This window comes from Hippopotamus amphibius, chromosome 2 (genome assembly GCF_030028045.1).
Source record: "Hippopotamus amphibius kiboko isolate mHipAmp2 chromosome 2, mHipAmp2.hap2, whole genome shotgun sequence".
In the NCBI taxonomy this organism is placed as follows: domain Eukaryota; kingdom Metazoa; phylum Chordata; class Mammalia; order Artiodactyla; family Hippopotamidae; genus Hippopotamus; species Hippopotamus amphibius.
Window position 1 is genome coordinate 37,682,578 of NC_080187.1, and position 144,179 is coordinate 37,826,756.

At 41.3% G+C, this 144,179-nt stretch overlaps 6 protein-coding genes, 2 non-coding genes and 1 pseudogene across 11 annotated transcripts; 3 read left to right on the forward strand and 6 right to left on the reverse strand.

Annotated features, from left to right (window-relative positions):
- Positions 1-4,883: 4,883 nt before the first annotated feature.
- Positions 4,884-77,186, reverse strand: RECK (reversion inducing cysteine rich protein with kazal motifs). Of its 4 annotated transcripts, XM_057724894.1 has the most exons (21): positions 77,039-77,186; positions 66,757-66,815; positions 62,732-62,806; positions 61,774-61,810; positions 57,907-57,992; positions 56,173-56,220; positions 41,872-41,905; positions 39,436-39,633; positions 35,537-35,804; positions 33,850-34,029; positions 27,785-27,997; positions 26,031-26,167; positions 22,123-22,263; positions 20,003-20,191; positions 18,327-18,449; positions 15,950-16,121; positions 10,965-11,157; positions 9,523-9,733; positions 8,319-8,392; positions 7,313-7,468; positions 4,884-6,493 (listed from the first exon to the last, which is right to left on the reverse strand). In XM_057724894.1, the coding sequence occupies exons 1-21, from the start codon at positions 77,136-77,138 to the stop codon at positions 6,272-6,274; spliced, it is 2,916 nt and encodes a 971-aa protein (XP_057580877.1). In that variant the 5' UTR covers positions 77,139-77,186; the 3' UTR covers positions 4,884-6,271. The 4 variants fall into 4 exon arrangements, with proteins under 4 accessions (XP_057580877.1, XP_057580878.1, XP_057580880.1 ...); XM_057724895.1 differs by lacking the exon at positions 22,123-22,263; XM_057724897.1 differs by lacking the exons at positions 57,907-57,992; positions 66,757-66,815; positions 77,039-77,186 and having other exon boundaries at positions 62,732-62,762.
- Positions 77,187-86,833: 9,647 nt separating this feature from the next.
- Positions 86,834-87,789, reverse strand: LOC130845708 (olfactory receptor 13C7-like; annotated as a pseudogene).
- A 4,735-nt stretch (positions 87,790-92,524) lies between these two features.
- Positions 92,525-92,628, reverse strand: LOC130847224 (small nucleolar RNA SNORA69). Its single transcript, XR_009052009.1, has one exon. It is a non-coding gene; the product is annotated as a small nucleolar RNA SNORA69 (small nucleolar RNA).
- A 12,819-nt stretch (positions 92,629-105,447) lies between these two features.
- Positions 105,448-106,407, reverse strand: LOC130845469 (olfactory receptor 13C7-like). The gene has a single exon (XM_057722716.1). The coding sequence runs from the start codon at positions 106,405-106,407 to the stop codon at positions 105,448-105,450; it is 960 nt and encodes a 319-aa protein (XP_057578699.1).
- Positions 106,408-118,296: 11,889 nt separating this feature from the next.
- LOC130845463 (olfactory receptor 13C7-like) lies at positions 118,297-119,256 on the forward strand. The gene has a single exon (XM_057722683.1). The coding sequence runs from the start codon at positions 118,300-118,302 to the stop codon at positions 119,254-119,256; it is 957 nt and encodes a 318-aa protein (XP_057578666.1). The 5' UTR covers positions 118,297-118,299.
- Positions 119,257-125,304: 6,048 nt separating this feature from the next.
- LOC130845448 (olfactory receptor 13C7-like) lies at positions 125,305-126,261 on the forward strand. The gene has a single exon (XM_057722655.1). The coding sequence runs from the start codon at positions 125,305-125,307 to the stop codon at positions 126,259-126,261; it is 957 nt and encodes a 318-aa protein (XP_057578638.1).
- Positions 126,262-126,871: 610 nt separating this feature from the next.
- Positions 126,872-127,276, reverse strand: LOC130846773 (retinoid-binding protein 7-like). The gene has a single exon (XM_057725214.1). It carries the CDS (start codon positions 127,274-127,276, stop codon positions 126,872-126,874), a length of 405 nt encoding a protein of 134 aa, XP_057581197.1.
- Positions 127,277-132,425: 5,149 nt separating this feature from the next.
- Positions 132,426-132,529, reverse strand: LOC130847298 (U6 spliceosomal RNA). Its single transcript, XR_009052072.1, has one exon. It is a non-coding gene; the product is annotated as a U6 spliceosomal RNA (small nuclear RNA).
- Positions 132,530-140,675: 8,146 nt separating this feature from the next.
- LOC130845447 (olfactory receptor 13C7) lies at positions 140,676-141,635 on the forward strand. Its single transcript, XM_057722654.1, has one exon. It carries the CDS (start codon positions 140,676-140,678, stop codon positions 141,633-141,635), a length of 960 nt encoding a protein of 319 aa, XP_057578637.1.
- The last annotated feature ends 2,544 nt before the right edge of the window (positions 141,636-144,179 follow it).

Consider the following 144,179-nt stretch of genomic DNA (forward strand, 5'->3'; position numbering starts at 1 on the left):
AGGCACCTTTACAGAAAAGAATTCAGAATAATGATGGTGAAGATGATCCAGGACTTCAAAAAAAGATTGGATGCAAAGATCGAAAAGTTTACCAAAGACCTAGAAGAATTAAAGAGCAAACAAACAGAGATATGCAACACAATAACTGAAATGAAAAATACACTAGAAAGAACCAATAGCAGATTAACCGAGGCAGAAGGGCAAATAAGTGACCTGGAAGACAGAATGGTGATAATCACTGATGCAGAAAAGAATAAAGAAAAAAGAATGAAAAGAACTGAAGACAGCTTAAGAGACCTCTGGGACCATGTTAAACACACCAACATTTGCATTATAGGGGTCCCAGAAGGAGAAGAGAGAGAGAAAGGACCAGAGAAAATATTGGAAGAGATTCTAGTTGAAAACGTCCCTAACATGGGAAAGGAAATAGCTACCCAAGTCCAGGAAGGGCAGAGAGTCCCAGGCAGAATAAACCCAAGGAGAAACATGCCAAGACATATAGTAGCCACAATGACAAAAATTAAAGACAGAGAAAAGTTATTAAAAGCAACAAGGGAAAAACGACAAAGAACATACAAGGGAACTCCCATAAGGTTAACAGCTGATTTCTCAGCAGAAACTCTGCAAGCCAGAAGGGAGTGGCATGATATATTTCAAGTGATGAAAGGGAAGAACCTATAACCAAGAATACTCTACCCAGCAAGGATCTCATTCAGATTCGAGGGAGAAATCAAAAGCTTTACAGACAAGCAACAGCTAAGAGAATTCAGCACCACCAAACCAGCCTTACAACAAATGCTAAAGGAACTGCTCTAAGCAGGAAACATAAGAGAAGAAAAGGACCTACAAAAACATAAACAAAACAATTAAGAAAATGGTAATAGGAACATACATGTTGATAATTACCTTGAAGGTAAATGGACTAAATGCACCAACCAAACGACACAGACTGGTTGAATGGATACAAAAACAAGACCCATATATAAGCTGTCTACAAGAGACCCACTTCAGACCTAGGGACACATACAGACTGAAAGTGAGGAGATGGAAAAAGATATTCCATGCAAATGAAAATCAAAAGAAAGCTGGAGTAGCAATACTCAGATAAAATAGACTTTAAAATAAAAAATGTTACAAGAGACAAGAAAGGACATTACATAAAGATCAAGGGATCCATCCAAGAAGAGGAGATAACAATTATAAACATATATGCACCCAGTATAGGAGCACCTCAATACATAAGGCAAATGCTAACAACTATGAAAGAGGAAATTGACAGTAACACAATCATAGTGGGGGACTTTAACACCCCATTTACAGCAATGGACAGATCATCCACACAGAAAATTAATAAGGAAACACAAGCTTTAAATGACACAATAAATCAGCCTGATTTAATAGATGTCTATAGGACATTACATCCAAAAACAGCGGATTACACGTTCTTCTCAAGTGCACATGGAACATTCTCCTGGATAGATCACATTTTGGGTCATAAATCAAGCGTTGGTAAATTCAAGAAAATTGAAATCATATCAAGCATCTTTTCTGACCACAACGCTATGAGATTAGAAATCAATTACTGGAAAAAAACTGTAAAAAACACAAACACATAAAGGCTAAACAATACACTACTAAATAACCCAGAGATCACTGAAGAAATCAAAGAGGAAATCAAAAAATACCTGGAGACAAATGACAATGAAAACACAACGATCCAAAACCTATGGGATGCAGCAAAGGCAGTTCTAAGAGGGAAGTTTATAGCAATACAATCTTACCTCAAGAAACAAGAAACATCCCAAATAAACAATCTAACCTTACACCTAAAGAAACTAGAGAAAGAAGAGCAAACAAAACCCAAAGTTAGTAGACAAATTGGGACATTTGTAGAGACATGGATGGACCAGAGACTGTCATACAGAGTGAAATGAGTCAGAGAAAAGCAAATATCGTATATTAACACATATATGTGGACTATAGAAAAATAGTACAAATCAACCGGTTTGCAAGGCAGAAATAGACACACAGATGTAGAGAACAAACATATGGACACCAAGTGGGGAAAGTGGGGAGGGTTGGGGGGGAATGAATTGGGAGATTGGGATACCAAATTGTACACTCTAAATATATGCTGTTTATTGTCTGTTAACTGTAGCTCAATAAAAGTTCTTTAAAAAAAATAAATAAAAAATAAAAAAGTAAAATAACCAGGACAGAGGCCTGAGAAATGAAGTGAGGCTGTTTAAGTAACTGGAAGAAAGCACTGAAGTTATGAAATCAGACAGCTGTTCTTGTGGGGTTCTGCTACCTAGTTTCGAAAACTAGTTTATAGGTTCCGTTACCTAGTTAATAGGGGTCCACCTAGAACAGCCATGGGCAGTTACTAGAAAAACAAAACTTTTCATATTTGTACGCCTAACAAGTTGAGACTGCAAAAAACTGGCTTTACCTTAAGGTGAATGCTGTTGGCGGCCTTTGCCATCTTACTCTTGCTCTCCGGCACCTTGACTTGGTTGGGGCAGGAGTGTGTGCAGCCCCTAGCCTGCCAGCTACGGCCATCCTGCTCCCCTTGGCCAACTGTCTAGGGGTGGGAATACGACCCGATCCTGGCCAAGGAGATACAGGGACAACTGTGGAGGGATTTCTGAGAAATGTTTTCCTTACTGATAAGAGGCATTGACAGCAAAAGAAGGCACCACGACTTTTGCTTCCTTTCTTCTCGTTCAGAACGCTGTGCTTGAAGCTCGGCTTGGAGCTGAGACAACTGCCAGGAGACCATGACGGAGCCATGGACATCAAATGAGGGTTTGGTGGCATGAATGACATGCATTTGCTGTCCCTGGTTTACAGGAAAATGATGACTTAGGAGAGACCAACAATTTAGAGTCATCCAGTGACAATCAAGCCGTAAGCCTGGGTCCTCCGTCCTGGAGCCCTTGGGAAGTCCCCTGACAGAGCTGGTTCTGGAGCGAGGCATCCAGGAGGCAGGCAGGATCTTCCCCAAGTTGGCCTGCTTCTTTTTGCACTGATTGAAAATTTCTGCACCCATCACAGATTCTCCTTTTTGTTGCCATTTTTGCTCTGGGGATAACAATTACTTTATTATCAGTCACTTAGGATAATTCCCTTTTTCAGTAGGTCAGTCTAACAAAGCACCCTGCTGGTTGTTCCTGGGCCCTGGTGGCTGATGACTTGACAGCTCCAGGCGTGCGCCCCGCCTGAGGGCGAGGCACTGCCGTGTGTTCCCAGGCTGAATTGGTTTGGGCGCTAACAGCCTGTTAGAGATGCACAGCCCCTAGAGGACATATCTAGCAGAAGGCTTCTTCCAGGAACGGAGTCATTTCCTGTGAGAAATCCATTCCACCTGGTTTAGGTAGGTCTGAAGCTCCCCTGACTTTCCTTCTCTGCCACGGAGGTGGGCATGTGACCCAGGCCAGGCCTATGACCCTCTTAGGGTCACTTCCTGCCCAATTACTTCCTATAGGCTGGATAGGGGACTATTTCATCTGTTTTCCTAGTGTCTTGGCTTCATTACCCCTGGCTATAGGAGCCTCTCAATCTTTCTGTGGAGTCCACTTTTCATGCAGTTACCTCTCCTGCTAAATTGTCCCCCTCCTGCAGAACCGCTTTCTCCTGGACTTCCAGGCACTCCCTGCTGGAAGCCCCTGGCAGAATTGCAGGGGCACAGGGGCCTCATTTCTCTCTCTCCCCCAGAGCCCCCCTGTCTCCCACAGGGTCTCTGCTAGCCTGACATACTTGGGCAGAGCCAGCCAGCAGGGGCTCTGTCCTGCTCTGAGGCCGGACAGCCACTGACACCCTGTCCAGGAGGCAGCCTGGCTGTGCTCACCACAGCCACTGGCCCGCGAGGAGCACCGTCTCCGGAACTGATCGGACCTGGGCTTATTTCGCCTGTGATTATCTGTCCGGTTAGAGTTATCATGATTGTGTGTGTGTGTCCTCAGGGCACAATCTAGATCTTTTCCTACCTTGATATTCCCCCTCCCCCAAACCCAAGCATTTCTCTTATTTCCTTCCCAGACCATAAAACTTCCACTGCTTTTTTAAATAAGAAATATAGTCCATCCTGGCTCTCGTCCCATCCTGATGAGAAAGGACCTCTGCTGTAAACTGTATAATTGTTCAAAATATACTCACGGTCCCACCCCATCTCCTTCCCTACTGCCTCCCCACAACACCGCCCCCCCCACCCCCGCTCCAGCCCCAGAAGACAATACATCCCTCCCTTTGAACTCAGGCCTGGCCATGTGACTTGCTTGGGCTAGCAAGACATAGGCAGAAACGACAGTGTCACTTCTGAGCAGAGACTTAGGGGCCAATTGTGGTTTTCTTGATCTCCTTCTTCTCTCTGTGAGGGCACTGGGTGGGTCCCGGAGTGAAGACAGTATAGACAAGAAGCGCAGCTGACCCCCAGCAGACACGTGACAGGAGCAAGATGGAGGTTTGGGGCGTTAGCCTCAGCTGCTTGGTAGAGCCTCTCGGGCCCTCATCAGCAGGCCCTCTGCCTCCACAGCGCAAAGTTCTCTCTGCCCCAGGACATACCCTGGGGCTGGAATATCAGCCCAGGCGCTGGGGAGTAGAACCCCCCGGTCTGTTCCTGGTCTTGGAGGGCCTGAGGCTCTCTTGGTCCTGAAGGCCTAAAGCTGGGGTCTCTGTAGTTGACTTTTTGCCGCAGCCTGGCCTCTGGTCATGGCTGGGTCTGCCCTGACCAGCTGTTTCAGCTGCTCTGCTTTCCCAGGTTTGGAGTGATTACACTCCAATAACACTCCCATAGCTTCTTATTCCAGAGCAGAGGACATAGCTCGCCCAAGAGTGATCAGTGGTTTCATTTTAAATGTGCACATTGCTTGGTAATACACATAATCATATAAAATTATTTTATTAAAATAGAAAAGCTTTCCAGTATATTGCATTGAAGATATTTATATAGAAAAAGCAATTGCAACAAACATGCTACATCAGCACTGAGAAATTCTGAAAGCTTTAAGTGCCCACTTTTAAACAACATTTTGGTATAACAGGCATATCCCTATATATTTCAGAGGGTACATGTAACACTGAAAAAAAACACTTCATGTAAAATCTAAGTTTAGGTGCATATAAACAAGAAGTATTACACTGAATAGCTTATTTCAAACTGTGAAACACATTCAAATTATTTCTTAGACAACATGCAAATATTTTAATACTTAGATTGACACTTTTAAATATTTAAACCACAATTCTTTATAATTCTATATTAAAAAAAAAGTCAAACAGAACACTTATTTACACTGTGCATATCACAAAAAACAAATGTGTCTTCATGAATGGAAAGTACTGGGTTAACACACATGATTGTCATTTTACAAATATGGCTATTCACCTTCTTCATAATAAAATAGAAAAATCATGTATTATTTACATGAAGTACTAATTATTTCACTTTTTGGCAATTACATAAGTAGCAGCAATTGGTTTAAAGGTTGGTGTTTAAAAACTCTAACTTGGATGATACCAAAGAATATACATCTGGTTAATATAAAAATGCATAATATAAGATGCTTTGATGCGATATAACTTCTCCCTTTTACAAAAGCCACAGACACACATTAGGAACCACGAGACTGTCACTTACAACATATTCTGTGAGTGCCATTTACTCAGCTCGCTTTTGCTTAACACATTAAATGGATTCCTGAATTAGATTTCTGTGGATTAAATTTGCCTGATGATGTACATGATAATTCCAAAGACACCTTACCTTTATTTCATACTCTAATAGCAGTGACTCTTCGCTGTGACCCCTCACTTCTAGACAGAGTAGAGAATGATCTGTAAACAAACACACACACGCTAGGGGCACCTTAATACTGAAAAGAACTCTGAAATGAAGTTTCTGTGATACGAAGCCCATAGTAAAGTGAGTTATCTTTCTAAAAAGCGATCATCTCATTTATCAATGATATGGAATTTGTTTTAGAGTGGGGGACTCATCTAATGATCAGGATGTAAATTGTAAGGCAGTAATCCACCAGAAAGAGACAGCCTCTTTTCCTCTGTATTTGGAAGAATGTATTGTAACATCTGTAGAGACAAAACAAAACCCTTACTACTATTGGTAATTAAGAATAACACTGTGTGGTGGACAGAGGTTAGAGGTGGCACATGCTTTGCCTCGGCCACTAGTCAACTACAAACCAGCAGTCCTGTACGTCTTGTCCAAAGCAGAAAAATTAGATCGAGGAACATTTGGCACTTTTCATGGCAGTCAGTTGTGTGTCCAGACCCTGTGCAAGGCAAGGCCCAGGCTGAGGAGGAAGAGGTGGGAGTGGCAGGGAGGCTGGGCTCTGGTGGCGGCGGAGGGCACGCGGCTGGAGACCTGCACCTGAGAAATGATGAGGGCAGAGAGAGGGACGTGGGCCGCCAGAGTAGGGCTGTCAGAGTTGATAAGGGATTCGATCTTCTCTGCTTCCTTATTGCAGGCCTCAATCTGGGAGAGGATAATCAGATTCTTTTAATATAAAATCAAAGAACATATGAAAAGGTCAAGTCAGACAAATTCCACATATATCCCAACACCGGGAATACACTTTCTCTTTGTCCCTCTTTTCTTAGCCAGAGTAACATTTTATTACACAAATAATAGCATCAATGGAAATCAAATTAAAAAAGCTATGTCTCACACTGCCACTGCCCTTTCTTTTCCCACAATCCTGTTGACCCTTTATCCATGTTTAGACATTTTTTCATGCTGAAACATAGTCACAGGGCGTGACCTTTCAATGCCCACCTACACATCAGGAGGAAAGCAATTAGAGTTAATGAGCTTCCTAATTATGGCAGTTTATAAACTGCTGTATTCACTCCCTTCACTGAAGCCTTCACTATGTTGATGCTGAAACTTGGGCCTCCTGAGTGAGGTTCACCTCTAGATTGTGAGGAAGAAAAATCAAGGCCCATAAGATCAGCTCTGGTGGGCTCCTCCTCCCCAGTGGAAGCACAGCCCTTGGGAGATAGGAGTCAGTTTTGGCCTTGTCACGGCGTGACCTGCGTCAGTCTCTGCCCTCCCTGGACCTCAGCTACCTTGTCTGGATGATGAGCAGATGCCTTCCTTCTCTGTACCCTCTGAGTCACAGCATCTCAACCTCTCCCCTCTCCTGCTCCTTTGCGTTTTATTGGCCGCCGCTCACCTGGGGCAGCTCCATCCCTTAGAGACTGCCATGCTTTCCTCCCTCCCGCCTTCACCCCCTCCCAAGTCCTCCAAACTTGGAAGCGACAGGATGGCTGCAGGACATGTGCTGAACCCCACCTGCAAAGCTTTTGGATAATGATCCACAGGAATGATTAGAATCACAATTTCCGATTCAATGCTGAAGTATCCAAACACGTCACACTGTGGGACAGACACGTGCGTGCGGATCTTCTGCAGTATTTCCAGAACTGTTATTGGCTTTTTGTTTGTTACCTAGAAAGAGAAAAAATTCTATTACCTGAAAAAAAGAATTCCTTATTACTGCCTAAGCCGCCTTGCTACCTTGCCTAAGCCATGGAGGCTCTTTTAACCAAGGAATCCCTAAGTGCGGGGCCCCAACAGGGCCTTGCTGGTTGAATTCTAAATATCCACAGAGCCCATTACAATGGTTTTTTTTTTTTCTGACTGCTGAGTTTTCTGGCTGAGATAAACACTCTCACCAGGAGCACTTTTTTTAAGGGACAGTTCTGAGTTGGACGCCACAGGGAAATAAAGTCTTCCTATAAAAACAGAGGTGTTTTCATCAAAATGGGCATCATTTTCCAGGTAGTGGCAGGTGTTGGCTGCCACATTTCTAGAGACGCATCTCTATAAGAGGGAGCAGAAAAAGTGATGGTGCAGAAAAGGGAAAGGCGCACAACCAACACGGGAAGGCGGGCAGCTCTGGACGCACCCCCAGAGGAATGGAGACCACGTGAGAGCTGGCAACCTGGAGACCATCTGGCGTCGACCAGTCCCTGGCTGCCCGGTTCTGCCTCCAGCCCTCACTCTGCTCACTATGCCGGCAGGGGACCTTTTCTAAGGAAGGCCCAGGGTGACTGAGTGCAGAGCAAGGTCACCGCACAGCCAGGCTGTAGAGGGAAGGAGCACAGGACCGGGCGCCAGACAGCCTGAGCTCAAACCCCAGTTCTCCTGGTTGTGAGCTATTGTATGGCCTTGGGCGAGTTGCTCCTGTGCAAATTAGTTTCTTCATCTACAAATGGGATGACACATTCTGTCTGTATGATTACTGACGGGTTTATCAATAATCTTTCAACAGTACATGGCACATAAAGCAGCTTACCTTAGCAATAGTATCCAGTTTTTCTTTGTCAAATAAAACTCTTAACATCCCAGCGCATAATGGGCAACAAGCACCTGTACAATAGAAACCATTTTATGTGTGTTCAGAATTAGAAACAAAGAGAATCCAAAATAGTTGGTGAAATTACCAGCCCTTTGTTTTGCGCTAGGAAAGTTATAGAAGTCCTTCCCGATGACAGTGCTGTTACATGTGTCATAATCTATACATTTACCAAAATCCTTCCTCCATCCCTGCTGTCCTCCTGTACTACCTCTCAGATGGTGCAGCTGTGGTTTAATATAGCACAGGGAGAGCTGGCCTGTCAAGAGATGCAGGGCCTAGACCCTGCCCTGCTCAAAACTCACTGTGTGATCCTGGGCAAGTGTTTCCTGCCTGCAAAACACAGGAGCAAGTATTTTGGGATTCCGTGAGTGTTTGATTCAAATTTAATTTTAAAAATTATTTCAAACTGTTAAAAAAAGATAATAAAATGTCAGACTGTGGTCTCCAGGAGGAAAGAGGCTTTGTTCTGCTCACTGCTGTGTCCCCAGTGCCTAGAAGGTGTCTAGAACATAGTGGAAGCTCAGAAAACATCTGCGGAGGAATGAACTTAGACTCCAGATTAACCTGTTCTGTGCAGACTTGGGATAAAGTCTCTTCTGCCACCTCTGTTTAACCAAAGAGTATGAGACTGTAAGGGAAGCTGTTTGAAAACTGTTACCACTTATAACAGCCTGTATGAAACAAGACTTTCATGATTATATGCAACCACTTTAGATGTTAAGGCCAATCTAAGAAAACGACTATCTTCTGTTTTCCCTCAATTTCAAATGTTTGTGCTCATCAAACCCACTTCAATTATTCATTCATTAAGGACCAATTCTTTACCAGTTAACTTTATACTATGCAAACATTATGCATGTGAACGAACAACCATAATTCTAGCAATTAAATATTGCTGTTTATCTGCTGGTGTTTAAGGTAGGACTGAAAAATGTTTTCCCACATGGTTTCAAAATCACCAGACCAGATGAGGTCTCAGGTAGATCCCCAGAGTAACGGATCTAGTCAGCATCAGGGGGGTCGAGACGTTTTGAAAAGTTTAAACACACTAGTCAGCTCTCTTCTCAGTGACTCACTCTGGAGGCAGATAAGCAAATCCTCCCAATCCCACCCCGTCCCACCCCTAACACTGCTGGTTTACCGGGTGGGATGATGGGTTTGCACTCGGCCGCTGAGAGCGAAGGACACTTCACAGCAGCACACTCAGCGACAGAACTGTGCTCGGAGAGGACCCCGACGGCCTGGCAGGGCCCGTAGTAATCGACCGCCACCCGGTTCGAGTAGGCAGCGCACACGCTACTGTAGGTCTCCCCGTTGTGCCCGCAGATGGGCTCTGGAGTTCTGCAGAAGGGCTGAGGGCAAGAAAGCACACTTAGCCTGTAACCCACGATGGTGCACGTTTCCTAACCAAGAGTGCAGAGTAGGTCTCACCATTTTCAGGAAGGGAAAAAGACAGTGTAAATTCTTGGCCCCTCTGAGGCAAGCTCCTGGGGCTGCTAAACATGGGGCGGGGCTGGGGGCAGCCGGGCTGTCCAAAGAGGAGGTAGAGAGGTCACTTTCCTTAGCCTCTGGGGGACTCGGATGCTCATTCTCTGTGAACTGATATGAGATAAAAATCCTCCCTCCCTCCAGGCTTCCATTATTCCAGAAGAGCCTTTTAGAAGAAAACAAGACCGATCTTCATGCAAATTCAGAGGCCTTATCATTTCACGCTGGGTATGGGACAAGGAGAGGGAAGGTAGACAGATCAGGAGAGCAGACAGACTCTGGATCCATGAGGTAGGTTAGGAGCATGTGAGACAAAACTTGAAGCCAGGAGAAGGGAACAACAGGAAGAGAAGACTGGGAATTTAGAGTAAAGGTATCAGTGCACTTGGAACATGATCTCTGAGGGGAAACAAGCCCAGGGAGAGGAGCTGAAGGGATTTTCTGACAATGAAGACCAGGAAGTGAGAAGCCAGCATGTCAGGTGTCAGCCAGCCGTGGGCAGGGGGTGCCGGCCCAAGGCTGCATCAGCGGTACGCGAGGGAGGCCTCCGTGGGCTTGTCCTCGGGGTTATGCTTTTAACATGAATACAGATTTCACAACCCTCAAAGACTGAAAGATAAACTGATATAAGACAACACTACGTTTTAGAGACATTTTTGGTCACTTTTCAGTACCTTGGGTGGCACTTGAGTGGGAAGAGTGGGAAATGAGCTCTTTTCTGCGTTGTTTTGCCTCGCATTCTTCCTGGGCTCTTTTCTAACAAGGGCCCACAGAATCAGGGGAAGTGAAGGTGCTGCTGGCTCACGCCTGCGGGGAAGACTCTACGTTCTTTTCCTAAGGGTTGGCGGCAAGAAGCCTCTCTTCTTGCTCTGTTCACTAGATGTGCAAAGGTTCACACATGAGCGAGGGGGCCCCCCAGCGTTAGGAGGAAAAGCCAGCCGTGGGATGCCTCATTTTTGGTGGAGGACTGAGTGCTCTAGATTTGACAGGATTCACAGAAGACCCTTAAGGTGTCTCACTGCTGATTCATGTGTGAAAGATCATCAGCTGATTTCATGCTCAGTGTACTTGGGTTTGTCAGGCAAATAGCAGTACCTGGCATGGGCCTTTGTATAAGAGGCTTTTCCCTCTCTGGTACAAAGTGCAGAGATTGCTGTGCTCCATGTGGTTTGTATCACAAACAGGATCTCGGACCTGGTCACAGGTGAGCTGTCTTGGCAAACACTCATATTGGCTACATCCAAATTTCTCAAAAGTCGTCAGGCAGACTTGTGGTTTGGGTATGCATCTGAAAAACACAAATGCAGCACCATGAGCCGATGTCGTAAGGGACCATGGTGGGGCCAGCAAAGCACTGACAGGGCACGGGAGGCTGGGGAGAAAGGAAGAGAGCAATCAGAAACACTCCCTGAGCCCAAGAGCTTATGGAAAGCAAGGAGTCAAGCATGCAAGTAGAGCAGGCTATCAGGTAGAAAATCACACAGCAAATGCTTGTGGAAATGAATCATTCTGACTGGGGAGCCGGGAGAAAGCACGGGGAGGAGGTGGGACCAGGAGGATGAAGGCCTGCCAGGCTGAGGGAGCAAGAGAGCAAAGCTGTGATGCCTGAGACCCTGTGGTGGTGGGGGAGACAAGGGGACCCCGAGAACAGGAGCAAAGGAAGCTAGGGGTAGAAGACGCATGATCTGAAGCCATCAGATGGGCTGGGGCCCAATGCTGGAGGCCTTGTAGTCAATAATAAATGATGCATTTTCAAGGGCTTAATTATCAGCTTTGCTAATATGAGTCTATCTTAAGAAAAGGCTTCAGAGTATGTGCTGAAAATTTCAGGCTTCTGTGCTCACAAGGCTGAGGACCTGACGCTGGCTGGTAGTGACTCGCTGAGAGAACGCCACCCCTGAAGCTGAGTTTTCCTAGCAATACCTGAACCTTGCTTCATTCTCAACCCTGAACTTTTTCAGAGGGGTTAGGGAGGATGGTTCTTTTCTTCTTTAGACTGTTTTTGCCTCCCTCATTTCTGTAAAGGGTATTTATAATTTTGTATAAGAAGATAGAAAATGTTCAGCTTTTACTAGGTATTCGAAATAAAAGGATACACAAATATTAGTCTGTAAAGTAAAAGAAGATATATTAGCTAGCATCATACAATTTCAAAGGAAATTACTTCTATTCTTTTTAGAGATAAGCATCCTGCACTGAAATCACCAACATCACCATCACTACTACTAATGTGGTTGCCTTTTCTGATGGAATTTAAAATTAGGATGCATGTAAAGAGAAATTAAGAAAACAATCCCATTTACAATCGCATCAAAAAGAATAAGCTATCTAGGAATAAATTTAACTAAGGAGGTAAAAGACCTGTACTTGACAAACTATAAGTCACTGATGAAATAAACTGAAGATGACACATACAGATAGAAAGATATACTGTGCTCATGGATTGGAAGAACTAATATTGTTAAAATGACCATGTTACCTAAGGCAGTTTACAGAGTCAATGCAATCCCTATCAAAATGCCAATAGTATTTTTCATAGAACTAGAACAAATAATTCTAAAATTTGTATGGAAACACAAAAGATCCTGAATAGCCAAAACAATCTTTAGAAAGAAGAATCTAGCTGGAGGTATCACTCGCCCTGATTTCAAACCACACTACAAAATTATAGTCATCAAAACAGTATGGTACTGGCACAAAAACAGACACATAGATCAATGGAACAGAATAGAGAGTCCAGAAATAAGCCCCTACTTATATGGGCAATTAGTCTATGACAAAGGAGGCAAGGATACACAATGGGGAAAAGACAGCCTCTTCAATAAATGGTGTTGGGAAAACTGGACAACTACATATAAAAGAATCAAACTGGACTACTTTTTCACATCATACACAAAAATAAATTCAAAATGGATTGAAGAGTTCAATGTAAATCCTGAAACCATAAAACTTCTAGAAGAAAACATAGGCAGTATGCTCTTTGACATTAGTCTTAGTGATATTTTTTAGATATGTCTCCTCAGGCAAGGGAAACAAAAGCAAAAAACAAACGTGACTATATGAAACTCAAGGTTTTGCACAGCAGAGAAAACCATCAACAAAATGATTTGTGGTTACCAGAGGGAAAGGATGAGGGGAGGGAGAATTAGATGAAGGTAGTCAAAGGTACAAAATCCTAGTTATAAGATAAATAAGTACGAGAGATGTAATGTACAACTTGATAAATATAATTAACACTGCTGAATGTTACACATGAAACTTAAGAGAATAAATCCTGAGAGTTCTTAGCACAAGAAATACATTTTTCTCTATTTCTTTAATTTTGTATCTATATAAGATGATGGCTGTTCACTAAATTTACTGGAGTAATCATTTCATGATAAATGTAAGACAAATTGTGCTGTACACCTCAAACTTATACAGTGCTATATGTCAAGTCTATCTCAATAAAACTACAAGAAAGAAATCAGAATGCATGTAGTTAGAATTTTATAGAAATTTAAGACAATTGAAGAGAAATAATGAAAAAGAAGGATATTTAGAACTTCACTATCTGTTAACATGGAAGGGATAAGAATGAAGACTATAAGGAGAAATTTGGTAATTTTGGAAGGAAAATCATTACCAATTTGAATATACAGAAATAAGAGGATCAATAGGAAAGGCTGAGAATCTGGGGAATAAAGTAAAATAAACACGATCAGGGTAGGGACTTTGTCATGCTTATTACTGTGTCTTAGTGTTTAGAAAGATGCCTGGTACATCAGTAGATACTCGATGAATGACTACAACTTTATGTATTTATTTATTCTCAACTTTCAATTTTTTAAACAATTACTTTTTGAACAGAAAATACAAGCCCATGGAGAAGGTGAAAAGACACAAAATCGTATATAGTGAAAAGTAAGTCTCCCTCCTGTTCTTTGTGTCCCAGCCACCTAGCTCCCTTCCCCAAAGGCAACCACTATCACCAATTTCTTATTTATTCTTCCAAAGATATTTTATATAAGAATAAGCATTTATATATGCTGACTCAATAGTATGTGCATTTAAAATTTTGGTAGGCTTGGCCAAATTGCCCTCCAAAGAGAATGTACCAATCTTCCTCCCAAACCCCTCTTGTATGGGAGTGCCTATTTCCCTACATTTTGTTATCAAACTTTTTATCTTTACCAATATGGTAGATGGAAAATGGTATATAATTGTAGTTTAACTTTAATTTACATTTCTCTTAATATGAGAAAAGTTGAGCATTGTGGTAGATTGGCTAGATGTTTATTCATCAAATTCATTTAATTTTCTTCCTGGGCATACATCTAGATTATATTCCCCAGCCTCCTTGGCAGTAGTTCTGGCCAAATGACTAAGTTCTAGACAATGGAATGTGGCTGGAAGTAGAAATGAATTTTAACCTGGTCTATAAAAGCTTCTCAAGAGCAACCTCCATCATCTCCCTTCTCTTATCTGCTGGACAGAGGAGGACTAGAGGCTGCAGGGGCTGGCAGAGTCCTTAGATGGAAGGATCTTAAGTCTCTGAATCACATGTAGAAAGCCATCTGCTGAACACCCAAATGGACTGTATTTGAACTCCCACTTTGTTAAAGCACTGATATTTGGGGGTCTGTATACAGTAGCTAGAGTTACTCCCCCCAACTAATAAAAGCAACTTTTCGAGTGTTTAAGGACCATTTGTATTTTTTTCCTATGTTTACATCCTTGGTCCATTTTCTGTTGGTTATTGATCTTTGCCCATTTTTATATTAGGTTGTTCATCTTTTTCATATTGAGTTGTAGGGGTTCTTTATATTGTAAGGATATCAGTCCTTTCTCTGAGATTCTTCTCAGTTTGTCACCATGTAGAAAATTTTCATTTTCATGTAGCTGCATTTTTTCAAAGTTTTCTTTTATATTGATTTCATATTATACCTAGCCAGGCCTTTCCACTTTGAGATTTTATTGTGTTATTATAAAAGTAAGCCAGCCTTATTCAGAAAGGTTACCAAATAGAGGGAAACAAACAAATGAACAAATACCGAAACAACCCTCAATTCTACCTCCCAACACAACTATATTATCCTTTTGACTTATTTCTGTATCATGTTTTCTTATGCATAGCACCCTGTCTTCTTTCCATAGATACTCTTTGAGGTTAGTTTTCATGAGTAAACTTGGCTAGATGGGTGACCAATTCTCTTTGCTAAGAGAGAATTTAAATTTGTTAAAATAAATCTAACGCGAGAAAATCCTTCCCTCCCTTCATACTGCAGCAGTGCTTTTAGGATGAAGAAGCAATTGCTTATTCTCCACAAAACCTTCATAAGGCAAGGGCTGTGGCACTGGGATATGGCCTGTTCAGCTCTCGAGTAGTCAGTGAAAACTCCAGTTCTAGAAGCTTGAAACCTAAGAGAATCAGTAGGACCCTCACCCTGCGGCCACCACAGGCACAAATCCTCACCAAGGTGAGGTCAACTGTACTCTGAGCTCCTGAGGAAACCGCAGAGAAAAAAGCCCCTAAACAAATAACTTCATAAAATACTAAAGCTGCACTTCCAGAGATTTCTCATGTCATCCCTACGATGAAGGTGGGTTTAAAGTAGAATGTTTCCTGTTACTATGAGGCACAAGTAGCTAGTAACAAGAATGTGTCCATTTCTCTTGTCTCAGCTGCTGCCCCTCCGCGCCTCACACTGTGCTCCAGTCTCACAGAAGCACTCCAGCTGCCGGCACACGCGCTCTCTCCTCCTTCCCAGCAGCCAAGATCTTTGCTCTGGTTACTCCCTCTGCCTCCACCAACACCACCCTTCCTCCACCGTAAACTCTGCAGGCACTCTCCTCCTCATTTTCCCAGGAGACTATCACATGCTCTAGAGGCCTTCCCAGGGTCCCCCCGGCTGTGCCAACTGCTTGCCTTTTGGGCTCCCAATCACAGCATGTTACCAAGCAGCTGTACCTGGATCTTTCCCTCTAGACTACAACTTCTCAGGGCAGAGGTCATCTCGACTCATTTCTGTCCTTTCACTGCCTGCCACAGAGCAAGTGGTGACCTTCAGTTGAGAAAGATAAGGAGGCATTTGACTTACCTCTGGTTTTTTGGGCAGGGGTTAGGAGTACACGGGTCCTTTGAGATGCATGATCCAAACTCAAACTGATGGTCTTGGAGGCCCACACAGCGGGCAATGCAGGCGCTGGGGTAAGTGCGTCCATTCTGCCCACACACGGGGACAAACTGATCCGCACAGTTACAGGGCAGCCCTGAAGGGAGGAGAGCGCCTCAGCGACGGGCACGTGTAGGGGCCCTTTCCCCTCATGTCTCCTAATTAAGGCAAACCACTAACAAGCACAGGGAGGTCTCAGGTTAAAATAAAATTTTAAATTAAGTCAAAAAAAAAAACATCCTTCTAATCTCCGATGGTGTTTTTAAAGGTGGCAAGAGTTCTGAAAAACCATGTCTGCATGATTTTCTTTGTTCCATTTATTGCCAGTTAATTGAGGACCTCCAAATCTTGATCCTGGGGTAGAGACCCTTATAAACAAAGCTATGGGTAGGAAAAATAAAGAATGTTTCTCCCAATCTGGTATATAAAATCTGGAGTTCAGATGTTGGATTCTGGCTTAGGGCATTTCTAGAATGTTAAAGGATAATACCAAAAACAAGACAAAGAATGAAGGTTATAAACGCCTCACATAGGTTCCTTCCCCCTCCTTAGGGAGGGGGAAGAACAAGAAGGTAGTAACTTGGAAAATTATTGTAACTTGAAACTTAAGAATTTTTATGAACATCTCCTGAGTCCTGTGCGGACTGGGGCACTATCTGAGTCCCCCCAAATGTGATACGCTTTGTGGCCAGTAAAATCTCTTTAGAGTCTGCTAGCTAAATAGTGGTGGTTTTTTTGTTTGTTTGTTTGTTTTTAAATTTTTTTTTGGTTGTGCGGTGCGGCTTGTGGGACTTTAGTTCCCTGACTAGCGATTGAACCCTGGTGGAGTTCACAGTGAGAGTGTGGAGTCCTAACCACTGGACTGACAGGGAATTCCCATTAAACAGTCATTAATGTAATTTATCCCAGGACACGAGGGGCTATACAGTACAGGGAAAAAGGGTTCTGCTAGTTGTAAACTGTAACTTCTAAAAACACTTAGATGTAAGTAAATAAATAAGTCTTCCATGTAAATCTTTAGTTCATTTCTCATCCCTACATCATTTTACGGTTTCTCTAGGCAGAATGAATTGTCCTCATCAGAGTGGAGCAGACAAAGGATAAAAATAAAGGATGACAACAACAGAACAATAAAGCAGCAAAGGCTGGTACCCATTAGGGTGGAGAGAAGATGGGTGGAGCTAGTCTTGCCTCTACTTCCCCATCAGTCTGCTGTTCACTTCTTATTTCTGGTCTCCTTTTTATTTCCAGTGGGCTGGAGGTACAAGGTTGGTAAAACCCTATTCTGTTCTCCTCCTCCCCCACTCCACGTATAACACCACTGACTCCACGGAAGGAGAATCAAGTTGCTGCAGCAGCAGCAGCAAGAAATGGGGTAAGGGTAGCTCCCTGGCGCCTCTTTGCCCAGAACCAAAGGTATTTCAGATTTGGGAAAAAGCAGATACCAGTAGATACCAGCAACTGTGCTGTTGCTGTGGACAACTGTAGCTTCTTCTCAAGAAAAGAGCGTCCCATCACAGTAGGCTTTTCACTTACTGTAGCTGGTGTGAGCATAACACCGGCAGCGTAAAGCATAGGAAAGTCAAGAAAGTATTATGCTTGGTTGATTGTTCATAAAAATTCTTAAGTTTCAAAATTACAATAATTTCCAAGTTACTTTCCTGTTTTTCCCCTTCCCTAAGGAGATATGAATGGAAGGAAGGTGTTTACAACCTTTATCTTTGTCTTGCTTTTGTTATCACCCTTCAACCTTCCAGCAATCTCCCAAGCCAGACTTGACACATCTAAATTCTAGATTTTATATACTAGGTTGGGAGAAATACTCTACTTTTTCTACCTATAGCTTTGTTTATAGGGGTCCCTACCTATATGAATCCAGTAAGCCAAGGTAGGACAAGGAAGAAGGTTGTAAAAAAAAAAAAAACCATTAAAACAGAAGCAAGTTTAGAAAACACATGGACACTTTAGACCATAATGGTAGGGGTAAATGGTATTTTAGCCCTAATGAGCAGAAAAAGTTAGCCCTAAATGGATAGAAAAATTCCATTTAACTAAAACCATCCCAATCACTGGTCCTGTTCTTTTTGACTCATGGAATTCCAAAAGGATTCTAAGAAACTGCTTAGTTTAACGCCTTCAATTTATAGAGGAGGAGACAGATCTAGAGAGGAGAGTACCTTGCTCTCAGGTTATGTATTTATTTTACTGTGTACATTTGCTGTTAAGGTAAGACCAGAGACTCTGCCATGAAGGGAAAATGGGTACAAAGGGATAAGGACAGCTTCTGGGTGACCAAGGTTACCTGTGAAGGTACGACGGTCATCTTCTGAGCTGTGCTCACTGAGACACAGGCGGGTAGAACACACCAAACTGCCAGCAAAACAAGAACAGATATTGCAGTCGATATTAAAGGAAGTTCCATGACCTGAGAGAAAGAGAAATAAAATGTTGATCTATGTCATGCATTTATAAATAAATCATAAATTAAAAATCTAATAGTTTTAAAATAGAAATTCTTGAAAGATGACTTTGAATATACAAACTAGGGAGTTAAGTTTGTAATACTTATATTTTTGCATTTACCTCCCACTATATCCCTCCAACCCTAATGTGCTTGTCTCACCAGACTGCTCCTTATTCTCTGAGAGTGTTTCTGGCTACCTCTTTTGCCTCAAGTGCTCCTCTCTTTCTTCTGGAACTTTGCTCATCTTTCCAGGACCAGCCCTGATGCCATCTTTGGGTTGAAGACTCTTAGGATGCCCTGGCAGGAATGACTAGCTCCTTGAAGTACATACACTTGGTCTGGTCCTTTTCATGGCTCAAGTTCTCTCCCATCTTGTCATGCAAAGCATGACCTCAATCCCTCATCCCAGTTTCAGCTCCAAAAGGCACTAGTATGTTCTTTTGTGTAGAATAGACATTTAATCAGTGAAAGTTTACAGAAGGAATGAATTTGTTTATCTTCAGATGTTTCTGTGATTCAAGGTAACTACCTTACATTTTAGAATATGGACTAAGCAATGAATACCTGACTTGCTGGTCTAAGCAGAAATTTGCAAGCTCTTTTTAGCCAAGAGTACTCTTCTTAAAATAAGATCTCACACAGAAGAGCAAAACAAGAGGCATATAAAAGCTGAACTACTCTGGTTGATGGGTAGGGAGACAGACATAGACGTAAGGGTAGCAGAATGAGCAGGTGTGTGGGGGGAGCACATTCTCAAAAGTGGTATTTTTTCACAACTTTTGAGGTTATATATTGATATGAACAGTTACTAAGGCTATAAGCAAAAGATGGTTAAGGAAACAGTAAGAAAGCAAAGCCCTCAGACTTTTAGAGAAGGCAATCAGGGAGGGGCACCTTTTAATGTGCTCTCTCCCAACCACTAATCAACAGTGTAGTTCCCATCCCCCAGTTTGCTTTCCACGACATCAAATTCGGAATTTTACTTCTGGGAAAGGGGCAGAGAGGAGAGAGACTGTTGAGGAAGGGGTGGGGAGGAGGAGACCTGTGTCATTGCCTGTGGAGGGCAAGGGCTTTGGAGTCAAATAGGCCTGGGACTGAATTCTGCTTTGGTCACTGACTAGCTGGGTGACCTCTCTGACCATCAGCTTCCATACAATAGTAGCATATCAAAGAGCAACTGGGAGGATTTAATGAGATAACACAGGTCAAGACTTAGCATAGTATTTGGCACACAGTTAAAGAGTTTAATAAGTGTTAGTTATTATTAACTACTACTCCTTTCTTTTTTTTTTATTTTATTTTTTTTTTTATACTACTCCTTTCTTGATGAGGCTTCTAAGAGGGTTCCTTAGAAGCAGTCCTTGTGTTCTGTATTGTGTGAAAAATACTTCCCTGGAATATCTGATTTGTAGATATGATGTAGGGAGAACCCATCCAATATTCTCCCTGCAAAGTTAATATAACTAATCTCATGTTAAAAACAAAAAAACAAATAAAAACAGTTCAAGACTCACTTTTTCTTTTTCCTCCAACAATACAAGACTTCTGAAGGTCTATACAGTGCATCTCTATACAGTTTTCTAAGAGGCCACTTTGCCCACATGAGCAAATTTTATAACAACCAACTTCCCCAGCAGATGATGGCACCTGGATCAGTGTCTCTTGACGGACAATAAAATCAGAGGCTTCTCCCAATTTGCAACCTGCATAGACAAAAATTAGCTGAGAGAGCTGGTACTGTTTTCTGATATTGTTTTATGACATTAGATACACTTCACATAAATCTTACAGGTACCGTGTGGCCACTAAATATTATGTAATAGAACTTTCACTAAACTAACGAATTGCTTTGGTTCACTGGCCAAAAACATATCCAAACAAATATTCCATGTTCTGTGAGATGGTAGTGATTAAAGGACATATACCCCAAAGTAAGCAATAGTTCTCTACAAAAATGCTGTAAGATATATAGTTTTTATTTCTTTAGGCTTATCAAATATATTTTAAAATCACAGCTATTTTTTTTTAAATGTAGTATGGCAACTGACAGTAGTTTTAGAATAATCTTGGTCAGAAAACTTTTCGTGATGGAATACAAGCACATCTTAAATTCAAAGAAAAATTGAATACTTGATTGGACTTAAGGAAAACCCATTTATTTCCAAATTTAACAAGATTTATTATGATGCTATAGTTAATATATTATAGTATTACACAAATATTATAAATGGTCCTTTGAGATATCATGCTTATCTAATTTAATCTTTTGTTTCATTTTACTTCACACGTTTAAAAATGTTGATTCTAACATGATAAAGAAACATTTTCAACTGGGGAATAGATAAAAGAAAGCAATTATATTCTAAAGGGACCCACAGAGAGGTAAAGACCATAAAAATTCTACAGGATAAAAATTTTTCAGTCTTAAAATCACATGCTCCTTAAAAAACTACAAACAGAACTACTATATGATCCAGTAATCCCACTGCTGGGCATATACCCAAAGAAAACCATAATCCCAAAAGAAACATGTACCATAATGTTTATTGCAGTACTATTTACAATAGCCAGGACATGGAAGCAACCTCAATGCCCATCAACAAATGAATGGATAAAGAAGATGTGGCATATACATACAATGGAATATTACTCAGCTATAAAAAGGGATGAGATGGAGCTATATATTATGAGGTAATAGACCTAGAGTCTGTCATACAGAGTGAAGTAAGTCAGAAAGAGAAAGACAAATATTGTATGCTAACTCACATATACGGAATCTAAAATTGGTACTGATGAACTCAGTGACAAGAATAAGGACACAGATGCAGAGAATGGGCTGGAGAACTCGAGGTATGGGAGGGGGCGGGGGGTGAAGGGGAAGCTGAGACGAGGCGAGAGAGTAGCACAGACATATATATACTACCAACTGTAAAATAGATAGCCAGTGGGAAGTTGTTGTATAACAAAGGGTGTTCAACTCGAGGATGGAAGATGCCTTAGAGGACTGAGAGGGGGAGGATGGGGGGGACTCGAGGGATGGTGGGGGGGGAGTCGAGGGAGGGAGGGAATACGGGGATGTGTGTATAAAAACAGATGATTGAACTTGGTGTACACCCCCAAAAAAAGTAATAAATGAAAAAATAAAAAAATAAAAATAAAAAAAATAAATAAAAAAAATAACCCCCCCCCCAAAAATCACATGCATTTCAGCACAACATTAAATTTATAAAGATAATTACACATCTGATTGAGAATGCTATTTTTCCATGTATTAAAGGAAAGAATTAAAAATACAACAACATGCGGCACCTTTTCTCAAACATTACAACACAGAAGACAAAGTATAAAAAGCTGGCCCAAGGTTCTTTTTTCTTTTGCTGTCAAGAACCCTATGGCTCATTATGAGAGTCTGGCTTTGGACTGAAATTAGTTTACCATCAAAATGACTATTAAAAATTACACTTATCTTTGTCTTTTTCTGCTTACATAAATAATACAGGTTTACTGGAAAAACTTCGAACATTACAGAAAAACATAATTTAGAAAATAATCTCATTCCAAAGATAATTCCTATAGAGTAACAGCAGCGGCACATACCCATACCCACCCCACACGCCTCCTATCTACCTCTTACCTTGAACACAAGAGTATGGGAGGCAGGGATCGCCAGACGGACACCCTTTGCGGTTTACCTCACAGAGCTCATTAGTGGGGCAAGGATTTGGGTTACAGGGATGAGTCACCTCTTCTACAATGTTACCTAAAGTACTTGGTCCTGAAAAAACAAAAACAGATCAGTTTAACGAACCCAAAAGAGTAACAGAGGTCTGTAAATTGTCTGAATTGATGACATCTGGAACAAATGGACAGCTCATGAGGTCTAATTTTAGTAAGCTATTAAAATATTCAGATTCCTTGGTCATTTGTGCATTTAGCATAAACATACATTCATTCATTTGTTGGGTACCTACAAAGCCTGGCAAGGTTCTAGGTACTGGAGATAAGCAGTGAACAAAAAAGACAAATCTCTAACACAGAGTTTACATTCTGGTCAGGAAATAGACAATATGTAGACACTGTGTGTGTGTGTGTGTGTGTGTGTGTGTGTGTATGTATATGTTTGTAAATAAAAGTTTGATAACAATAAAAAAATAAGCAGTGTAAGGGGATGGAAAGTAACAGGTATATTTTGAATAAGGTGGTCCAATAGGTGCTTATGTCTAAGAGGGATAATTTAGCACATTTCACCATAAATGATGATAATTTATTATGGTAAGATGGACCCTATACCATGATTATATTTATTAACTTGTTAAATAATGACCAAGGAAGAATCTTATTTAATATACAGTCATCCCTCAGTATCTGCGGGGCATTGGTTCCAGGACTCCCATGGATACCAAAATCTGAGGATGCTCAAGTCCTTTATATAAAATGGCATAGTATCTGCATGTAACCTAAGTACCCTCTCTTGTATACTTTAAATCATCTCTAGATTATTCATAACACCTAATACAATGTAAATACTATGTAAATAGCTGTAAATAAAATGTAAATGCTATGTAAATAGTTGCTAGGTATTCAGCAAATTCAAGTTTTGCTTTTTGGAACTTTCTGGATTTTTTTCCCCCAAATATTTTCAATCTGCAAATACAGAAACTGTCAATATGGAGGGCCAACTATATGTGTGATATTTGAAAAGACTATTGAAATTTAAACAAAAGCATTTCTTTAAGTTTCCTCCCACTGAAATAGTTTCCTTCTACAAAACATTTGACTGCTCTAATAGCATCCAGGATTGTGAATACATTCATTTTGTCTACTTGATATTAGGCCAGATTCACACTCTAAGGCTAATAGAGCTACACGGCTCTTGGAGTTTATCTCATCCAGCCCAATCATTTTATAAATAGGGAAGCTGAGGCTCAAAGAAGTGATCTGCCTATGATTCTAGTCTAATACTCTTTTTTTTTTTCTATACTGGTCACTAAGGCTAAGGGATACAGTTTGTTTGTCTTGAGAAAATACAGCAGCTATTACTAGCTGCAAATCTAGCACCCATTCTTTTCTTCTTGCTTACTACCAGGATGGCAATGGGCTCACAGATAAAAAATCTCTCCCAGTTTCCCTTACAGTTAGGGGTGGTTTTCCCTTACACTAGGATATGGTGGCTAGACTTACAGTAGTCATGTTGTGATGATGAAGTACATGAAATAACCTTGATGATGGAAGCCAAGCACTAAGGATGGTAGATAAAGAAAAAGGAGCCTGGATTCCTGATGATGGAGCCACTTTAACAGCCCTGGACTATTTATTTCTGGGCTTTCTTTCACTTCTATCCACTCTGTTATTTGCAGTTGGACTTAATCCTATCTAACACAGGAAAACAAAGCTAGCAGGAGCTGAATTCACTGCCTTTCCAGCCAGCTCATGGCACTAATTTCCCCTGGTGGCAACCTAAACACTTCCCTTACCCTAAATACAAGGTGTGTACTCCCTGGTTTCCACCACACATAGTCACCTACTGCCAGGAAGCTCAGCTCCAGAATCCCTCAAGGAGATACCAACTTGTTATTCTAGCTCTTGGCAGGAGTATTTGGTACAGAGAAAATTTTCATTTTCATGTACTAACCAAGACCATCATAAGTCCAAGCCACCAGGTCCACTGATATTCTGTGATGACAAAAAGCTGAAGATTCCCTAGGGGAAATTCCCCTTCTTGGTCAAATCATGGCAAGGAGACAGCAATGATAAAGAGCTGGTTATCTGAGTATGCTGGCCCCTGCTTCACCACTTAGAATTCCTGCTTGACAACAGTTCACCTCTTGAGACTGATATAATAATTGCTTCTGTGTACATAGTTTAAGATGGGAGGGGGATTGAGGAATAAATTGGGAGATTGGCATCGACATATACACACTACTATATATAAAATAGGTAACTAATAAGGACCTACTGTATAGCACAGGGAATTCTACTCAATACTCCATAATGGCCTATATGGGAAAAGAATCTAAAAAAGAGTGGATATATGTATATGTATAACTGACTCACTTTGCTGTTTACCTGAAACTAACACAACATTGTAAATCAATTAGACTCCAATAAAAATTAAAAAAAAAAAGAAAAAGAGAAAGATGACAATTCTTTCCTGGGCCAAAAAGGCCAAGCAAATAAGAGTCTGCAGTTGAAATAGTATCATTAAACCACATGTTCTCAACAGAGAGATGCTCATCCAAAGCAAACATCAAAGGCACAAATACAAGGGATATGCTTTTTTTTTTACTGGAATATAATTGCTTTACACTCTTGTACCAGTTTTTGAGGTACACCAAAGTCAGTCAGCTGTATTTATACACATATCCCCTTATTCCCTCCCTCCCGTGACTCCCCCCCACCCTCCCTGTCCTGACCCTCAAAGGCATCATCCATCATCGAGTTGAACTCCCTTTGTAATACAGCAACTTCCCACTGGCTATTTTACAGTTGGTAGTATATATATGTCTGTGCTACTCTCTCACTTCGTCCCAGCTTCCCCTTCACTCCCCACCCCCCCAACCTCGTGTCCTCCAATCCATTCTCTGCATCTGCATCCTTATTCTTGTCTTGTCACTGGGTTCATCAGTACCATTTTTTTTTTTTAGATTCCATATATATGAGTCAGCATACAATATTTGTTTTTCTCTTTCTGGCTTACTTCACTCTGTATGACAGACTCTAGGTCTATCCACCTCATTACATATAGCTCCATCTCATTCCTTTTTATAGCTGAGTAATATTCCATTGTATATATGTGCCACATCTTCTTTATCCATTCATTTGTTGATGGGCACTGAGGTTGCTTCCATGTCCTGGCTATTGTAAATAGTGCTGCAATAAACATTATGGTACATGTTTCTTTTGGGATTATGGTTTTCTCTGGGTATATGCCCAATAGTGGGATTACTGGATCATATGGTAGTTCTATTTGTAGTTTTTTAAGGAACCTCCAAATTGTTTTCCATAGTGGCTGTACCAACTTACATTCCCACCAACAGTGCAGGAGAGTTCCCTTTTCTCCACATCCTCTCCAACATTTGTTGTTTCTAGATTTTTTGATGATGGCCATTCTGAGCGGTGTGAGGTGATACCTCATTGTGGCTTTGACTTGCATTTCTCTGATGATTAGTGATGTTGAGCATCTTTTCATGTGTTTGTTGGCCATCTGTATGTCTTCTTTGGAGAAATGTCTATTTAGGTCTTCTGCCCATTTGTGGATTGGGTTATTTGCTTTTTCGGTATTAAGCTGCATGAGCTGCTTGTATATTTTGGAGATTAATCCTTTGTCCATTGTTTTGTTGGCAACTATTTTTTCCCATTCTGAGGGTTGCCTTCTTGTCTTGTTTATGGTCTCTTTCTCTGTGCAAAAGCTTTTAAGTTTCATGAGGTCCCATTTGTTTATTCTTGATTTTATTTCCATGATTCTAGGAGGTGGGTCAAAAAGGATCTTGTTTTGATGTATGAGAGACGCCTTTGAAATAGAAAAAAAACCAAAGTACTTACTAAGGTATGTATCCAAAGGTATGCAATTCTCCAGGTCATCTGTAGGTGACAGAAGCTCACAAATGCTTTCAGCTGTGTGGTCTTCAGGGAATTTGTTCTGGTCCCCACATTTCTTGAGAATCTCCACACAATCTGATCTTGAAAAGGAAAACACACACAAGTTGAGGGTCTGAGGAACCTCCTCATGTTGTCTAGCCGAGATCAATTCTGTTTCTGAATAGCAGTGAGAGCAGACCTTAGGTTGAAGAGTAAGTAATGTATTACACTATCAAAGCATCCCTGACTTTTTCTGACCTGAGATCAAGGCCTTGCTCAAATTTTACACTTGTATTTACTGTTACTACAATCAATGTGGCTTTTCACTGTCTTTGAAAAGAAATGAACCTAGGCTAATCTGATTTGCTCTTTGCAAAATCATACATCCTTTTTCTCAGGACCTTATGCGTGTTTGCTTCTTCCTTTCTTCTTCCATCACTCCCTTCCTGCCATTCTCTTTTTAAATATCTGTTTAGCTATCAGCATTAAGGTGTTTGGCCTATAACAACTGGAAAATCCACTACTTTAAAAATTTCTGTCTTCAGTAGGGATTTGACATCTATAAAGTTGCTGTGCTAAGAGTCTATAAATTTCCCACTTGTTGTCTCTTGCTTGTCACCCAATAATTGCCTCCTCATCTCTCCCCTACTCAGGCAACCCCCAAGTCACGTCAGAGAATAGATCTGGACCCTATTCAAGGTTGAAATAATCTACAATCAGTCATAAAGTGCCCAGCAACACCAGGCCACATACTAACAGCTTAGGGGCTAGATATTAACTTGGTTTTGGAAAAGCTTTTTGGAAAAAAAGATGCTTGAAGAGCAGCTGACATAGATTACTATGTAGTTAATACTTTTGATTTCACCCACCATAGCAGCTTTCATCTTAACTTTATCCTAGATCCCTTTTGTCTTCCTATTTCCTTTTTTTAAAACTTTATTTTTTATCAGAGTATAGTTTATAATATTGTGTTAGTTTCAGGTGTATAGCAAAGTGATTCAGTGATATATATATACTGTATACACACACACACATATATATACTGTGTGTATATATATAACAAAATATTGAGTATAGTTCCTTGCGCTATACAGTAGGTCCTTGTACTTTATCCTAGATCTTAAGCAAACCATTCACAGAATGTTTTAGAAACAGACCCTAATGTGTATACTTACTAAGTCTTTTACTCATCAAACATTTCTGGAATGCCTATTGCATGTTAAGATTATGCTAGTCCCTGAAGAGGAGAAAAAGAGGAGAGAGGAGATAAGAAAAAAGAGGTACAAAGAAGAATAAACTCCTTAAGGAGAGCAAAGTCTAAGAGAACATAAAACAAGTACACACATTAAAATATACAAATAGAATTGTGCATTGAAGATACTCAATGTTTCTTGAACTAAGTTCTATAAGAGAAGAACAAATAAAGGTCTACAGAAATTTGTAGTAAGGATAAACTACTATCAGCTGGAAAGATCTGGGAAGATTCCATAGGAATGACTGGTATTTGAGAGGGACTAAGAAGGACAGGCAGTGGGTGAGTGGAGATGGGAGGAAGAGTATTTTAAGCAGAGGAGGAAAAGTGGGAAAGCATTTGACAAGTGGGGTAATGGGCAACAGGAAGTGGTGGGGAAGAAAACTAAAGATAGGCTGTGGGTAGAGATCATGCAGGGTCTGAACCAAAACCGGAGAGGAGAGTCATCATGATGAAAGAAACTTACTTGCAAATAATACTTCCCCGGGATTTACTATGACAAGGTTTAATCTGCAGTGAACAAGCTATTGCTTTCCACATTTCTGGCTGGCACTTTTTAATGTCAAGAACAGGTATGTTGATAAATGGCATCTTTATGCTTCCTTTCTCCCACAGCTTCATGTCGTTCATGGCTCCTTGATCTGACTGAGCATTGCAACTCCTGAAAAGTTCTGTTGGCCTGAAGAGAAAAAAGGCCAGAAGGAATCAAGAGGCAATTATTTTCTAGAGAGAAACAATGTGTAAAGTCTTGACATGCTAACGCATCAGGAAAATCTGATTTTTTTTTTAAAGAAAGTATACCCAACCCATCAAAGAATGTCAGCTTTGAAAATATGAAGACTCAATGTGGACATAGACACTAGCATTAAGACTTTGTGAATTTTCTTTATAATATGGATTTTTGTGAGGCACTTAAGAGCTGCAAAACACTATGGACAGGACTATTATCTCCAACCATACCATTTATTTCATTTCACAAAATAAATATTATAAGTCCAGGTTTTAAAAATTGAGGTATAATTTTTGTTTTGTTTTGTTTTTTTTTTTGGCACACGGGCTTAGTTGCTCCGTGGCATGTGGGATCTTCCTGGAGCAGGGATCGAACCCGTGTCCCCTGCATTGGCAGGCGGATTCTCAACCACTGCGCCACCTAGGAAGCCCTGAGGTATAATTTATAAAAATAAAATTTACAGACTTTACGGTTAGTTTGATGTGATTTGACAAACATGAACATTCACACAGGCATGTCCAAATCCGTTAAGGAGGATTTCTGTCACATCAGAAAGTTCCCTTGTGTCCCTGTCCACTCAATGCCCTCCCTGCTGACTGCACCCCAGAGGCCACCACCATTTGTACTTAGATCACCATAGATTAATTCTGCCTGCTCTAGAACTTCATATAAATGGAAACATACTATATATGTACTCTTTTGGGTCTAGTGTCTTTAGCTAAATAAACTTTTTGAGATTTACTCACGTTCTCGTACATATAAATTGTTCTTTTTATTGCTCAGTAGTATTCCATTAATAAATGTACCACAATTTGTTTATCCCAGTGGTTCCCAAACTGTTTGATCTCAGGACTCATTTACATTCTTGAAACTACTGAGTTCGCAAACTGCTTTTGTTTATGTGGGTTATATCCACCAATACCCATCACATTATAAACCAAAACTGAGAGATTTTTAAAGTACTTATTAATTCACTTAAAATGATAATAAACATATTACATGTTAGACAAAGCAAAAATTAGTGAGAAGAGTAGGTCTGTTTTACAGTTTTGAAAATCTGTTTAATGTCTGGCTTTATAGAAGACAGCTGCATTTTCATATCTGCTCCTGCATTCAATCTGTTGCTATATCACGTCTTAAAGCAGCTGGAAAACTTCACTATTCATTCTTGTGAGAACGTGAATGAGAAAGGCAAACATCTTAGTATCATTATAAAAATAGTTTTGATCTCACGGGGTTTTAGAGACCACAGACCACACTTTGAGAAATGCTGGTTTATTTATTCACTGGTTTATAGACATTAAGGTTTGTTTTTAGTTTTCATGTCTCTTTTCCCTGGTTATGAATGGCATTGTTGGGTCATAACTTCTCAAGAAACTGCCGGACTGTTTCCCAAAGTGGTCATACCATTTTACACTCTCGCCAGCAATGTATGAAAGTTACATGCTTGTCAGTCTTTTCAGTTAGTCATTCCATTGTGTGTAGTGGTATCTTATTGGTTTTAATTTGCATTTTGCTGATGACCAATCACACTGAGCACCTTTTCATACATTTATTGACCATTTGGATATCTTCTTTTGTAAAGTATCTTTTCAGCCTTTTGATTTTTCAAAAATTTTATTTATTTATTTTTGGCTACACCGCATGGCATGTGGGATCTTAGTTCCCCGACCAGGGACTGAACCCGCATCCCCTGCATTGGAAGCACAGAGTCTTAACCACTAGACCACTAAGGAAGTCCCCAGCCTTTTGACTTTAAAAAAAAAAATTGTCTTTTTATTAACGGGTTGTAAGAATTCTTTATATATTCTGGGCATAAGTCCTTCACCATATACACATATTACAAATATTTTCTGCCAGTTTGTGGTTTGCCTTTTCATTTTCTTAATGGTATCTTTTCACAAACAAAATTTTTTAACTTTAAAAATTTATTTATTTGACTAATATCTTATGGGGTATAATTTACATACAACTTAATGCGTAGATCTTAAGAGTTCAGTTCAATGAGCATTGAAAACTGTATTCATCTATATAATCAAAACCCCAAACAAAATATAGAACATTTCTATCACTCCACAAAGTTCCCTTATACACCCCTCCAGGCAATTCCCACTTCCACCAGAGGCAATGACTTTCTGATCTTAACCCTCAGTGATTACCTTTGTCTATTTTTGAACCCATACATGTGGAGTTATAAAGAAAGTGTTTTTGTGTTGGGCTTCTTTCACACAACATAAGATTTATCCACGTTTTGGGGTTTACCAATAGTTTGGCTTTTTTCTTTTTCTTGCTAGGTACTATTTCATTGTTTGGATATACCACAATATGTTTTTTCATTCTCTTCTTGATGGATGTTTTATTTATTTCCCCCCCAATTTGGTTTTTTTATGAATAAGGCTGCTATGTAAGTCTTTTGGGGACATATCTCTTCGGTAAATGCCTCAGAATAGAATTGCTGGGTCAGAGATTTAACTTTTTAAGAAGCTGCAAGAAAACTCTCCAAAGTGCTTAAACCATCTTATACTCCCAGAAGCAAAGGATGAGAGTTCCACTAGCTTCACATGCTTGTCAGTCTTCTAATTTTAGCTATTTTGTGTGAGAAGGCATCTCATTGGGGTTTTGTTTTGTTTTTTTAAATAAATAAATAAATTTATTTATTTATTTCATTGGCTGTGTTGGGTCTTTTTTGCTGTGCGTAGGCTTTCTTTTTAGTTGCGGTGAGTGGGGGCTACTCTTCGTTGTGGTGTGCAGGCTCCTCATTGAGGTGGCTTCTCTTGTTGCGGAGCATGGGCTCTAGGCACGTGGGCTTCAGTAGTTGCAGCACATGGGCTCAATAGTTGTGGCTCACGGGCTCTAAAGCACAGGCTCAATAGTTGTGGCACACGGGCTTAGTTGCTCCGCGGCATGTGGGATCTTCCTGGAGTAGGGATCGAACCCGTGTCCCCTGCATTGGCAGGCGGATTCTCAACCACTGCGCCATCTAGGAAGCCCCTCATTGGGGTTTAAATTTTTGCATGACCAATGGTAATGAACTTTTTCATATACTAGGTGGCTCTTTTGATATCTTCTTTGATGACAGGTCCTTGAAAGTTTCTTGCCCATTTTTTAACTGGGTTGTTTGACTTTCCTATGAGGTTGTAGAAGTTATTTATATGTTCTGGTTACAAGACCTTTGTCAAATGCACATGTGTGTGGGCATGTGTGATACACTGAATATTTTTTCTCAGACTGTGGCTTGTTCTTTCAAATTTTAAATGATGTCTTTTGTTGAACAAAAATGTTTACTGCTGAACTCTAGTTCATTAATTTTTTTCTTTTATAATTAGTATATTTTGTGTCCTGCCTACAAAATTTCTGCCTCTATCAAGGCTGTCAAGATAGTCTCCTATTTTTTTTCCCCAGATGCTTTTATTTTTAGCTTTTAATTTTAGTTCTATGACCCATCTTGAATTAATTTTTATGAATGGTGTGAGATGGGGTTAATGTTTCTTTGTTTTTTTCATACAGATATTCAATTGTTCCAGCATCATTTGTTGAAAAAAATGCTTCTTTTTGCCTTGAATTGCCTCGCTGCCTTTGTTGAAAATCAATTTATGTGTGTGGGTCTATTCTTGCTTCTCTATTTTGTCATTGATCTATTTGTCTAAACTTATGCCAATATTACGTTGATTTAATTTCTTTTTAAATTTTTTATTTATTTTTTATTATTATTCTTTTTTGGCTGCGCCACATGGCTTGCAGGATCTTAGTTCCCAACCAGGGATTGAACTCAGGCCCTCCACAGTGAAAGCACAGAGTCCTAACCACTGGACCACCAGGGAATTCCTACACTGATTTAATTTCTATTGCTTTATAATATCAATAAGTCTTGAAATCATGTACTGTAAGTTCTCCAAATTTATTATTTAAAAAAAATTGTTTTAGCTATTCTTGGTTCTTTGTATTTTCATATGAATTTTAGAATTAGCCTGGCACTTTCTATTTAAAAAGTTGGTTGGGATTTTGATTGAGATTGCACTGAATCCAGAGATTGGTTTCAGGGGAATTAACATCTTAACAATATGGAGTCTTCTAATCCATGAACATGGTACTTCTTGCAATTTATTTTCTGTCTTTAATTTTTCTCTGCAGAGTTTTCTGGTTTCTAGTGTAGAGCTCTTGCACATCTTTTGCTAGATTTAACTAAGTATTTCATTTTTTTTGATGCAATCATATAAATTTTTTAAAATAAATTTCATTTTCTAATTGTTGCTAATATACAGAAATACAATTGGCTTTTGTATGTTAAACTTGTACCCTGTGACTCTGTTAATAAATTCAAGGATTTAAGGGGACTTTGTACGCATATTTTGGGGGCATCTCCTTTTGTGGTGCCCTCCTCTCTGGTATTTTCCATTTCCATATCCAGCCACTCCGGCAGCCACAAACTATGACCAAACTCCTTAGCCCAAGACTGCTGCTTTTTGCTTGAATTCATGCCAGGGGACTGAGAGTGCCCATGAAGAAAAAACTGGATAAGTGTGGCCCTCACTCACTGTAGTTTCTATCTTTCATGAGATGCAGCTCCTCCTGCTTTTGGTCACTCTCAAATGCTTTCAAAATAGTTGTGTTTTTAAATTTTGTGCAGAGTTCATATTTGGTATTAACAGGAGTGGTAGTCTGATACAAACTGCTCCACCATTACGAGAAGCTAGAACTATGTGCAAATTTAACTTAAAACATTTCATAGATTTCAAGTTTGCTCAACCTCTAAGCCAGGTCCTTATTGGCTAACACTAGTTGTAAAGATATCTCACTTTTCTTACTCAAAATAATAATCTGAACACTTTTAAGAGGATGGGGTGTGTGTTAGCTTGAGATGAACATCCTCTGAACTTCCTTCTGGCTCAACTGAGTGATTCTCTTCCTTTTTGAGTTCTTGACCTCTGGGCTACAGCTCACAAAACCAGCCAGTCCCCTTTTCTTTAGAAACTCCCCCTCTCTGGCTTCTCTTATATGGCATTCTCTATGTTTCTGGATGCCCTTTTCTTGATTTCTTCAGTTGCTTCTTCAGCTATTAATTCAGTTCTTGGCCCTTATTTTTTGTACCATAATTGACTCTCAGGAAAACACCTATTCAAATTACTTCCTTAAAGGAAGTTTTTGTATGAAATAGGGCAGCAGTCCCCAACCTTTTTGGCACCAGTGACTGGTTTTGTGGAAGACAGTTTTTCCACGGATGTGGGGTGGGGGGAATGGTTCAGGCAGTAAGGTGAGCGATGAGGAGCGGCAGACGAAGCTTTGCTCGCTTGCCTGCGGCTCACCTTCCGCGGTGCAGCCTGGTTCCTAACAGGCTGTGGACCCGTAACAGGTCCACGGTCCCGGGGTTGGGTACCCCTGAAATAGGGGACTCACTGAGTGGGAACTTCAACCAATCTGAAGGTCCTTCAAAGCAAATTGTCCATAAGAGGGCATTTGGATGAGTGAATTGTTCACAGTGCTTTATTTTGCAGTGAATTACTTCCACTTGTGGTGCAGCAGAAGGGAGAAAGAAAGAATGGTAGACTGAAGGCAGAGGAGACTCTTTGAATTCTATAAGTTTGAAGTATCTCTAGATTAGAAGCGACTTTGTTACAGTGCTTCCTTTCCCGGGGTGATTTACCAGATAGAATATAGCATTTAAAGATGAAATGATAAAGGTATACTACTTCCTTTTAACTTAGCAGGAACAAAATCAGAGTAAAATGATCTTTTCACTTATTTAAAAACAAGGCAATTAATGATAAAATACTTCCATTCCATGCATGGTAATTTGCTCCTACCTGTTGTTAAAATTGGTACAGTAAGTAAGGTTTCTACAGCCCAACTGGCAAGGTTCCCGAACATCGGCTAAACAGGTCAACATGGATACTTCCACTGGATTATATTCACAAAAGCGATCAAACTCTTGCCAGCTCTGTGTATTGCCCCAGCTCATGCTATAAAGTTTAGTGCACAGTTCCCTGAAACAAAAGCACAAATGAAGGAACATACAGATAAGCCAAATGAATAAATATTTGATGTGCATAAAACTTGAACTCTATCAACTGTGCTTTAGAACGTAAATGAAAAAAGAAGTACAAAAACCAAAAGACTAAGATCTATCTTCTAGAATTTAGAGCCCAAAAAAGTAATCTTTTATATGAAAAAGTGAGCTTTCTTTTATTATCCACCTCTTTCTTTTTTGCTATGGTTTCTAGAAAGCACAGTGCTAAATTTAATGTTTAATTATAGTATTTGTACAACCTTATTCTTGGCACAATTATTCCCCTCTATATTTCTGATCTCTCTTTTACATTTACTTGAAGCAAGGTAAAGCATATGGTTTTGCCTCCACAAAGATGTAGTCCACTATATTTATCTTCTAGTCACAGGAGGCAAAACTGTGACATGATCCTCAGATTCTTCTTAAGAAGCATTACAGACTTAGGGTTCATCAGTTTCTCCCTGAAAAAGTATCCCCAAGCCAATTACATTTCTTAAGATATACCAAGATACCTACATGTAAAGGCTTTATGAATTTCAAAGCTGCTATAAACTATTGTACATAGCAATATATACAATATACACTATATACATACACTATTTTAGTATGTATGTATTTTTATTTCAGTGCTTGATGATTATAAAGCAACTTCAGTGCATGTATATAGCTAAAATAATATCAGTATCATTTCCAAAGTGCTTTCACACATTATATTCATTAGCTTAATTTTTAACACTTATGAATGTAATGTAAAGTTTGATGTGCCTATTCTAGGCACAATTTTTTGCTAAAGTCCATCCAGCTTAGAAACCACAGGAAAAATGGTTTCACTCCTTATATGTCATATCATTTCAGGATATTCTAGTAATATGTGGTACCTCTTCACCCAAAATATCTCTAAAAAAGCAAACTTCTGTTTCACCTGTGTTCAACCATTACCTTATCTCATTTATTCTTGTCTCTAGATTGTTTTTCCTCCATCCTACACAAACAGTATTGTTAATTTTTCTTCCCTAAGTGTATCACCTAAATGAATGCCAATACACTGCTGTCCAACTTTGGATATAAATGCCAACCCAGGTTAATCACCAATATATACAAAAAGTTGATTAAGTTCAAAGTTTCATAATGTAACAAAAAGAATATCCCTTAGATGTCAGGTCAAAACATCTTCTAAACTGTAAGCTTACTTGATGATAACCTCGAGGGTAGAATCACACTGCATCATCTTTAAATATTTTATCGCCCCGCCAATGCAAATCTTCCACAGCCCAAAACACAGTGCTTTTAGCTCAATGTACAAAAATAATGTTCTCTATATACATGAAGCTCAATAAATATCTGCTGGATGAAAGAAGGAAAGACTTTATATCTTCTAAACTCTTAAGACTACACAATACAAGAATATAACACACATTTGCTAGACAAATTCATTAATTAAAATATCTTCTACTGGTTTTAATAAAGGAAAACGAGGTACTGACCTACATGTTGAAGTGTTTGCTTTAGAACAACAATGCAATTTAGCTCCATCAAGGCCTGTAGAGGGAGGAGGGTGTAGAGTGACTCCAGGGTGAACAGACTGTGAGCTTTCAAGAAAACACTGCCAAAGTGGATCCTGAGGCAAAGGCTGGGTCTTACAGCCCTCGATGAGGCCATCAACAATCTCCATTTCTGTTTTCTTAGACATCAGAATTCTCTTGCAGGCATTTTGGCAAGCATGATCTTCAGCTCTGTCACAGCAATATAAACCTACAATTTCAGAATATAAGTGGCTTAATTAGCTTGTTTTATGTCATGCATTGCTCAGATAGAAGAACCTAGTGGTGTACAGGAACCCACTACCACTCTGAGTCATGTCAATATCTCCAGGATACTGAGCCTACCAAATTCTCTCTCCACTACTTTGTAGTGTAGCAAATAAGTGAAAAGCTAAAGGTGGACGAGGTATCTATTACCAGATTTACCACTGTGCCCAATCATGGGATCTCCAGCACTACTCCTAGAAAAATGAAAGGTCCTCTTGCATCTAAGAGGTTGTTGCATGTAAGGTATTTTATGTTCCTGGAAAAGGTATTGTAGATCAACTGGAATTATTTCATGCCAGAAACAACTACCTAAAAGGGATTATGTTCTTGACATAATGAGAAAGATGACTAATTTTAATAGTGACAAGCACAAATACTGTATTTCAATATCTTCTGGGATATAAAGCTTTTATAAATCTGTACAAATTAATTAATCTAAGTAGTAATTTAACTAATACAATAACAAACTCTGACAAGATATCAGTTTGCTTGTGTTTACTTTTCTATACAAAAATTGGAAAGCAAGAGAACACTTTCAACTAGACTACAGAATTCAGAGTGCTTCTTTGAAGCAGTTTTCTTAAGAGTTTGACTTCTTAAGAAGCCTATTCAGCCATGTCTGTTTGTGGCTTTCTTTCCCAGATTTCTCATGTATTAGCATAGACACTTGAGATGATTGTTCCTCTACCCTTAAAACATTTTTCTGTCTTTTTTTTTTTGACCTGCTATCAACACTGCTTCAGTAGCACCTCTCTATAGCCTAAATGTCAGTGAAGACAGATCTGCCTTTAAAATGAATGAAGGTTATTTGTGGCAAATGCTTCACCCTCTGATTTTCATCACATAACCACAGAATGTCATCAGTCTTAGAGTTCCGCTTTAGATTCTAGCCAAACAAGGCACATAGCACTGCTTTTGAGTTTACAAAAAACAAGTCTTTCAACATCCCAATGTAAATCAAAACATTGGCATCGGGCTTATGAGTCTTATAAGTCTTTTGCCAGTTTTGCTTAATTAGTCTATTTTTTAAAGTCTGATCACCCCCAAATGAAGAAAATGGATTACAGGCTTTACAAAGCTGAGATTTTGAAGACCCCATAAGGTACAAGTTCATTAGTAGGCCCTAATTTTTTTTTAAGTATCAGGATCTCATTTATATTGATGTTTTTATTATAAAAGTAATCAATTTCATTGGTAAAATTCAAACATTACACATCCATATAATGTGGAATAGGTATATAACTAAAAATGTATCATATACATTTAGTTATGCAACTTGTTTTTGCTTATTATATCTTGGACTTCTATAAACATACACCTTTTTTTTTTGGTATTGAAATATAATTGATTTACCATATTGTGTTAATTTCAGGTGTACAGCAAAGTGATTCGGTTATACATACGTATGTTTTTTTTAAAAATTCTTTTCCATAGTATGTTATTAAAAGATAGTCAATATAGTTCCCTGTGCTATGCAGTAAATCCTTGTTGTTTATCTATCCTGTATATGGTAGTGTGTATCTTAATCCCATACTCCTGATTTATCCCTCCCCCCACCCCCTTCCTCTTTGGTAATCATAAGTTTGTTTCCTATGTCTGTGAGTTTGTTTCTGTTTTACAAAAAGTTAATATGTATTTTTTTTAGACTCCACATATAAGTGATACCATATATTTGTCTTTGTCTGACTTACTTCATTTAGTATGATAATCTCTAGCTCCATCCATGTTGCTGCAAATGGCATTATTTCATTCTTTTTTATGGCTGAGTAATATTCCAGAGTGTATGTGTGTGTGTGTGTGTGTGTGTGTGTGTGTGTGTGTCTGTATCATATCTTCGTTTATCCATTCATCTGCTGGTGAACACTTCAGTTGTTTCCATGTCTTGGCTATTATAAATAGTGCTGCTATGAACACTGGGGGGCACGTATCTTTTCAAATTAGTTTTCATCTTTTCTAGAAATATACCCAAGAGTGGGATTGCTGGATCATATGGTAACTTTTAGTTTTTTAAGGAACCTCCATACTGTTCTCCACAGTGGCTGTACCAATTTACATTCCCACCACAGGGTAGGTGAGTTCCCTTTTCTCCACACCCTCTTCAGCATTTATTATTTGTAGACTTTTTGATGACGGCCATTCTGACTGGTGTGAGGTGTAGTTTTTTTTTTTCCTCTCATAGTTTTTTTTTTTAAAATATCTTTACTTCTATTTTTTTATTTTATTTATTTATTTTTAATAAATTTACTCATTTATTTATTGGCTGCATTGGGTCTTCATTGCTGCATACAGGCTTTCTCTAGTTGTGGCGAGCAGGGGCTACTCTTCATTGTGGTGCGCAGGCTCCTCACTGTGGAGGCTTCTCTTGTTGCAGAGCACCGGCTCTAGGTGTGCAGGCTTCAGTAGTTGCGGCACATGGGCTCAATAGTTGTGGTGCACAGGCTTACTTGCACTGTGGCATGTGGGCTCTTCCTGGAGCAGGGATCAAACCTGTGTCCCCTGCATTGGCAGGCAGATTCTTAACCACTGCATCACCAGGGAAGTCCCTCTCATTGTAGTTTTGATTTTCATTTCTCTAATTAGTGATGTTGAGCATCTTTTCATGTGCCTGTTTGCCATCTGTATGTCTTTGGAGAAATGTCTATTTAGGTCTTCTATCCATTCTTTGATTGGGTTGTTTATTTTTTTGATATTGAGTAGGATGAGCTGTTTATATATTTTGGAAATTAAGCCCTTATTGGTCACATTGTTTGCAAGTATTTCTCCCAGTCCATAGGCTGTCTTTTCATTTTGCTTATGGTTTCCTTTGCTGTGCAAAACTCATAGGTTTGATTAGGTCCCATTTGTTTATTTTGCTTTTATTACTTTTGCCTTGGAGGCTGATCTAAGAAAATATTGCTACAATTTATGTGAGAGACTGTTTTTTCCCTATATTCTTTTCTAGGAGTTTTACGGTGTCGTCTTATAATTAAGTCTTTATACAATTTTGAGTTTATTTTTGTATATTGTGTGAGGGAGTATTCTAACTTTGTTGATTTACATAACATACATCTTCTTTTATGTTGGTTGTATAATGTTGTTATTATAGAGATATATAATTTATTTAGTTAACGTCAATCAATACCCTATTGGTAGATGTTTAGGTTATCTCTAATTTTTCTCTATACCAGCAATGTTGTAGCAAACAACCTTTATATGTGTAGATGTATTTTTGCAAATTTGTGAGTTTTCTTGAAGGACAAATTCTGAGAAATGGAATTGCTAGATTAAAAGGTATGATTATTTGAAAATCTCATGATTATAACCCAACTCCCCCCCCCACCCCCCAAATATCCATACCAATGAATTCTCCCACTTCAGATTGAGAGTGCCTGTTTCTTCATACCTTTGACAGCTCTGTCTTTCTCAGCATCTTTTAGCTGTGATAATAATGTCCAATCTGCCAAATCTAAAGGCTAAAGGAAGTCTGGTGTTTCCTAAATGACCCAGACTGTAGATATCTTCAAGAATTTACTTCTTTTTTACAAATTATTTTTTACCAAAGATTGAAATGAGAGGAATATGTGGCTTTTACTTACTATCTGTTGGGTTCCTCATTGGGTAAGATTGGGTATAATTGTTCACACAGTGTATTAATTGTGGACTAATAGAGGCACAGTAGTTTTCCACTGCTTTGATCTGAGAAGGACCAGGAGAAGAGTCTGTTCGAAAAATGGCTTGACAGTATTCTCGGCAGTTTGTGTGATGGCCTGCATAACTGCAACAAACTGAGCCCACTAGGGGAAAAAAGAGGAGATGACGTTGAAATGAAATCAGCTATTAGCTAACATTAAATCATCATTATAATGATGAAACAATATGTGTCTTTTTAAATTTGAGAACTAAAACCATGCCATAGAAGACACGTACTTAAAGTCAGCACTGCTGTAAGCATAGCCATGGGGACGTTCAGGGGCTCCCTGGTCTGAGAAAGTCATCATTTGTCAACTTACAGTCCATAGTGCAGTGGTTCTCAGCAGGAGCAGTACCAGCCCCTGGAAGAATTCAGATGCATGTGGAAGTGTTTCTGGTTTTCGTGATGACTTGAGGATGACTGATGGCATTTAGCACATGGGGGTCAGGGCTGTTAAATGCTCTGCAATGTACAGGACAGCCTCATATAATCAAAACTGTCTCCCAAAATGCTAATAGCACCCATGTTGAGAACCACTGGAACAGCTTCTTTCCACGCTAGATTTGTGGAAATTCATAAACAAAGCAAGGCAAACCCAAACAAATCAAATATATCAAAATAAAACAGAACCCCAAATACCTCACGTTGATAAAATAGGACTAGTAAAAACTAAGAGATATCATTTCATAAATTCGCGAATATATAACTGTCTATCTTGAAACAAAATCCCAAAAGTTCTATACTGTTTGAAAACCTCTAAGACTATGCCTAAACTGAGAGTCCTCACCTCATAACTGATAGGACCTGCTTCAGTACTGAAAAGCACTGAAAAGTAAAACCCACATTTGAAATAAATGATTCGGGACATATTTCTAAAAATCAAGGTGGACTATGTAAGGTGTCTGGGAAGAGCAGGGTGAGTGGCTGGGGGTGCAGATGTGGGATTTATAAAGAAGAGCAAGAGGCCCTCACAGGAGAGGACAAGGGGTCTGTGGGAGGCTGAAGGGAGCCAAAAGCGTAGAGGTATGGCCAGAAAAGCTTAGGAAAAAGGCAGGTAGGAAATCTCTGATAATAATTAGAGATGGTTATAGAGGAACCAGAATCAGGTTTCTGGTGAATTCCACAGACCAGGGAATGAGCAGGCAACTCAGGTGACTTTCAGAAATAATGATAATGATAAAATCATATACAAATGAACTAAAGTAGGACTAAACTGATAGCAAGACAAGCCTATTTCCTGGACAAGAAAACTGTTTCATACCTATTGTGCCACCTAAGTTTTTGATTTGAAATTACTACCAAACTTCCTGTGTCCGCTGCTGAACTGTTCATTTTCACCACAAAGAACAACCATTAATGGCTACACTTATCACTGTCAACCCCAATGAGGCTAAAACTGGGCAGGGGTGAGGGATGCTGAGGACAGAAGAGACCAGTGAGAATAGGACAAAGATGCCTATCTTCTGATTCCCCCACTAGGCTGGCTTCCTCGCAGTGTGGGAGGACATAAGATTATGTGCTAAAGACTTCCTGGGAAATCTTGAACTAAACCCCAGTTAGAAAGGGTAGAAGATAAAGTACAGACAGCTAATGTTTCTTATACTTTAATACACCCCACTGCCAAGCTCACTCACCTAACAACTCTTTACTCCTCACACGTGTTTCCCCATCTCTAACTGCTCTCACTGTACCCTTCACACGTATTGCCCTTCCTCCAATCTCTACTGTTCACATCATGTCCATCCTTCAAGGCCCAGCTCAGCTACCAACTCCATGAAGTCACCTCTAAACACTCCTGCAGAACGTGACCACTTCTTCCTCTGAATTCCTGCAGCACCTTATCAGTAACACTATCCCACATCCACCGTGTCCCAAAGTTCTTTGTGTACAGGTTGTGTCCCCCAGACGTGCATCTGCCCTGCACAGAGCAAGCAGTCAATGAATATCTGCTGAGTGAACTGAGAGGCAGCTCTCAGCAAGTGCAGCTATTATATTACATTATATCACATGGGAGTGTCCAACTTCTGTTTACAACACGTGGGAGTGCTCAACTTCCTGTTTATCCAAGTGGGGCATAATCTTCCTCTAAAACACCCAGCACTAATACATGCTTTGTAAATCTTCGATTAGGACATGGGAATTATTAGAATTCATGAATGGCCCAAACACTCCGGAGGAAAGAGCCTATCAGAATCCTGCTGTGCACATTCCTTCAGATGGTTTAGTAACAGCCTAAGTTATAATGTCAGAGTTTTGGCAATATATGTAATAGCTAAATCATATTCTGTAAACTATGTTTTGCTCTTTGGATTGCTTGTATAACCATCAACAATATACTTACTTTCATTTCTGCTAATGCAACTGAAAAGAGCATTCTGTAAATTAAAAAAAAAAAAAAACAGAAATTAACCACCACATAGAATTTCTAATTTTATTCCACTTTATATGGAAATCAGGATATCAAACTACTTAATCCTTCTCTAAATCCAAGATTGAAACCAAAGAAACAATATAGCATCTTGGTAAAAAGAGAAACCATCTTCTAACACATTTTGGGGATCAGGATAATCACCCAACCCATAAGCTGACCACATTACAGCAAACCAAGTTTATGTAAAGCTGTACGTGTGTGTGTGTGTGTGTGTGTGTGTGTGTGTGTGTGTGTGTGCGCGCGCTGGGGGCGGGGGAAGAAACTACAGTGTAGTAATCTCAATTATTTCTTGCAGAATATAAAAAACCTTTCAGAAAATAATGTAATAAAGGACATTTAGGGAAATATATATTTCATATAACCACTGCATTTTTGAGTGGAAAGGACCTTAGAGATCACCTCTAATTGCTCTCAAACATGGCCATGCACCAGAATTACCTGGGTTTCCTAGGCCTTACCTTAGACTACAGAATTGGAATCTGGGAATGAAGCACAGAAATCTAAATTTTAAACAAGGCCTCAAAGATGATTCTTCTGGGGGCCAGAGTTGGGGAAGCTCTCTACCATTTTAAAGATAAAGGAACCATTTCCTTAGCGGGGGAGAGACTGCCCCAGGTCACAGGGCAAGTCAAAAGAAGAACCTGAGACTAAAATTAATGTTTTTGATCTCTTAGATCAACTGTTCAGAAAATATCACACCGTGTTAAAGTCATTGTAAAGAAAATAAGAAACAAAACAAGACAAACAAAAAATTCCTTGTACAAAGTGATTTGGATAATCAGGGCTTGTAGACTATGATTAATATCACTCACACTTGGAAGAGAATGAATTTTTAAAAGAATATGGGCATAAATAAAAGGTAGATGGAAAGTGCATCCTTATTAATGAATGGAGATGATTTCACCTTTTAATTGTAACTAACTTTCAATCTGGCTATGTGATCTGGACTTATTAAAGGACCAGCTTTACTGATATTTAGAACCTAGCTTCAAGGATCCATCTATGCAGTTGTGTGAAGCTTTTCTCTACGAAATAATATTCTACTGTAGGAATAAACCACACTTGATTTATCCAAAGCAAAACAAAATTTCCACAGATAAGGGCTAATGAATTCACCCAGTATGAATTCTTTCTGATAGAGATCTCATCAAACAGTATAAAATAGTGAAAAGTAAATATTATTGATGTTCTTTAATAGTGATCTTTTTTATATTTCTCTTCATCCATGTTTCTTTCCAATTCTGTAGTCTAAGGTAAGGCCTAGGAAACCCATGTGACTTTCAGCTACCTGTTATAGGTATTTTGGTTCAATGGTTTCAGGAACACTTTCAATAAAATGATCTAAATCAATATTAAAAAGTCATCTGCTACCAACTTTCCAGCTCTTCTTGACTGGGTGAATAAAATTCTCATTGCCCTTCTCTTTCTTTTTTTCTGTTCTGTTTTGTTTGCTTTGTTTTGGCCAAGCTGAGAGGCTTGTGGGATCCTGGTGGAACCCAGGCCCTCAGTAGTGAAAGCACGGGGTCTTTTTTTTTTTTTCTCTTCAATAAGTTTATATTTTAAGTGCTCTCTAAACCCATAATCAATAGCTCAATACTCCACTGTATCATAATTAAATACTTCCAAATCATCAGGCATTCAGGGTTCACAATTTCTTGTGTTCCAAACAGTACTACTAATAATCAAAATTTTGCCCACATTTTGAACACTTTTTTTAGAATGAATATCTAGAAGTTGAAATATGGGGTCAAAAGTGTCCAACATTATACTTTAAGGACTATATGCCTGGTTCTTCAAAATTATTCAGTTAGCACCTGTAAAATGTAAATATATATAAATGTACCTCAAGACATAGTAAAGTTTAATGAAAATATGGTCCAGCCACTTTGGAAATCTGATAAAATGATGATTGCTACCACTCTGACTGTGACTGAAGCACGGAGTCTTAACCATTGGACCGCCAAGGAATTCCCTGCTATTCTCTTTCTAATATGCTGGTTGTTCCTCTTGGTTTTGGCTTTTTTGGCCTTGTTCCTAAAGCAGTACGTTTATTATCTTGGTGGCTGTCCTGGGTTACATGGCCTGATTTCCATTTTGGTTATTCTTCCAGTTATTCTTAAAGTCTCTACAGTTGTGGTTCTCGTGGAGGTGATCTTGCTTCTCAGTGGACATTTGACAATGTCTGGAGACATTTTTGGTTGTCATAACTGGGGGAGTTGGGATGTGGTATTGGACTGACATCTAGTAGGTAAAGGAGTCTAGAGACTAAACATCCTACAATGCATTGGACAGCTACCGTACAACAAAGGATTATCCAGCCCCAAATGTCAATAGTGTCAAGATTGAGAAATTCTGCTCTAGAAACTTACAAATTTGTTCAAGCTTGATTTTTTTTTTTAAATTTGATCTTAAAAATAAAAGAAATATCACCATGGGTCAGCCCTGTGGATCACTTAGCTTCAGTGGAGGTACTAAAGGACACAAAATCTGAAAAATGTCAGAGATCATCTAATCCAGCTCCTTATTTGACAGAAGCCAAAGGCTGAGGCCTAGAAAGGAGAAATACTTATGGACCCTAGCTTTCACCCTCAAATGCGCTGGCAAACTACGGCACCCAGGTCAAATCTTGCCCACTGCCTATTTTTGTAAATAAAGTTTTATTGGAACACAGTCATACCCATTCATTTATGTATTGTATATGGCTACCTCACACTACAATGGTAGAGTTGAGTGGACAGTAAGCCTAAAATGGCCTGTAAGCCTAAGATACTTACTATCTGACACTTCACAGAAAAAGTTTGCTAACCCCTGATATAGAAGGGCTCAGCTGTCTCTCTTGATGTCACATCCAGAGCTCAGAGATGTTCCCTAAGCATTTCTCATTTCTCTTAATGTTCACTGATAGGCCTTTCATGCACAGGGCTACTCTAACTTGTTGAACTAAAAACTTTTATATTTCTACATCGCAGCACCTCTAGTGTTAATACCATCTTTACATCTCTCTCTTTATCTTTACCAGTTTTAAGGTTTCAAAGAAGGGTCCTTATAGAGAATAGACTGGTGGTTGCCAAGGGGGAGGTGGGCGGGAGAGAGCTGGATTGGGAGTTTGAGGTTAGCAGATGCAAAGTGGTATATATAGAATTGATAAACAACAAGGTTCTACTGTACAGCACAGGGAACTACATTCAATATCCTGTGATAAATCATAATGGAAAAGAATATGAAAAAGAATGTATACACACGTATAACTGAGTCATTTTGCTGTACAGCAGTAACACAACATTGTAATTCAACTACACTTCAGTATTAAAATTTAATTAAATTACATTAAATTAAAAAATAAAAGACTGGTCCTTTACTTAAGTATACTGGTATTTGCTGAATTCATCAATTCTCTGTTGCTTGCTTTACATGCATCATGATTTTATCACATCCCCCTCTTTGATAAAAGATTCTTAATCTTAGGTAACTGTACCTAAGGTATAAACTATAGGTAATTCTACCTTTTCACTGCTTAAACTACTGCTGATTAGTCTGACAGGGCTTCAGACACACAAGTTACAGCATTGGCTTATAGTTTCTTCATTTCTTAAAAACAGCCAATCAGGGTCTTAAAGTCAATTCTTAAGTCTTTCAAATGTCTGACCGCCATCTAGTGGCAAAAGCGGGCAGTAACTGAGGGTTTATACTCAGCTGGGTTTATATGGAGCCTCTTTTGAACTCCTGCTACCAATACTATACCCGATGTGACTCCACATAACAGCTCCCTCACCCCTCTCACCTTACTCTAGAAGAGATCAAAATTACAGTGTAACCAAGGTGAGGATCTACCACAACCCCAAAAACCCAAAGAACAGGTCAATATGTGGCAGCTGACAGCAAGAGACTTCAAGTCCCAAAGCCTTCACTATACAGCTGGAGAGACAGATGTACACAGTGAGCAAAGGGCAGAGCCGGGGCTGGAACCCAGAATGCTCCGCCAGTCCCTCCCAGGACACTATCCTGTGAGAAGACTTTGGATTATTATCCTGAATGCAGCCAATGCAAGGCTGAATTTATGTCCATAGAGGAGTCTATTTTAACAGTCTCCTATTTTTAAAATCAGCATCTTAAATTGTGAAAATCATTTTCTTGAGGTTATAATTATTTCTCTTAAAAATCTTAGAAATCTTCTCTTAGAGATCTTTCAGGCAGCTCCTTTCATTAACCAGTCCCCTGCCCTACCTCCAGTGGTTTTTGAGAACTACAATAAGCCCTTCCACCTAGTGCTGGGAGCAGGTAACCTGTGGGCAAATGTAGCAGAAAAACTAAGATACAGAGTGCAATCAAAGTCAAGGGAACCCTATGTGATCCTTCATACTACACTGACCTTCATTTTTTTGGGGGGGGAAGAGCCATTAGGGTCCATCTGGGAAGCATAAATTCTGTGACTCCAACCTCTTGTTCGGACGTTAGCTCTGCAGATTTACTTTCTGACCTGGCCCCCCGCTTTTCCATTTCAGTGACCCCTTCTAACATTTCTCCATCTGTCCCCTTGTCTCAATCCTTTCTCTGTCCCCTGCCTTTCTACTACTACTGGCCCCTCCAGCTCCCTTTCCCCTTCTCACCAATGATGAGGATGAGAATGAAACAAACATGGATCAGATGAATCTTATGAAGAACAAACAAAACCAGGTTTGGATCTTGGATGTTTTAGTCACTTCTGGACAAAGACCCAAAAGAACACATTCTATGAACTGTTATTTAAAGTTTCCTATTCCCAAGGCTACTAGTTAAAAGTAAAGGGGCTGCTTTGTTCCTAAGGCCTCAATAAATAAAATCTGTTTGCTTTTCAGAAATCACAGTTGGGCTGAGATTTCTCCCAGTTTGAAGTTTTGCATGAAAAATCTAGCTTATTAAATGCTAAGTCAGAGATAGTAAATAATTGACCTTTTTTTTGGCCACTCCGTGAAGCTTGAGGAATCTTAGTTCCACAACCAGGGATTGAACCTGGGCCATGGCAGTGAAAGCGCTGAGTCCTAACCACTGGACAGCTAGAAAATTCCCCAATAACTGACCTTTAAAAACATGTTTTTTAAACCTCTACAAGATGTTTTCTCCTTGTTGTGGACACCATGGCTTTTTAGCAGAAAAAAAAAAAATCCAAGTGACTAGAATACGTAAAGGAGTTTAATATGACATGGATATCACTAAACAAGTGATTCTTCAATTTCTTCAGCCTCCCAAATAATGTCATTTAAATAGTGGGATAAAAATGAAACCCAAGACTGAAATAAGATTAACAGGTCTAGACTGCTCAGGGAAGTCAGCTCATTATTACCACAGAGCATCCAACCAGCTGGAAGCAAATTCACTGGCAAGTCACACCTGCAGAGTGATACAAACTCTAGAACATAGCTTACACAGAGTATGTGTTTGTGGCAGACTGACTGCAACAACGGCCCCAATTTTTCATATTTCCCTGTACCTATTTCTCTCACACTAACTCTGGACTTAGTCATGTGACTTACTTTAGTTAAGTGGACAGCAGCAGGCATGCGGTAAGTAGAGGCCTGCACATATACTTGCATGTTTCCACTTCTTCTCTCAGGCCCCTGCCACTACCCTGGGAATCTGCCTGAGCTAGCCTGCTAGAGGGCTGGGAGAGACACGTGGAGGAGAGCCGAGCTGACGTAGCCAAGGGCATCCTATACCAGCCAGGCCCTGGCTGACTTGCCAGCTGACAGCAGATGCATAAGTGAGCCCAGCCGGAAGCAGCTAAGCCTGTCCAGATTGGAACTGCCTAAATGCGTGAGAAATAATAAACTGTTATTAAATATCAGTAATTCTAGGCTATGGAGTTTTGGGATGGTTTGCTACACAACATTAATGTGATTACAGATACAGTATTCAGTGCTTTCTCTGCTCATTCAAAGAATGCCTAATTCTAGACAGTCACACAGGGTTTTCACATAAAACTGCTATTTACTCTGAAACAAAGAAACTTGTATACTAGTCAGAGCAGGAAACTTTTCTATTAAAAAATTCTATCTATAAAAATACTAACTGTAGCACCTATTTACAGGCAACAAAATTTTGACCATCCTTTAAGTCTTACCTGCTCTGTGAAGACTTCACCATTACCCTGGGCAGGACTTTTTCCTCCAGGCTTCAATGTGCCTTGTACAGACTTCTAGCAATGTACTTGTCTCACTGTACTGTAATACACTTTTGAATTTCTCTCTTTGCATGGACTAGGCTATGAACTTCTTACAGACAGTGGCTAAATCCTTCCATCTTTGTACTCTGAGAACAGTGCCTGATACATATTAAGTGTACCAACTCAGTGAATGTTGAAGGAATGAATGAATGACAGATGCAAAGACAACTGAGACATGGACTCTGCCCCCAGGAACTCAAAAGTTTAGCATTAAAAAATGACACATAAACAAAGAGTTATACTATAAGGTGACAAATGCTATAATAAAGCATGTCAAGTGTTTATAAATAGCAACTAATTTTTTGTGTGTGGAGGGAAGAGGGCTGGGCAGGAAAGGTTTTAAAGAAGAACCATCTAAGCCAGAATTTGGATAGGAGTTGTGGTGTGCTGGGGTCTCACAGGGGTGGGGGTGAAGGGGAGTTCTGATTTATAATATCTGCTGATATGTGTGGTATAAACACACTCATCACAGCTGCTTTTCAAATTAAAAATTGGCTCGCAAAATTCCTGAATACAGGAATAACAACTAGCTCTCCCTAGCTGGAGAGGCTGTCTCCAGCCTACTAATGGATGGGGATGATAGGATGGATTCAGGGTGCGGGAATTCCAGGAGGACAACATGTGGTGCAACTACAACTAACAAATAAAACACATGTTCAGTCTGGAAGTTACAAGCAGTAAGTTGCTGAAGTGTCAAGGAGAGAAGAGTCAGGGGTTAGATGGAGAAAAGCTTAACTAAAAGCTTAACTACACCAGGCTGAGGAACATGGACTGTATCTTACATGTGAGCCACTGAAGAGTTTCAAGGAAGGGAGTCATATGACCATATTTGGTTTTTAAAGAGGTCACCCAGGAGAAGTGGAGATAGTAAATAAGAGGAGAAATTAGAGATAGGAAAGCTAGTTGGGCAGCTATTATAGCAGTCCCCAAAACTGGTATAAAGGCCTGAGACAGGCAGTAACTGAGGATCTGGAAAGGAGACCAATTTAAGTCATATTTGAGAGGCAAATCTTCAAGGCTTGATAGCCAGTTCTTTGTTTGTTTTGTTTTTTTGGTGGGAGGTGGTGAGAAAGAAGAAAGAGTAGACAATACCCCTTAGGCTTTCAGTTTATGTGTCTGGGAGGGCTGTACTTGAACAACCAAGAAGAAATATAAGAAAAAAGATAAGTTTTTGTTTGCGGATGTGTATGTGTGTTGTGTAGCAGTAGGGTGGAGGGAAGGAGAGGGAGGGAAGGTAACAGTCAGTTTGGCTGATTTGAAATGTCAGTTGAATATCAAAAGTACATATATCCAGCAGTCATTCAGCAGCTCAGAAAAAGAAGTTAGTAAAGAAGATTCTGGAGTTGTCATCATATTGGGGCAACTAAAGCTATGGAAGTAGAAGAGACTGCCTAGGGAGAAAAACCTGGCCATGTAGTTTAGACCAGGTCACAACTAATCAGACTTGAGCAGACTTCCCTTTTGAGATGATCTCATTCAGGTGACTTCTGAGAAGAATGGACTAGAGAGGAAATACACAAGCTCAAGGAGACTAGGAGCTATTCCCCTCCCCAGCACAAAATATGACACAACAAAACAACATACAAATGGAACATAATCAAGGTTTTATACTATCTCAAGCCAGTACTGCAGGACCTAATAGGTTTCGCTCTTTTTGGAGCTCATCAGCTGCAGGTAACGGCTCAAATTTAGTCTGATACAGCATACCTGTATAGCATTTTACCATTTACAAAGCCTCCCGTTCACAATCTTCTATTTATTATATTCTGACAATTCTCAGAGTTTCCTTGGTACTAACTAAAAGAAGCTTTACATTTAGGTACTGAAGGCTCTGCTGAGGCAAAGTACCATGTGATTCTTTTTGCTAAAACCCCCCAGGACCAACAGTCCAGAGCCTAGGCTGTCATCTGCCATATAAGAAGGAGGGTCCACTCTATTCCTGGAACTACTGCAGCACAGATCCAATCACACTGAGGCACAGAAGGCCTGCAGCTGTCCAGAGGATCCTGCTGGTCTTATATCCCTGCCCTCCTAGCTCTGAATTTTTAGGGCTATTTTTTTCATCCCTTTTCCTTTATGCTTCTGGTAGTAAATCCAGATTCAAGGTTAATTTGAAAGAAAAGGAACAAAATAAAAACATAGAAATGTTTAAAGTAGAACATTTTATTGTGACATTTCCTGAAGATACACTGTATAGCCCGTACAGACACATAAATATGCACAAACACTGGCATCCAGAGGTACCACAAAGTGCATGGTAAGCTACCATTTGTGTACAGAAGGTTGGAAGAGGACTATATATACATATTTACTTTTACGTGCATAAAATATCTCTGGTGACTTTAGGAAATGGGCAGCTGTGGTATAAGAGGTAGGAAAGAGACTTTTTATTATACACTGTTTTGAATTTTGAACATATGAATATTCAAAAAATAAAATCTAACACATACCTGCACTCTTCCCTTATCCATTTAGCTGTGTGTTGATAGGATAGTGCTGACAGAACTTAGCCTGGAACTCATAAGGCTGACCATCTTTGTTTTAGTGGTTCTTAGAGCCTCTTTTTAATATCCTCAGAGTCTTAATTTTATCTCAGCATTCTCACAGAACCGAGTCCCAGGACCGGCCGGACATTATTTTAGTTTTCTTTAGCAACAGTTTAGTTTAAAGCTTAAATGGCTTAAGCTTAAAAAAAACAAAAAACAAAAAACAGCAAATCCTCAAAAATATCTCACACTGACTTTCCTTCACAGTTTCTTGCCTTCCTTAGTGAAATAACATCAAATAACTGGACTGAGGAAAGCTAGAAATAAAGGAGAGAACTGAAAATCGCATTTCTGAAAAGAACATAAAGAAAAGCATGGAGAAGGATTTGTGAAAGAAGAAAGAAACAAGTGAAAATGTAAAAAAGCCTGATGACAAATTTACAACATTGTATTTCAGTGGCTCATGCAGCAAATGGAAAGGTATATATATTTATGGTCATCATGTTAAGAGAATGGCAGGTAAGGTCTGACATAAAGGTATGAAATGGGTTTATGAACCGGAAACTAAAATTGTGTCATGTTACAGACATTGCCAAGTCTCTGGAAATACGCCAGCCTCATATCATCTTGATGTTTATTCTGATGTTCAAGAAAATAACTATCAACAACCAATTTTTGTTTTTAACCACCATTTTGGAGGCTAGAAGAAAATGTTTTCAGTCAGCTTGTAGACAAAGACTATGCAAAAGGTATATGTCTCACACCTCATGGAAAACATGATTAAGTTTTTACTTTAGTTCTAATCAGTCAATTTGCCCTAGAATGGCTAAACTTGTATGGCTCTAGTTTACAACCAGCATCTTTCTGATTGTTGGTGCCTGTCATTCCAGTTGTTGAATATTTAAAAATATCATCCCTGGTCTAGTATCACACATCCATGAACGCATATGGCCTAATCAATACTTCTTGGTGGGTCAAGACCAAGTCTGTGAAAACGCATGGCGAACCTAGAACCGAGCACGTCCATGACACTTGAACACGTCCGTGATAGAGTTATCAAGCCACTGGTTGATTCTGGTAGCTCTAACCAAACGTATGTGATTCTGAAAGAAGTACTCTCAAGTACTGAAGGAAGTACTCTTTCTTAGGTATTAGTGAGAGTAAGAGAACTACAGACACAGGAGATTAGCCAAATCTCCTGTCCATTGCAGAAATCCCCTCCACAATGCGTTTATCCAGTAATCTTTGCTCGAACACTTCCAGTAATAAGAATTTCTCTTTTTCTTGGAATATTTCAATCCAATATTCTCACTGAACGTGGGTAGGGTCCTCCTACTGAAATGTCAGATCAGTATACAGCTCCTTCTCTTTCTGTTCCCTAAAAACGCAATTTTCAAAACCAGCTCTCACTTTTCCCTACACTTTCTCTTTCACAGAGCTTTCTTTCACTCTCAAGGTTCATGGGTTACTTCATGGCTGACTTCGGGCATGATCTCTCCTCATCTTTAGTCTGGTGTTCCTAAACACCTCTGAGAGATGGGTTTTTACATTTAAAAAGGTCTAACTCTCAATATACTTCAATTTCATCAAAATCCCTTCCCAATGAATATGTTGTACCTTTGCTGTGTATTTTCTCTCTTTTTTAACTCAATAATACATGATTACTGTTTTAAACAACCCGTGTGTGTTTTAACTTAGTAACTTTGTTTTTTGGTTTTGGTTTTTTTGGGGGCTACGATGGGTCTTCATTGCTGCACAAGCTTTCTCTAGTCAGTGGGGGCTACTCTTTGTTGCAGTGCTTGGGCTTCTCATTGCGGTGGCTTCTCTTGTTGTGGAGAATGGGCTATAGGTGCGTGGGCTTCAACAGCAGCAGCACGCAGGCTCAGTAGTTGTGGCACATGGGCTTAGTTGCTCCGCAGCATGTGGTATCTTCCTGGACCAGGGATCGAACCCATTTCCCCTGCCTTGGCAGGCAGATTCTTAACCACTGCACCATCAGGGAAGTTCCACTTTGTATTTTTATTGTTCTCATTTTCCTTTGCACCTCAAATAATTATAGATATTTTTAGATCTTCCTTTAGGGAAGGGCTTCTAGAAAGGGTCCAGTAGTGGCAATTCTCTCTTTTTGTTGTCTGGAAATACCTTAATTTTGCCTTCTTTCTTGAAAAATATTTTTGCTGGATATATTTTTTCTCAGAACAGTTTAGGTATTATTCCACTCCCTGGCTTCCTCTGTTGCTATTGAAAAATCAGCTGTTCATCTCCTTTGAAGACAGCGTCTTGTTTTCTGACTGCTTTTAAAATCTTTGGCTATGACATATGTCTGTAATGTATGGATTAAAAAAAAAAAATCCTACTGGGGATTTCTTGCGTTTCTTTAAGCACTGCCTCTGCCCCGTTCTTTCTTCTCCTAGTAATCCAATGAGAATACTTCTTCTATCCTCCGTGTCCCTTAAACTCTCTTTCAGTCTGTCTCTCTGTGCTGCTTTTCCATAATTTCTTTTGTCCTATCCCCCAATTCACTAATTGTTTTTATATTTCCCTGAACATCATCTTCTATATTCAACCCATCATAACAAATCCTGAATGGTGGACTCTACCTTCAAATCCCTGATTTATTCACAAATACCTGACTCTACTGCTATCATCCTAGTTGTGGGCCTTATTTGTTTTTAGCTAAGTCAGAGGAATTTGGGGGATATAAAACTCAGCCTGCACACACCTAAGACTTGAAGCTTTCTAAAATACTGGACTTGTTGTTTGTTATGTTGGTATCCTATCACAGAATCCTTATCATCTCCCTCCCTTAATAATGGGCTGAGCCCAAAGTATCATTTTCCCACTCTGCCTATCCAAGCAGATTCTCAGCCCCAAAAAGCCTGTCTTCTTTCTACCCCTCACACAAGCCATGTGCATTTTTGCTAACATGCTTTTGATCCAGTCTTCTAACCCAAATTATACCAGTCCTCTCAGGCCTCTCTTTTGCTAAGTTTTCCCTACTAACACACTCAGGCTGCTTGAGACCTTGTGTGTACCATACATATTTTAATTATCTTGACTTGATTAGATACAGTCTAATCTCCTTGAGACCTTGTGTGTACAGTACATATTTTAATTATCTTGACTCGATTAGATACAATCCTTTACTATTTGAAGTTTAGCCATATATAGCTTAACCATAATTCTAACCTAGGTCTGACTCCAAAGTTCTTCTTTTAAGGTAATTTTATTTATTTATTTTTGGCTGCACTGCACGGCTATGGGGGATCTTAGTTCCCTGACCAGGGACTGAACCAGTGCCCCCTGCAGTGGAAGCATGGAGTCCTAACCACTGGACCGCCAGGAAATTCCCAAAAGATTGTTTTCCTTCTAATATAATAAAACTGTCTTTCACTATTCAATCAATATTTGTTGATTTGCATAAAAAAGAAACCAGATGCTATAAAATCAGACATAAAAATGCTTTCCATTTACCTAGTTTATCTTAGCTTGGTTGGAACAAAACAATCTTAAATGGCATTAAAAATTTTAAACTTTATTCATGTAAGTAAATTTCTCAAGAAATCCCTCAAAGGGGATTGTGCAGCAGCTTATCAGTAGAGATAAACATTAGCTCCTTCAGATATAACCACTCAACCTCTGAATCTCTAGTCAAACCACACAACACCATCCTTCAGGGTAAATGTTAACCCCTAAAATTGTAAGCCTAAAGGAAAAGCTTACACATCTGGAAGTTCACTTCCAGGGACCACTCCAGTGTTAGGGAAAAGGTACTAAAAGCCTAGTTTTATAGATTATTCTAATGTTGATAAATAATCCACTTAAAATAGGTTGTACTACATCAAAGTTACCCAATTCGCTTCATAACAAATAGCCATTATGTCTAGACTAGACTTTAACAATCTAATGAGAGTGACTGTTATTTGGGGCTTATAATGCAGAACCTTCTTTCTGTGTTAAAGTGCTCTTGCCTCTCTTTTTATTTCTAATAACATATAAAAAATCAAATTGAATCTTGAATAATATGTACAGTCCATTTTATATATGTATACACACATATATATAACATATATATACTTTACATATATATATTACATATATATTTTACATTCTTATATATGTGAAGAACCTTCTTGGCATGTACACTTGTGGAAGATAGCTGCTTAATTCTAGGCCAAATAAGGGAGGATAGACTGGAAAAGGTAAACTACTCTTAGTATTTCTCTCATAGGACAGTGTTTATCTCTCTTACCTTTCCTGTCCCGTCCTTCATCAACACATACTGGTGGACTTCCTAGGGCAATGCAGAAATCCAGACAAGAGAAGGAAGCACACTAAAATAATGGAGGACAGGCTACAGGAGATGGACAGTGTCAGACATCATGTGGGAGAAAAGAAGGAATTATCACAGTTAGCCACCTTGTTCAAGAGAAACTAAAACTAGTTATTTCAAAGGTAGAGAGATAAGAAAAAAAAGTAAGATCTTTTACTTCTTTGTAGAAAGGCTCTTTTCAGTAAGAACAGAGAAGAGTTGCAGTTAATTTGGAAATTTGTCTTCAGGGAAATAGATATAACTTAGCAATAGTACAAAGGAACGAAAGATAAATAAGATTTTTCCAATTCAAAAATATTGAGAGATATAATTACAGGCTTTGAGAAAAGAAAAAAAATCAGAACTATAATCTAGAAGCAGTTAAGACAGTTGTTCTATCTTTTTTCTCCAAGAGAATACAGACTAGTAAAAGCAATAGGAATCCCGATGTTTATACATAAAAGTGATGAATGAGGCACATGCACTTAAGTATGCTTAATTACACGGTCTTACACTATGAAACACAATAATATCGTCACACTTAACAATGAAGTTCTAGGAACTGAACAAAGTACTCCCAGTGAGGAGCTTTTTCAGATCAGGGACAATCTTTTGTACATATCTGCGTGGTGTGAAATACCTCCTCTACCTCTGCCTCTCCTCAACCTGTGTCCCCCCACCATCTAGATACCACAGTGCTTGAAACACCACCACTGGGAGAAAAGAGTCCTTCAGATTTAATACAGCCTTTGTAATTTAGTATGTACCTCCCTCCACCAAAATGTAAGATGCTAGGAAAGTTTGAAGCTACTCACACTAGCAATGTGATTTTGTTTCTTCCAGTTAGAAGTTGTTGATAAAGATAGATACCCGGATGGATCAACGTATAGGAAAAGGGGGAAAAGAGGATATGGCCCCTAAGAGAAACTATTTTACAACCTTGGATACAACCAGTTGCTTTATTATGAAAACACTATAGGTTAAATCCTCTGTATATGTGATTTAGGCATTTCTTTCAAATTAATCCTTAATTTCGTCAAGTTAAAGTCATAACATTCCTAAACAAGGTAAATGACATTTTTCTCAAGGCAATATTTTCTATAAAGTAAAAGGCAATTTATTTAACAATGAGTTCATTTTTAAAATCTGAGTCATTTTATCAATTCTGCTAACATCTAATTAGACTATCCAAATTTTTTACATAAAATGCATACCTCATATTCTTTTCTGCAAGCTCTGGAAATATCATTTTTTGAAGATGCCTAAAAGATAACAAATTTATCCATTAATTTATTACACATGCTATTCAGCATGGGACAAAAAAGAACACAAATATAAGTATATGTTAATTGCTGGTATGGTAGTCTTTACTTCATCAAGGAAAACCTCATGCTCAAATATTTTAAAGTTCCTAAAATCCAAACAAATTTCATATAATTTCTTTAAAACAAACATCAGCTCCAGATATGCTAGAATTTCACTCTAACTTTTATGGCTTTTATCTCACATAATGACACAATCCTTTTGTTATTTCAGAAACTAGATAACTTTGAAGGAAATGTAAATCACAGGACTTTTTTTAAGCTGAATTCCATTTTGTAGCAAATATCCTTGTGAAGCTCTGCTGCAGTGAATTTTCTTGTGAAGCTCTGCCAGGCAACTGCAGTTTGCTTTTTCTTTAACCCTTCATATTCTAAGTTTCCATATGAGCCAATATCCTCAGAAAAGATCCATACATAACAGAGGAGACAACTAAAGAGGGAAAGGCAATACCAGGCAATTAATAAAAGTTATTTTTATGTAATTTTCTTAACAAGTTTATGAAGAAGATATTATCCCCTCTACGGACGAGGAAACTGACACACAGAGAAACACACGGTTATTTACTACATTTAAGTATATACTTTCTATAAAAAACAAGCCAAAACAAATCTGCTGAGGGGTGGCTGCTCTTCCACATGATAACAGTCCCCATTCAGAGACGCAGTTCCAGAGCCAGGGGCTCTGGTTCCTTGTTCTATTTCCTCCTGTTCTATCACCTAGGCTCACGCATTTCTGAATAGACCAGCTGATAAGGACAGGGAAAGCAAGAAGCAGAATGGACTGGCAACTATTCTGTGTCCCACTAGATGCACTATAGTTCAAATCCTCTACAACTCGGTTTCATCCCAATGCCTGGAGGAGAACAGCAGACAGCTAGGCTGTGTGCTGCCCAAAGAGTGTGACTCAGTGGTCTGTATCAAAGTGAAGGTGACTCATATACTCCTGTCCAGAGGGCAGTCACTAGAAGAAGAAAATAAAAGAAGGTTTTCCAGCTGTAGTTTTAGGGCCACTTAAAACTTCCCAGTTAAGTCTACTCCCACCACTTGGAGTATGAGGAGCCACAGCACTGAGGAGCCACTATGAAAATACACACAGTGAGGAAGAGTTCAGGCATCTAACGTGAACTGGACCTGAGATACGTCAAATCAAAAAGAAGTCATAATTCACTGTAGGAGTCATGCTCACCTTAGGAGCAGAGAAGGAATAAAAGAACATAGTCAGAGTAAACCCATGATGAAGGACAGAGGGAAGAGGAAAGTAGAACAGACCAACCGTGTCAACTGCTCTCACCCAAGCATGCCTGAAATTTACAGGACCATTTGGAGTCATTCAGCATTGACTAAGCAGGACCATAGGCAGAGTACAAAAGGCCTTGAGTCCTATAATATTCTTTCTTTGTGTGGCAGAGAGATGTGAAGGAAGAATAAGAGAAGGCTGAGGGTCGTACATGCAGCAGCCACAACTGAAAAAAGCAGCATGTCTAAAAGGACAAGGTCTGTACAAATGCTAAATTTGCAGCTTTTCTGGGTCACTTCTCCAAAGATATGAGGTAGGCTAGGTCCAAGACACAGCTAAAACTGAAACTATACTTCACGCTGCTTAAGAGCCTGACTGCTAAGTGTTACCTGCTTGCATGCCTGTCGACATTCCAAGGTAATAGCCAGTTCACAGCAGCCTAAGCCAACCCAGCCATCAGACTTCTTAAACACACCTTAAAAACAAAATGTTCAAATGTTTTGGTCATAAGTAGTGACAAAAACAGAGTGTAACTGGTTCATGGACACCACTACAAGTCAAAGCAGGTGTCCATAAGAAAACTAGCTTAGATAGCAGGGTCTCAAAAGTATGAAGCACCTCCTCCCACCCTTACTCTTAGTGCTATCAGTCTTCTCAGGGTCCCTCCAGCATGATTACCAGGTTCTTTGTTTTTCACTCTTCTCCCTGCCCACCCTAAACTCTCTTCAGCTCATTCTCACTCTTCGGTAGACAGAGTCTCTAGAGGACATGCAGGTTAAGGAAAGCAATGAGAAGCTTTTTTCACCTTTGGACTATGAACCAGAGGCAAGGATTCCAATTTAACTTAAGCAAACAAATAAAAAAGGACACGAGTATTATTGCATTCAAAATATTAAATACCTAGAATAGCATAAAACCCATGATGCTGTTTAAAAACTGACACTGAGTAAACAGACAGGAACATCTCCTGTGAGCCCTGACTGACTTCGATGAATACACTTTATTGTGGGGCAAAATGACTATGCTGGTTCAATTTATGCACAGCAGCTATTGCTCCAACCAAGTTACAGAGATACCAAAAGATGATAAAATTATAAATAGTGTTCTACTGCAATTTTCAGATCCTTTTTTGCAATCATAAATGTCAATGAATAACTCCTAGGATAAAATTAGGAGATATAAGTAATAATTATGAAAAAAGAAAAGATTTACTTGTAGGAATGCTGCAAATTCCTTCTTATCTCTTTTAAGAAATGGTTTATGCTGCTTCCATGTAATACATAGATCTGCAAATCCACATGTACATTAAGTTAGATTATTATTTCCATTTGAAAAAAATGTCAGGGATTCAAGGCAATAGGTAACATAGTCCTCTACATGAAACTAAGACCTAATATAACAAATAGAAGCATTCTGCTAAAACACAAAACAAACAAAAGTAAACAAATGGCCCATGGACAGACAAAGCTCCCAAAATATAATCATAAATTGTATTGTTAAGACTGGCTAAAAATACTGCACATCATAAGCTTCTGTATCCCTACATGTTTTAAAGGCATAAAGGGCAACAGCGTCCCACCTAGTCCCACTGCCTAGTAGAGTTTCCTCTCAATCTTTGCTGCTTGCTACTCAGAATTGCTCATGTTCTAGGGAGAATTCTGAATGGAATTAATGTAGGTCATAAACTCTGTGAACTTTTATAACATAATGCAGTATATTGCTGTTTTCACATATGCAGTGCCTCCTAGAAAGTATTAAACTATTCAACAAACTTTTACATTCACTGAACTCCTATTATATACAAGGCACTTTATCAGGTATTTTGTGGGCTATGAAATAGATAAAATATATATATTTATCCCTTTATGGAGATTACAGTTTGGCAGGAACAATACACATATATATTGGGTAGGGCAAAAAGTTCATTCAGTTTTTTCTGTAAGATGGCTCTAGTAGTGCTTAGTTGTCTTTAACTTCATTTGAAACAATTTTGTTAGATTGTACTGTGATAGCTGTCATATCAGCGTGCATTTAAAAAAACATCAAAAGTGGTGAATTTTTGTGTAGCCATTTTAATATTGAAGATGGAAGGGAAAAGCAGCATTTTTGGCATATTATACTTTATTATTTCAAGAAAGATAAAAACGCAAATGAAACACAAAAAAAGATGTGCAGTATATGGAGAAGGTGCTGTGACTGATCACACGTGTCAAAAGTGGTTTGTGAAGTTTCGTGCTGGAGATTTCTTGCTGGATGATGCTCCACGATAAGGTAGACCAGTTGAAGTTGACAGCGATCACATCAAGACATTAACTGAGAACCAATCAATGTTACACCACTCGGAAGACAGCCGTACCCAAATCAAGCACTGAAAAATCATTTGCACCAGCCTGGTTATGTTCATCGCTTGGATGTTTGGGTTCCACATAAGCAAAAAAAAGCTTCTTGACCATGTTTCCACATGTAGTTCTCTACTGAAACTAAAGAAAACGTTCCATTTTTAAAACAAATTGTGATAGGCGATGAAAAGTAGATACTATACAATAACATGGAATGGAAGAGACCATGAGGCAAGCAAAATGAACCACCACCAACCACACTAAAGGCCAGTCTTCATCCAAAGAAGGTGGTGTTGTACATATGGTGGGATTGGAAGGGAGTCCTCTATCATGAGCTCCTTCTGGAAAATGAAACAATTAATTCCACCAAGTACTGCTCCTAATTAGAGCAACTGTCTGGAATTAGTCAACAGAGTAACTATCTTCCGTCAGGATAAGGCAAGACTGCATGTTTCCTTGATGACCAGGCAAAAACTGTTACCACTTGGCTGCAAAGTTCTGATTCATCCACTGTATTCACCAGACACTGCACCTTCGAATTTCCACTTAATTTGGTCTTTACATAATTCTCTTAATGGAAAAAATTTCAATTCCCTGGGAGACTGTAAAAGGCACCTGGAACAGTTCTTTATTCAAAAAGATAAAAAGTTTTGGGAAGATGGAAATATGAAGTTGCCTGAAAAATGGCAGAAGGTAGCAGAACAAAATGGTGAATATGTTGTTCAATAAAGTTTTTGGTGAAAATGAAAAATGTCTTTTATTTTTACTTAAAAACTGAAGGAACTTTTTGGCTAACCCAATATAATTACAGACACTAGATAGAGGGATAATTAGGAGAATAAGCAAGGAGGTGGGCAATTCTAGGAAGGCAAATAGTCCAATTTGTTTGAAATGAAAACTTTAAACGGTGTGAAAGTCTTTAAAATTTAAAGAAACATAAGATATACTCCCTTTTTTCAAGTTCCTGGCTTTAACCAGGACTGGAAAATGAGCTTTAATCCTTGGAGACCACGAATGCCAGGTTAGGGAGTTTGGGCTTTATTCTGATGCAAGTGAATATCCTCTGAGGGATTTTTTTTAAGTGGGTGGGGAGGACAGCTATGGTGTGTTGCAACAGCAGTTACAAGGTTATCGCAATAATCTACCCCAAAGGTATAATAATAAAGGCTTGAACTAGCAATAGCCAGGACAGATGAAAGATTTTACAAGAAGAGAGTCAATGGAGCTAAAAAGAAAAAGCAATCAGAGATAACTTGTGGATTTTCAGTCTAGTGTCATTCACAAGAGAAAGCAGGTATAAGATGAGTTTGGTTTTGCATTTGCACTTTCAGATGCCACCTGGATGCAGAGATCTTGGTAGAGATGTCTAAAAGTCACAAACTATGACTTGGATACGAAAGTAATCTTCCCAGAGCTGATTAGATAACAGTTCTGGGAAGGAATGCAGTTACCAGGGTGAGCGTGGAGAAAGAAGGGAAGAAGACCACACACAGGAGTAACTATGGTAGTCATGGGGGCGATGGTGTGTGCGGGGGTGGGGGGAGATGGGGATAAGAGAGAACAAAGTCACAAGGCCAGGATGAAGTCACAAGGAGGCAGTGGTCAATAATATCAAGTGTCATAGAGAAGTCAAAGAGAATAAGTTCTGAGAAAAAGCCATAAGATCTAGGAACCAAGAGATCCTGGTGATTTTTCAAATACCAGTTTCAATAGAATGGTAGAAGTGAAGACAAGAGTACCATTAAGGACTGAGTGAATGAGAATAAATCATACATTTGAAAATCTGGGTGCCTACAGGAAGGAAAGGATAGAAAATTCAAGGCTATATATTAGGTTACAGGACTACGACACAGATTTTACAACCACAAAATAAGTTTTAAAAAATAAAGTGCTAAATGTTACACTTCTATTGCTTACCTGGCAAAGAAGAATTCATACAACTCCAAATTTCAACCTAAAATTGTAATCACCAGAAGACTTTTATGTAGATAAACAGTTCCTAAATATGACGATTTCTACAGAAATTATGTTAGCTAATTTGATTATGTTTGTTGCTATACAATCAATGATCTAGAACTGTATGAGTATTAACCAGCTATTTAGGAAAGAAAAAATAGAACTGAGATATAAAAATACTGCTTGCTGTTTTCCCATCTTCCCATCTGACAGAACTAGGACAAATATGGTTACTCAGATGCTTACTGGAATAACTGTTTCCAAGCGCAGAGATAAAAGTGCCTATTGAGTGACTGAAGGAAAACATGTCAGTCAGAACTGTTTGATCATCAACCTTCCCCTCACTTAACCCAAGCTACCTTATCTAAAGAGGTTCTCTCATGCCAGCTCAGACTTTCTGAGCCTGGCTTACGAGCATCCCAAACACTGAGGATGGCCCATGCGTTAGAGACATTTTAAGTTACACGATTCAGAGAGGCATGCAATGTATCTATAGTACACCAGAAAACGGGAAGACAGAAATAATGAGGTCACACATTTTCCCTTACCCCAAATCCAACTTTTTAATAATCAAAATAAATATAAGATTTAGTTATTATGGTTTTCATAAAATTGTCAAAATGTAAGTAAAATGGACAATTCCAGATAAACTATTATACCGAAATTTAAAGACTGGAATACATTTATATATAATACTATTTTTCTACCTACTCATAGAATAAATAATAAAAGATGAAAGACAATGTTAATATTCTATCTAGTAATTTGTGTGAAGATCTTTTTAAAGTACCAAGTTAAATCTAACATTTTACTTTGACCACAAACCCCAATTACAATGAAAAATTTGCTAACTCTAAAGTAACTCATTAGAGTGCTTCATTAGACAAAAGCCTCCATAGTTAAGTTAAACAAGACCTACCATTGTTTCAGGGCAATAATCTGGGGCTCGCTGCAACAGATGTTTTAGTCGGGATTCGCTTTTTGAGGAGAATATCTATTTGACAAAAAAAAAAATATAATAAAGGTTTGTGGCATTTTTTCAGTAAGAAAATAGAAGAGGTAAACTTATTATCCTTTAGATTTATCAGTTGTCTAGAATATTTTCCAATTTCCCTTTATGAATGGAAAACCTTTGGAAAGATCTAAATTAAGTTGAGGAAATGTTTCTTGAAAGGTTGGTTAGTTTGGCAAATAATCAACAAAGTCTAAATATAGCAAGTCTAGACCTTTTTCTAATGATCAAAAATGGAGAAAACCAGGCTACTATCCTGTTAGGGTACATGGGAGGCAAAAAAAAACAAAAACAAAAACAGAAAAGGAAGAAAAAAAAGATAAATTTATTCTAAACTATTCTACAAGCTGCTTTTAGTGAACTGACCACAGTGAAAAATAGACTATGCCATACCCTTGAGATTGGTGAAGAACAACTTTGTGAACAGCATTATAGCAAAAACTTCTCCACAGAATGCCATAAAATAGAGACAAACCCATTTTTTAAATAAAGATGCTGAGGGGTTGATAAGTTCAGTCATCAGGCTAGCTGGCTCATTTCCAAATACAACTGTAATTAATGCAATTATAATTTGATGTCTCTGTAAATTATAAATCATTACATATATCACTACCTGCAAATAGTCAAGAATGTAACAGCTATGAATGCTAATAACAATGAAAAAGGATTTATCTCCAGTTAGTTTTAATAGCCATTTTTCTCTGAAACCATCAACTATAATTAATAAATGAAGAGAGCTAGAATATCACCATTTTGCAATTCCTACTGAATTAATGCATTTAGGCAATTATTAGCAATGACTGCTGACATTACGAAGAGACAACCAGATATAATACTATTTATGAGTAAGACTTGCCAAACAAAACAAAAACAAAACCTAACCTGAATCTGATCAAGCCTCTGGATCTATCTCATAAGGTAGCTGCCAGCCATGTGTGGCTATTTAAATTTAAATTTAAATCAATTAAAATGAAATAACATTTAAAATTCAGTTCCTCAATTTCTTGAAGCACATTTCAAGTGTTGACTTTGCACAAAGAGCTAGCAGTTTCCCTGTTGGATTATACAGATATAAAATATTTTGATCACTGAAGAAAACTCTGCTGGACAGCTCTGCTCTTAAATCTACCTACCAATTACAAAAATACAGAGGAAAAAGGAACACATTAAATATCACAGGGCCATGAAGAGCATGATTCAGACTGTGGGAAACTCCACAGGATAAATGACCAGATTTACCCATCAAATAAACTGCAAGGAGAAACGCATATTAAAAGATCTTTAAAAGACATATAACCAATTGTAATGCTTATATCTCACTCCTGAATCAAACTTATAAAATGAAACTTATTTAACAATTAACAAATTTGAAAAATAACTAGATATTTGAGCATTACATTTTTAAAGAAGTGGTAATGGTATTATGGTTGTTTTTTAAATGAACACATACTTTATAGATATAGACTGAAAATTTAGCTTCAATATAAATTTGACTCAATATAATGGGGGGGAGTAGATGGGAGTGTAAATGAAACAACTGGCCTTGATGTAATAACACGAAAGCTAATATGGGAGTTTATTATATTTTTCTTTACTTTTGTATATATTTGAAAATTCCCATTATAAAAAGATTAAAAAGAAGAAAGGAAAGAAAAAGAAAGGGAAAAGACAACAATAAAAGGCAAGAAAAAATGAGAGGAAGGAAGGAAAGAAGGGAGGGAGGGAAGGAGGGAGAGGAGGGAGAGGAGGGAGGGAGGAAGGAAGCACATGAGGTTGGCAGTGGAACGGGAAGAGGCAGAGTTTTGAGTTAGGCCCTATTCTAAACACTGGGGGATCCAGCACAAACAAAGCAAACAAAAGGCCCTGTTCTCGAATATCTCTCCTAACAGTCTTCTTTTTAAAACTGAGGGACTTTTCTCAGATCTCAAACTTCTTGACTTCTAGGACATCTGACACCTTATTGTGCTGACTCATAAAACATCAGTCCTGACTTCTTATTTAAATTCAAATTCTAAAAGTTTTAATTCCAAATCTCCAATTGTCTTCACACAGTGGTTTTCACTGATCATTAAGCAACTCCCCCCGCCCCCTTCTTTTCCTAACTTTCCACAGCCATCAAGGACACTAGTATTCACTCCAACTCAAAACCTAAATATCAGCAGAACTCCACCCTTTCTCCATTCCCTACCAGTTGAAGAAATAATGATTCCTCACTGCTGGTAATTCCTTTCATTTTCAGGGAGCTCCACCACTTTTAGCACCCTGGCCTCTCTCACTCCTCCCGTGCTTGTGAAGACTGACATACCTGACCTGCTGAATCTGGCAGGGGAAAGTGAACATATGTAACACAACCCTTACCTCTCCTCTGGTAGTAAGTCTAATTCTGTAGTTTAGTGTGTACCTGGAGATAAATGCTACATTCAAAATTTGTGTAACTGGTAATAAAAGTAATATTTGGGGTCTTATCTACCTTACTCCTTTGCCTCATTTCTCAATTAGATAAGAACTTGGTCAGGGAAAAATTTTTTTTTTTTTTTTTTATAAGGATGACTATAGTATTCACTTAAGTTACTAAATTATAGAATTTCTAACACTTTAGATTTTAAGAAATTAGACCTTGCCTGTTGCAGGTGCCCCATAAGGAATATTAGTGGAAAAAACAAAGCAAAAAGTCAGGTAAGCAGTGCTTCCAAAAGTAGCAGAGTTACTTTAAAAGCTCCCTTATGGTGACATCATCAAGAGGCCATTTTTGCTTTCCAAAGCTATTGTTCTGGCAGTAAATTTGCAGAAAACTTAATTTGCTATAGTGTTTCGACACGAATTCTCTAGCAGCTACTTAGACAAGCTGTCTTGTTTTATACTTAGAGTATCTTGCAAAATCTTTCTAAATTCATAATATTGTTTGAGAGAAACCTTAATACCAGTTAGGTAGTGCTCTCATTTTTAGGAAGTAACAAAATCCAGGTTATTACTTGAAAAGATGATTAAGGTCATTAATTCTCAAGTGGTAAGGCTAGAACGACACAATCAAGATGATGAAAGAAAGGTAAGACGTTATGAACACCTATTGTCTCAGTGGAACTTGCCTAAAAAGGTTCAAGCAGAAAAACTCAAAACTACAGAAAAGTTTCAAAATTAGTACAATGAACACCCATAGAGTCGGCATCTAGATTCACCATTATTAACATTTGCAACATTTGCTTTAACTTTCTCTACATATACACGTTATTACTATTACTTTGATGAAACGTTTAGAATTCACTATAGACATGATCATTCATTCCTAAATCCCACCATGTATCTCCTAAGAACAAGGACACCGTCCTACCTAATCACAATACAATCATCAAATTCAGATCACACGGGGGGGGGGAGTCAAGGAAGGGAGGGAATACGGGGATATGTGTATAAAAACAGATGATTGAACCTGGTGTACCCCCAAAAAAAAATAAAAAATAAAAATAAATAAAAATTCAGATCACAACATTGTACAATATTATTACAGTTCATATTTAAATTTCACCAATTTATCTCAATCATGTTCTCTAGAGCAATCTTTTTTTTTTATTATTCCAGGACCCAGTCCAGGACTATGCACTGCATTTAGTTGTCATGTCTCTTTAGTTTCTTTTAACCTGGAAGCCTCTTAGCCTTTGTTTTTATAACACTGATACCTCTGAGGGTACAGGCAGTTGTTTTGAGGAATACCCCTCAATCTGGGTTTACCCTATTGTTTCCTCATGATTCAGGTTATGTATTTTGGGCAGGAATCCTACTTAAGATACTGTGCTCCATCATGCCAGCAGACACAGGTTAATTTGTTCCATTACTGGTGATGTGAACTTTGATCATTTGTTTTAAGTGCTGTCCAACAGATTTCTCCAAAACAATTATACTAAATAATATCTTCTACAATTATTATGTAAGCTTACCTGCTCACATACATCACGGCACATCTGGTTATCCTTTGAGTGATTACAACACAGTGCACCTAGGGAGAAAAAATAAACACCTGATGTTGCCTACTGTTAAATAAACACGATGATTAAGCTAAGCCAGATGGTTACACAAACCATTTATTCAACAATTATTACTTTTATTATCTATTTTAACTCAACAAAGCTTTGCTGTGTACCTATTTCAAGCTGAGGACGGTGCTAAGTTTGAGGACATGGTTTTTCCCTCAAGAAGCTTGCTATCTAATATGGGAGACTGCCATTTAATAATAATAGTTACAATGTACTGTGTACTTTCCATGTGCCAGAATTTTGCTGCTTGCTCTACATATTGTCTCATTCAATTCTCACAATTACCCTATGGACTATATTCTATTATTATAACTATAATGTAAGGTTAAATGATAAAAAGATAGTGAATTTTGCTTTGGACATGTTAAATGTAAGCCTCCACTATCTCAGTGAAATAGAGATTAGGTCTGAAAACAAAAAGGGTTGAGATGGGGTTGGGGGCTTGAGGTGAGGCTGTAGAGAATAAAGGAAGCAACTATAAATGCTTCTCAAACTTGTGTTCTGTGAAACACTGTTTCAAGAGTTGTTAATATTTATCTCTCCAGAGAAAATGTTTCATGTTCAAATAAATTGGGAAACAAAGGATTAAAAAGTTAAAGAGAATTCTTTACTGCAGGACTTTATGAAGACTTTAATATGTTAATATGCAACATTAATCTCCTAAAAAGGGATCTAAGCAGACAGATTTCTCAGAGCACAGAGTATTTTTTCATGCCACTTATTAACATTTCAGAATGCCGATTTGAGAAACATCAGAAAAAACGTTGTCAAGCAGCATTATGGGCCCAGAGAAATTAACAAATCAGCGATAGAGATAAGAAGCAGGGGCATGTTACTATTCTAGAGTGACACTGACTGGAAAAAAAGATACAGCTCCATTTGTTGCAGGAAGGGAGCCCCCTTCCAGGACTGGAGAGGCAGCTCTTGTCTAACCCCCGGAAATGAGCGGTCTGAGGAGACACACCTGCTGACAAAGCAAGAGACTTTATTGGGAAGGGGTGCCCAGGCAGAGAGCAGGAAGGTAAGGGAACCCAGGAGAACTGCTCTGCCATGTGGCTCGCAACCTCGGGTTTTATGGTGATGGGGTGGGTTTCTGGGCTGTCTCTGGCCCATCACTCTGACTTAGCTTAGGGTCCTTTCCGGTGGTGTGTGCATCTTTCAGCCAAGATGGACTCCGGTGAGAAAATTCTGGGAGGACATTTCCTTTGACCTTTCCTGTATTCTTCCGGTTGGTGGTGGCTTCTAAGTTCCTTGTGGTAAAATAACTCATGCAAATAGTTATTGTCTGCCAGGCCAGGGTGGGCAGTTACGATCTGTGTTTCCCCTAACAGATTGATCAGGGCCTGTTTAGGTTGCTAAGTCAAAGAGACAAGGACATGAAAATATTATATTTCAGGCAGCTAGATCCAATACAATGGTATATATGTTGTAGTACATATATACTGCAACATAATTTAATGTTTAAATTAAATAGATTTCTATTTAAATTATACAGATTTCTCTAAATGAAATCTATATAATTTGAGTATATAAGTTAGATGAAAGCAGAGCTTTTTGGATTGAAGGTAGGATTTGGATTGACGGTAGGATTAGTATTGGGGAGAAATGAATGAATTAATAAAAAAGGTCCTCTTTAGCTCTTACCAAACTTTTTAAGTTCAAAACTTATAATTGTTATTCTGTAAAACAATGACAGGGTATATGATATTAACTGACATATCACTATAGTTTCATAAAAGACTATTGTGGGGCTGGCTTTCTAATACTATGTGGGAAAAGTGGTCTTAAAGTTCTAAACATTTGACTTAAAAATTCTGAAAAACATATAGAAATTCAATTAAATTTCAGAAATTAAAAAAATTCCTTGTTTATAGGCTGTAATTACTTTCTTAGAAGCTTCTGATTCGAGGGAGAGCACAATCACTCAAGAGACTTTCTCACAACACCCCTTCTCCCCTGCCAAGCGCCACCATGCCCACTGTCTTCTAAGATTCTGTTATGCACCCAGCCTCATTAGAATGGGGAGGACAGGCAGGAAACAAAAGGGGGGGGGGTCTCCTGTGTGGTACTGACATGTTCTTTTGAAGTGCTCAAGTTGCTGCCACTTTCTACTAGCCTCCAACACAAAGGTCACATGAGGGCAGAAAATCCAGCTGATCAAGAGCAAAGATAACTCAAGGATAACATATGGTGCCAATAAGCACAGGCTCAGCAAACAGTAAACAATCAGGCAGACAAGAGTCTGACTTGGGCCTAGGGATTTTTGGAGCAAAGGTCTATTTAGAATAGAAACATAAAACATGTCATAATTGAAACTCCAATAACAATGAAAGACTTCATATAAAGGCCTATTTATTACCTGTTTAATGGTGAAGGTCAAATTTATAGCAGTGACCCCCAAATTATTTAAAATTTTTAAAATAATTCATTTTTTTCATTAAGAAACCTCAAATTTGGAAAATAAGAAAAATGATCTAATAGTCCCACTGTCCTGCCAGAACGTGTGGACATTCTGACATATTTCCTTCTAGTCTTTCCAAAAGCCTTCTGAAATTTCTGGCAAAATGGGATTAGAGAGCAGCCTGAAGTCTTCTGGTAATAGTGCCCTTTCCCCTCCCAACCAAACATTCCTCTGTAATAGTACATTTCCTCCCTTGAGAGGACTGCCACCCTCCTAGAACAGGCTAGGGGACCTACACTCCATCACATTTTCCACACTTTATTTTTAACCTTAGTTATCATTATATTAGTACACATTCTTCTTTCTTTGAAGCAACAAAAACTTATTAGAATCTTAAACGCTGCATTTTTTTAAAGAAATAAATGTCTACAAATAGACATCAATTCATATGCCTTCATTAAGAAAGAGAGCAAAGGATTCAAATGCAATTAATGTGGCAATTAAAGGTCTTTGTCTTTTTTAGAGCTTTTAAAATGGATTAATTGGGTCATTCAACTATTTAGAGCACAAAAAAAGTCTCCAAGGCCTAATGTTTTATACAAGGAAAGATGGTGAATTCTAGAAATGTTTTCTTTTTATAATTTGATTCTAACCTAATTTCTTGTTTAAAACTCTGGTTATTTTCATAAAATGGAATTGAACAGATAAAAGTAAATTAGTTCAAAATAACACTTGATATTGGCAGGTTGACAACAAATAGCACAGGTGTTATCCTTATTAAAGACAGAAGGAAAAGTGTCATATCTTGCATTCTTATTCCAAAAGTTTGTAATTATAAAATTAATAAAAACCAAAACCTGATTACTAAAGGCCACGTATACTGGGTTTACGAAGGTAACAGTGTAACCTGGAAACATGTGAGCAGATTCATCCAATAATTAGAAACATCAAGGTTTGGCTGCTGGTTTGGGCCACATGTCTCCTAAAGATAGGCAAGTAAGCAGGAAGCACATGCTCCAGCCACAAGGGAAAAATGCAACTTCTAAGACCAACCAGCATTTAAAAAAACAAATACACACCCTAATCTAAAACTAAAATATTCACAGAATTATAGGATTTTTGAAGTTAAAAGAGATTTTGCCACAAAAGCCTCCCAAAAGCTATAATTCAATTTGGTTAATGAAAAGCCAGTCTTGTTTTCTTTTCTAAAGTAAATAAAGATTCCTTCTAATTAATGTATTCCTACAGAATTACTAAAACAGAATATATATATCCTGTACTACTGAAGAGGAAAAAACTAAATCTGAGCTGATACTAGAAAAAGGTCATTCCAAATAAAAAAGATACCTTAAGACAGCCTAGAAATCGACAACCACTTTAAAAACATGTAAATGACAACTGCAACTTTAATGTTTAAATGCATTCTTACAACTGTCACATTTATCCCTTTAAAGATACATATGTGTCTGTGTACATACATGAAATGTATCATTAGCCAAGAAAGAGCCAAACAGTAAAATAATTATCTATATACCCACCACCTGGACTCAACACTGCTGACATCTTGTCATACCACTTTATCTAGACAGATACATGTTTTGGCTTTTTTCTGAATCATTCACGTTACAGATATCCTTCTCCATTGCTTGCCTCATACTGAGCTGCTTACAACAGCCAATTATGCTCATTCTCTTCTATTATCAATATAACTGCCAGATTAATTTTTTAAATAGAACTTTCATGATGTCACTCTTCTTAATCAAGGGCCTACAGTGGCTTCCTGCTATTCCAGTGCTAAATTTTCCATGTCTTCTTCTTACCTCCCCTTCCCTGATCTTGTATTTGATCTTGTATTATTTTTGAACAAGGGAAGCCTACATTTACCTTGAACACAGCAGAAAGCCTGAAATGCTTAGTGCCTCTTTCCTGCTGACATAAATCCTAAACATTTTCATGGCTGAAATCCTTGTATCTCAACTCTTAGTAAGCCTTTCTTCCCTAGCAACTCCAGGCCATGTTGGTTTTTTGGTTGTTTTTTTTATTTAATTAATTAACTGGCTGTGTTGGATCTTTGCTGCTGCACGTGGACTTTCTCTAGTTGCGTCAAGCGGGGGCTACTCTTTGTTGCGGTTCGCGGGCTTCTCATTGAGGTGGGCTTGTTGTGGAGCATGGGCTTCTAGGTGCGCAGGCTTCAGTAGTTGTGGCTCCCGGGCTCTAAAGCACAAGCTCAGTAGTTGTGGTGCGTGGGCTTAGTTGCTCCATGGGATGTGGGATCTTCCCCGACCAGGGCTCTAAACCCATGTACCCTGTATCAGCAGGCAGATTCTCAACCACTGCACCACTAGGGAAGTCCCTGGTTTTTTGGTTATTGACTATCCTACTATTCCAGTCAGAACTGGAAACTTTAACACTTAACAATAGTATTTCATCTGTGTACTAATGGTATCTCCAAATTGAATGAAACTTCTTGTACCCATTTAGCACAGTGCTCAGCTCAAAAAATTTTATTTATTCATTGGTTAATAAGTAATAATTTCCTATTTATACAATACCTTTTTAATCAGAAAAAAATGTACAAAAAGTTTATTTCTCCCACTATACCACTGCCATACCACATTTCACATGGTGACCAAGCCATAATTTAGCAAACATCGCATGAGTTTTTGACCCAGGTCAAAAGATAAGCTGGACCCAATCACATGCACAGGTATAGAGGTATGCAGCCAGCTGGTACTGCGCTTGGCAGCTATAATGTCAAGATGAGCTGGGGCTGAGGAAGTTTTATGGTGTGCAGAAACCATGAGTAAAAGGAGGAAGCTGGGTGATGGAGAGTGGGAAATGCAAGAGATGTACAGAGAGACCCTATGAGAGGTAGAGAGAGACAGTTTCTAAAAGTTAGTCTTGGTTCCTGGCAGCTTTCCAGTTCCCACAGCAGTCCCTGAGGTTGTGCTGTGCTCAATTTCCTACCCTTGGATTTCCAGTGTGTTCTCTGTTAAGTGCCATATAACTAGCTCCCTAATCCTGAGCTACCTCCGTTTCTGTTTTTGTTTCTGTTCTTTTGGGGCCTTAACACATTAGAGCCTTAACACATTATCATTCATCATTACGAAACAAATAAAGCAAATGACTCCTCAGATCCTCCCCGCAGATGCTAATAGCCAGTATTCTCAGATAATTCCCTTCCCCATTCTATGCCACAGGACTCGCATCTATAAAACAAGGGATCTGAAAGTATTAATGTTTGGCTTCCAATGGCATATTCCATGGTCAAAATGTTTCTCTTAATACTTATTACATTTTCTTGCAGTCTTCTTCGTGTAATCTATGTTCTCTACAGCATCCATCATATTATGTACTACATACTTGACTAAATCACATGATTTTTCCTCAAACATATTCAGATTTAGAATATAAATGGATATGTACTAATATAACCATATAAATATTAGCAACATAGATATTATATACTTTTTGATGATATTTAATGTCTGATATTCTCACTAAACCATAAACCCCATGAAAGCAGAGACCATGCCTGTTTCTGCTTACCACATTATATACCCAGTGCCTATCCCAGTGTCTGGCACTATTAACCCCTTAACAAATATTTGCTGAATGGAATACTTGCAGGTATGAAATTAAGTTTAGTAAGCAATGGACCAAGAGGAGTTCTTTCTAACATCCATCTTAAACATACACAAAAACGGAAATTGTGATTCTCTTCCTGACTAACCTGCCAACCCTCCAACTTTCTCCTCCCCAATCTTCTTGACCTCAGTAAAGAGCATCATTTTTCACTAAGTTGCTCAAGGTAAAAACCTACAAATAATTTTTAATTCCTCCTTCCCTCACTTCCCACATCCAATCCATCAGCAATATATCTTGAATCTCTCCTCTTCTATCTCCACTACCAATCTAAGACATTATCTCCTGCTTCCACTACTACAACGGCCTTCCAGTAGCTCTGCTTTTATTCCTATCCTATTACAATCACTTTCTTTCATTCAGCAGCCAGCGTCATCTAAAATAGAAATCAAAGCACATATCTCTTGATTAAAAGTCCATTGGTTTCTATTTGTACATGGAATAAAATAAGTGGCTTTTTGCAAGCTCAGCACTATCTAGCCCTGGCTTACTCTCCTGCTCACTCTGCTGCAACCTTACTGACCTTCTGTTCCTTCTTGCCTTAGGGCATATGCACTTCCTGGTCCCCACTCCTGCGTTTCCTAAGGACAGCACCTTTGGTCTTCAGATTTCAGTTCAGAACTTCATCTTCTCAAAGACTTTCTTGTCATCACTATGTGAAGAACCACTCCCCTCTACTCACACAATTCTCTACCATCTAGTTTCCTTCACAGCATATTTATCGCTACCAGAAATCATTTTATGTTTATTGTCTATCTCCCCTCTGTAAGCCCCTTGAGAGCAGCAACCCTGCACCTAGAATAGTGCCTGAATAGTGTTTGAATAAACAAACCCCTGTAGTACCTGCTTTGCTCTTTAAAGAAACCACATTTATAATTACAAAAACCACCTCCTGACTTTCTTCCAGAAGTGGCATATGGTGAAAAGTATGATTAATGAAAGATTGTTTAAATCTATGGATATAAGACAGGAACTTTTAGTAGCATGCCAGAATAAACTGTCATATCTGGGCTATCACCAATTCCAGCTCTTTTTACAGTGTGGGCCAAGATAGTTCTTCGGCAAGAGAATCTGCTTCTTATTACATTCCTTTAGATAGGCAGTTGCTTTTTCTAACTTAAAATTCATTACATTCTTTTTCAGGATTCTAGACTATTACATAATTTCTTAAATGTCAACTTATTGAAACCTAGCCCTCAGTGCTAGATCTTTCTCTCTTTTGTACTATTAGAAAATATCTTAAATAGAAACAGAGCTATTATTAGGTACCATGACACACAGATCCTCAGACTGCAGCATAGAGTCCCATTCCATCCTCCAAAGGGAACACTAGAGGTGCTGGGGAGGACAGGGCTGGGGGGTGGGGTGGGGAGTGGTTGAGGAGACCAGAAAGTAACACTGGATAGGAAGCATGGCATTACTGCAATATAGAGGGTGTGGCCACACTTCGCAAGAGATAATAATAATTGACCAAGTCAAATCATTCCTTCCCTCACTCCCTCTCCTGCGCCTCCCTCTCCCCCAACAGGAATGAAAATCTCCAAGTCATACCAGATAAGACTTGTAAAACACTTTTTACCAGAGGAGACAGGAGTACCCAACCTTGGATGGAGTAAGAAGACTGTCTGAGCAGGAATACAAGTCAGGCCTTCACTGAAATACAGTTTAATATTGTGTTCTTAATTTTAGTTTAGGATTGAAGAACATTTTCCACACTTCATACAAATCCACAATGGAAGCCTTTGTCCACTGTATCACTCAACGTCCTTTATGTAAGGAACCAGGCAATATATGCCTAAGAATTTAGTACAAGGGACAAATCTCACTTTTACATCAACCTTGGAATTTTCCTTTTTACCAAACAATGCAAACTCTATGTTGTCATGGACTTTTTGAACTGGTAGGGCCTTTAGAATTCACCTAGCCCAGAATTTTCTAAAGTGTGCTTTAGGTGTTAAGAAAAAAAAAAGTTCTTTAAGCAAATAAGTTTCTTTCTTTCTTTGCATAATAATTTTATTGAGATATAAATCATGTTAAAATAATAAAACAAGGAGGCCATTAGACTGAGGTGGCTTCACTGCCTCAGTAGACTACGTAAGCAAACCAAAACCTAAGCCTATAATGCCCCAAGGTTAAGACATCAGAATCCTAAGGACCATCAATCACAGCCACCTGGGCTTTCCCAAATAAGGCACCTACTCAAGCTACAGCCAAACGAACAGTTCCCTGCTTTGTTTCCACCTCTTCTATAAAAGTCCTTCCTCTAGCTCCTGTTACTTCCCATTTGACACTGCCCAATTCAAACTGATTTTTGCTCAAACTCTTAAAATTTTAATATGCCTCAGTTTTTCTGTTAACAATCACATACCACAAAACTCATCATTTTAAAGTGTGCAATTCAGTTGTTTTTAGTGTATTCACAGAACTGTGCTCACTACTTTCCAATTCTGAACACTTTCATCACCCTAAAAGAAACCCCATACCCGTTAGCAGTCATTTCCCCATTTCTCCATTCTCCCAGCAAACAAGTTTCTTTACCACAGGAATCCTTGAGGATTCTTGTGAATCTAATGTGTTTGTGAATTTATAAGAGAGGGGTACTACAGTGTACAGTCTTTCCCAAACTTACTTACTAGCTAACACTCAGTGCTTACTATACGCTATTCTAAATGCTATACATGTATAACCTCAATTTTCACAATAAAATCTATGAGAATTTCTACACACATAAATGTGGATATTAAAGCACAAAGAGACTAGGGCTAACTAATTTGTTCAAATATTCTTAACTATATTCTACTCACAGAATTGAATAGCTGTGGGATAAGAACGGATGACTAGTTTTCTAATGAACCATAACTTTGAAAGTGCTTTAGTTCAATTTCTTTAACTTAATGAGAAAAATGGGGCCCAGAAAGCTATGCTAATTTAGCCACAAATACAAAGCATTCTCTCTCTCTCCCCTTTGATTTGTCTAACCGACAGCTTGTTAGAACCCAGTTATAATTAACTATCTAACCCCAGGTCCCTGACAATTCTTTCTCTTCTTTAAACACTCAACTTTAAACAAACAAACAAAATCTTTAACACTGTAAGCTACCTTAAAACCCTGTTGAGGCTGATTTTGCTGTTTCTAGATGTGTCTCCCTGTAAACAAGGCACTTCTCCACCACTTTTGCATGTGTAAATCCAAGCATCTTTTAATATCTAGTGCAGTTGGGGCATCACTCAATTTTTTTCCCATCGTAGGTGGACATCATCCACCACCTCTCTCTCTCTCTGTGCACGCACAGCCCTTCATCTCCTCTGGACACTTCTGCCTTGAATTCGAGCTGCTCTTGTCTTGTTGCACCCCACCTCCTAGCCAATGCTGCTGGAGGCCAGGAGTTGGCAACAACTCCTAAAGTCCAGCACGTGGAAGGCACTCCATAAGCACTTAACAGTTTCCTATCCGTTTGTGGTCTAATTCCTCCAGAGCAAGAACAAAACTCTCCTCAAGCCAGTCAGCCCCCAAAGAGAGAGTTTACTGATTTTTAATTCTGTCTCCTGCCAGAGCCCAGCGCTGTCTTGGACACACAGTACACCCAGAGCGAAGGGCAGCAGAATCGGATTTAGGAGGCTGGGACCTAGTCTCTCCTGAGACTTCAGAAGCCAGGCAGTCTGCAGGGCCCATCAATGATCGCTGCCCGGGGTCGGCCTCTGTGAACCGAGGGTCAAGTAACAAGTAACAACAACCGGCCAGGGCGGCGGCAAGGCGGCTGCACCTCCGAAATCCCATCCAACCCTCGCGACGATCCTGGGCGAAGGCATTTCACCCTCTTCGGACAGAGACCTGAGTCGGGTGATGGGATAAGGGCTGAGCTAGGGGCCCCTGCTCGATGGGTGACAGAGGAAGGCCTTGAACCCGGGTCACCGCTCCCAGGTCCGCAGATCCGGGCGTGGAGAGCGAGGGTGGAGAGGGGTCCCGCTCGTCCCGCCTCAGCCCCTCCTGCCGCCTGCTGGGACCTCCGGACCCTGGGTCACCGGACTTGGGCCAGGTCTGGGGGTCGCCGGCACCCCCGCCCCCTGCCCTGCGCCATCTTGGAGCGCTGGGGCGGCCGCTCTGGACCGCCCCGAATCGCTGCTCCAGCAATTACTCACCCGCACTGCCCGGGGCCAAGCCCCCTGCCACCTCCGCGACCCCCGCCACGGCCAGGAGAAGCAGCAGCGCGCGCCGCGCGGAGGCCCGGACGGCGGCCATGTCCGGGCCGGGGGGTCCAGAGCTGCGGGATGCTCGGACCCAGCCTGCCAGCCGCCGCGGCTCGCGGAGGCCCCGCCCCTGCGGCCCGGGCCCTTGGTGATTGGCTGCGGCGCGCTGAAGCCCCGCCCCTAGGCCGCACGGACTTTCCAAAACCTGTTGGGGCGGGAACCTGCCAGAGACCCCAGCTCTTTGTTAAGGCCCAGCTGTGTGTCGGCTTCTGCCGCGCTGTCCCGCAGCCAAAGTTCTTCAAGAGGGGAGTCAGAGGATGTCAGAGCTGAAGGGCTCTTAGAACGCCTCGACCTCTTGAGGTTTGCAGATGGGGCCGCTGAGGCTCAGAGAATAGACCATCTGCCCAAGGTCAAACTGCAAGTTCGCCTGAGAGCTGGGCAATAGGCCACGTCTGAACCAAGGGGACTTCTCCCCTTCACGCACCTTCAGTGATCTTCTTCATACCCTTTCTGCCAGAAGCTGCCTCACACCCAAAGAGGGCGTGTCACCGGGGACAACTCCGCCTCCCCTGAAATCGGAGGGGCTGTGCCGCAGACTTCGTCTCCTGACAAGGGCCCGAGGCAGGAATTCGCCACCAAAGCTTTTTCACACGTGTAGCCTCATTGTGTCTTTGATGTTCTACGTAGCTATTCCTATCAGGAAAATGTGGGGAGAGGAATGCTTGCGTATCTAAATATGGAGAGCCTTGAATGTCAGGTTGGGTTTAGACTTTAAGAGACAATTTGGAGGTGGGTCCCCACTCCACCCATTATCCCCACAGCTACTGTGGGGAATGTTTGAGAGGATTCACTTGTTATCAAAGAGTTCTCCAACCCCCACACCACCCTCACTCTCGTCCCTCTCTCCCTCCTCTTCTCCCTCTCTTTTCCGTTCCTGAATTGTGTAATACCTTTTTCCTTTCCCCTTCCTTCCTTTTAAAAAAAGCATAACCACAGTTACATTTTTAAATTCCTCATATCATTAAATATCCAGTAAGTGTTTACATTTTCGCTATTGTCTCATAATTTCCTTTTACAGTTTTCAAGTTCCAACTAAAGTCCATATATTGAAGCTGGTTTGTTTATTCTCTGTCTTTTAGGTTTACGAAAGGAAAATATGAATGTTACAATAATTTTTCTAAAACATTTGCTCTGGCAACAATTCTCTTGCTTCTCTGAGAGGCTACCTCTTTACTTACAGGATAGAATGATGTACAGTTATTCAATGTGATGTTAGAGGTTCTTAGCATTTAGACCCAATCACCTTTACCAGCTTCATCCCACCTTACCCCCAAGTCCTTCTCAGGAGAGAAGAGTCAAAAAGCCTAGAGCTGCACTAATATGGTAGCCACTAGCCATCTGTTGAGTACTTGAGTTGCAGCAAGTCCAGATTGAAATCTGCTGGAACCAGATTTGGAAGACTTAGTATGAAAACAAGAATGTAAAATGTTACCAAAATTAATTTCATCTTTTTTTTAACTTGTTTTTGTTTTAAATAGGCTTTTTTTTTTTTTCGAGCAGTTTTAGGTTCACAGAAAAACTAAGCAGAAATTATAGAAATTTCCCATTACCCCCTGCCTCAACATACAACATATGCAGACTCCTCCACTATCCACATCCCACACCACAGTGGTACATTTGTTACAGCTGATGAACCTGCATTGACACCTCATTATCACCCACAGTCCATAGTTTACCTTAGGGTTCATTCCTGGTGTTATATGTTCTGTGGGTTTTGACAAATGTATAATGACATGTAGCCACCATCCTTTTCCTTCTTCTTTTTTTTTTTTTTTTTTTTTTTGTGGCAAGGTGGGAATAGAGTTGCAGACGTAGAGAACGGACTTGAGGACACTGGGGGAGGGGAAACTGGGACGCAGTGAGAGAGCAGCATTGACATATACACACTACCAAATGTAAAATAGGTGGCTAGTGGGAAGCTAATACAGAGCACAGGGAGACCAGCTTGATGCTTTGTGAAGACTTAAAGGGGTGGGATAGGGAGGTTGGGAGGGAGGCTTAAGAGGGAGGGGATATGGGGATATATGTATACATGTGGCTCTTTCACTTTATTGTACAGCAGAAACTGACACAATAGTGTAAAGCAATTATACTCCAATAAAGATTTAAAAAAAAAAGAATCATTATTCTTTTTACTTTTTTAATGTGGCTATTGGAAAACTTAAAATTACATGTGCCATTCACTTTGGGTTTTACATAGTTCTATTGTACAGTGCTGGTGTAATTATCTTTCATTCTAAACAAAAGTTAATGCTTAGAGATCATCTTTAAAACAGCACATTTAAAAAATGTTACTCACCAATTATTTTGTCCTGAGCTCAAAAACATCTTTCTTTATTTTAGATAAATAAAACCCATCAAATCTTTTGATTCATTTGTGTAGTATATTTTCCCATCATTTTACTTTTTTTGTATTTAAAGTATTTAAAGTAAATTTCCTGTAGAAATAATACAGTTGGTTGCTTTTTTTCCTTTTTAGTTTAATCTGACAATATTTGTCTTTTAATTGGCATGTCTAGGTCATTTTGATTTAATATAACTATTGATATGGTTGAGTTTAAATCTATCTTACAATTTGTTTTCTCTTTACTCCAATTGTCTTTTTTTTCCTTTTCCCCACTTTTCCTCTTTCCTACCTTCTCTTAGAAGAGAATAAAGTATTTGGCGTGCTGTTTTTATGATTTCATTTTATCTACTCTATTGGCTTATCAGCTCCACTTGTTTTATTTTTTGGTAGGTGGGCTAGTGTTCATAGTATCCATTTCAGCTTACTACAGTCCGTCTTCAAATCATAATCATCACTTCATGGCAAATGTAAGAACGTGACACAAATATACTTCCATTTTCCCCTCCCATCTTTTGTGCTAATGTTATTATATGTTTTGCTTCCACACAGTTTTACTATTCTGGTTTGAATAGTCAATTATTTAAATAAGAGATTATAAAATAAGAAACAATGTGTTTTATATTTACCCACATGTTAAGCATTTCTGATGCTCTTCATTCCTTTATGTAGCTCTAAATTTCTCTTTGGTATCTAGAAGAAGAGAAACATTTTTATTAACATGGTTGGTTTTACTGATTTTAATTAACTAGGACCTCATACATTGGTTTTTGGAATTTATGCATAGAAAATTCCTGAAGTTAATTTTTAATGGAAATTTTTTTTCTGAGTTTATTTAGCCTAAACACATTTTCTTATCACAAACTGACCCATCTTGGTAAGGGATAGGTCCATTTTGAATTTTTTAAGACATTATGATATCTGGCTTCATATATGTATATGTATATATACATATAGGGCCAATTTTTTGAAATATTACTGAATATATTTTAAATATATTCCCATTAATTTATTTACTAAAACTAGACATGTGAGTAAGGCATTCATTTCTTCAGGGATGATTATTAGAGTAGGTTATTAAAGTAGACAGAGAAGATAATTTCTAGCTTTTTGGTTTTAAAAACAAGACATCTGAAATTCCCAGAGAGAGTGGTTTTAAGAGTAAAAGCTTCTTAGATATCAGAACCTAGCCCAAAAGGCTGAGGGCATAAAACAACATACTTGTAAAAATTTCATAGTCAGCCAGATACAGTCCCTCCATCCCCATCAGTCCCCAACAACTTGACTCACTGTGATGGGGGAGGAGGAGAGCTGCTGGAGAAGGGCCCCCTTGAGGGAGGCTACAGTGGGGTGGGGCATAGAACCTCAGAAAGGCTTGAGAATATGAGATAAGAGGGGATCTGAGCCTCGTTTTCCATGGCACTCAGGCAAGTGACACACATGTTTCCCTGCACTCAGTATGGTGGAGTGTAGAGGAGAAATGGCTGCAAGTATGTCCTGTTCCTCACTCCCCACCTAGAGTGACACAGAAGAGGAGCTGAGTGTTTTATATGCCCTTCGAGAGGGGCTGGGCAGAGTTGAGAGAGCTGAGAGCCTGAAGAGGCTTCAAGATCAGAATGAGAAGGCTGTAGCTGGTATTTGCATGGTCTATACAACTGGACACCAGATGAGAATGCAGGTGTCAACAGGGATTGATGGTGACAACAAGGACCAGATGTCCTGCCTTCTTCCCCAGTCCCAGTTGGTGGGTTTGGCTCTATACTTTCTTCCCAAAACTCAGGAGGGGGTTGAGGAGAGGTCTTGACTAAGCTGAGTTCCTACTGAATTGACTGAGATTAAGTTTTAGTAGTTGAGCAGGCAGGGGACTTGCAGAGACAAGTAGCTGTCCATCAAAGATTTGTGCAGCCCTTCTAGAAATTGTTGCTTGGAAGCAACTGCCCAGCCAGAGCAAACATTTTCTAAGTGCCATCACATTTTCTGTTAATTCATTAACTGAGAGTATGGCCTTGGAGAACAAAGGATCCCATTCCTTGGAGCAGAATCAGTGTATCTGACAGCCCCATTGGCCCCTGTACTGAGATTTCACAGGAGGGAGAGAAACCCTAATGCCAAGGCATCCAACATCAACACATCAAATTATAAAATTTAGCATTGTGACCTCAGTCTGTGATGCTGGTACAACATCCTGGCAGCCTCTAGTAAGCCCTCTAAAGATATGAGCCTGTGAGTATGAAATTGTCCCCATTCTCTACTTTCCTTGCTTGCTTATTTCAGTAATTTTCAAACTTAAAAAAAATATTATTTTTAGTTTTTAGCAGTGGAATCCTCTTTCCAACAAAATCAGAGTCCTGCCATATAAAATAGAAAAAAAAAAGCTGTGTTCTAGTGCTACATTTATTTTCTAAGTTCAAATTTATAATAATAATAATTAGTTCAAAAATAATAAATGAGAATTAAAAGATAATGAGATTTTGATGAACATGAAAACTTGAAATATGGAATTATGTATGATCATTGCAGTCACAGCAGTTTTGGCTTCCATTTCTGTATTTTGTCTTGGTTACCTGCTGTAAGAGAATAATCCTGATTCACACAGATGAGTAGTTTGCAAAGGGTCATGTTTTTGGAAATAGCCCACCTTGCCATCTCAGACTACTTTTTGTTCAAATTAGGATGGTACCTTGAAAAAGAAGTACTGAGAGATTATTATTTCAGTATTGACTCATGAACACTTATGCCCATAACAAAACTTGCACACGGATATTTATAGCAGCTTTGTTCATAATTGCCAAGACTTGGAAGCAACCAAGATGTCCTTTAGTAGGTAAGTGGCTAAAAAAACTTTGGCACATCCATACAATGGAAGATTACTCAGCAGTAAAAAGAAATGAGCTATCAAGCCACAAAAAGACATGGAGGATACTTAAAAGCATATTATTAAGTGAAAGAAGCCAATCTGAAAAGGTTATATATGAAATGATTCCAACTCTATGACATTCTGTAAAAGGCAAAATTATGGAGCCAGTAAAAAGATTAGGGGTTGCCAGGGGTTTGAGGAGGAGGGAAGGATGAAGAGGCAGAGCACAGAGGATTTTCAGAGCAGTTAAAGCATTCTGTACAAAACTATAATGCTGAATACGTGTCATTACACATTTGTCCAAACCCACAGAATGCTCACCAAGAGTGAACTCTAAACTATGAACTTTGGGTGAGGATGTGTCAATGTAGATTCATTGATTGTAGCAAAGATACCATGCTGCTGCTGGATGTTGACAGTAGGAGAGGTCATGTGTGTGTGGGGACCAGGTATGTGGGAACTCTCTGTATTTTCTGCTCCGTTTTGCTGTGAACCTAAAACTGCTCTAAGAAACAAACTATTGATTTTTAAAATGCCAGTTAGACATTAAAAATAAGAAAAAATATTGATTTTCTAATAAGTTTGGATAACTGCTCAAATTCCTTATCATAAATGTAGTCAGAGAAGTAACACCACAAATGCATGGTTAATCCCAATACTACTTATAATGTGACGTTATTAGTGTGTGACCAGTTGCATGTTCCCTTGTTATTGTGCAATTGGCTATGACACCATGATGAGAACATGCACCAAGCAGATGATTCTGAACCCTGCCCAACACTTAATTGGGAACAGTGCACATTTGTACTCCCTGGCACAATTATACGTGAGCAGTTGAGCGTAGGCTTGGATTAGGGAAAAGATCAGTGCAGAATAACACTTTTTCTAATCAAGGACACCTTTAAAGAAGATAAAATAAATATACAGAGATGGCAGGAAAAGATTTATGCTAAGGTCTATGCAAAGGAGTCAACTCAACAATACACATGCTATTGTGGTAGTGGCCTCTTATGTGTCAAAAATCAAAACATACGTTTGCGTGTGTTCATGGTCTCACTACACATTGAAAGTCATTGAGAGAGACTTCCCTGGTGGTGCAGTGGATCGGACTCTGTGCTCATAATGTAGGGGGCCCAGGTTCAATCCCTGGTCAGGGAACTAGATCCCACATGTATGTTGCAAAGAAGAGTTTGCAAGCCACAGCTACAGAGCTGGCAAGCTGCAACTAAGGAGCCTGCCTGCCACAACTAAGACCCGGTCCAACCAAGTAGAGAAATACATAAGTATTTTTTAAAAAGCCATTTAGAATATATATATATGTATATATGAATAACATAGATGCATAAAAGAAACTCAAATCAAATACTTGCAGAACCCACAAACCTCCATTAGGGAGCAGTTTGATTCTTGTTTGATCAGACTATATTATTCAAGAGTTTCCTATGATGTATGTTTGAACATGTCTGTTTTAATTCTGATACCCTCTTTCTCTTCCAAAATAATGAATCATGCTCTCCTCCCCAGCTGGAATAAATATGTCATTCTGTTCTCTTTTTGCTTTGTGTAAGTATGATGGTGTCTTATGTTTAATTCTAATCCATCCTAAATTTATGGTAGCGTGGGTGTGACGTATGGATCAAAGGCAAACTTTCAACTGAAAGTTGCTGCTGTCCATTTATTAAAAAAAGTGGTTCCTTCTTCATGCTATTAATTTTGACCTGACATATATGTATTAAATTCTTATAGCTGGAATTAATTTTCTGGTATCCCTAATAACCACTGATTTTATAAAACTTTAAAAAAAAGCCAGTGGTATAGCGTTCAGTAATTGTTACTTTGTAATTAGTTCAAATCTGGCAAGAGGACTCTAACATCATTGCTTTCAAAAGATGCTTGCATTGTTCAATTATTCTTCACTTGCAATTTATGTAGTTCAGTACAGTCTTTTGAGGAATTTAAAACGCTGAATAACTTTGTTTCTAAGCCCAGGTTTCCTATTGGCCTTACCAGAGACACAGTGAGATTTGAATCATCCCTGGGGGTAGGGGGTGGGGTAGAGACCAGGAATATGCATATTAAAGAGGTTCTTCCTTTTGTTACAATTTGAGAGCTTCCACCTTAGAAATTAAGGTCATTGTTTTGTATTTATACTCTCAAGCCCCTGGTCAATCACTCTGCCTTCCTTTATACTCCCACAACACATCATTTTTCCTTGACGCAGTCTGTCATGTCCGGAATTATGTATTTTCCCAATTGTTTGGTACTTGTTACTACTGTAAATAGGATATTATTTCTGTTTTGTTTGTTTTATTTGCTCTATATTGATGGTATGTAGGAATACAATTGATATTTGAGAAGTTATTTCTATCTCCTTAACTTTTCTGAACTCATATTACTGATAATATTTTTCTGGTTAATTCTTAGAAATATAATCGTGTTTTCTGCAAAATTTGACATCTGCCTCTTACTCTGATATGTTTATGCCTCTGATTTTGCACTTGACAACATTTTTATATCTATTTGCTCTCGTACTTGACTGCACTTTAGAGCTATTCGAAATGGGAATGGCTGGTTTCTGGTCTAGCATGGAAGGAAGCTTGGAAGATGCCATTCTGTACCAACAAGTAAAAAGCTGAACAAACTGATAAGCCAAAAATTCTTAGGCCTGTAAGAGAAGAGAGGTCACAGGGCAAACGGCTGCCCCCAAATTGGAGACAGCAGCCTCAGTTGCTGATGCTGGAGGGCTTGGCACATGCGGGAGTTGCTTCCCTGCCTCTCCCTTTGGTCCTTTGGCCCTGGTCCCACATCTTGCAGGGCCTGCTACTCAAAGTGTGGTCTGAAGGGCAGCAGCATAGACATCACCTGGGAACTTGTCAGAGAGGCAAAATCTCCAATCTCACCTCGGACTCAATAAATCTGAATTGGCATTTTCACAAGCTCTCCAGGTGACTCAGAAGCACGTTAAAGTTCCAGAAGCACTGATCTCAAGAGCTTGCAGAAATGTCCACCAGATGGCAGGTTTGCAACAGGCACAGGTATCCAGAGCCACAATCAGCCCACCCAAGTCTTCAAATAATGCCCTAAGTGGCCTTAGAAGTTTGGAGCCATTGCTCATGATCTGTGGATGGCAAGGATGGGGAGAGAGCCCAGAGGAGATCCTTAATCAATAAGAGGCAGTTTGTGGGGTATGAGCCATGAATACCCCCTCTCCGGGCTTTCCCCAGGTGTTTTTAATGTTTTTACACACATTGTGCAGTGAGAGGGATGGGGCATAAGGTTTTATTTTACAGACAAAGGAATTAAGGTCCAGAAAGAGAAAGAGCCAAGAGCTCAGCAGTGGCAAATGGTGTTGGAAGTGGAATTGGAAGGCAGGTCTCACCTCTAGACAGATAGTGCAGGTGGTGTGGCCGCAGTATATGCTGGCTGGGTGGCCTGCTTATCCCCTTTCCTGTCCTCTCCCACCCAGTTGCTCTTTGAACAGCTATCTTGTTTTCTCTGGGAGTGCTAGAAGCAGCTGTTGTAATAATACAATATTTGCGAATGTTAATGGGCTTTCCCCAATACTTAGGGTTCTGGACTTAACCCCCAGGGGAACAAAGCAGCAGGCTTAATTGGAAGCAAACAGGACAAGCCATGGTCCCCAGAGGGTCACCTTGGGAATCTTGATGGTCCCTGAGTCTATGGCCAGGATCAGCTATGAGCCACCTATTTAGCTTTGGTTTTTTAGTTATAAGAACAAAGAATCGGCTTCTGGTTGCAGAGGAGCTTAGATTTCATTGGCATAAAGTAGATATGATGTGATGTCACCATGGTTATGCACAAAACCAACAACTAGCCGCATTTCTAGAAATGCAAAGCTCTTTATTTCTAGAAATCTAGAATCTTCTAGATTCTTAGAAGATTGCATTGCCTGTGGTACAAGGGCAGAAAGCCCAGTTTACTTTTTAGTCTTGGTCACATGGTCCACAACATGAACCTTGGGAAACTCCCTTCTCTACACTGGGTTCCCACTTCCCCAGGAGGACAATGAGAAGTTTGAAGATCATGTGTTCTGTCAGTCTGGAATTCTGTGACAGTCACTAGTTAGGTGTTTCTTTCTTTTTTATAAATTTAAGTTTCTTTTTTTAAATTAATTTTTATTGGAGTATAGTTGCTTTACAATGTTGTGTTAGTTTCTAATGTACAGCAAAGTGAATCAGCTATACGTATACATATATCCCCTCTTTTTCGGATTTCCTTCCCATTTAGGTCACCACAGTGCACTGAGTAGAGTTCCCTGAGCTATACAGTAGTTTCTCATTAGTTATCTATTTTATACATAGTATCAATAGTGTATATATGTCAATCCCAACCTCCCAGTTCATCCCACCCCCCACCCCCACATTTCCCCCTTGGTATCCATAGGTTTGTTCTCTATGTCTGTGCCTCTATTTCTGCTTTGCAGATAAAATCATCTATACCATTTTTCTAGATATAAAATGGAATATTACTCAATTAGGTGTTTCTGACATACCAGGTTCTTCACAGCAGCCTTTACATCTTTTTTCCTGAGGCTGTAAATGATGGGGTTAAACATGGGGGTCACCACCCCATAGAAGAGGGAGATGAGCTTGTCTGAAAGATCCTGTTTATCTGTCCCCAGTGGGTCCTTAGAGTTGGGCTTGGCATACATAAAGACAACAGTTCCATAGAAGATGACCACCACTGTGAGGCGGGCAGAGCAGGTGGAGAAGGCCTTTTTCCTCCCCTTGGCTGAAGGGATTCTCAGGATGGTGGTAAGGATGAAGACATAGGAGAAAAAGATGAAAAGAACTGGGACCCCCAGGAAGACCACATTGGCCACCCCCATACTGATCACATTGATGGAGATGTCAGCACAGGCCAACTTCAGGACAGCCAGGACCTCACAGGTGAAGTGGTTGATGATGTCCCCACAGAAGGGCAGTCGTGTTGCAAGGGATGTTTGAACCACCATATTGATGTACCAGATACCCAGGAGCTGGCCACCATGGGCACGTAGGCAGCCTTGCTCATGACCACGGGGTACCTCAGGGGGTTGCAGATGGCTACATAGTGATCAAATGCCATCACGCTCAGAAGCACACACTCTGTGGTTCCCATGGCAAAGGAGAGGAACATCTGCACGGCACAGGCTGAGAAGAGGATGGTTTTCCTGGGAGTGAGGAAGCCATCCAGGACTAGGGGCACTGAGGAGGTTGTGTAGCAGATGTCCAGGAAGGAGAGGTTCCTCAGGAAGAAGTACATGGGCGTGTGCGGGTGGGAGTCAAGGATGGTCACCAGGATGAGGACCCCGTTGCCCAGCAGGACCACCAGGTACATGAGCAGGACGAGCACAAAGAACGTTTTCTCCAGCCTTGGGTGGGCAGAGAGGCCCAGGAGGATGAACCCCACCAGTGGGGAGGTCTGATTGGACCTGTCCATGGTGCCTCTGCTCTGTCACCTGCAGGAACTCAGAAGGTCAACCTCAGCACCCTCTGACTCTGAAGTGCTGGCTTGCTAGTGAGGAACACCCTCTGTGCTGAGCAAGAGGAAAACAGCTTTAACAATGGATGGTCTCTCTGTGTTCCTCAGTACAATTCAGGGGAGTAGAAAAGAATCTAGTTTGTCATCTTAAGGCACCCTCTGGGCGAGAGACATTTGAGATGCCCCCGTGGTGATTTAATTTACCTGATCAGACATATTCATTTCTACTGGTATATCCTGGATGGTGGACTTACCTTGTTGAATCTTGGTCAGAAAATTGGGACTAGGTTCACTTCATGTTTTTCTCCCTTGGTGCCCAGGGCTGGTGAAATGATCAGCCCTGAATCTACAGCCCTTGGCAGGCTTTCTTCTCTTCATGTTACCCTCATGGAAACATCTTCTGACCTTCCTATTATTCTCCTGTAATAGACAACCCAGGCCCCAGGCCATCCTCTCATCTGTCTATTACCCCATCCTGCCTTCCTCTCTCTGTTCATCAGCCAACATGACTCACTCACACATGACTCTGAAAATCCAAAGCCTTTCAGGGAACGATGCTTGGCTCCAGAATAGACTACAGTTCCAGGGGAGGGGGCACTGATGGGTCACTTTGGAAGGGCAAGATGGACAGGAAGGCCACCTGGTGAAGGTGAAATCCAATCAGGTCCTTGAAGGGGACTGAGGGCTGGACTTGGGCAGCTGTGTTGTGGAGTGTGGTTGCATTCTAAGGTACTTATCATCCCCCTGGCTGCAGTGCTGTCCTGGCCAGTTTGAACCGATGCTCTGGGAAGCCAGGCTGCATTAACAGCCACCATCTCAGCCTCCAGAGATCCTCAGTTCCCTGAGTGGCTTCTCATACCACTGCCACTGAAGTCAAGCTAATGTCTCATCACTGACTTTAAAGACCTCAGCCTCGGAAAAAGGACCTCCAAACAGCTAGTCTCCCTGAAGTTTTCTTTGTACATTCAAGCTGTGACTATCCAGTTTTTGCTTGATCCCATTCACCAATGAGGATCTCATTACCTTTTCAGGAAGCCCATTCTAGCTTTATACAGCTTTTATCACCTGAAAATTTTGTCTCTTGGGTAAAATCTAATTATATTTTCTGAGTTCTAGTCTTAGTTCTGCTCTCTGGGGACACATAGACCATGTCACCCCTTTCTGCCCCATAATAGCTCATCAGAGATCTAAAGATAATGATTCCCTTAATTCTCCTCTTTTCCTAGGTTACACCCGGGGCCAAGTAAATCCAAATGTCTGTGATGGAATACAGGCATTGGGACTTTTTAAAGCTCCCCAGATGGTTTCAATGTCCAGCCAAGGTTGAGGACACTATCCTAACTTTCTATTCCCAGGTATTCCATTTGGCTGTTACGACCTTTTAAAAACAAACAGACAATCAACAGACAAACAAATGAAAAGCATTCTTTAGAGACTTGCGTGATTTCCTTCTGGACATTTGTTTGATCAAAAGACTTGCCTGGAATAAGCCATGTCCACTGACAGGTTTTGAGGACAAGTTATCCTCATCTCCCTTGGGCTTTTCTGAGGCCCCATTACCAGCTGTGTTATCCCCTCTGCCCCTAAAGGCAAAGGTCAGGCTTGATGACTGAATGCTTGACTCCCCCGAACTCTGCAAGGACTCTGTCCATACTTCTGAGGTCAGAGTCCCTCTCTGACCCAGGGGTCGTATGTCGTGAATTCCCTTGAGCAGCTCCTCTTCCAGTGGAGGAAGGAAGCTGTTCGGTTCATCCATGAGTGGAATCATGGTTCTAACCTCACCCTTCCTAAGGATAAAGATGAGAAATGCTTCCCTCTGGCATCACTTAAGCCCAATTAATTTGATTTGGAAATAATTCATGTTTGGAAAGATTTTCCAAAATATTTTCTTTCAGGAGATGTCCAAAATAGTCATAGAAATAGTCATGGGGTGGATGCCACCTGCTTATTCAGGGCTTTCTAAAACACACTGTGTTGGCCATCCTTCAATTCTGGCTTTCATTATGCTGACAACTGCAGGCCCAGGTGTGGGAGAGGCCTAAGGGTCTAACCAGGCCAAGCTCCTCCCCACCCCACCCCCCGCCCCCCCAGCATACAGGCCTGCTACTTCCTTGATCATGGTCCTCCGGCCTCAGCTGGAATACTTGAGTGAAGCAGGCTCTCTGGTTGTTGAGGAGGTTTATTTCATTTTAAAGTATCAATAGTCCCTACAGATAGGAAATTCTGCCTCCCTGCAAATTCCTCCAGGCTCTGCCTTCTGCAGCCCTCAAACAAAGTTAGTTTCTTTCCCATGCCCTCCAAACATTCAGAAATAAGTTGGTTTTGGCAATAAGATGATAGAAAAGCAAACTTGTTACTCTTACAGCATCCAAAAAAAATGTCATATAGCTGTCCATAATTCCTAAATAATCTTGAGATGTCTTTCAGGATATTCTGTCCCACCACGAGGGGCTGTGCTGCATTCAGCACTTGCCATACCACTGAAATCACCTGGTTTCCCCCATTTTGAGCCAAACAATCAAGTCTATTCTTACAAATGAGCTTGTGCTAATGAGAATCTCAGAGCCCCTTTTATCGAGATCTTCACTTACCTTCATCAGAAACATGACGTGAAAGAGTGATCACTCTCCTAAGTGTTGGAAACACGCCACGTATCAGAAATAGCCATACTGGATCTAAAGCAGGAAGGCCGGGGGAGGGGGTGGTGAGCGGGAGGTTGTCAGTCCCTGTGATGGGTGAAGGTCCAGGTCTCCCCTCTCCACTTGCCTTGGTGCTCCAGGAATGATCTCCAAAGAACTTGCCATTGCCTATAGAAGGTAATTTGAATCTCAGTTTCCTCTTGGGGATCAGTTTTGTCCCTAAAGTCATTTAAAGTTTGGAAAGTGAGTTGTACTCAGTTTAGTAACTTTGTGTTCTTCTGGGATAATATCCCCAAGATCCAATTATACTGAAGGCCCTGGAGGAGGTTTTCTGCTTACTGCATCCTTCCCTCCCTTCCATGTCCTCCTCTCCTTTTGTTGGTCACCATATTCCTATGAAGACATCACTGGGAGCCCAGAGCCTGCTGGTCAATCATCCTGCAGCTCATTCAGCCCCGAGGTCCTTTTCCCTCAGCTGCAGCAGCAGCTCCATCACCCTCAGCCTGGACTTTGCAGTGGTTTTGGGAGGAGAGTTAGAGTTTGATTTTAGGATGACTACTCATCCACAGAGTGGTTAGGCTCCTTGAAGCAACATGCCGTGTTCCTTCTGGATCCTCACTCTGCCTCTAGTAAGTTACCATCCTTTCAGCTTCCTGTCCTCTGCACTGACTCAGTTCCTCATCTGAGTCACTGACAGGAGCACAACACAAGACAGCAATGGATACAGAGCCCTGAGGCACTCCATGAGAGACTACCTCTGTGGACATTACTTTATTCAGGGTGGAGTGGGAGGCAGCCACACGCAGAGGAGTGGCACACTGGCTCAGTCTTCAGGGCACTCACCCTCTGTATTCAGAAAGGGGAATTAAAAGTTAAGTATGGCTCTTCTTGACTTGGAACTTCAAATTCTTTCCCTAGACACCACAGCTCCTTGTTCCCGGGCCTTCAGAATCTGACTGAATTATATCTTGGCTTTCCTGGTTCTCTAGCATGTAGATAGCAGACTGTGGACTTCTCAGCCTCCATAATTTTTTATCAATACAGTACTTCCACTCAAAAGCAGCAAAATATACATTCTTTTCAGGTATACCTGGAACTTTCTCCAGGATAGATCACAGCTTGGGTCACAAAACAAGTCTTAACAAATTTAAGAAGAAAGAAATTACGCTAAGTATCGTTTCTGAATACAATCAAATGAAACTAGAAATTGATAGCAGAAATAAAACTGGAAAATTCAAATATGTGGAAATAACAACACACTTGTGAACAACCACTGGGTCAAAGAAGAAATAAAAAGGGAAATCAGAAAATATCTCAAGACAAACAAAAACAAAACACAATGTACCAAAACTTACGGAATGTAGCAAAAGCAGTAATAAAATATGTGTGGGAGGATGTTGGTTGTATTGGGCAATAACTGATCTCCAATGACACTAGAAACCAAGTATTTCGGTTAACTCAAGACTAGTATAAGGAACTTGCATGCTCTTTCCAGCACATGTTTCTAAAACTTCATGGTGTAAGTGATACATTCAGACAAAGTATTAGTACAAGAGGAGAGCTTACTGAATGGGAAAGACCAAAGGAAAAGATGGATGAACGTATAACTGTGATGTGAACTACGTGGATTCCGCATTGAATGTGGAACCCAGGAACAGGGATCACACTAATCAACTGTGAAGTAGAGCTGAAGAAAAGGTAAATCTGGGATTGTGAATGCAAACAAGACTGATGATGAATCTAGAATGAAGGATGGAGTATGACGGCTGGCCTTTCTATAGCAATGTTTATGTAACTGGAATAAGGAAGTTGGAGTTGGCTAGGCAACAAAAAAAGGGTGACAACCATGGCCTCTCCTCAGAGACATCTTATTTTGAGAGCTAAAACTGATGTGCTCACGATAGTGGTCTTACTGTATTTTTTGACTAATCAGAGCTGGATTAAAATATCCTCAGATTACTTAGCCAAGAGTTGTACAAATGTACTGTTTTTTTTTAAAGGTCAATTTATTGAATTGTAGATTGCCTCGGGTAGTATGCGGTTTTTTTTCTCAGATTTTTTCATGTCAATCTGTCATGAGTTTACCCCTATAGATGAAAAATCAAAAAAGATCAACACAGATTTTTCTTTCAGCAGAATAATTTCAGTAGCATGTTTATTTTAATAATATTAATTCTTCCAATCCATGAACACAGTATATCTTTCCATCTGTGTCATCTTCAATTTCTTTCATCAGTGTCTTATAGTTTTCTGAATACAGGTCTTTTACCTCCTTAGGTAAGTTTATTCCTAGGTATTTTATTCATTTTGATGTGATTGTAGGTGGGACTGTTTCCTTAATTTCTCTATCTGATAGTTCATTGTTAGTGTATAGAAATGTGACAGATTTTTGTACGTTAATTTTGTATCATGTGACTTTACTGAACTTACTGATGAACTCTAGTTTTTTGGTAGTATCTTTGGGACTTTTTTTTTTTTCTTTTTTTTTTACATCTCATGAGGCAAAGCAGAAGATGATCTCCAAGCTGGACATTCATTACCAGCCCCCATTTACATTTCCTGAGGCAAGAGACAAATGGGCTCCAGGACTACAAATTTATGACCAGATTCCTATCTTTCATTATCTGCACTTTGATATAAGTAACAGCAACAGGAATAGGGTAAATAAGTAAACAATGGAAACTTTTCTGGCAGGGACAGGGAGAGGCTAAGCCCTGTTCTGAGCTCAAGAGGTCATGCACTCCCCATCCTTGGCACAAGGGAGACATTGCCCATGTACAAAATGCTCTTTGGAGCTCAAAAGAGAGGAACACCACCCCATAATATGTCATGCTAAGGGTGTCCCATAAGCCACTGGGCTGAAATCCATCTTGGTAAAAAGTTGTGCACGCATGATGGGAAGGGTCCTGGAACTGGTCAGGTGTGAAGAAAGAAACCACATAATTGAACTAAGGTAAACAAAGACTGGGAAGAACTGCCAGACATGAATGACTTAACCACCTCTTTACTGCAATCCTCCTCATTAGGGAGGATCTATACACCCTTTCTCTCCAGGTGTGCATCTCTGCCTTGCTTCTTCTTTTTTTTTTTTTTTTTGTTATTATAATCAACTTTATTGAGGTATAATTTATGTGCAATAGAGACTGCATCCATTTAAAGTGTACAATTCTATGAGTATTGACAGTTGAATATGCCTGTAAGATCAAAACATAATCAGCCTATAAGACATTTTCTTCACCCCAAAGGATTCCTAGTACCCATTTCAATCCCTTTTATTTTATTTATTTATTTATTTATTTATTTATTTATTTTTATTTATTATTTTTTTTGGGGGGTACACCAAGTTCAATCATCTGTTTTTATACACATATCCCCGTATTCCCTCCCTCCCTCGACTCCCCCCCCACCTTCCCTTGAGTCCCCCCCATCCTCCCCCTCCCAGTCCTCTAAGGCATCTTCCATCCTCGAGTTGGACTCCCTTTGTTATACAACAACTTCCCACTGGCTATCTATTTTACAGTTGGTAGTATATATATGTCTGTGCTACTCTCTCTTTAACTTTTTTTAATTTATTTTTTTGGGGGGGCACACCAAGTTCAATCATCTGTTTTTATACACATATCCCTGTATTCCCTCCCTCCCTCAACTCCTCCCCACCCTCCCTCGAGTCCCCCCCACCCTCCCCGTCCCAGTCCTCTAAGGCATCTTCCATCCTCGAGTTGGACTCCCTTTGTTAAACAACAACTTCCCACTGGCTATTTTACAGTTGGTACTATATACATGTCTGTGCTACTCTCTTGCTACGTCTCAGCTTCCCCTTCACCCCCTGCCCCCCCCAAACCTCGAGTTCTCCAGTCCATTCTCTGCATCTGCATCCTTGTTCTTGTCACTGAATTCATCAGTACCATTTTTAGATTCCATATATGTGAGTTAGCATACAATATTTGTCTTTCTCTCTCTGACTTACTTCACTCTGTATGACAGACTCTAGGTCTATCCACCTCATTACATATAGCTCCATCTCATCCCTTTTTATAGCTGAGTAATATTCCATTGTATATATATGCCACATCTTCTTTATTCATTCATTTGTTGATGGGCATTTCAGTTGCTTCCATGTCCTGACTATTGTAAATAGTGCTGCAATAAACATGATGGTACATGTTTCTTTCGGGATTATGGTTTTCTTTGGGTATATGCCCAGGAGTGGGATTACTGGATCACATGGTAGTTCTATTTGTAGTTTTTTAAGGAACCTCCAAATCGTTTTCCATAGTGGCTGTACCAACTTACATTCCCACCAACAGTGCAGGAGAGTTCCCTTTTCTCCACACCCTCTCCAACATTTGTTGTTTCCCGATTTTGTGATGATGGCCATTCTGATTGGTGTGAGGTGATACCTCATTGTGGCTTTGACTTGCATTTCTCTGATGATTAGTGATGTTGAGCATCTTTTCATGTGTTTGTTGGCCATCTGTATGTCTTCTTTGGAGAAATGTCTATTTAGGTCTTCCGCCCATTTGTGGATTGTGTTATTTGCATTTTTGGTATTAAGCTGCATGAGCTGCTTGTATATTTTGGAGGTTAATCCTTTGTCCGTTGTTTCATAGGCAACTATGTTTTCCCATTCTGAGGGTTGCCTTCTTGTCTTGTTTATGGTTTCTTTCACTGTGCAAAAGCTTTTAAGTTTCATGAGGTCCCATTTGTTTATTCTTGATTTTATTTCCATGATTCTAGGAGGTGGGTCAAAAAGGATCTTGCTTTGATGGATGTCATAGAGTGTTCTGCCTATGTTTTCCTCGAGGAGTTTTATAGTGTCTGGCCTTACATGTAGGTCTTTAATCCATTTGGAGTTTATTTTTGTGTATGGTGTTAGGAAGTGTTCTAATTTCATTCTTTTACATGTTGCTGTCCAATTTTCCCAGCACCACTTATTGAAGAGGCTGTCTTTTTTCCATTGTATATGGGACTTTTAATGTATAGTATCATTCTTCCCAGTTTTATTCTTCCCTTCCAATTTGTATTCTTTTTATTTCTTTTTCTTGTCTGGTTGCTGTGGCTAGGACTTCCAATACTATGATGAATAAAACTGGCAAAAGTGAGCATCCTTGTCTTATTCCTGATATAGAGGAAATGTTTTGAATTGAATCTACAGATTCAATGCAATCCCTATCGAAATAGCAATGGCATTCTTCACAGAACAAGAACAAATAATTTTAAAATTTGCATGGAAACACAAAAGACCCTGAATAGTCAAAACAGTCTTGAGAAAGATCAGAGCTGGAAGTATCACGTGCCCTGACTTCAGACTATGCTACAAAGCTACAGTAATTAAAACAGTATGGTACTGGAACAAAAACAGACACATAGATTAATGGAACAGAACTGAGGGCCTAGAAATAAGCCCATGCATTTATAGTCAATTAATCTATGACAAAGGAGGCAAGACTACACAATGGAGAAAAGATAGTGTCTTCAAGAGTGGTGCTGGTAAGACTGCACAGCTACATATAAAAGAATGAAATTAGAACATTTTCTCACAGATTTATACAAAAATAAATTCAGAATGGATTAAAAACCTAAATGTAAGACTGGAAACCATAAAATTCCTAGAAGAAAACATAAGCAGAACACCCTTTGACGTAAATCGTAGCAATATATTCTTGGATCTGTCTCCTATGGCAAAGGAAACAAAGCAAAAATAAACAAATGGGACCTAGTTAAACTTAAAAGCTTTCGTACAGCAAAGGAAATCACTGACAAAATGAAAAGACAACCTATTGACTGGGAGAAAATACTTGCAAATAATATGATTGATAAGGGGTTGATATCAATATATATAAACAGCTCATACAACTCAATATAAAAAAAAAACCCACCAAAATTAAGAAATGAGTAGACGACCTGAATAGTCATTTTTCCGAAGAAGACATTAAGATGGCCAACAGACACATTAAAAAGATGCTCAACATCACTAATCACTGGAGAATTGCAAATCAAAACCACAATGAGATAACACTTCACCCTTGTCAGAATGGCTATCATTGAAAAGACCACAAATCACAAATGTTGGTGAGAATGCAGAGAAAAGGGACCCTTGTACACTGTTGGTGGGAATGTAAATTGCTGCAGCCACTGTGGAAAATAGCATGGAGGTCCCAACCCCACCAAAAAAAAAAACACCCAGAACTATCATATAATCCAGCAATTCTACTCCTGGGTATATATCTGATGAAAATGAAAACACTAATTTGAACAGATAAATGCAGCCCAATGTTCGTAGCAGCATTATTTACAATAGCCAAGATGTGGAAGCAACCTAAGTGTCCATCAACAGACAAATGTTGATGTGCAGCAGAGATTGGCACAACACTGTAAATCAATTATACTTCAAAAAAAAAAAAAAAACAACAACAGAAAACAACCAGATGAATGGATAAAGAAGATGCAGTGTGTATATACAATAAAATACTACTCAACCATAAAGAAGAATGAAATTTTGCCATCTGCAACAACTGGACTTGGAAGGTGTTATGCTTAGTGAAATAAGTCAGACAGAGAAAGATAAATATTGTATGTTATGTCCAGAATCTAAAAAATAAAAAACTAGTGAATATAGCAAAAAAGAAACAGTCTCACAGACATAGAGAACAAACTAGTGATTACCAGTGGGGAGAGGCAAGATAGGTGTAGGGGTGTAAGAGGTACAACTACTATGTATAAAACAAATACGCTGTGAGGATGTATTGTACAGTACAGGGAATATGGCCAATATTTTATAATAACTACAAATGGAGTATAACCTTTAAAAACTGAGAATTACTATATTTTACACCTGAAAATTATATAATATTGTAAATCAACTGTATCTCAATTTAAAAATTCTTTAAAAATCTTTTTAAATTGGGCAATTTAAAATCTTTTCTTCAGTTATAATAGTGATTAACATGCAGTGTGATGCTATGGGCTGTTTTTGAGAAAAAATATCTGAAAGCATTTTTGGACGCTGTTTCATTAGATGTGGTTGCTAAAGATTTTGCTTTAAGATGTAGAGAATGGACTTGAGGAGTGGGGGTTGGGGGGTGAAGGGGAAGCTGGGACGAAGTGAGAGAGTAGCATTGACATATATACACTACCCAATGTAAAATAGATAGCTAGTGGGAAGCTGCTACATAACACAAGGAGATCAACTAGATGATGGGTGATGACTTAGAGGGCTGGGATAGGGAGGGTAGGAGACAGTCACAGGAGGGAGGGGATGTGGGGATATACGTGTAGATACAGCTGATTCACTTTGTTGTACAGCAAAAACTGACACAACAGTGTAAAGCAATTATATTCCAATAAAGAGCTTAAAAAAGATTTTGCTTTATTCATGTATTCTTTTTACAGTAGGAAGTCAAAAAACATGGGAAATGACTGATTGGAATAAAGGTCTGCATGCAGGAAATAATGGAGTTATGTTAGTAAATTGTGGGAGAAAGCTTAAATTGGGCAGCCATAAATCAATGCATTGTTATTAATCTTTTTCCATTCCAGTTATATAATAAAACTTCACACAGAGACACATATATGTACACACATACACACACCATTCTTAAAAGAGATACCATTTTCAATATGATAATTTTTTCAGATATTGTAGATGATACAAATACATGAGTAGGTAACATAGATTCCAAACTTCTGTTTTTTAAAACTCAGATAGGTTCCAAATATGTAGACTTGACATAGTTTTCATGTCTACTATCCCTGTTTTGAAAATTAGTTTGTATGGGAAAGCAAAGTTGATTTTTCATAGAATATAATAACAGCTGGATTCCAAAGTGCTGATAATAAAAGATTTAAAAGGTAAATGCAAACATTTTTTTGGTCAACTTCCATGGCTTTTCTTCCTGTTTCATCTTATAATTATATACTTATTTCTCTTAGGACATAACAATGCTAACTATATCTATTAATTTATGATTGTAGTATATCTCTTATTTGTGTTGAAATAGCTGTCATAGCATTAATAATAATAAAATGTGACATTTTGGTTAGGCTTAATTTTATTTGGTGTACTTAAAAAAATACTTGTACATATTCAGAAAACCAAAATCTGAGTTTTTTTTTTTAAACCCTTTATTGGAATATAATTGCTTTACACTTTGTGCCAGTTTTTGCTGTACAACAAAGTGAATCAGCTGCATCTACACAAATATCCCCATATTTCCTCCCCACTGTGACTCCTTCCTGCCTTCCCTATCCCAGTCCTCTAAGTCATCACCCATCATCGAGTTGATCTCCCTGTGTTATGCAGCAGCTTCCCACTGGCTACCTATTTTACACTGGGTAGTGTATATATGTCAATGCTCTTCTCTCACTGCGTCCCAGCTTCCCCTTCGTACCCTCCCCCGCGCCGTGTCCTCAAGTCCGTTCTCTACATCTGCATCTTTATTCTATTTTCATGCTCTTTACCAACATTAAGCAATATAATCCATGTGATTTACTGTTTCATAATCAGTTAAAATATTGTTTTGAGTGTACCGTATATTATAAGTGAGACAGAGGGTAATAAAATAAAATCGGCACCATGCAAACACAGATTGTGTATGGGGGCGCCTCATCCTTTCACCTGAAGGGTCAGACTGGGGGTTCTCACCATCCCAGGTTTACACAAGTAGACACAAGACAAGGTACCTGCTGATCCACGGACTGCTTTTGGCAATGGTTCATTCGAGTCCTCCCGACTGACTGCCCCGGGGCCGATGACATACCAGATGTTGATCACTCAGAGTGAGGTGGATGCTTATGCAGCCCTTGCTGTGGTTCCTCCCATCCTTCAAAGTCCAGCTTAAATACTCTCTCTTCCTTGAAGCCTTCTTGAGGATCAGTCTCAAGTTGTATTTTTCTCTGGTTGTACTCATGTATGTTTAAGAGGAGTTAACTTGTTTTTCACCGCATTCTTTTTTCACTCTGCCACGTTACAAGGACATCCGACAGGCTGCCTGCCGTGCGCTGGTTATTTGGGGATGAGTTTGTTTCTGTTTCTCTTTCCAGCCCTTCAAGGGTAGGAACTGTGAGGGATTCTTCCTAGCTTTCTTTCAGCACCCTGCACTAATAGGAGCTCTGCAGAAGTGCGATAAATTTGTTTAGAGTTTATTTATGACTGGGCCATCCAAACCATTAACTCTCGAGAAGTAAACACCTTCAGGGTGAGGAGAGCCAAAGAACCTCCATTTTTCTGTTTCCATGTCCCCTGTTCCTATCCTGACCTGTGTCACTTGTTCCCAAGGTGGCTCCCTCCATTTATATCATCATCAGCCGCCTTTATTCCCCTTCTGCCTTCAGACACGCCCAGGCCTTTCTAATCTAGAATGGTTGCGTAAAATGTGCCCATTTGTTTTTGCACAAACAGCACTGGACGTTATTTCCTTCTGAATATGCCTAAAACTAGAGTTTATGTTATTTAGTATCAGAGTGAGGGTAGTATTTCCCTGTTTATAGATAAAGCAACTAGGGCCCAGATAGGAAAAGGAGCTGGCCAAGGTCATTGCACTCATGTATAATGCTGGAGGCAGAACTGAAAGGCAGTGGTCCTCTTGGCTGTGTAATCTGGGATGGGACTTCCTCTAATGGAACAAAGAAGGGAAAATGAATCAACTTAGTCTATGATCTGATAGAGGCCAAACCTATCTCAAATCTACCTTCTTTGTACAGCCACCTGCCATACTGGGAAGGGACAGAAGCACCTGTTGTAGTAATTTATTTGAGGATAGTTAATGGGCCCCCTCTTCTCTTTTCCTCCTCCTTGTAATACTTAGAATCTCCTCCTCAGAATATTCAGGGTCCTGTAAGTTAACTCTCAAGGGAACACTGAAGCAGCATCAACTGGGACCAAACAGATCAGCCCTGGTCTTCCCATTAGGGTCCCCCAAGAAGGCTGTTGGTTTCTAAATTAGGGCCAGGACTGGTTGTGAGCAACAGGCTCTCAGTAACTCTCATCCTGATCTAGTTTAGTTTTGCTCTTTTGGTCATGAGAAACCAAGACCCACTCAGGCTAGCTCAGGGAAAGTTTTATTGCTGTGGTGGTTCTAAAGATAAGTTTGGGGCAATTATGGAATCTTATATAAATCAAAGCACAAGATTCTTAACAGGGAAAAGTGAAAGCATTGTAGAGATGGAGATAGCAGACAGTCCAGGAAACCCAGAAACAGAATTCACGGGTTCACCTTCTGAATCTCCTCTATTAATGAGACAGATGCTTTCTACTTATGTTTCTCTTTTTTTCTCTTTTCTAATGGGCTTCATCTGCTAACTCACAGCTTTTGCTTCCCACCCCACTGCCGTAACATCACCCCTACCTCATGGAAATCTTTGGTAGGTCCTTCTTAATTTGGGTCTCACTGAACTGATTTAGTCTCCCTGTTTCCCAATTCCAAGTTCCCCAAACACCAATCTAATTTGCCCAGTTCGTCCTTTTTCTTCAGCCAGATATATTACCCTCAGATTTATACATTACCTCCTCTTGGGTCAGTTGGTCTGGTTCAGTAAACTGTGGCTGCAGGATAACTGGAAGTGTCACTGGGCTGAAGCTGGAACAGATCCTTTTAGAAGGAGTGTGGATAGAGCAATCTCTATGGCATCTTTAGGATGTGACATGAGCTTGGCTCTATGGATCTATCCATAACTAGAAAATGTTATGGCATCTCACTTCCCCATCTCTCAGTTCCCCTATGATTTCAGCCATAGCTGTGTGGACAGTTTGTGCACATTAGACTCCCCTTGAGCCAACAGTATCCCACCTCAAACACCATCCATCTTTCTGCTTCTTTGCCCCAGGCCTTCTCCAATGCTATGGAAACCCCCGTGTGTAGCCCAGAAGAACAGGGGTTACAACTGTGGTAGGCAGGATTCTAAGATGCCCCAAGTTTTTCTCTCTCCCTGGTGTACTCACCCTGCATAATCCCCAGGAGTGTAAAAATGATGGCTTTTACTCCCATGATTGGGTTATGCTGTATGACATAGTTGGCCTTGACATAGGGAGATTTTCTAGATGGGCCTAACCTAACCATGAATCCTTTACAATCAGAGAGCTCTTCTCTAGCTAGTGACAGAAATGTAAGCCAGAGATGAAAACACTAAAAGGATTTGATGTACCACTACTGACATAAAGATGGAAGGAGCCAGGTAGCAAGGAAATGGGGACCTCAGTACTGTAGCTGCAAAAAATTGAATTTTACAACATAAATGAGCTTGAAAGTGGATTTTTCCTCAGAGCCTCCAGATGAGTACTCCAGCAGACACTTGATTTCAGCCATTTGATACCCTAAGAAAGGAACCAAGTCACGCTGTGCTAGATTTCTGAACTACAGAACTGTCAGCTAGTGAATGGGCATCGATTTAAGCTGCTAAATTGTGGTGACTTGCTGCACATCAATAGAAAAACTGACACAACCTTGGAGGAACTATCAACCAGTAGGGGAAGGTAGCTGGAGATAGGCATCAGCTGCCCATCCTTCACGTGGACAATTCTGAGAGGCATTCTTCATGTTTCCTGAGTCCCTTGAGCAGAACTGATCCCCTATTTCCCACAGAAGCCACCTTAATAATGTACCCTTGTATTGGCTTTTCCTCCTTTCACGTCTCACTTTTCCTGCTCTCTCGTGCCAGCTTTCTGAGATCACCTCCAGGATAAACTGCCCTCTCTCAAATCCTTGCCTCAGGCTCTGCTTTGCAGGTGTGAGGACACAACCAAGACAATTGTTACCAGGAGTAGCCCTAGAAAACATGCCCTTACTACTCAGATGGCAACAAGCTCCCCATTTCTGTTGGTAAGTAAAGTGGTGCTAACCCCTGGCCTATTGTAGCATCATGTTCATTAAGACATTCACCTGCAAGGGGCTGGAATGTTTTACAGCATGAGTTATTCAGTAGCTCTGCTACTTTAATAATATGGGGTAATCGTATTTTTAAGGATGGTAAAATTGATCCTCTTTTGTTAACTACCTTGTAAGTCTTAAAGAAAGAACAACAGGCTCAGGTAAGACAAATGTAAACAGAGAGCTTGCTATGAAAGCCAGAAGGCATGCATGGCAGTTTTTGAAGAGATTCTCGTCTCCTGCACCCACAGGGCAGATTGTGCTAAAAAGCAGGGCCAGGACTTGACTGTAAAAATGGCAGAGCTACAAAGGAGACTGTGCAGCCCTGCCAGGTTTCCAATGCTAAATTTGGGCCCTGACAGGGAAAGAGTGGAACGCTGAGTCCTGGGATCAGAGTATCTGGGTGGATGCTCCTGAGAATCTAGAACCCTCAGATTCCTCTGAACCCTCCAGATGCACAGAATCAACCCAAGTGCCCTCCCTGGTGCTGTCAGAGAGTAGCCTCCACTTGCCTGGAGACCATGCAGGGATCTCATCCCGGGTGGATACTCTTCTCAAGATCCACCCCAGGCTCCCCTCAGTACAGTTCCTGCTCTGAGAGGCAACAGCAACTCACCAAAAGGATGCTAGGACCTGGCCAGTAAAGCAGCTGGGGAATCGGTGTGGGAGTGGACCTTGAGGGTGCTAGAGTGGAGAGCGGGGTGTGGGCATACCCACTACATGGGGACAGTGTCTTGATGTGGACATACTCTCGACTCAGGACTGAAGGCTTGGCGAGAACGCCGGAGCTGGTCCTAACGGGCAGGACAATGGGTTCGTGATGCTGGGACGTGACCATGGTCCACAGTACATGAGGTGAGAAGGCTGGCGCCGCCTTGGCGGAGTGTGGAGGAAGAAATGAGAAGGTTCAGGGAGTGTGAGTGTTAGAAAGGGCTTCTGAGGGGAGATCAAAGAACCACCCTAAGAAAATCCAGAGACCACCCCCTTCACTAAGGCCATAAGGCATGCACGGGTGAGGGGAGACTAACATGCTTGAGAAGCTTGGCATTGCTGTCCTCCATGGGAGCCCTAAGCAGCCACTCTCTCCCAGACCCTAGGACACTGCCTTAAAGTAGGGACGAGTCCCACCCAGAGTGGGCCCTGCCCACCTCCACCCCTCCCCGCCTCGAGGACTCCCTCCTCCTTCTTCTCTCAGGCGATCTGTTTCCCTTTCACTTCAGGACACTTAACTGAGTTTCTTTAATGGGCATAGGTGTTTAAGAGAGTGAAGGGAACGGATGAATGCCAGCTCTGGCATTCTGTTTCAGTTCTCTGCACCATCCCCGCTATGGTCCTGCTGCACTCCCACCTACAAAAACATATCTGAGGCAAGGACCTAGATCTGGTTGAAGGGGTAGGAGGGGAGAGGGAGGAAAGAAAGAGGGAAAACAACCTGTTACACACTCACGAACGTCAAAGGACCAAAATCTGGCAATTGCTGACTTAAAAATGTAAAGTGGATTTAAAATCATTGCTATAATTCAGTAAATCTCACTTCTGTTTCAGTATGTTCCTCGAGCTCAGGAGAAAGTCATGGACGTGGAGCTCTGAGAGCGGCACTGGCCCCACAGCCCGCCTTGCCTGTGCCACAGAAGGTAGGGGGTGACTATCCCTGCTGGTCTCTTACTAATTGTAGGGCTGAGAACATGTCTGCATTTGCTTTCCCACAGTCTTTCTGGGGTTTCAGCGCAGTGTGGGCATACTCATGGAGCCTGTGCTGGGGGTAACTGGCATCCACGAGCCATGTCAGCTGCATGGACACAAGCACGGGAGCTGCTGGCCCCCTGTCCTGCGGCATTCTACGTCTGCCACAGCAGAGCGGCACGCTTGCCTCTGACTTCCCTGCAGTGACCGCAAAGAGGGGAACGTGGTGCACGACAAGATTCTTAGTGTCCATCAGATGGAAACAAAGCGGCTGCTCAAGATAAGCCTCACTATGTCTAGTGTAACGTACGAGAGGAATGCCTGCCAGGGTGCTAAGGAGCACTACTGCATGTTGAGGCAGTTGTCATTTTCCAATTTGTCAGATGGAGCCAGGGTCGAAGCAGAAACAGGGGAAGCGATAGTTCTGAAACACAACAAGACGCTATGGTTCTTCCCCCAGGTCCTCTGCCTGCCTTTTGTCTTTAAAAAAAAAAAACCAGTCAAAAATAAATTTAATCAGAGAAATGAAAAAATGCAGAGGCAAAGGAAAACGGTCAAACAAAATAATCATAATTCACTCATTAAAGTCAAGGGCCTTTAGTGCCTCCTCAAGGTCTGTGGATAATATTCTGGGCCGTATCCTTTGAGCTGTCTTATGGATACTAAAACCCCCACCAGGTGGAAGACGTGAACTACATCATGACCAGACCATAGCCATGACATAAGCTGCCACAACTCTGAGAACTGCCCTCAAAGAAATGGGAACAAACCTATCCCGTACCTGAAGACTAACTGTACTTAAAACAATCAAGGTGACTCTGATCAGACCACTGCGTGAGCAATTTGAAGACGACTGTCAGAGCTGACTGCGCAGCTTCTGCACGTAGCCCCTCCCCCCACCTATAAAAGCTCTTGCCCGCTGGTTGTCAGCAGCGGCTGCGGAGGGGGAGTGGGGGGGTTTGTCAGAGAATCAGCCTTCGGACAGGAGTCCACCACCCACCCCCACCCCCAGGCGCCAGCCTCCAAAATAAAGCAATCTGTCCTTTCCACCAGCACGTGCCTCCTCATTGGCTTTTGAGTGGTGAGCAGCCAGAACCCACTTTCGGTAACAGTTCTACACAGGGAAAAACAAAATACTCAAAAGTCTCAGTACCACCAAAATTTCTATTTGTCCCTTTTGACTATATTTATAACGTTTTTATGGATATCCAACAAATTCTGGTATCAGAGGATTTCAGATTTAGGCAGCAAAATACAGCTATGATATGATATAGTATGGTTTTGGGTGAAGCCAAAAAACTAACTAGCAGCACCAGAAATGGAAAGGCTCTTCCCACTGACAGCCTATGGCCTCCCTGGCTTAGAATCTCCCCGTGAGGACAACGAGGAGTTTGGAGGCCTTGCACTCTGGCAGGCTGAGGACCTGTGAGTCACTCAGTTAGGTGTTTCTTATGTACAACGTTCCTCACAGCCGCCTGCACGTCCTTGTTCCTCAGGCTGTAGATGATGGGGTTGAGCATGGGGGTCACCACCCCATAGAAGAGGGAGGTGAGCTTGTCTGAAAGGTCCTGTTTGCCTGCCCCCCGGGGGTCCTTGGATTTGGGCTTCCCATACATGAACAGAATGGTCCCGTAGAAGATGACCACCACTGTGAGGTGGGCAGAGCAGGTGGAGAAGGCCTTTTTCCTCCCCTTGGCTGAGGGCATCCTCAGGATGGTGGTGAGGATGAAGATATAGGAGACAGAGATGAAGAGAACTGGGACCCCCAGGAAGACCACATTGGCCACCCCCATACTGATCACATTGATGGAGATGTCAGCACAGGCCAACTTCAGGACAGCCAGGATCTCACAGGTGAAGTGGTTGATGACGTTGTCCCCACAGAAGGGCAGCCTCACCGCCTGGGATGTCTGAACCACAGAGTTGGTGATACCAGCTGCCCAGGAGCCAGCAGCCATGGGCACGTAGGCAGCCTTGCGCATGACCATGGGGTACCTCAGGGGGCTGCAGATGGCCACGTAGCGGTCAAACGCCATCATGCCCAGAAGCACACACTCCGTGGCCCCCATGGCAAAGGAGAGAAACATCTGCCCAAAACAGACTGAGAAAGACATGGTTTTCCTAGGGGTTAGGAAGCTGTCAAGGATGAGAGGGACGGAGGAGGTTGTGTAGCAGATGTCCAGGAAGGAGAGGTTCCCCAGGAAGAAGTACATGGGCGTATGCAGGTGAGAGTCAAGGATGGTCACCAGGATGAGGACCCCGTTGCCCAGCAGGACCACCAGGTACATGAGCAGGACGAACACAAAGAACGTTTCCTCCAGCCTTGGGTGGGCAGAGAGGCCCAGGAGGATGAACCCCACCAGCGGGGAGGTCTGATTGGACCTGTCCATGGTGCCCCTGCTCTGTCACCTGCAGGAACTCTCTGTGGTCAATCTCAGCACCCTCTGACTCCAAAAGTGCCTGGGCAGCAGGGCAGAAATCTCCACCCTGCTGAGCAGCTGGAGAATATCTCCGACAATTCTGTCAAGTCTAAGGGGTTCTAAAAAAATATAGTAGAGATCAGTATTTAACTTCTGTTCCCAGTAAGAATGAAGAATTAATTTGGACTAACTCATCTGCAGATGACAATTTAAAAAACTGGGCAAATGACTTAAAACCTGGGCAAAGCACTGGCAAGGTAAATAAGACAACAAGGAATCACAGGGTCATGGTTCTGGGGGGAAACGGGAATTCAGAGAAGTAAATCCAGCATTTGAGGCTGTGTTTCAACTAGGGCATTGGCAACTTCTGCGAGGCCAAGAAGCACTACTCACAGCCTCCTAGAGGTGCGAACAGGTTTTGAAGTGCAAGGCCCACTGCGAAGGGCCTCTAACTGAACCTCCTCCCTTTGGTAGGGAACCCGGAGGGCAGCACCATGGGAATAAGAGGGAATCAGGAAGAAATATGGATTTACAGGAGCTGTAGCTCAGCTTCAGATCTTCTCAAATCCTGAAATTGGATTGAAGTCACCCCAAATTTTTGATGCTCCCAAATACCTAACAGAAGCAAACATAAATCTACCTTGAAGGAAGGCAACATCACCCCAGTCTCTAAATCATGTCTGCAAGTAATTTTGCGAATACAACATCTGGCACACATTGAAAAAGAATAAGGCACACAGGAGACAAGACAGCATAAATGAAAACCAACAGGAAAAAACAGAAAATCAAGCCTTTTTTCTTAGGGGGAGGTGGGAGCCTGTTGAGAGAATTAACCCAGACACACTGCCAAGGTCTTAACCTCCTGTGGATCCTTTTGTACATTTGGGGCACGAGTGAGCCTCAGGTGGCCAAGTTGAAGGACAGTTTGACTGACTGTCCCTTCTTTTCATCATTCTCCATCTACCTCTCCAAAGGCACTGGCTTCTCCCTGAGATTGTTCACAGAGCCCCGAGTCCTGCTCTGACAGCCCTTCTTGCCAGGAAGCTTAAATCTCTCCTCAGACTTCTCAGAGCTCCCCAAACTAGGAGTTATTCTGGACCGGCGAAAAACTGTAGGTGACATTAAGGATGTTGGGCACTCGGTTTTATTTGCTCTGTATGTAAAATATTCATGAACTTCCCAGATCTCCGTCTCTTCAAGCGCTCTCAGTCATCCAGCCCCTGCCTCGACTCTACGGGGGTACTTCCTGCTGCGGCAGCTCTGAGACACCCCTCTGGTGGTGCTCAGCATTGTAGCTGTGACCGCGTCGGTGCCACAATCATTCAGTTCAGGTCGATGTAGTTATTGAGCATCTGTGCTGAGCCAGGCATAATTCTAGGTGCTGGGATCACAGCAAAGACAGGCACAGCCCACAACCTCAAAGAGCTCCAAGTCTAGCTGAGGAAATAGTCACATACACGCAAGTAATCACGTCACCCTCACCATCCTCAACCAGAACATTCACTCCAATGCTACTGACAACAGGCCTTGGGATCTACTTTGCAGTCTGCTCCCTTTCCACTGTGGAAAGCCCCTCGCTGTACTCCTCTTCGCCCTCTGGCCTGCATTTGGTTCCTTGAATGATGTGGGGCGCTGTACTTCCTGGCAAGGCTCATTTCACTTTGAAGTAGTTCCGCTTTGATACTGCTCCTTTGCAACATTAATTACTCTCCCACACACAGCCCTCCAAGTGTCCAGAAATAGCTTGGCTTCAGCATGAAGATAAACAAGAGTCCATCTCCCTCTTTCTCCCAGGGCCTGAAAACAGATATATCTCTCACGGGCAAATGTACCATCTGGGAATTGACTACAAAGGCTGGTCAGTACTGAGAGCGGCCCTCAGCTCGAGGATGGCTCCTGTGTCCAGGACACGCTGCTACCGGGATGTGTGGTTGGGGTGGGACATCAGTCCCAGGCGGGGTTTTCACACTATGCCGGCGAGCCCTCCAGCCTCTCCCCAAAACCTGGATCATGTGAAGAAAATACTCCCTCCGTGTCTTCATCCAGGATTGTGGCTCACTATTGCCTGACTTTGAATTCTTAACTACAGAAAAAGAAACAGCCCCCCAGTTTTAATCAAGAAGAGACAACGGTTCTGAGAAAAAGATTATGAGCTGTGGGGTCCCAGGCAAGGCCTTTCCCCTCTGCACAAAGTGGGCTGAGGCCAGATGACCTTAGAGAGGCTGGTGGTTTGGTGGGTTTATTGGACTCTGAGAATAACATCATATCCATGAAAGGGTTTCCCACCTCTGCTTCTCAACCCCATTCCATTACAATCAAGTCTGATGGCAGAAATGCAGCTGCGCTAATGACACTTTCAGTGTGATCAAATCCTGTGCTTACCTTTATCAGAGACATGGTGAGCAAGAAGGATCTGCTTCGCAAGGGTTGGGAAGAAGCCACATGTCAGAAATAGCGACACCGGGTGGGAAGCATCAGGGTGAGGGTTCAGAATGTGTGACAGGTGAAGGGTCCAACCAGTCCTCTGCCCTCTACCTGTCTCCCATGCTCAGGGCATATTCTCCAAGGGACTGGCCATCGCCCTTAGAAGATAATTTAAATTCCAGTATGTTCTTTGGGACTGTTTTAGTCCCTGAAGTCATTTAAAGTTTGGAAAGTGAGTTGACTCAGTTTAGAAACTTTGCATCCTTCTGGGATGACATCCCCAAGATCCAATTATGTCGAAGGCACTGGAGGAAGTTTACTGCCTGCTTCCTTTCGCCCTCCCTCCTTTTCTCCCTCCCTTCCTTCTCTCTGAACATCATAATCCCATTAACAGAGTCCAACAGCTGCCGGTCAGTGATTACATGACTCATTGAGACGCCAAGTCTTTTCTCCTGTGCTGTAGTCAGTCCTCATTGCCCCAAGTCTGTGCTTATGGAGTGGTTTTTAGGGATCTAAGTAAAAGATTTATATTCTCTGGATTTTCAACTTGTTGGATTAGGGCCCTTGAAGTAACCTGCTATGTTCTTGAATCCTCACTTGGCATTTAAGTCACTGTCATTTCAGCATCCTATCATCTGCGCATGTGCTCCCATACCTTACGGGAGTCATGGACAGAATGTGACCCAGAACAGGGATGGGTCCAGAAAATGGGTACCTTCCTTTATCCAGCAAACCATTATTGAGTGTGTTCTACACAGAAGGCAGAAATGTGCCAAGAACCACGGTCTAGAGACAGGAATGTGAAAAGAAAACTACCAAACAAGGAAGTGCAGGCCAGGGAGAATGCCCACGCTGATGTGATGGCCCAGAGGAGGCAGGGCCCAGACCTCCTGGGGGAGGTGACCTGAGGTCTGTGGTGCGCAGGCGCTGGCTTGCAACTGTGCACACCTCCTCCCAACTCCCATTCAGCGACTTTGTTAGTAGCTTGAAATGGGCCATCCTGGGAGTGTTTATATCACAGGAATGATATGACAGCAAATGTTCCAGATCAGGGCTTTTTTCTGATTTGGAGATGTGGCTGTTAAACATTCACCAGCACAGCACTGGAATGGAGGCGTGTCGATCTGCCCAATGAGGGGAGTGGGGAATCATCCCAGGCAGAGGGGCTGCATAAACAAAGGTAGAGAAATGAGAAAGAGCCCTAGGAGGGAGGAGCAACCAGCAGTGCAGTGCTGCTGGAGCACAAAGGGGCTGCCGACGGGGAGGAAAGCAGGGCGGGACCCAAGCTGATCTTTCGGGGGCATCCTGAGGAGTTAGGACATTCTCCTGTAGCGGGTGAGAAGGCACTTAGGGATTTTAAGTAGAGGTCCGACATGGTGAAATCTGCATCTTACGTTGAATCCTTCTGGGCACAATGTGAAGGGAAGATTGGGGCAAGAGGATGAGGTCTGTAGAGACAGAAACACGTCAGGCAAACAAAGATAAGAACACTGACTGGGGAGTGATTGAGGGGTGAAGATGGGGAGATTCAAGAAATGTCTGGTAGATACAAAATACAACAGTAGATTTTGGTTGGATATAACAGGCAGGAAAGAGGACAGAATCAATATTTCTAGCCCAGATGATGGGTGGATGATGGCGACACCACCGAAATAGAGAATACTGACCAAGTTGTTGGGTTTGGGGGAGAAGATGAATTCATTTTGGAGTGTCGTGTGTTTGAGGAACTTATAATGGGGGAGATGTCTAAGCCGGAGACTCAATGACTTATCCATCACTTAGAGAGAGTGGCTGGAACCCTGGAGATACTGGCACTGCTCTGCTGTCTGTAGATACAAGTCTAACTGTACTGCCAGGGGAGATTGCTGGGGGCCCCCTGAAATGCAAATGCGTAATATCTACATGATCTCCTTGACCTCTGGGCCCCTAGGGGCCCATCCCCTCCGTTGTGAGAACCCTCTGAGCAAGTGGAATCTGACGATAAGAAAGAGGGTCCCTGCTGGCAGGGGAGAGAGTAAGGTCACAGAGCCGAGTGAGCCAGAGGAGGTCAGCAGGGGTGTGGACAGTCAAGGGTCAAAAGTCAGCAGTTAGGGGCAAGCAAGGACGGGAAGAGCTCTAGAGCAGAGAAATTACAGGCAGCTGTTCTGATCATGCATATTAAAAAAAACTCTTCCTTCCTCAAAAGGAATAACTGGAACCCCAATCCTAGGAAAAGTCTACATAGACCAGCGCTTCTCAGACAGTTGCATGCATCAGAATCCACTTGAGAACTTGTTAAAACACAAATGGGACACATACAGGCACACGCACACACACACACGTGTGCACGTGCAGGTTGCTGGGCCCCACCTGCAGAGATTGATTTAGTAGGTCCAGGGAAAGGCCCAGGAATCTGCATTATTAAGTTCCCAGGTGATGCCAATGCAGCTCTGTTTGCTGCACTGAGTAGCCGGGGACTAGACTTCTTACTAACTCAGTGTGTGGGGTCTCAGGGCCTTGAGATTTGAGGTATTGCTAAAAATGCTTCTCACTGTCTAGGAAAGCCTTGGACAGACCAGCCAAAGGGATATGGGTTTTCATTGGCCAAGACGAAGCTTAGTGTGTCAGAAATCTACTTTCTGCAAGTGTGTTTTTGTATATGTGTGTAAATGTGAGTTTGCCAAAGATAAGTGGACTGAAGGGGGAGTCTGAACCCCAGTAACCCCGGCAGTTCCTGGAGAGGCGTCTGTTTATTGTGGCTTTCTAAGGACAAACGTGGACGTGACACCCCGCGAAATTCACAAGGTCTGCCACCAGATTCCTGCTCAAAACACTTTGAGATTCTGTCGGGAGTCCTAAGCAACAACCGCACATTCTCTGTAAAGGCAGAAAAGAACCACCACTATTCAGAGATGATACCAGGGCTGGGATCAGGTGCTATAAAGGTCAGAGGGACAGAACTTCCCTGAAGAGGAGAAGAAGAGGTGGAAGGGGGAGGGGCCAAAGCGTTACCCCTCCTTGGAGGGAAGCCCGCTCGTGCAGCAAGCACGGGGGTGGGGGTGGGGGGCAAGTGTGTAACATCTCACGTCGGAACACCGGGGCATCTAAACAATATTCGCCTGAGTCGCTGCTTCATTCCAGGACGCCCCACCGACTCCTTCCAAGGAGTTTCCTCGCATTGTTTCCATGCTCTGTGCCCCGGGGCGCCCTGGCCACCGGACTCGCCTGACTGACCAGGGGACCCCTGTCCCGGGGGGCAGTCACCGCATGGGCTGCCTGGTGGCTGAGAGTGGATGACCCCTTAGTTCTGTCTCTCGGGAGCTTGCACTCAAAACGCCAGGACGGAGTCAGCCGCTGGTGGAAGGAAGGAAGGACAGGAAGGAGAAACCAGAGTAACACAGAGAAAGCGGGCAGTGAGCGGAGGCCTGGCCTGTGGGAGCTGAAGCTGAGTCACAGGGAGGGGATCAGGGGTAATTAGTCCCAGCTGGAGGAGGAGCAGCAAGGCCGGAGCGGCTGAGTCTCCAACATGACTGACTGCCACAGAGGGACCAGCAGGGGCCACTCAGATCCTGACTGACAGCCCAGTGCCTGTTCAACCTTGAACCCCACGACATCCCCTAACCCTTGACGAAATCCAAGCGTGAAGGAGGGGGAGGCTCCTGGCATTTACATATTTATTTTTTTATTTTATTTTTTTACATATTTATTTATTTGGTTGTACCAGGTCTTAGTTGCAGCCAGTGGGCTCCTTAGTTGTGGCTCTTGGGCTGCTTAGATGTGGCATGTGAACTTTTAGTTGTGGCATGCAAGTGGGATCTAGCTCCCTGACCAGGGATTGAAGCTGGGCCCCCTGCATTGGGAGTGCGGAATCTTAACTACTGTGCCACCCAGGGAAGTCCAAGCTCCTGGCATTTGGAAGACAGAGGTCAAAGAATATGAGTCACTACAGCCCAGTGAAGGAGGGTCCTTCCACCTGCTCACATCCAAGTATCCCTCATACCTACCTCACGGGGCATGGGGAGCATTAGATAAGATTTAGAAAACAGCTGTAAATTAATGGCAACCCTTTTTAATGTCAATATCTCACCATTATCTCAAATACAACAAATCAAACTGGCTGTAAACTCCCTCAATCACAGAAACTAGCTCTTGGTCGTGTCTCTATTTCTAGTAACCAGCCTGGAGCTGGGCACAAAGCTGTAGAGAAGCTGTACACGGAAATGTCAGAGACAACCTTGCAGCCACCCTACCACTGCCAGCCCAGACAGGCTCTCCTCCTAACTTCCTCCAGGTCTTTATTCCCGTTTTCAAGATCTGGGAATTTAGCCCTTGTTCATTTTTCTCTCACCTGCATGTTCCACACCAGATCGATCTCTAAATCCTATCATTTCTTCCTCCTAAACGTCTCCCAGGGCCAATCTCTCCTCCATCCCCGTTATTGTCCCCCTGGGCTAGTTCTGCCTGCTCCTCCTGTTCCCAGCCCCCTGGACGGCCTTATGACATTCTCAGTCATGCCTCAGTCTCTGGACATCCCCACTCTGCCGGTTAGTCTTTGAAGGCAAATACCCACTTCTGGCCGTGGTGTCCCCCACCCACCCCTACCCTTTGGTACCTGGCACGAGGCCTGGCACACATGACATGTTTGCAGTGTAGAGATTGTTCAGAATGCAGGGCAGGCTGGTTGGGAACAGAGAGGGTGAGGGAGGGGGAGAAAGAGAGAGAGAGCGCGCACCCTGGGTCACCCAGTGGAGGAGAAAAGATGCCTAGGTGGCCAGGAATCTGTCCAAAGTTCCCAGGAATGTTTGAATCACTGAGGATCAGCTCTTTTCCCCTTCTTTTGAGGGCCAATGACAGAGCCAACTGTTGGCTCTCGGACCAACTGTTGTGATCAAACCCCAGGAGAACTCTGATGACCTGGCCAGAGAACACTCTAAGCTGAGGTTTCCTTGCAGTGAGAGAGGAGCTTTGGGTAGACTTCACAACATTGCCTAATTGGGTCTATGAGGTGAAGTCTAAATTCTGAGCCTCTCATCAAACTTTAAATTGCTTCTGAGATAGGGCCTGGCCCCAAAGCAACCCAGCTCTAAACTCCTGAGAGAGTCATCGTGGGACCCTCTGGAGAGCAGTGTGGAGCACAGAGACGAGGGTACTGGGTCCAGGGTACTGGGTACTTGCCCACCTGACCTGTGGCACAGTCTCTTCTGGTCTGGGGTACCTGGCTGAGCCTCAGCCTTGAGAGTCAGCCCTCGTCTCCTTGTCTCACTGAGCCCCAAGGGCAGGCAAGGGCACTGTGAGTAGCTGTAGCTTCTGTGTGCTGCAAGCTGTGGCCGCACTTTGGAGCCTCCAACAGCCAGGGTCACTTGTAGACACCAGGAATTTAGACAACAGTTAAAGGCTATGTGCTCTGTTAAGAGCGTGTACTCAGTCAGGTGTTGCTGGAGCTGCTGAGGGATGTGGCCTGTATAGTCTGCTTGGTCGTGGCTTGGTAACACCCAGATGGACAGGTAACACCAGAGACAGTCACTTCTCCTGGCCCCCAGTAAACTGGCAGCCTCCTCACTCCACTGGCCTGCCTCCCTGCCATCAATAGACCCAGACTACATGGGACCCTATGCTGGGTAAGTGCCAGGTGACCTCGATGGCTGGTTCTTCACCAGCTGCGAGAAAAGAAAAGAGTCTGATGCAAAGAGGGCTGAGCAGAGATGGGGCAGGGAGGAGGACTCGGCTGGGGGTACAAGGCAACTGTTTTCAAAAGCTCTGAAGGCTGCTGCTGTAGCAAGGGAGCAGGTTGGTGTTACATGAGCCCAGGAGGCCGACATAGGACCAGTGGAGGAAGGTAGACGTTAGAAAAGGGCACATATCAGGTCCCTGAAGAACTCTAACAGCCCAGGCTTCCCGACAGCAACACCGGAGCCCATGAGCGTTCCCACCATTACTCAACACGTTCAAGCAGAGGCCGAGAAATCGTCTCCCGAAGACAGGACCTTGGTAACTGGTAGGTTAGAGGAGGGGATTGCATTGGCTTAATAGCTGATGATTCTGACAAGCGTCAAATTCTGTACTCCCTTATAGTAAAGGAGCCTTTCTCTGAAAATGATTCTGCATCCCTTAAATTCCTGATATCCCGAGATAACCTCTTTTGGACATTGTAACATTACCAAGTAGGAAAAAAAGCATCCCTTCTACAGATCCATGTGCAATTCACAAACCTCTCTCTTCACCAACTTTAAAGTTGGAGAAATCACTGACCTCAGACGCCAGTGATTCTCAAGACTGGTGTACATCAGAAGTACATGGGGAGCACTTATTTGAAACAGAAAACCAAAATACTGATCTCTAAGACCATCTGCAAAGGTAAGACCCAGCAATCTGCACTTTTCTTCACTTTCTTACACTGTATTTTCAATGTTTCTGGTTTGCAATTTCTTCCCATATTTTTTTTTCTAAACTATAGTTGATTTACAATATTGTGTTAGTTTTAGGTGTACAGCAAACTGATTCTGATATATATATATATGTGTATGTATGAATATATGCGTGTATATATATATATCCTTTTCCATATTCTTTTCCGTTATAGATTATTACAAGATATTGAATATATTTTCCTGTGTTATACAGTAAATCCTTGTTGCTTATCTATTTTATATATAGTAGTGTGTATCTGTTAATCCCATATTCCTAATTTATCCCTCCCTGCATTTTCCACTTTGGTAATCATGTTTGTTTTCTATGTCTGTGAGTCTGGTTCTGTTTTATAAATAAGTTCATTTGCATTATTTTTAGATTCCACATATAAATGATATCATATAATATTTTTCTTTCTCTGTCTGACATACTTCACTTAGTATAAAAATCTCTAGGTCCATCCATGTTGCTGCAAGTGGCAATACTTCATTCTTTTCTGTATTCCATTGTGTATATGATCTACACCTTCTTTATCCATTCCTCTGCTGATGAACACTTGGGTTGCTTCCATGTCTTGGCTATTGTAAATAGTGCTGCTATGAACACTGGGGTGCATGTATCTTTTCAAATTAGAGTTTTCATCTTTTCCAGATATATGTCCAGGAGTGGGATTGCTGGATCATGTGGTAACTCTATTTTTAGTTTTTTAAGGAACGTCCATACTGTTCTCCATAGTGGCTGCAGCAGTTTACATTCCTACCTGCAGTATAGGAGGGTTCCCTTTTCTCCACACTCTCTCCAGCATTTATTATTTGTAGACTTTTTGATCATAGCCATTCTGACTGGTATGAGGAGATATCTCAATGTAGTTTTGATTTGCATTTCTCTAATAATTGGTGATGTTGAGCATCTTTTTTCTTGTGCCTGTTGGCCATCTGTATGTCATTTTTGGAGAAATATCTATTTAAGTTTTCTGCCCATTTTTTGATTGGGTTGTTTGTTTCTTTGATATTGAGTTGTATGAGCTGTTTGTATATTTTGCAAGTTATGCCCTTGTTGGTTGTATTGTTTGCAAATATTTTCTCCCAGTCCGTAGGTTGTCCTTTTGTTTTGTTTATTGTTTTCTTTGTGTGCAAAAGCTTTTAAGTTTGGTTAGGTCCCATTTGTTTATTTTTGGTTTTATTTCTTTTGCCTTGGGAGACTGAACTAAGAAAATATTACTACAATTTATGTCAGATAATGTTTTTCCTATGTTCTCTTCTAGGAGTTTTCTGGTGTCATGTCTTATATTTAAGTCTTTAAGCCATTTTCAAGTTTATTTTGTATACTGTGTGAGGGATTGTTTTAATTTCATTGATTTACATGAGGCTGTCCAGCTTTTCCAACACCACTTGCAAAAGTGACTGTCTTTTCTCCATTGTATAGTCTTTCCTCTTTTGTCAAAGATTAATTGACCATAGGTGTGTGGGTTTATTTCTGGGCTCTCTATTCTGTTTCATTGATCTATATGTCTGTTTTTGTGCCAATACCTCACTGTTTTGATTATTATAGCTTTGTAGTATTGTCTGAAGTCTGGGAGAGTTATGTCTTCAGCTTTGTTCTTTTTCCTCAGGATTGATTTGGCAATTCTAAGTCTTTTTGTGTTTCCATATAAATTTTAGGGTTATTTGTGCTAGTTCTGTCATTGGTAATTTGATAGGGATTGCATTAAATCTGTAGAATGCCTTGGGTAGCATGGCCATTTTAGTAATATTAATTCTTCCAATCCAAGAGCATGGGATGTCTTTCCATTTCTTTGAATCATCTTCAACATCCTTTATCAATGTTTCATAGTTCTCAGTGTATAGGTCACTCGCCTCCTTGGTTATGCTTATTCCTATGTTTCTTTTTTATGCGATTTTAAATGGGATTGTTTTCTTTTTAATGTTTCTTTCTGATATTTCATTGTTAGTATAAACTAGTGCAACAGATTTTTGTGTATTAATCTTGTATCCCAGCAATCTGTATTTTTAACCAGCACTTGGGTAGCTAGCTATTAGACAGGCAGTTCCATGCTGTCTTGGGTACCCTGCAGCAGTGTATGGTGACATCTGGTGTTCCTAATCTCTTTGGCAGTGAAGTTGTGATGATCTACAGTGTGGCTCTGGATATTCTGAGGGGCTGAGTGGAATTAGATGTGGTGACATCTGCAAAGCATCTAAGTGGCACCGGACGGCTTGTGACTCAAGGCCCCACTCAAGCCAGGCTGGGAATGTGAAGTATGAGTGGGATCTGACTATCAGGTAAGATTTTATTCCTTGGGCCAAGTCCCAGAGCAGCAAAGGTGCTGACGTGGTATGATTACAGGCGGCAACACACAAGGCCTGCTCTGCAGATCAGCTTTCTGGAGACTTTGGTGGACACTCCATGTTACAGGCTCCAAAATTTCAATTTCATCAGATTATTCAAAAAAGAAGGTTAAGATGAAATGAACTGATTCACACTCGCTAAGCTCACAAAACACTGAAGTATAAATCGGATACTGTATAAGAAATAAAACCACTAAATAGATGGGAAACTTTATGTTTTCAAGCCAGCACATCTCTCCCTATAAGACTATCTGTGAAGTTGAATTAGAAACTTGCTATGTAAAGAGAAACTAAATCCAGAGGAATGGGCCAGAGTCACTGAGCTTCATAGCCTGAGGTCCCAATTATATGACAAAGACAGAGTTATTCAGAAGCCCCTGGTTCGCTGGTAAGTGTTGGAGATACACAACATATGTAGACATAGGACTTTGCCTTAGAAATATTAATATCATTGACTAGACAGAAATGTCCTTCATTTTACTAAATTTCATTAGATTTTCAGTGTTTGTTGTTTATGCTTTTGACTGATACACAATCTAGCTTTTAGGTAACTTGGTTTTTTAGTTGAATCCCATAGGGTAAGTTTAAAATTAGGAACCTGATATGTAGTATGATTCTTGTGTATTGACCTAAGCAAGCCATCAGAAATCAAACATTTATTTTTTGTCTTCAGTATTCCTAGAGGTAAAAGAAAGATATGGAAATGGATGCATCCAACCAATCCACTGTGACAGAATTTGTCTTGTTGGGTCTCTCTGCCCATCCCAAACTAGAGAAAACATTCTTTGTGCTCATCCTGTCAATGTACCTGGTGATCCTGCTGGGCAATGGGGTCCTCATCCTGGTGACCATCCTTGACTCCCACCTGCACACGCCCATGTACTTCTTCCTGAGGAACCTCTCCTTCCTGGACATCTGCTACACAACCTCCTCAGTGCCCCTAGTCCTGGATGGCTTCCTCACTCCCAGGAAAACCATCCTCTTCTCAGCCTGTGCTGTACAGATGTTTCTCTCCTTTGCCATGGGAGCCACGGAGTGTGTGCTTCTGGGCATGATGGCGTTTGATCGCTACATGGCCATCTGCAACCCCCTGAGGTACCCTGTGGTCATGAGCAAGACTGCCTACATGCCCATGGCTGCCATCTCCTGGCTGGCTGGTGGAGCCAACTCCTTGGTACAGATCTCTCTTGCAGTACAATTACCCTTCTGTGGGGACAACGTCATCAACCACTTCATCTGTGAGATCCTGGCTGTCCTGAAGTTGGCCTGTGCTGACATCTCCATCAATGTGATCAGTATGGGGGTGGCCAATGTGGTCTTCCTGGGGGTCCCAGTTCTTTTCATCTTTGTCTCCTATATCTTCATCCTCACCACCATCCTGAGGATCCCTTCAGCTGAGGGGAGGAAAAAGGCCTTCTCTACCTGCTCTGCCCACTTCACAGTGGTGGTCATCTTCTATGGGACAATCCTGTTCATGTATGGGAAGCCCAAGTCCAAGGACCCCCGGGGGGCAGACAAACAGGACCTTTCAGACAAACTCATCTCCCTCTTCTATGGACTTCTGACCCCCATGCTCAACCCCATCATCTATAGTCTGAGGAACAAGGATGTTAAGGCTGCTGTGAGGAACCTGGTAGTTCAGAAACGCTGCACCCAGTGATGGTGGGATATGTCTCATGATATGATCTACTCACTTGAGAATCCCTGATGCAAAGTAATGCCAGGTGAGGGGCAAACTGAGTTTAGAGCCATGCTACTCACACTGTGGTCCATGGACCAGTAGTATAAGCATCACCTGGGAGCTTTTTGGGCATGCAGACTCTTGGAGCCCACTCCAGACCTACTGAGTTAGAATCTACCTTTTAACATGATCCCCCAAGTGATTCACATGCATATTACACATTGCAAAGTATTGGTTAAGAGAGTACAGTGGATGAGCGGTGTCCTGCCAGACCCTACTCCCACCCACCTAGGGCTGAAGCTCTCGTAACCCCAGCTGCTGTGAGTGTTGATGGCTGACAGCATTCAGCTGAGTCCCTCTGCTGGCTTGCCCTTGGTCTGAGAGAGTTACCTCACCCAAAGCCACATTCCCTTCTCAGAAGCAGAACATATTCAGTGATAAGTCAATGTCAACATAGTCCTGGTCTTCATTGCTTTCAACGGGGATGACTCTAAAAAGTCATCCCAGCTTGAGCGCTTCCTTGTGACAGTTTGAGTTCTCCCTCTACCCAGTCCTGCTTCCTTCACCCTCACTCCACAAGTGTTCGTCTTAAGCGCACTCCCCAGTCAGCATCCTGCATGAAAATCTCCCCATGAGAGTAAACTTCCTGGGAGACCCAACCTGGGACAGAGAATAATGGTCAATCTCAGCACTGAGGCATGAACCTCGTGTGGGTTCTCAGAGCACGTCCTTCTCAGGTGTTTCCTGCAGCCTGATTCCCAAGGAAAGTAACTCAGCAAATTCCTTTTGTTCAGACAAAGGAAAAATTATCCTCTAAAAACAATTAAATTCCTTTACTTTTTCAGTTCTATAAATAGATCTTCATTTGTATTTACTGTACAAGTGTCCTTACTTCTATGCAGAGAGTCAGCAGGGCTGTGTCACACCCTGGGCATGAGGGTGTGGTGTCAGGTCATGGGGTTTTTCTCCAAGGACAAGGCTGTTTGAGGTCTGGAAAACATGTTGGCTCAACTACAAATAAAATAATAAAATAAAATAAAATACCCTTAAAAATCTTAATAACTGTTTTCTTACATGCCTACAAAAGGGAACATTATGTCAACCACAGTTAATGGATAGATTTCTGTATGCATGCACCATATTTTAAAACAATCTGTACTTAGGTACTTTCACAAGAACTCCTGAGCTTTCATGATTATTGTTGAGAAATCATAGAATTATAAATTAGTAACTTGTAAGCCAAATAATTTTAATAACAGAAGTAGAAAAATTGTTTCAGATTTACCACAAAATTATACTTAAAATGGGATGTGGGTCATTTTGACACAATGTGGGGTGGGACCTCCAAAAGTAAGAGTACCCAGGCCTGGGACAGCCTTAAGATGGACCAGATAGTTCCAGATATATGTGGCTGTAGTGCCTAAAACATAATTAGCACAAAGATGCTCAATAAGACACACAGGCATCTCTCCCCAATTAACTTTCAACTTTCTCTTGACACCCTCCACCTGTTATGCTCAGAGAGATGTGGTGTGTGTAGCTGGTAGACTTCTATAGAGGGTCAAAGTGAGGCCTAAGATGGGTGACACTTTTCCCTAAGAGAAAACCCTAACCATGCCAGTCTGTAGTCTGCAGTCCAGGGTAGTCTGTGGGCTGTAGAGATCCCCAACCAGGGGGCTCCAGAGCTCCTCCTCCTCAGTCTTTATGAAAATAACAAAAGCATTGGTGGGGGATGTTGAACCCACACTCTTTAATGAGAACTCTGTGCGTTTCCCCTGTGCTAACGTGGACCATGATGCCTGCAGGGATGACATAAGGGTATACAAAGAACTCTGATAACAACTTTTATCTTCTTCTTACCAAGGAAAAATTAGCACTCAGGATCTTTTTATTAGCACATCATCCTACTTCTCTTTAAAACAAGTCATTTTTTCTTTTTCTTTTCTTTTCTTTTTTATAAATTTATTTATTTATTTATTTTATTGGCTGTGTTGGGTCCTTTTTGCTGTGCGCAGGCTTTCTTTAGTCGCGGTGAGTGGGGGCTAATCTTCGTTGTGGTGCACAGGTTCCTCATTGCCATGGCTTCTCTTGCTGCGCAGCACGGGCTCTAGGCATGTGGGCTTCAGTAGTTGCAGCACATGGGCTCAATAGTTGTGGCTCACGGGCTCTAAAGCGCAGTCTCAATGGTTGTGGCGCACGGGCTTAGTTGCTCCATGGTATGTGGGATCTTCCTGGAGCAGGGATCGAAGCCGTGTTCCCTGTGTTGGCAGGAGGATTCCTAACCGCTGCGCCACCTAGGAAGCCCAACAAGTCATTTTTTCTTAATACCACACTTTCCTCCCCTCATTTCCCTAGTATGGTTACATCTGACTTTTGGTTAAATGAATAAGCAGTCAGTTTTTATATTTTCAGCACTGTATTCACCACTAAGTGAGGTAGTGTGTTCCCAAGAACATGGCACTTCTGAGGCTGCCCCTGCAGGTGTCTGTGACTTGCCTCCCCTTCTCAGATTCTTTTTTTTTAACTGAAATATAGTTGATTTACAATGTTGTGTTAGTTTCTGATGTATAGCAAAGTGATTCAGTTACACACACACACACACACACATACACACAATAAGACCAGTGCTTAGCAGTTGCTTTTGATAGAGACTGGGCTTCAATCCAGAGCTCCTCACCTCCGCTCAGACTTTCCCCTCATCCACTTTTAAAGGAAACTCCCCACCCTCAGGCCCTGCTGAGCAGGCAGGGCCATGTCCCATACCACCTGACTTTCACCTCCCTGGCCCCAGTTGAGGTTACCTGAAAGATTCCCTGTTCCTTGCCCTCAAAGATCTCCAACTATACAGAAGCTAGTTACCTGCCTCACCTGTGACTCCAGAGCTGCTTCTGTCTAAGGGATGACCCTGTTGCTCTCTCACCAACGCCAGAGCTCTCTTCTGCCCTCATGTCCTCTGCTTACAGAATCTATAGTCCTTGTTCCATACTGCACAGTAGCAATGGAGAGGGCAGTGTCCAATGTCTCTGTCAGAAAGAGTCACTTCCTGGTTGGGATCCAAGCTGCTCTGACCTCTCTCCTCTGACTCCCCCCTGCTTCTGGGCTCCCATACAACTTAGGGGCACTTGGCAATCATCTCACAGACTGTGGCTCTCACCAGGACCTTTCTGGAGATCAGAGGCCCCACCCTTGTCAGTTCTGCTTTCTAGTGCTGGCACTGGCCCATGGTACATGTCACTTGCTTCCTGTTTTTGAGGGCAAGGGCCAGACCTGGTCAGCTCTGGACGATGCTGAGGGACTGCAGTGAGGACCAGCTACTCTGGAGCATGGGGAAGACCACACTTAGCCTTGCAGACACAAGGGCAGAGTCCCTTCTAACAGATACTGTTGTGGTCTAAGCACAATCAGACCTCAGCCATCTCCTCTACTTCCAGGAAAGTCAGCAAGGAAAGGATGAAAACTTCCTAATCTAAGGAACATTTCTGTGTAGAGAGTTAGGATTTACATAGAGCTGTCTACAGCTAATCTAACTGGGTTTATGGGACACAGGCCCTAAAGTCCTGGGAGGCCTCCACCAAACTTTAAATTGCTTCTGGGATTAAAACTGGCCCCAAACAATCAGAGCTCTACATTGCCCCAGGGCTGCTTGACAGAACCTCTGGAGAGAGGGCGTGGGGCAAAGAGCAGAGGGCGTCTGCCCTGAGCATGCAGGCTGGGCATGACTGCCAGGACCCCCAAGAAGCAGCTCCTCGAGCTGTCCTCCCTCCTGCTAGCTTGCTGGGCATGGAGAAGGCCAGGGAAGGGAGCAGCCAGGGCCCCTTCAGCTATGGCCAACCCCAATTTTCTTTCCCTTGCTGTGAAATCTAAAGGGACTGCTCAGCTCCAAGACAGCTAAACAGAATTTACTGCACGCTTCCAGGCACCGCCTCGACAGGGGATGGTTAAGGCGGGCAGTTCAAGCAATCACCTCCCAGCCATCCTTCCTGCTGCAAGACCTTCTGCCCAGGTGAGCTCCCGCCCCCACCATGGCCTCATGCCCACACATGGCATAGACCGACTTCTCTCTGTGCCAAACCTTCTTCAGGTAGGTGGGGAGAGGAGATAGCTAAGGTCTGACTGTGCTTAGATCACAATGATGTCTGTTAGAAGGGACTCTGTCCTTCTCTCTGCAAGGCTAAGAGAACAGGTGGTACAAGTGGGGACCTGGTCACGGCTTCCATGTCTCTGAAGGGCCTTATAGGGGAAGGGAGCAGGCGTGGCCCGGAAGTCTAGATCAATATGCGGCAGAACTGGGGGTGATGAATGGGGATGACATTAGAAGAAGGAAGTTTCTATTCAGTGTAAGGGAAAACTTTCCAACAATCAAGGCTATCTGACAAAGGAATGGGAGCCGTGTACTCAAATAACTCAAGGCGTTCAAAGGAGCAATGGGAAAACCGTGTTTCACAGAAGGTGTTCACACAGTGGAGGCGAAAGAGGCAAGACCAATTATTTTACAACATTCCTACCTAGTCTGAGATTCTCTAGTCAATAGTACTAATATCTCGAATAACAATCTCTTTTTCCCAAATATTCCCAATGCCCACAGCTAAGATAATTGCATGAGGATAGCTTCAGACTCTGCCTGGTTTCTCCCACCCAAATTCCCCCAGCCAGCACCAGTGTAATAGTCACGGATGCAATGTATGAAGCCCAGGGATGCACTGCTATGAAGCAGATGTCTTGGAGAGAGGTGTGACATCTTTATTCTTCACTAGTGCCCTAGAGAAAGTGAGAATGACCAAGACTTCATAACTGGTCCTTTGTTCCTCAGTAGATCAGCTCTGGCACAAATGGAGGAGCAAAATACAATCAGAGCGGGGACAGAAGGAGCCCCAGGGGGAAGGTGAGGAACCAGGTTCTATCCTAGCCCTGGCCTCGCTGCCTGTGGACCTGTCTGAGCTTTAGCTTCATCTTTAATGTGAGAATTCGAGGCCTGAGATTTTCTCTAATATACTGGATCTACTGTTCTATGGTGACTGAAGTACATCCTATGTGCATGCCTCCTTTGAGCCACTCCACTGCAAGGCGGGGTAGAACTGTCTGCTTTTCTGCTGGGGGAGAAAGCATCACCGTGGCACTGCAGTGGCTTTAATGGTCAACTCGGGTATGGGAGGGTCTGAGCTAGGAGCTGTGACTTACAAAACCTCTCCGAAAGCATGACGCTTGGTCCAAAACTCACATGTGCTCACACTGGGAGGCATGAAGGACACTTGTCCTTGGATCCTATCGCTGCTCCCAGCCCTATGGGTTAGAGCAGACGGAGGAAACTGCAGTGCTATGGACAAAGGCCATGGGTAGTGAGAAGGGATGTGGACTGGTAGGGTCTCTACGGTCTACTGGCCAGAAACTCCTTACCGACAACGAAAGGGGACCGCCAACCAAACTCACAAGAAATGAAGTATAAACCAGGCATCAAGTAACCAATGTAAATGCTAGGCAGACCCTAATCTTCCTGGCCTCTCTCATCACATTCCCTTCGTGTAGGACTCCACGTGGAGCCAAATTATCATCAGAAAATTATTACACAAGCACAGAATTAGAGTCAGGGGAGTGAGTGAGGTGATGTCAGTGGTCAGCCCCCAAGGACACTGCAGGGACAGTTTGGGGACAGGCAAGATTGTTAGAGAAGAGAGTCAGTGCTGGACCCAGGCAGCACACCTTCAGGTTCCTCTCTTATGGTCCCCATGTGGACCCATCCTTACACATCCCTTCTTTCAAGTGAGTTAACATTACTGATAGGGCTAAACTTCTATCATATATCATGGTCTGATTAGATTTCCAGGGTCTGATTTTCCTGCTTTTGGTTTGATATATCCTGACTCTTAAGGTAACTTGAGTGGACAAAGAATTTTATCCCTTAGATGCTGATATGATAAGTTAGCATGTCACAGGTTAAATTTAATTACAAGTTCTGGAAGCACAGATTGATCCCCATAAACACGCGTTTGTTGTCCTCAGTTTTCCTGAGGGTAGAAGAGAGAATTTAAAATGGAATTGGCCAACCAATCCATTGTGGCACAATTTGTCTTGCTGGGGCTGTCAGATCAGCCGAAGCTGGAGAAAACGTTCTTTGTGCTCATCCTGCTCATGTACCTGGTGATCCTGCTGGGCAATGGGGTCCTCATCCTGGTGACCATCCTTGACTCCCACCTGCACACGCCCATGTACTTCTTCCTGAGGAACCTCTCCTTCCTGGACATCTGCTACACAACCTCTTCCATCCCTCTAGTCCTAGATGGTTTCCTCACTCCCAGGAAAACCATCTCTTTCTCAGGCTGTGCCATCCAGATGTTTCTCTCCTTCACCACGGGAGCCACGGAGTGTGTGCTTCTGGGCATGATGGCGTTTGATCGCTACGTGGCCATCTGCAACCCCCTGAGGTATCCTGTGGTCATGAACAAGGCTGCTTACGTGCCCATGGCTGCCAGCTCCTGGCTGGCTGGTGGAGCCAACTCCTTGGTACAGATCTCTCTTGCAGTACAATTACCCTTCTGCGGGGACAATGTCATCAACCACTTCACCTGTGAGATCCTGGCTGTCCTGAAGTTGGCCTGTGCTGACATCTCCATCAATGTGATCAGTATGGGGGTGGCCAATGTGGTCTTCCTGGGGGTCCCAGTTCTTTTCATCTTTGTCTCCTATATCTTCATCCTCACCACCATCCTGAGGATCCCTTCAGCTGAGGGGAGGAAAAAGGCCTTCTCCACCTGCTCTGCACATCTTACTGTGGTGGTCGTCTTCTATGGGACTATTCTTTTCATGTATGCAAAGCCCAAATCCAAGGACCCCCTGGGGGCAGACAAACAGGACCTTTCAGACAAGCTCACCTCCCTCTTCTATGGGGTGCTGATTCCCATGCTCAACCCCATCATCTACAGCCTCAGAAACAAGGACGTGAAGGTGGCTGTGAAGAAACTCATGAGTCAGAAATGCTTCCCCCAGTGACCGTGGGAGAAAGCAGTGTATCACGTAGTTCTGTGCACACAGGGGATCCCCTAGGGAATGACTGCTTGGTAAGCATAGACCTGCTTTATGGTCCCCGACATCAGTTTTATCACAAGACTGCCCCCCAAGTGCACATCAGGATGGGGCTTTCCTGAATAATTGAAAAATGGAACATCAAGTCTTTAGAATGAAGAGGGTGTCATGCTAAATCACCTAGAAGCAAGGATAAGTGACTGTTACAATTTATTTTTATTCTGAAAAAAAACTAAAAATTAAGACTTTGTTAAAAAATATGCTTCTTTCTTTGTTCATGTGAAGACTAGCTGCAGTTTTTATGCGGTGGTTGTCTTCTGCTCACTGTACAATGGGGAACATGGCAGTGAGGAAGTCACTTCTTTTTTTTTTTTTTAGAAGGAAAAAGTCAGAATCATTGGACAGGTTTATTGAAGCTGAGTTTTCCCACAATCCAAATGGCTTCTGGTACAGGCTGTGTGACATCTCTCCGACCACGAGGCACCACCTCCAAACCAGGACAGATCAATTTCTATTCATTCTGGAATATAACTCGGCATTAAGCTGCTGCCACACATGGACTCCGGTTGGATACAGATCAAGCTCTCTGGAACGTCTGTTTGCACACTTGGCCTTCACAGAACATTTTCAGGTGGAGTTGGTCCCCTTCAATCCAATGGCTCCAGCCTCTGTTCTTCTTTTCCCCCTTCTGCACACAGGTGAGTCGTTCATTGTCCCAGGTGACCAAGCTCTTGCATTTCCTGTTATCCAGGACTTTATTGTCCTCATCAAATTCTTCTCCAACTTGAAATGTCACAAGGTAGTTCCTGAAGCTGCTGGTCATGTGGATAGTAAAAGAATCCCCATTCTGCTCAATCACTTTCTGTGGCTTCAGCAGCTTGGCTATCTTACGTGTGGCAAAGTCAATATCTAGAGCCAGCATGTAGCCCTCGAAGTTGTCGCTGCTGAACAGGTTCCAGGTGCCGCTGAGGTTGGCGGGCATGGCGGGGCTGGGGGCGGCACTCTTTTTTTCTTTTTTTTAATGACTGATTTGGGTTTTTTTTTTTTAATTAATTAATTTATTTATTTATTTATTTTATTGGCTGTGTTGGGTCTTTTTTTGCTGTGCGCGGGCTTTCTTTTAGTTGCGGTGAGTAGGGGCTACTCTTCGTTGTGGTGCGCCGGCTCCTCATGGCCGTGGCTTCTCTTGTTGCAGAGCACGGGCTCTAGGCGTGTGGGCTTCAGTAGTTGCAGCACATGGGCTCAACAGTGGTGGCTCACGGGCTCTAGAGCACAGGCTCAATCATTGTGGCGCACAGGCTTAGTTGCTCCGCGGCACGTGGGATCTTCCTGGAGCAGGGATCGAACCCGTGTCCCCTGCATTGGCAGGTGGATTCTTAACCACTGCACCACCAGGGAAGCCCAGAAGTCACTTCTTAACTGGTGTCCAAACGAAAAACCTATCTGTAATTTTAGATAATTACCCAAACCAAAACATCCCAAATGACACTATTTAACCCCTTTTTCATTGTAGGGGCTCAGAGTGTTTCCTAGAGCCAATTTTATACCCCAGATATAATATCCTAGAGCCAATTTTGGCACTCTTTCTTCTCTTCTGTACACAGAGCACATCTATTCCTACCCAAATTGGCAGAGGGATTGTGTCAACACTAATAAAACTCTAGCTATTGTAGGCCAAGGATAAAATTCCTAGCAGTCTCCACTTAATCATTACTACAATGCAAATTTTATATTCTGAGTCCTTTCCGTTACCTGGAATTAATGTTTGCAACCATCCAAACCCCAATGGTCATACCTGACCAAATCTCTTTAAGATTTGGCACCAATTGCTAAAAATCTACTTGTAATTACCCTTGTGGTTAAAAGCATACACTGTGGACCAGACTGATGTGGAAGTGCCTCTGCCTATGTAACTTCAGTCACATTAGAAAAATTACTTAATCTTGTTGACTCTTGGTTTTCTAATTTGTAAAATAGAGATAATTAAACCAACCCCCAACGAGTTGTAGCGGGGATTAAATTAAAATCAGGCAGGGCTTCCTAGGTGGCACAGTGGTTAAGAATCTGCCTGCCAATGCATGGGACACGGGTTCGATCCCTACTCCAGGAAGATCCCACATGCCCTGGAGCAACTAAGCCCGTGCGCCACAATGATTGAGCCTGAGCTTTAGAGTCTGTGAGCCACAACTATTGAGCCCATGTGCTGCAACTACTGAAGCCCACGCGCCTAGAGCCCGTGCTCCGCAACAAGAGAAGCCACGGCAATGAGGAGCCCACGCATCACAATGAAGAGTAGCCCCCACTCACCGCAACTAAAGAAAGCCCGTGCACAGCAAAAAAAAAAAAAAAAAAGACCCAACACAGCCAATTAAATAAATAAATAAATAAATAAAATCAGGCATGCATATATATTAAAAAATGCACCGTGGCTAGCAAAGAATAACCTCTCAATTAATAAATGAACATTTTAATTATTAATGAAATATGCTAAATTAACTGCTCTGAGGAAGTTTTATGACACTTAAAGATAGAGTCCAATATCACACTTAACTGAATCAATTCTGATTTATTATTGCAGCACCTTTTTGGTTAGCTTTCTAGCTTATGAGCCTACAACCTCATTTCTCTGGGCATTTTCCCCAGTCATCCCTCTTCCTTATCCACGGGGGTGAGGGACTCATGTTTGTGGTGTATGACGACGATCCCCAGCCTTTTGGCACCAGGGACTGGTTTCGTGGAAGATAATTATTCCACTGACTGGGGTTTCAGGATGATTCAAGTGCATTACATTTATTGTGCACTTTACTTCTATTATTATTACACTGTAACAGATAATGAAATAATTATACAACTCACCATAATGCTGACAGGAGGCAGAGCTCAGGTAGTAATCCGAGCGATGGTGAGCAGCTGTAAACCCAGATGCAGCTTCGCTCACTCACCCTCCACTCGCCTCCTGCTGTGTGGCCCAGTTCCTAACAGGCCACAGACTGGTACTAGTACGTGGCCCGGGGGTTGGGGACCCCTGGTGTATGACACTGACCCTATCTAGACCAACCGAATTTTCTGTCAGGTTTTGGGGACTGTCGTTAATGCCCAGAGACTCACTGGACCCATAGCATGCAAACGTGGGAGCTACAGGGTAATTGTGTTCGACCATGTGTCCTGGGGAACTAACTGTACATAATGAGCTAATGTATATTATAATATATAGTTAATATTATATATATATTGTTATGGGGAATAAAGTTTATTTTGGCAGAGAGTGTTAAAGAGAAACCAAGCCTGCAAAAAGAAAAGAAAGAACAGCTAAAGAGCAAATATAGGAGAGGAAGTCATCTTCAGATAATCTCAGCTCTTGGTTTCCTTTTTTTCCCTAGATCTGGCCACATTATTGCAATTTTGCCTACAAAGGACACCCCTGCATCCTTATACTAGATTCTATTTTTCATTAATCTAGATGGTTACTTTCTTTGAGGGGGACAAAAGACACATCTAATATGATTACTAACTTGAATAAAATATATATGCTCTTTCATGTGCCATGTGCCAAGTATCAGGCTATCGTGCACAGCAGAAGTCTTACAGACATCAGTTTTGAAACAACTGTTCTGAACTCAACATTTAGTGTTTCTTGTAATCAATTATCCCTTCCTGCTACAGTGGCTTTGCCATCTGTGGATTCTATCACTTGTAAATTTGGAACATGTCTAGGGATTGATGTAATACAGGAGGTCTAGGTTCAAATCCTTGCCCTCCCATGTAGAGCTGGGTGATCATGAGTGTGTCCTCTGTTCTTGAAGAATCTCAGGTATATTCATCCACACAATGAAGAGGGAACACAGAATATCTCAGTGACCCCCACCTGTGAACTTCCCTGAATCTGTGGTTCCTTTCTCTATGGGACGGTCCCTTGAAGAGAACACAGCAACGCTCTTACAGCAGTATTTCATTATTCCACGTTGAGTCTGGTACCCCTCACCTCTTTAGCAGTCTATGTTCTAGGAGATTCTTCAAAGCCTTCATCTTCCCCACTAGGTTCAACAACCAATAAAATGATTCAGGGAGTTGATGTCCTCCAACCTCTATTATTGGTACAATGAACTGATTAGCCATGATCACAGAAGGCTATCTATGAAATAAACATCAGGGCCTCTCACTTACAAAGGCTGAACTAGCTACCTCAGCAGCTGATTATTCAAACTGGTGGCAACAGAGACCAACCTTCATTTGAAGAGACTAATCAGCCACTTGCTGGTGAGTTGATTGCATTAGACCATTTTCAGCTGAAAGGACCAGTGATTCACCTTGACTAAAATTAACATCTTTTCTGAGTATAGGTCATCTTTCCTCTCTGTAGGGCATTAGCAAACATCACTATCTGAAAGTTCATAGAGGGTTTGATTTAATGACGTGGAATCCTGCATAATATCTATCAGACCAAGGGGTTCATTTACCAAAGTAGATGTTCCTGTGGGATCATGATTATGGGTTCCACTGATCCTTCCATATCTTGCACCGTCCAGAAGTAGCTGGCCCAAGAGAGGTAATGGTAATGGCCTTTTGAAAGCTAAGGCACTACTTGGAGATATACTCTGCAAGAATGGGGAACCATCCTGCAGAATGCAGTATGTACCCGAAATCAATGACCATTTTATGGTGCTGTGTCTCCAATAGGCAAAATACATGGTCCAGGAATCAAGGGTGGTAGCAAGAGTAGCCCTGGTTACAGCATTTCCAGTGACCTACTTGGGGAATTTTTGCTTTCCATCTCTGCAACTCTAGGCTTTTCAGGTCTAAGGGCCCTAGTTCCCAGAGGAAAGTTGCTTCCACCAGGGGACAGAGAAAGTCTCATTAACATTTTTAGCAATTTAATGAGGTATAACTGACATATCATAAAATTCACTCATTGTAATGTATAGTTCAATGATTTATGATAAATCTATACACATTTATACCATTATCACTACAAACCAATTTTAGAACATTTACATCACATTAAAAAGTTCTCTCATGCCCATTTGCAGTCAATCCCTAACTCCAGCCCCAGGTAACTACTAATCTACTTATTCCTAGAAAGACTTGTCTTTTCTAGAAATTTCAGATGAATGGAACTATAGAATGTACAATCTTTTGTGTCTGGCATTTTTCACTTAGCATGTTTTTGAGGCTCATCCATTTGTAAAATGTATCACTGGTTTGCTTCTTTTTATTATAGAATAGTATTCCATTACCTGGTTGTACCACATCGTGTTTATCTATTCATCCACTGATGGACATTTGGATTGTTCCCAGTTTGGGGTTATTATGAATAATGCTGCTATGTAACATTTATATACACAACTTTGTGTGGAATTGGTGGGTCACATGATACAGATGTGTTTAAGAAACTGCTAAACTGGTTTTCCAAAGTGCTTGTATCATTTTAAATTCCCAGAAGCAGTGTATGACAGTTCCAGTGTCTCCACAGCCTCGCCAACACTTGGTGTTATTAGTCTCTTCCATGTAGCTCTTCTAGTGGATGTGCAATAGAATGTCATTGTAGTTTTAATTTGCATTTCCCTGATTGCTACTCATATTGAGCATCTTTTCATGTGCTTTTTAGCCATTGACATACATTTTGGTGAAGATATTTTAATTGGGGTGTTTGTCTTTTTATTATGGAGTCACATGTAAGAGTTCTTTTATGTAGCCTGGATACAAGACCACTATCATATATATAATTTGCAAGTAATTTCAGTCCTTTTTATTTGTCTTTTCATTTTTTATGGTATCACTTGAGAAAAAAATTTTAAATTTTGCAGTACAATTCATCATATTTTAAAATTTGATGTCTTATTTAAGAAATCTTTACTTAACCCAAGGTCATAAATATTTTCTCCTATGTTTTCCTCTAGAAGTTGTGTGATTTTAGGTTTTACATTTAGGTCTGTGATCCATTTTGAGTTAATTTTTTATATGATGTGAGGCAAGGAGCTCATTCATTTTTTACATATGAATATCCAATCTTTTCAGCACCTTTTCTTGAAAAGAATATCTTTTCCCCCATTGGATTGCCTTGGTACCTCTGTTGAAAGTCAACTGACCATAAATATAAGGACTAAATTCTGGACTTCCTTTTTTTTCGTCTTAAAAGTATGGAATGCTTCACAAATCTGTGTGTCATCCTCACACAGGGGCCATGGTAATCTCTGTATAGTTCCAATTTTTGTATATGTACTGCCAAAATGAGCACTGGACTTTCTATTCTAACTATTAACTTTAAACTATGGCTATCCGCCAGGCATGCTGGACTTCTTACATCAAGAGACCAGTAGGCAAGGAAAGGAGTCACTATCCTAGTGGCATATAACTGATCCTGCCCACAAGGAAGAGATAGGGCTGCTTTTACACCTTGAGGGCTACTATGAACTGAATTTTTGTGTCCCACCAAAATTCATATGCTGAATCCCTTAGAATCTATTACCTAGGAAACCCAAACAATGACCACTATGTTTTTAACAGTAGGATAATATTGCAGAGCTTTAGGAACATGTTGTCTGATTTTTAGGAGAGCCACCATTTCAGTCCAGAAGTTATTCCATTCGAAGAACAACACAGCTGTGGAGGTAGAAAGAAGACAGCATTTCTCTCTCTCTCTCTCTCTCTCTCTCTCTCTCTCTAACACACACACACACACACACACACACACACACACACACACACACACACAAGAATGTGGCATTGCATGGAGAAAAGGCATTGTGCATTTTCCCCTTTGAGGGGGCTAGGTGTGAGTATCAGGTTTCAGAATTATGAAGGAAGCCAAGCATTTGTACAAACTAATAGTACAACAGAGGTGGTTGTGGGACTGTTGCAAGTTCAGAACTAGTGCTCACAATTTGAGGAGCAAACAAAACTACCCAAGTTGACCCAAGAAGAGCATGGTGTGGTGAATTCCAAGAAGTGGTGGACATTGCAAAACTGGGGTTCTGATGTGTCTAAAATTTGCTCTGTATAATTCTAGAATGGCAATTATTGAAGACAGTACTTCTCAAACTTTAACATGCATATAAATCATCTGAGAATTTTGTCAAAATGCAGATGGTTCACTAAATCTGGAATGGGACTGGAGATTCTGCAGTTCTAACAAGATCTCAAGTGATGTTGCTGGTGTTAGACCACTCATTGATTAGCAAGTACCCAGAATATTCTGGTAGTACTAGTCTGGCACTGGGGTTGAGTCACTCATTTGTTTGCCTAATTGACATATGATGTATGTATGTATACTGTATGTATGTCAAATGCATCCTTGTTTGAGCAAGAATTTTGAGATTACTAAAAGTAATTCCTAGAGCAACCACTAGAAAAATAAGGCAAAGAGCTATAGCTAAAAAGCCAATACATAAACTAAAATGGAATTAGTTCTGAGAACTATTCAATTAACCCAAGAGACTGGAGGAAAATAGGAACAGATGAACAAAAAATAGATGCAATAAACAGAAAACAACAACAAAATAGTAAACTTAAACTCAACTATTCAATGATTATATTAAATAAAAATGGATTAAACTTACTAATTAAAATACAGAGACTATCAGACTGGGTAAAAAAGCAAGTCTCAACTATATTCTGTCTAAAAGAAGCATTTAAAAAATAAAGACACAATTTCCCTCCTTTATATGGTAAATAATATTCCATTGTATATATGTACCACATCTTCTTTATCCATTCATCTATTGATGGACATTTAGGTTGCTTCCATGTCCTGGCTATTATAAATAGTGCTGCAACGAACACTAGGGTGCACATGTCCTTTTGAATTATACTTTTCTCAGGGTATATGTGCAGTAGTGGGATTGCTGGGTCATATGGTAGTTCTATTTTTAGTTTTTTAAGGAAGCTCCATACTTTCTCCATAGTGGCTGTGTCAATCTACATTACCACCAACAGTGCAAGAGGGTTCCCTTTTCTCCACACTCTCTCTAGCACTTATTGTTTGTAGATTTTTGATGCCATAAAAAGGAACGAAATTGGGTCATTTATAGAGATGTGGTTGGACCTAGAGACTGTCATACAAAGTAAAGTAAGTCAGAAAGAGGAAAACAAATATCATATATTGGGCTTCCCTGGTTGCTCAGTGGTTAGGAATCCGCCTGCCAATGCAGGGGACATGGGTTTGAGCCCTGGTCCAGGAAGGTTCCACATGCCATAGAACAACTCAGCTCGTGCGCCACAACTACTGAACCTGTGCTCTAGAGCCCACGAGCCACAACTACTGAAGCCCACACGCCTAGGGCCTGTGTTCTGTGAAGAGAAGCCACTGAAGTGAGAAACCCGTGCACTGCAATGAAGAGTAGCCCCCGCTCTCCACAGCTAGAGAAAGCCAGCACAGCAGCAATGAAGACCCAAGGCAGCCAATAAATAAATAAATAAATAAATAAATAAATAAATAGTATATTAATGCATATATGCGAAATCTAGGAAAATGGTACAGATGATCCTATTTGCAAAGCAGAAATAGAGACACAGACATAGAGAACAAACGTACGGACACCAAGGGGAGAAAGATGGGGTGGAATGAATTGGGAGATTGGGATTGACATATATACACTGCTATGTATAAAATAGATAAATAATGAGAACCTGCTGTATAGTACAGGGAACTCTACTCAGTGGTCTGTGGTGACCTAAATGGGAAGGAAATCCAAGAGGATATGTATGTATACGTCTAGCTGATTCACTTCACTGTACAGCAGAAACTAACACAACATTGTAAAGCAACTATACCCCAATTAAAAAAAAAAAGACACATAGGTAGAAGGTAGAAAGATGGAAAAATATATCAAGCAAAGAGCTGGAGAGTTATATTAGTATCAGATAAAGTAGATTTGAAGACAAAGAGTGTTACCAGGATAAAGAGGCACATTTCACAAGGAAAAGGTGTCAGATAATCAGGAAGACATAAAATCATGAATGTGTATTCACTTAGTAACCAAGCCTCTAAATAATATGAATGAAAAACAGACATATTTAAAGGGAGAGATAGAGCCACAGTCAGAACTGGAGATTTTATATCTTTTTCTCAGTAATTGGTAGAAAAATTAGACAAAAAAAATCAAAAGCTTTTATAATAAAACATAGAAAAACATCTTTGTGATTGGGGTGTAGGCAAAATTTTCTTAGAGAGGATATGGAAAGTAATAACCAAAAAGTTTAAAAAATAATAGAGTTCATCAGAATTTAAAACATCTGCTCAGCAGAAGACACTACTAAGAAAATGAATATGCAAATCACCGACCAGTAGAATATTCACAGAACACATATCTGACAAAGGACTTGTATCTAAAATACATAAGAACTTCCTACAACTCAATATTTTTAAAAAACAACAGAAAAGTATAATAATGTGCAAAATATTCGAATGGATAATTCACAAAGAAAGATACAGGAATAACCAACGATCACATGAAAAAGTACTCAATATCATTAGTTATCAGGAAAATGAGGCAGGTGAAAACCACAATGAGATACCACTACACCTCACTAGAGTGGCTAAAATTTTAGACTGACAACACCAAACATTGGCAAGAAGGTGATACAAAAACTCTTGTGTTTTGATAAAAGTGTAGAATGGTACACATGCTTTGGCAAAAGACCTGTCCATTTCTTAGAAAACTAAGCATAAACCTGTGCTATGACCCAGCAATCCCATTCTCAGGTATTTCGCCAAGAAAAGTTGAAATATACATCTATAAAAAGACTTGTATCAGAATGTTAATAATGGCTTTACTCATAATGGCCAAAACTAGAAATAGCCAGATGTCCATCAAGAAGGAGAAAGTATAAAACTAGGATGTTCATATAATGGAATACTACTCAGTAATAAAAAGAAACAAATGACAAAACCATGTAACAACATGAAAGATTTCAAGAACATTATTCTGAATAAAGACTTGCACATGATTCTATTTATATAATGTTTCTGGAAGAGTAATACTTAAACAAGGGTGAAAAATATTAGAGGATTTCTAATAATAATAATGAGGATTGACAGGTAAGAAGTATGAGAAAACTTTTTGTTGTGTTGCAAATATTCTATAATTTGATAGGATTTGATTACATGAGTGTGTACATCTGTCAAAACTCATTGGATGATATACTTAAGACTTGTGCATTCACTGTGAGAAAATTTTATCCAAAAAAGTGGACTACTATCTGTCTGTCTGTTGAAATATACAGACTTTTGATAGTGACTTCTCTTGGCAAGCCACAAATTTGTCTAGTGAACTTTCTAGCAGCTTCATTACAGAAGGAAGGTATTTTCTATCAGGGACTTGTTCTTGTACGTGTTACTATTTCTTTCCTATAAATAATAGTGGAAAGCTCCTCTTACAAGCAGATCATCTGAGGGTCTGAGATTCCCTGTGACACTTGGACTGATGGCAGAGTCTGACTTGATAGAATAGCTTTTGGTCGCGATTTTATTATATATTTATTGAGGCACTGTTTAATTACTGTTAATTATTCGTTGAGTTATTGTAAATGGTTGTGCTTAGTTCAAGCTCACATCTTCAGTGTAACTGAGCATATCTGTAATGACTTATTATCTTCCTATCTTTGAAGCTAATATGCAAAAGAGGAAGTAATCATGTCCCGTGTGGCCCTCAAGAGCCAAGTGAAGACCTAGGGTAGCACTGCAGGGAGACAGGCAGGCTTTGGTCCAGAATGAGGAAAAACCTTCTGATCACTAATATTCTCTGGCAATAGGAAAGACTTTTGGGGAAGTAGACCACTTTTTTCACCTCTTCCTTTCCCTAGCTTCTTCCTCACAGCTTATAACCATGCTGCTTTTATTAGTCATCTATTATTCCAAAACTTAACTACTCCAAAACATAGCAGCTTAGAAGAACACACATGTATTGTTTCACAGTTTCTGTGGGCCAAGAATCTGAGCACAGATTAGTTCGGTCCCCTGCTTCAGGGTGTTTCACAGGACTGTAATCAAAATGTTGGCTAGGGCTGGGATCTCATCTGATGGTTTGACTGGGGAAGGGTTAAACTCCAAGCTCACTTACATTGTTATTGCCAGGAATCAATGCCTTGAGGGCAATTGATCTAAGGGCCTCAGTTCTTCACTGAGACCTCTCTCAATTCTTTGCCAAAGGGACTCTCCAATGTGGCAGTTTTCGTCATCAAAACTACCAAAAGAGTATATTCTTTTGCTGAGAGGCAGTTACTAAAGGGGAGGGGATTATATAAGGCCATGAATTCCAGCAGGAAGGAATTACTGGGGGTCATCTGAAAGGCTGCTACCACATTCCAGATTCCACAAACTTAGGATGTCTTCCCTGGACTTTGTTCTATACTTCCTGTTCCATGATACTTTTCAAACAAATGACTTATTGAGGCTGTGGAAGGAATACTCAAGCCCAAGACCTGTGCCAACCTCTATCCCCAAGATGGTATTCCCCATTTCCCCATCCTTTGCCTGTCTCTTCATGTGTAAATTCTACCTCATTGTCCCTGGCCAGAAATTCTCTCCTCCTTGAAGTCTCCTCATGGCTCTGGGTGGAAGTTCCCCCAAGTGTCTAAATCATGACCTTGAGCACTTGGTTTAGAAACATTGTGTCCATGTTGCTTGTTCCACAATGCCATGAACACAGAGTGTTCATAAATAATTTTTATCTCCCCAATTGCTCTTTTAAAGAAGTTTAAGCATTTTGAAGTTTGTAGAAATTCAAGCAGCACATGGAAATGCTTCCCCGATGGCCTCCAGTGGCCTAAGAGTGGAAAATTACAGCAGGAAAAAAGGAAGGAGAAAAAGAAGTTTTTCTGGAGTGCTTTCAGCATAATTGGATCTTGGGGACATTTTCCCAAAAGTATAAAAAGTTTCCTGACTTTGTATGATTCCATTTCCAAACTTTTAATCACTTCAGGGAACACAACAGTCCCATCTGCAGTACTGATTTCAAATTGCCTTCTACACAGAACTAAGACAGAATGGGAGGAACTGGCTTTCACCCCTTCTTCAAATCAGAGGTGGACATCTCAGCCTGGGCTTTTCAGTGTTGATATTTCTGGCCTATGTACTGATCCTAGGCCATAGGAACCCCTCCTCAGTAGGTTCCTGAAAAAGGTAAGTGAGAGTTCTTATAAGACTAATCCCCAATCTTTATTAGCGCAGGGCCATTTCCAGCTTCTGAACTGATTTTTCAAAGGGGTTGAGGTTTGAGAAATGAGAAATCAAACAATTTCGAAGATGGAGGGCCGTGCAGAACTCATTGGTCAGAAAAACCTAGATGGCAAGAAGCCTATGAAACTTTGTCTCATTTCATGGATTCCTCTAACTTCAGAGACACCTCAGGATGAGATGGTCCTACAATTTCAGAGCCCCTTCTTGTACAGCTCCAGGGAACATCATTCACACTGTAGCCATGGAAATGGCTGCAGTTGTCCTGTTGTTATGCTCCAGAGGTGCCATTTATATTGCCTACAATGAAAATGGAGTGTCCAGGAGCTGCATATCCCTGTGGCCTGGCCTCTGGGGGGCCTCATGGGATGAGCAGCCCGGACTTTCTGAGCACTCCTTGCCCACTTCAACAAGAGCAGCTCTGCTTTATACTGGGGTGGGATGGGGGTTCTGAACTTAAGAAAACAAAAGTTCTCTTTCTTAAAGAGTTTGAATATCATTGATCTCTTCCAACCCCAACACAGAATAGGGTAACCTGAGGTCGTAAGAGAGGGAAGAAGTACTGAAGTCTACACAGCAGGTTAAGATGCAGCCCAAATCTCTGTGCTTACAGACCTGATGTATTTGCACAAATTCAATGCAATTCTTGAAGGAAGCCAACCACCATTATATGAACAAGAAAAACTTAGAAAACTGCCTGCTTAGCTCACTACGAAAAAGAATTTTATAATACTCTAGAGCTCTGCGTATATGGAAGTAGGTTGTTTGGGAATGTGGTGGGCTCCTCATCATTAGAGGGAATCAAGATGAAACTGAAAAGCCGTGCATGACTGTGGTGCAGAAACAGATCTACAATGGGAGACTAGATGACTTAGAGTTGGACTAGATTACTTGGGGAGTATAATCAGTGTCAGGATATAAGTCTGTGTGACATACCTAGAAGCTTAGCCAAAAGGTTTAAGGACTATTAATGTCCATTCATTCCTCTGTGGACATTCACCAAGAGGGAATGACAACAAAAAAACAACAGCATAACATAACATAAAATAGGCATTGTTTAAGGGTACAAACTTGTGACAAGTAGTAAATAACCCAGTGACCTAATGCACAGTATAATGAATATAGACAGCAATATTATAATAACACATTGTACACCTTAAATTTACATGTTCTATGTCAAATATATTCAAGACTGAAAAAAAAAAAAGAAAAAGAAAAAAGCACTGCTTTTGTTATCCAAGAGAACTAGATTTCCAGAAGCTATGACTCTCTGTGGATTTTTAGAGACAGTCCTCTGTCTATCTTCACGAAATATCAGATTCAAACTATTAGGAACATATCAGCATTTTCAGATCACAAAATTACCTTGACCTCCCCAAGGTATCTCTCCACGTCCAGTGTCCTTTTGTCCTTAAAAGTCGAGCTAGATTCTACATCACTTAAGAAGCATTTCATGGCCCCTGTTCCACCAAAACACCGAATGCCCTTTTAGACGTTCTGGCCTCTCTTGAATCCTTCTGCTTCCCTTCCCTGATAGGTTGTGAGCCCACTTAAGCCTGGGCCATGGGACACCCCTCTTCCTCATAGGAATTCTCACACCCATATACTGGGTGATCAGCAAGTGTTTAGTTGGATGGATGGATGGATGGATGGATGGATGGATGGATGGATGAATAAACGGACAAGACAGGTGGCTGAATAGAAAGATAAATGGAAAGCCCTGGATCTAGCATTGCTCACGAGAATAGAGATCTTGAGAACAATAGGAGTACGTTTTCTGTGAATATGATCTGGAGAAACAGAGTGAGTATTCACAACTAATGATTTCCCTAGTATCTAGCACAAAGTGTGAGAACACGGAGCGAACAAAGTCACTCTTCTAGCCAAAGTTTAATGAGATGAATTGCCATATAGGACATAGAACCAATAAAATGAAGGTGTTGTGTATCTTGTCTCTGATCAAATGCATTAAATAATCAGAATCATCATTTTAAACATTGTAAACTTGATATTCTCTGACCCCAAAATAATTTCTGATTTTATCGCTCCTTTTCCTTGGAAACAAATAGAGACTGTGGACTTTCAGAACTGTTTTCTAATCACTCCGCCAGACTGGAACTCCAGACCAGATGCCCTGGACCTACATGAGACAAAGGATGTTGAGTTTGGATAGTTGAGTATTTTATTCAGTTGAAAGACAAGACATACCATGGAAAATGCCAACCAGACAGCCTCTGTGACAGAGTTCATCCTCCTGGGCCTCTCTGCCCACCCAAGGCTGGAGAAAATGTTCTTTGTGCTCGTCCTGCTCATGTACCTGATGGTCCTGCTGGGCAATGGGGTCCTCATCCTGGTGACCATCCTTGACTCTCACCTGCATACGCCCATGTACTTCTTCCTGGGGAACCTCTCCTTCCTGGACATCTGCTACACAACCTCCTCCGTCCCCCTCATCCTTGACAGCTTCCTGACCCCCAGGAAAACCATCCCGTTCCCAGCCTGTGCCTTGCAGATGTTCCTCTCCTTTGCCATGGGGGCCACGGAGTGTGTGCTTCTGGGCATGATGGCGTTTGATCGCTATGTGGCCATCTGCAACCCCTTGAGGTACCCTGTGGTCATGGACAAGGCTGCCTACGTGCCCATGGCTGCTGGCTCCTGGGCAGCTGGAAGTGCTGCCTCCATGGTTCAAACATCCCTTGCAATGAGGCTACCCTTCTGTGGGGACAACGTCATCAACCACTTCACCTGTGAGATCCTGGCTATCCTTAAGCTGGCCTGTACTGACATCTCCATCAATGTGGTCAGCATGGGGGTGACTAATGTGGTCTTCCTGGGGGTCCCAGTTCTGTTCATTTTTGTCTCCTACATCTTCATCCTCACCACCATCTTGAGGATCCCCTCAGCTGAGGGGAGGAAAAAGGCCTTCTCCACCTGCTCTGCCCACCTCACAGTGGTGGTCATCTTCTACGGGACCATCCTGTTCATGTACGGGAAGCCCAAATCCAAGGACCCCCGGGGGGCAGGCAAACAGGACCTTGCAGACAAGCTCACCTCCCTCTTCTATGGGGTGGTGACCCCCATGCTCAACCCCATCATCTACAGCCTGAGGAACAAGGACGTGCAGGCGGCCGTGAGGAGCCTGGTGAGTCAGAAACACTTCACCCAGTGATGTCTGAGGGACAGAGGTCCCTGGAGCTTTGTGCCTCTTGGCTGCTTTCACCCATGAATCTCAGGATAACGTGCCTCCCAAAGAAGATACACGTAAAGAGTGATTACCAGAAAACTGAACACCTATAATGGAGAATTTTAGCTGTTACCGGACCTAATTTTTAAAAACAATGAAACCTAAAACCTAACGGGAGGGTGACGTGAGGGGATGGAAGTGCAATGCTGCTGAGAGAACAATTAATGACGTGTCTGCTTCTCTGCTGGACAAGTCTGAATTCACCTTGGTGAGCAGGCTGCTCCTTCGCTTTGAGAAAAACAGCTTAGTCCTCCTTGCTGGTACACAGAGACTCAAAATCCTGCTCGAAAAGGAGGCACCGGAGACAGTGTGGTGTAACACTTCATGGCATAGCAGTGCGAAAAATAGTCCGCACGGTGGAGGACATAGCACATCTTCAAATTTTCTTTTCCTTGGAAGCAAGGCTGAGACCGGAGGTGGGAACGAAGCTGGCCTTCTTCCTTTCGCTGAGACTCAGAGGAGTTGGGAGCGTGTAGAGTCCACGCAGGGTATCTCCTCGGAAGGCAGGTAAGGTGGATCCTGTAACACGTGTGTGGACGGTCCTAGCCTGGTGTCTGGTCTTCAGCTTTGTTTTCCTGCCCTCAGTAAGTCTTAAGTGCGCAGTCTGGTCCTAGAGTCCGGAGAGTTAAAGGAGGGATCCGTGGGGAGAGCAGGGCAGGGGCACCACAGCAATCTGAGGGAAGCTGGAGTCAGGATGGCGAGACGTGACTGGCAGAAGACAGAGCGAGGTGGCCGCCTGAGGAGAACTGGGGTGGTGAAACTGAAAGGCGGAGCCAGTTCACGTGTACCTGACAAGAGGTCAGAGGTAAAATGTGTGAGGATCTCCGTCGGCAGTGACATAAAAGGGGGCGAAGACATTGTAAGGGAGAGAAACTGCCTCTTTTTCCTCGAGGCAATCAGATGTCACGTTTTTTTCCTGAGGATCAAAACTTTCTAATGAAAACAAAAGCTCTCAGCCTGCCTTGCTTGGTGTCCCGGGCTCCTCTTGCCTGAGACGTGCCCAGCCACTCTCTTGGGCCCCGCAGCTCTCTCCTGCCATCCTGGGCAGAAACTCAGACACGGGCACTGCCCACGTGGCTCCTTCAACAGTCTCTCGGCTGTGGGAGCACAGGGCGTGCTCCTGTTTCACCCTTTCATGCCCAGTATAATCTGTCCCACCCTGGGGATGGATGGGCCTCTCCCTATTGAGCACAGAGCCCACCTACGCCCTTCGTAGCTCACTACAGGGAGGAGGACAGCAACTCGGAATTAATTCTAAGCTTCACAAATCAAGAGTTGATTTAAAAATGAAACATGCTTGCAGAGCAAAGTTCCTTTCCAACATACTGTATTTCACTAGTTTTGGCTTAGAGAACTGTGCCTAGTTCCCACCCGTATCTTTCTAAAGGACCGAAGGAGGTGTTCCTCCAGTTGCTGAAAGAGCTGCTGGCAGACAGCCTTCAGCTGTCAGTCATTTTGGGAATTAGATAAGAGGGCTCAGTAGCTGAAGGGATCTGACTCACCCAAGGCCATGCTCCCTTCCCCAAAGCAGCCCATATCCAATGACTGATTGGTGAAGGGATATAAATGCCTTGTCCCCACTAGGGACAACTCTGAAGGGCCACCCCAGTACCAGAGTCCCCCATGGGGTTGACTGAGGCCTTTGTTGAGACTGTATCACAGCCCAACTTCCCCTCTGCCCAGACCTCTGCCCTCCTCCTCCCTTCCACCAGTATTGATCCCAAGAGCGCTCCCTAATAAATCTCTTGCACCCCGATCTCTGTCTCAGAGTTTGCTTCCTGGAAAAACCAAACTGTGACACCATGCAAAGTCCAGTGCTCAAGTAACACATGTTCTGTTTTCAGAATCTTGGACATTGGTGACATTTAGCAAAAGTCATGTAGAATAGTTGGATGAGGCAGTATAGTGTTGTGTCAGTATCAGAAGCTTTGGAACCAGACCTCAGTTAAATTCTCTTTATCATGTTTGTAACCCTGAAGTTTGTTTTATATTGTATATAACTTCTCAGAACTCTTTCTACCACCCCACCCTGCCTACCTCTCTAGTTCAGTGTTTCCCAATCTTTTTCTTGCCATGAAACACAGAAAACAATGGGATTTGCATGCATCCTGGATTAAGTGGACGAGTCTACTCATGGCTGAAGGCAATTCACCTGGGGACTTAGGTCACTACATGTTCTGTTTAGTGACCCCCTAAGGACTCTGAGCATGGTGTATCTGGAGCCTGCAGCATCCTAGCTAGAAAGCCCTGCCAGCAGTATCCTCCTATAGCACCTGATGAGAGGACAGTCATGCCCCTTTGGCCACAGCTGGCTGGACTCTTGACCCAAACTGGGCTAATCATATTTTCTCTCCAAGGAATTTGGAATTTGGATATAGAGACCCTTATTAGTTGGCATAGGGCTCTTGACCACATAAATCCAGGTGTGATGTGGCCACGTGCCTTGCAAGAAAGAGAAAGCTGGTCTGC

Coding starts and splice junctions, on each gene's coding strand:
- LOC130845469 (XM_057722716.1), bottom strand. CDS start 106,407: ATGGACAGGTCCAATCAGACCTCCCCGCTGGTGGGGTTCATCCTCCTG.
- LOC130845448 (XM_057722655.1), top strand. CDS start 125,305: ATGGAATTGGCCAACCAATCCATTGTGGCACAATTTGTCTTGCTGGGG.
- LOC130845463 (XM_057722683.1), top strand. CDS start 118,300: ATGGATGCATCCAACCAATCCACTGTGACAGAATTTGTCTTGTTGGGT.
- LOC130846773 (XM_057725214.1), bottom strand. CDS start 127,276: ATGCCCGCCAACCTCAGCGGCACCTGGAACCTGTTCAGCAGCGACAAC.
- RECK (XM_057724894.1), bottom strand. CDS start 77,138: ATGGCCGCCGTCCGGGCCTCCGCGCGGCGCGCGCTGCTGCTTCTCCTG. Junction 9,734..10,964: donor TATACAAAGGCCCATGCCAG/GTACTGCTATTT, acceptor TCTTGCCCTCAG/CCCTTCTGCAGAACTCCAGA. Junction 6,494..7,312: donor ATTATCCAAAAGCTTTGCAG/GTGGGGTTCAGC, acceptor ATCCTCTCCCAG/ATTGAGGCCTGCAATAAGGA.
- LOC130845447 (XM_057722654.1), top strand. CDS start 140,676: ATGGAAAATGCCAACCAGACAGCCTCTGTGACAGAGTTCATCCTCCTG.